This window comes from Juglans microcarpa x Juglans regia, chromosome 1S (assembly GCF_004785595.1).
Source record: "Juglans microcarpa x Juglans regia isolate MS1-56 chromosome 1S, Jm3101_v1.0, whole genome shotgun sequence".
Classification (NCBI taxonomy): Eukaryota; Viridiplantae; Streptophyta; class Magnoliopsida; order Fagales; family Juglandaceae; genus Juglans; species Juglans microcarpa x Juglans regia.
This window is the reverse complement of record NC_054595.1, coordinates 28,734,803-28,857,656: the sequence shown is the minus strand read 5'-3', so window position 1 is coordinate 28,857,656 and position 122,854 is coordinate 28,734,803. Positions and strand designations below refer to the sequence as shown.

The 122,854-nt window shown below is 35.9% G+C and overlaps 19 protein-coding genes, 1 long non-coding RNA gene and 1 other non-coding gene across 34 annotated transcripts; 7 read left to right on the top strand and 14 right to left on the bottom strand.

Moving 5' to 3' along the window:
- Nucleotides 1–5,536: 5,536 nt before the first annotated feature.
- LOC121246448 (expansin-A6) lies at nucleotides 5,537–7,675 on the top strand. Its single transcript, XM_041144614.1, has 3 exons — nucleotides 5,537–5,784; nucleotides 6,187–6,505; nucleotides 7,056–7,675. The coding sequence occupies exons 1-3, from the start codon at nucleotides 5,628–5,630 to the stop codon at nucleotides 7,363–7,365; spliced, it is 786 nt and encodes a 261-aa protein (XP_041000548.1). The 5' UTR covers nucleotides 5,537–5,627; the 3' UTR covers nucleotides 7,366–7,675.
- Nucleotides 7,676–10,331: 2,656 nt separating this feature from the next.
- Nucleotides 10,332–17,840, bottom strand: LOC121246383 (protein INVOLVED IN DE NOVO 2-like). Of its 5 annotated transcripts, none has more exons than XM_041144523.1 (12): nucleotides 17,589–17,840; nucleotides 17,370–17,486; nucleotides 16,904–17,288; nucleotides 15,920–16,294; nucleotides 15,529–15,630; nucleotides 14,321–15,306; nucleotides 14,033–14,214; nucleotides 13,716–13,805; nucleotides 13,329–13,616; nucleotides 12,788–12,997; nucleotides 12,187–12,425; nucleotides 10,332–11,845 (listed from the first exon to the last, which is right to left on the bottom strand). In XM_041144523.1, exons 6-11 carry the CDS (start codon nucleotides 15,270–15,272, stop codon nucleotides 12,189–12,191), a joined length of 1,959 nt encoding a protein of 652 aa, XP_041000457.1. In that variant the 5' UTR covers nucleotides 15,273–15,306; nucleotides 15,529–15,630; nucleotides 15,920–16,294; nucleotides 16,904–17,288; nucleotides 17,370–17,486; nucleotides 17,589–17,840; the 3' UTR covers nucleotides 10,332–11,845; nucleotides 12,187–12,188. The 5 variants fall into 5 exon arrangements, with proteins under 5 accessions (XP_041000457.1, XP_041000459.1, XP_041000456.1 ...); XM_041144525.1 differs by having other exon boundaries at nucleotides 15,577–15,630; XM_041144522.1 differs by lacking the exon at nucleotides 15,529–15,630 and having other exon boundaries at nucleotides 12,147–12,425.
- A 1,475-nt stretch (nucleotides 17,841–19,315) lies between these two features.
- Nucleotides 19,316–22,084, bottom strand: LOC121246467 (16 kDa phloem protein 1-like). The gene is made up of 5 exons (XM_041144643.1): nucleotides 21,871–22,084; nucleotides 21,288–21,353; nucleotides 20,229–20,367; nucleotides 19,747–19,882; nucleotides 19,316–19,667 (listed from the first exon to the last, which is right to left on the bottom strand). The coding sequence occupies exons 1-5, from the start codon at nucleotides 21,935–21,937 to the stop codon at nucleotides 19,608–19,610; spliced, it is 468 nt and encodes a 155-aa protein (XP_041000577.1). The 5' UTR covers nucleotides 21,938–22,084; the 3' UTR covers nucleotides 19,316–19,607.
- Nucleotides 22,085–22,993: 909 nt separating this feature from the next.
- LOC121246453 (serine/arginine-rich SC35-like splicing factor SCL30) lies at nucleotides 22,994–27,299 on the bottom strand. The gene is made up of 7 exons (XM_041144622.1): nucleotides 27,142–27,299; nucleotides 26,929–27,006; nucleotides 25,259–25,423; nucleotides 25,118–25,158; nucleotides 23,789–23,864; nucleotides 23,515–23,697; nucleotides 22,994–23,087 (listed from the first exon to the last, which is right to left on the bottom strand). Exons 1-7 carry the CDS (start codon nucleotides 27,297–27,299, stop codon nucleotides 22,994–22,996), a joined length of 795 nt encoding a protein of 264 aa, XP_041000556.1.
- Nucleotides 27,300–28,270: 971 nt separating this feature from the next.
- Nucleotides 28,271–30,306, bottom strand: LOC121246472. Its single transcript, XM_041144651.1, has 2 exons — nucleotides 29,922–30,306; nucleotides 28,271–28,546 (listed from the first exon to the last, which is right to left on the bottom strand). The coding sequence occupies exons 1-2, from the start codon at nucleotides 30,087–30,089 to the stop codon at nucleotides 28,349–28,351; spliced, it is 366 nt and encodes a 121-aa protein (XP_041000585.1). The 5' UTR covers nucleotides 30,090–30,306; the 3' UTR covers nucleotides 28,271–28,348.
- A 4,553-nt stretch (nucleotides 30,307–34,859) lies between these two features.
- On the bottom strand, nucleotides 34,860–36,921 carry LOC121246480 (transcription initiation factor TFIID subunit 11-like; the record flags this gene model as incomplete). The annotated part of the gene is made up of 4 exons (XM_041144660.1): nucleotides 34,860–35,237; nucleotides 35,665–35,764; nucleotides 36,254–36,341; nucleotides 36,767–36,921. Coding segments are annotated over 4 exons (468 nt in total), but the record flags the coding sequence as incomplete, so codon positions are not given.
- Nucleotides 36,922–38,313: 1,392 nt separating this feature from the next.
- Nucleotides 38,314–41,486, bottom strand: LOC121246417 (receptor-like cytoplasmic kinase 176). 4 transcript variants are annotated; one of them, XM_041144569.1, is made up of 6 exons: nucleotides 41,267–41,486; nucleotides 40,392–40,717; nucleotides 40,110–40,245; nucleotides 39,840–39,982; nucleotides 39,624–39,747; nucleotides 38,314–38,949 (listed from the first exon to the last, which is right to left on the bottom strand). In XM_041144569.1, exons 1-6 carry the CDS (start codon nucleotides 41,316–41,318, stop codon nucleotides 38,537–38,539), a joined length of 1,194 nt encoding a protein of 397 aa, XP_041000503.1. In that variant the 5' UTR covers nucleotides 41,319–41,486; the 3' UTR covers nucleotides 38,314–38,536. The 4 variants fall into 4 exon arrangements, with proteins under 4 accessions (XP_041000503.1, XP_041000504.1, XP_041000505.1 ...); XM_041144570.1 differs by lacking the exon at nucleotides 41,267–41,486 and adding an exon at nucleotides 40,910–41,190; XM_041144571.1 differs by lacking the exon at nucleotides 38,314–38,949 and adding an exon at nucleotides 39,293–39,524.
- A 910-nt stretch (nucleotides 41,487–42,396) lies between these two features.
- On the bottom strand, nucleotides 42,397–55,769 carry LOC121246444 (triosephosphate isomerase, cytosolic-like). Of its 3 annotated transcripts, none has more exons than XM_041144606.1 (9): nucleotides 55,523–55,769; nucleotides 55,052–55,127; nucleotides 54,194–54,317; nucleotides 53,711–53,795; nucleotides 53,431–53,563; nucleotides 53,046–53,140; nucleotides 52,321–52,399; nucleotides 51,160–51,242; nucleotides 42,397–42,504 (listed from the first exon to the last, which is right to left on the bottom strand). In XM_041144606.1, the coding sequence occupies exons 1-9, from the start codon at nucleotides 55,559–55,561 to the stop codon at nucleotides 42,481–42,483; spliced, it is 738 nt and encodes a 245-aa protein (XP_041000540.1). In that variant the 5' UTR covers nucleotides 55,562–55,769; the 3' UTR covers nucleotides 42,397–42,480. The 3 variants fall into 3 exon arrangements, with proteins under 3 accessions (XP_041000540.1, XP_041000539.1, XP_041000538.1); XM_041144605.1 differs by lacking the exon at nucleotides 42,397–42,504 and adding an exon at nucleotides 50,733–51,071; XM_041144604.1 differs by lacking the exon at nucleotides 42,397–42,504 and having other exon boundaries at nucleotides 50,733–51,242.
- A 12,115-nt stretch (nucleotides 55,770–67,884) lies between these two features.
- LOC121246437 lies at nucleotides 67,885–71,484 on the top strand. The gene is made up of 3 exons (XM_041144597.1): nucleotides 67,885–68,577; nucleotides 69,845–70,061; nucleotides 70,589–71,484. The coding sequence occupies exons 1-3, from the start codon at nucleotides 68,353–68,355 to the stop codon at nucleotides 71,077–71,079; spliced, it is 933 nt and encodes a 310-aa protein (XP_041000531.1). The 5' UTR covers nucleotides 67,885–68,352; the 3' UTR covers nucleotides 71,080–71,484.
- On the bottom strand, nucleotides 71,381–71,711 carry LOC121246485. The gene is made up of 2 exons (XR_005937119.1): nucleotides 71,568–71,711; nucleotides 71,381–71,508 (listed from the first exon to the last, which is right to left on the bottom strand). It is a non-coding gene; the product is annotated as an uncharacterized LOC121246485 (long non-coding RNA).
- Nucleotides 71,712–72,906: 1,195 nt separating this feature from the next.
- LOC121246409 (glucan endo-1,3-beta-glucosidase-like) lies at nucleotides 72,907–76,010 on the top strand. The gene is made up of 4 exons (XM_041144560.1): nucleotides 72,907–73,442; nucleotides 73,855–74,433; nucleotides 75,442–75,709; nucleotides 75,797–76,010. Exons 1-4 carry the CDS (start codon nucleotides 72,990–72,992, stop codon nucleotides 75,823–75,825), a joined length of 1,329 nt encoding a protein of 442 aa, XP_041000494.1. The 5' UTR covers nucleotides 72,907–72,989; the 3' UTR covers nucleotides 75,826–76,010.
- A 1,531-nt stretch (nucleotides 76,011–77,541) lies between these two features.
- Nucleotides 77,542–79,689, top strand: LOC121246454. Of its 4 annotated transcripts, none has more exons than XM_041144626.1 (3): nucleotides 77,542–78,355; nucleotides 78,637–78,681; nucleotides 79,279–79,689. In XM_041144626.1, exon 1 carries the CDS (start codon nucleotides 77,669–77,671, stop codon nucleotides 78,353–78,355), a length of 687 nt encoding a protein of 228 aa, XP_041000560.1. In that variant the 5' UTR covers nucleotides 77,542–77,668; the 3' UTR covers nucleotides 78,637–78,681; nucleotides 79,279–79,689. The 4 variants fall into 4 exon arrangements, with proteins under 4 accessions (XP_041000560.1, XP_041000559.1, XP_041000558.1 ...); XM_041144625.1 differs by having other exon boundaries at nucleotides 78,637–78,685; XM_041144624.1 differs by lacking the exon at nucleotides 79,279–79,689 and adding an exon at nucleotides 78,852–79,080 and having other exon boundaries at nucleotides 78,637–78,685.
- A 1,146-nt stretch (nucleotides 79,690–80,835) lies between these two features.
- On the bottom strand, nucleotides 80,836–80,908 carry TRNAK-CUU. Its single transcript has one exon. It is a non-coding gene; the product is annotated as a tRNA-Lys (tRNA).
- A 76-nt stretch (nucleotides 80,909–80,984) lies between these two features.
- On the top strand, nucleotides 80,985–85,038 carry LOC121246428 (dolichyl-phosphate beta-glucosyltransferase-like). The gene is made up of 10 exons (XM_041144588.1): nucleotides 80,985–81,145; nucleotides 81,274–81,322; nucleotides 82,245–82,351; nucleotides 82,615–82,660; nucleotides 83,074–83,208; nucleotides 83,331–83,420; nucleotides 83,542–83,673; nucleotides 83,779–83,862; nucleotides 84,021–84,085; nucleotides 84,524–85,038. Exons 1-10 carry the CDS (start codon nucleotides 81,033–81,035, stop codon nucleotides 84,708–84,710), a joined length of 1,008 nt encoding a protein of 335 aa, XP_041000522.1. The 5' UTR covers nucleotides 80,985–81,032; the 3' UTR covers nucleotides 84,711–85,038.
- Nucleotides 85,039–85,443: 405 nt separating this feature from the next.
- On the bottom strand, nucleotides 85,444–106,261 carry LOC121246420 (actin). 2 transcript variants are annotated; one of them, XM_041144575.1, is made up of 6 exons: nucleotides 106,225–106,261; nucleotides 88,375–88,423; nucleotides 87,181–87,250; nucleotides 86,601–86,994; nucleotides 85,874–86,487; nucleotides 85,444–85,766 (listed from the first exon to the last, which is right to left on the bottom strand). In XM_041144575.1, the coding sequence occupies exons 3-6, from the start codon at nucleotides 87,238–87,240 to the stop codon at nucleotides 85,701–85,703; spliced, it is 1,134 nt and encodes a 377-aa protein (XP_041000509.1). In that variant the 5' UTR covers nucleotides 87,241–87,250; nucleotides 88,375–88,423; nucleotides 106,225–106,261; the 3' UTR covers nucleotides 85,444–85,700. The 2 variants fall into 2 exon arrangements, with proteins under 2 accessions (XP_041000509.1, XP_041000510.1); XM_041144576.1 differs by lacking the exons at nucleotides 88,375–88,423; nucleotides 106,225–106,261 and adding an exon at nucleotides 87,932–87,952.
- On the bottom strand, nucleotides 89,009–91,515 carry LOC121246438 (very-long-chain enoyl-CoA reductase-like). Its single transcript, XM_041144598.1, has 4 exons — nucleotides 91,284–91,515; nucleotides 91,032–91,071; nucleotides 89,888–90,642; nucleotides 89,009–89,326 (listed from the first exon to the last, which is right to left on the bottom strand). Exons 1-4 carry the CDS (start codon nucleotides 91,350–91,352, stop codon nucleotides 89,258–89,260), a joined length of 933 nt encoding a protein of 310 aa, XP_041000532.1. The 5' UTR covers nucleotides 91,353–91,515; the 3' UTR covers nucleotides 89,009–89,257.
- Nucleotides 93,587–96,242, top strand: LOC121246387 (heat shock cognate 70 kDa protein-like). The gene is made up of 2 exons (XM_041144529.1): nucleotides 93,587–93,950; nucleotides 94,466–96,242. The coding sequence occupies exons 1-2, from the start codon at nucleotides 93,737–93,739 to the stop codon at nucleotides 96,106–96,108; spliced, it is 1,857 nt and encodes a 618-aa protein (XP_041000463.1). The 5' UTR covers nucleotides 93,587–93,736; the 3' UTR covers nucleotides 96,109–96,242.
- Nucleotides 102,069–105,092, top strand: LOC121246388 (heat shock cognate 70 kDa protein-like). The gene is made up of 2 exons (XM_041144530.1): nucleotides 102,069–102,490; nucleotides 103,199–105,092. The coding sequence occupies exons 1-2, from the start codon at nucleotides 102,277–102,279 to the stop codon at nucleotides 104,824–104,826; spliced, it is 1,842 nt and encodes a 613-aa protein (XP_041000464.1). The 5' UTR covers nucleotides 102,069–102,276; the 3' UTR covers nucleotides 104,827–105,092.
- On the bottom strand, nucleotides 105,181–107,131 carry LOC121246462 (CASP-like protein 4D1). Its single transcript, XM_041144636.1, has 3 exons — nucleotides 106,904–107,131; nucleotides 106,056–106,191; nucleotides 105,181–105,705 (listed from the first exon to the last, which is right to left on the bottom strand). The coding sequence occupies exons 1-3, from the start codon at nucleotides 107,077–107,079 to the stop codon at nucleotides 105,499–105,501; spliced, it is 519 nt and encodes a 172-aa protein (XP_041000570.1). The 5' UTR covers nucleotides 107,080–107,131; the 3' UTR covers nucleotides 105,181–105,498.
- Nucleotides 107,132–108,824: 1,693 nt separating this feature from the next.
- LOC121247483 (CASP-like protein 4D1) lies at nucleotides 108,825–110,696 on the bottom strand. The gene is made up of 3 exons (XM_041145821.1): nucleotides 110,548–110,696; nucleotides 109,479–109,602; nucleotides 108,825–109,025 (listed from the first exon to the last, which is right to left on the bottom strand). The coding sequence occupies exons 1-3, from the start codon at nucleotides 110,694–110,696 to the stop codon at nucleotides 108,825–108,827; spliced, it is 474 nt and encodes a 157-aa protein (XP_041001755.1).
- Nucleotides 110,697–116,915: 6,219 nt separating this feature from the next.
- LOC121246427 (dof zinc finger protein DOF3.6-like) lies at nucleotides 116,916–118,773 on the bottom strand. The gene is made up of 2 exons (XM_041144587.1): nucleotides 118,495–118,773; nucleotides 116,916–118,352 (listed from the first exon to the last, which is right to left on the bottom strand). The coding sequence occupies exons 1-2, from the start codon at nucleotides 118,546–118,548 to the stop codon at nucleotides 117,381–117,383; spliced, it is 1,026 nt and encodes a 341-aa protein (XP_041000521.1). The 5' UTR covers nucleotides 118,549–118,773; the 3' UTR covers nucleotides 116,916–117,380.
- Nucleotides 118,774–122,854: the final 4,081 nt, after the last annotated feature.

Below are 122,854 nucleotides of genomic sequence, written 5' to 3'. Positions count from 1 at the left end.
TTCATTTTGTTCCCGACACCACAAATGCGGTGTTTATTAAAACAAAATTTAAAAATATATATTTAAAATAAAATGACTTCCGAATAAAAAGATAAAGACTAAAATCTTAAATTATTTACACCCTTTTATGTTTATGTTTTAATATTTTTAATAAACTACATGACATTACATTATAGTGTCACGTCAAAAAACAAAATAAATGTAATAAATTTGGAAGTATAGTAACATTTTTCTTGTTTTTAATCCTAAGTGCTCAACTTTAAATTCCATCCAATATAATAAATTAAATCTCACTGTTTGTTAAAAAATAAATAAATTGCACCCCACTTTTGCTTGTCTATTGGCTCACCAAATAACATTCACGCTTTCTTGGCAGTTACTGTGGTGATAATATCACCGTCTAGATCCATAGAAGATAACGAAGCATGTGGCACATAAGTCGCGGTTGTCCCGTCAAAATTTTGTCTGCATTGTCTCGGTGTCGGACACGCAACGTTCAACTTTCAAGCAATGAATAAAAAGGAAATTTTGATGTAAGATAATTCACAAATTCGACAATTCAACGTAAAACGTTGAGAAATACTTTCTATAATTATAATTTTGGTTATATAATATGTATGATGACATATTAGCTATTATAAAATTTAAAATTCAAATTAAAAAATATATATATTTATAAAATTGAGACGGTCACTCAATACCTATAGTATTATAATTTTTATTAATGAGATAAACTTAATGAGAAAAACTCTAATATTAATTAACGAAAAATATTTTATTTAAAACTTCAAAATAATTAGTGGAGGTTTTAGATAAGAAGTGGAGAAGGCAATCATGTTACAAAAAGCAAGGAGGAGGTATTTACAGCTAATGAAATGGAATCTTCCAACAGAATACAGCATGTCTTTGTTGGATCCGCCAATTATTGTTGTTCACTGTACGTTATAAATGTATGAGAAAAATAAGATTAATTTTGGTTAAATCATTGGCTCGAAAATTTTGGTCACGAGGTTGCAAAAAAACATCATTCATTGGATCTAATTATCGGGTTCAGGATCTTACGTGAACAAATAAAGATTAATTAAAATATTAACATTGACTAATGCTTAATTGGGTTTCATGCCCAATCAATCCAGTATTTAATTTGCAGTGAAATATAAAACAGACACAACTAGTCACTTTAGACTTTTTCGGGAATGGATGTGGCGCATGTTTTGTTTAAGCCCGTTTTAGGTTGGGCCAGGTCTGGTATGCTCGATTTCTTTGTTCTTTTTTTTTAAAGATAGATAAATGGTGCCAATTCGGGCGCCACTTTTTCTGGGATTGACCCAAACCGGCCCAAAATGGCAAGTCGCGGGTGAAGAACTTGAAGCCCATCCAACAAGGATAGAGCTAGCGATAAGAAAGAACAATAATAATAAATAAAAAAAGCCCATCCAACCACAAGTTTGGAAAGAGCCTGAATAAAATCGTTTGGAAAGGCCTTGAAGAAATCGTTTTTCGATGGGGTCCACGTCGAGAAATGAAAATACCGATCAGTTGGAAATGATTTATTTGGCTTTATATTTATTCGTTATTATGGGTGTTAGTTAAATTGGTTGATGTGGTAGTTGGTCTTCATGAAGCTTAAAGTAGCTAGAGCTGGGAATTAAAAGAAATGAAAAGAAAAGTTGAGGTATCGTAGTGGGACTGCTGGCTTTGGTGCATTTGGAGGACAAAAGTTCGAGATATATAATTTTATGATCGATGATTCTAAATTTGCTTGCTTGTGAAACTTTTCCTTTTGGGGATCGCGTAAAGCTCAATATATATAGAGCCCATACAAAGATGTAGGGTTTCATATAAAGAGGAGACAGAGTATATTTAATAGTCCCTAGGTCTAGAAAAGATGGGGCAAGTTTTCAACGAAAGCATGCCTCGCGAATTTACACGATATATAGTTATGATACCTTGTGTGCTCTTCTTGACACATCCATTGTAACTTACAAAATTAATCATATATTCTTTGATAGTTGGTAGACAAAGCCCAAGATATCCTAAACTTAATAAGAAGCCGGGCTATAATTATAAGAAGAAGCCGGGCCCAAGAAGAATAGGTTAGATCTATATGGGCCCCGATGATCCAATAATGCAAGCGAACAACATTAGATACTTGTCCTGACAGCTATATTCATGAAAAATCTTTGCATCAACCCCTGTATATGAAGCACACCCCACACCTAACGTGTAGGGATTTATTTTTTATTCTTCTTCTTTTAACAGAACTTCAGAAGAGATAGGTTGGAGAGAGAGATCGAGGAGAGAGAGAGGCTGAGGAGAGCTTGAGGAAGGAGATAGAGAGAGGTCGGACAACGAGATTAAAGGGAGTGAGGAAGGAGAGAGAGAGAGAGAGAGATAGGTCAAATAGAGAGATTGAGGAGAGAGAGAGGTTAAGGGTGATGGATGGATGTGATGTAAAGTTGAAAAAGATAAAAAAGTGTGAGGCGTGTGGTAAAATAGTAGCTGATCTATGGCAGGACTCGTTCGTCGATATGAGGTGACAATGTCATATGTACCGAAATATTTTTTACAACAAAATAGATTAATCACGCAAGAAAGTTATTAAAGAATGTGAGGTTTAGAGGGGGAGTCAAATTCCTTGCTTTGATACAAGTAACATCAATAACTGTTATAATTCAAGTAACGTTATTTGAGAGTCTTTACACCACGTACTATTTTTATTACATAATTTGATTTGTAAAATTTAAAATTTATCTTTTAAATTAAATTATACCATATGAATGATGTGGTATAAAGACTTTTAAATAAAATTATTAGCCTATCAACCCGAAGACAGGGTATAGTTGGAATTATGATGTTGTGGGTGCATGCAACCCGTGACACATTAATCGACTAGAATGGTTGTTATGAATTACACAAGACTCTAATTTTCAGGAGAAGGTTTTAGTACGTACACCAAGGAAATTCAGATCTCCCGTGAAAGAACTTCGTACGGAGTAATAGAAATCCGTGCAATCTATTAGTAAGTTGTAATAATGAGAATTCATTTTGAAAAAACATCAACGCGACAAGGCGATGAACCTACCACTACGTGGCAAAACATCACATTAACTTAGAACGTGGAAAATGACCACGAGCTCCAAGACCCTTTTCTGTAGATGCACATGCCTACATATTAGAGATTATAATCCATCATGATTACAAGTTTCATTCACCCATACTTAAACAATCCACAGTTCCATAAATAAAAAATAAAAATCCACAGTTAAAAGTAAATTATGTTGACGGCCCAACTTCAAAGAAACATCAATCATGTGATTCGGCAGGCTGTCCAGTGTCCAGTAACTATGTATGTAGCTTTTTCTTTTTCTTCTTCTTTATATTTCTAAATTATATTATGGTCCCACTATATTTAAAGTTGTCATGGTTTTGATCCCTAAAATTCGAATTTAATCAACCTGACCCTTGGCGGTCGAAATTCATTAACCTTATTCTTTGCTAATTATTATGTCATGTCGTGTTTTCCACAAATAAAGGGGTTTGTTTTGAGGGGGTTATGAACAGTTGTGCCGGTGACGTGGTGAAAATCTTGGTGGCAATTTCACATGCACAAATCCAATGGGTCATGGGTGACAGGTTGGTGCGTATTGTTCAACTGCAGTTCAATTATTTGGATGACGTGTAAGATCTCGTGGATTTGGTTGGTGGAGGAGATTGGACACTCTGGCTGTGTCACCCCCATATGATCCTTAATGCAAAACCTGTAAAGCGTAAAAGCGCACCGTCCTAACCGTTTCAAGTCAATTGTAAATTGTAATCCATTAATTGTTGCCAATGCTTCCTTGCTAATCAAAACTCTAGCCTTCTTCATCAATTGAATAGACTTTTAGGCGAAGTATTCACACTGTAATAAACTCCCCAAGACATAAATAGTAGTAATATAGGCTAAAATAAATAATTGCCAGTTGTCACGTTAATTAATATAAAATATATATTTTTTAATAATCTGATATTTCATAATATACTATATATATTTACACGTGTAACTTATAAGATAAATGATACAAGTAAGTCTTACACTATATGCCTTCATCTAACTAATATATAATTTGTCGTTTTTTTTTTATTCTATTTTATATTTAAATATTAAGATAGAAAGATAAAAATGATAAATTACATATTAATTAAATAAAATTATATAAATTAAGACTTTAATGTATAACTTCTCAACTCATAAATAGCTGTTCTCTTCTAGGTATTACCAAAAGAACACGTAAATCATAAAGTCCAGTTGGGGGTGCTTTGCCCCTCGTGTAATGTGGCGAAAAATTTCAAACCAAACGTGTAGAAAAATAAACAAAAGAGCAAGATAATGCAGCACCTTCACATTGAACCTTGACTTGTTAAGTAGTACATTTGAGAAAGAAGTAATAAAAAATACGAATGAAGATTGAAGACCAATGGGCTGCGGCCACCCAAAGACCCCTCCACCCATGCATGGACTGCGCTACGTAGTTACTCGGACGTACGGCCAATCCACGGCGTGATACGGGGAGCGAGATGTGCGGAGAAGTGGGCCCTTCCCCCCCCACACATACTGTCTTACCCGTTGATTTTTACTTTCCTTTTATCGCACCAAAAAATAAAAATAAAAATAAAAATCAAGCTGGGCGGGTAAATTGTTGCGGCGGCATTACATCGACTTCCAACTTTAACAAAGCGAAAAGCCCCCAACTCAACGCATGCTTTCACGAAAATAGCACCCTGCTCGGCTGGATAAGTTTGCTCGACTCATCTGTCTTCAATTAAGCTATCTTAAGAATCTCCCAACTTGATTGATGCAATTGAAACTTTAACTTTAAGTTGTTTTTTTTTTATAGCCTAAAATTTGATTCTTTCATATACGTACACATTCATGTTAAAAAAATGTATTTATAAAAATGGGACTTGAAATTATTTTATTTTTTTTAAAAAAATAATGGCTAATTTGATACACACGTGTAAGTGCAAAATGATCATCATATACAGTATAAAGATCTGTTTTTATTGCATTTAATTTAGGTCAAAACTGAAGTATTTCTTCGATTTCCCAACACAACCCCAATGAGTAGTAAAACAGAAAGGAAAAGTAAACAAATTTCGGTCGCACAAGTTGATTGCAAATCAAGCAAAGTGGTTTCATATCAGCCTTGAGATCCAGGCCCCTTTTATCACACAACATCATTCCATTACGCATCCCTTGCTTTTGCCCAAAACAACACTTATTATTTACGGCAAAAAACAATTCAATTCCCAGTGGCAGTTCCGTCAATTCGAAATACAAGACTACTGGTGACACTACCCTAAAAGAGATAAGAGGGAGAAGAAAACAAAAAAACAAAAAAAAAGTTATTGATTAGGAGAGAGACCAAACACCATTAATCAAGGGTTATAATTTATTCCCTCAAATTCTGCCTTTTATTTTTTATTTTTTTATTTTTATTTTTATTTTGACAATGGTCTTTTTCTCCTTCAATAAATAGAGTGCATTCTTTTGCTTCTGCATAACACCCCAAGTCCCTCCCACACACACAGCCAATAAGCATCAAGCCATATCTTTCTCTGTGCCCCTTGGAGCATTCAAAGATATGGCAACTCCTATGAGTGCTCTGGCCTGCATTCTTTCTCTAATATTGGCACTTTTGACTCTGGTCGACGCCAGAATCCCGGGCGTTTACTCCGGCGGATCGTGGGAAACCGCCCATGCTACCTTTTACGGTGGCAATGACGCCTCTGGAACTATGGGTACGTACTCTGTTTCCTACTCCTAATTATAGCTCTTCATGGCAGAGTCTACGAAAATGGAAAATCTCTCCAGATCTCTGTTTTCTTTATTTATTTGTTTTAGAACTCTGTTTTAACTCGTTAGAAACCCTTGAGCTTTTCTAACCAAGGGTTTCTAGCTTCATTTTCCACCAAGTCACCAAAGAGTAGAAAGTTCACCAGTATTTCACTGGTTCTATCCCACTCAATGATCACTGTCAAAGATAAACATGCCGCTCGTTTCAAACACAGCAAAACTCACATTGGCCACAAACTTCAAGAATCCATTTGCCATTCTTTGGATCCTTAGGCTTTACACACAAAATCTCACACATTGCAAGTACTCTATTTTCTCATCATTCGCTTTTTTTTTTCCCTCTCCAGGAGGTGCTTGTGGGTACGGAAACCTTTACAGCCAAGGCTACGGCGTGAACACAGCTGCACTGAGCACTGCCCTATTCAACAACGGGTTGAGCTGCGGAGCTTGCTTCGAGATCAAGTGCGCTAACCAACCAGAGTGGTGCCACTCAGGCAGCCCCTCCATCTTCATCACCGCCACCAACTTTTGCCCTCCCAACTATGCGCTTCCCAATGATAATGGCGGGTGGTGCAACCCTCCTCGTCCCCACTTCGACCTCGCCATGCCCATGTTCCTTAAGATCGCCGAGTACCGTGCAGGCATTGTTCCCGTCTCTTACCGCCGGTGAGCCTCTCGTACTAACTATATACGTGCTCTTTTGCTTTCGTTTACTCCTGTGGTCAGCTCATCTCTGGACGGACTCTGTTTCTGACGAATGGTAAAGTTGCGGTATTCTTTAGAAAAAGATAAAAAAAAAAACCTGCATGGCATTGACCTTAAACTATACGATTCGGTTGACTGCATCTTCACGTACTTGTACAGTGATGAACATTGAAAGTATCAGAAAATTGATTCCCTAGAGATTGCCATCGTAGTACGTTAAATTTACTGCCAGTAAAATCTGAACCGTCCATCCATTCTTAACATCATAGAATCACCTCCACTTTGATCCACGTGATTGTCACGTCCCTATCTTACCGTGACACGAGGACTGAGACCACAGAAGTGGGCCTGTGATCTCTCGTCCATCAATCTGAAAAGGGTTCAGGTCGGACCCACCCATTTCAGCACCAATACACGAGTCCCAACAGGAAACAGAATGGACTTTTCTGGTACACAAGCGTAAGCGCCTTCCTCAGCCCAATGAAAATGAATTTGTTATGTTTGTGTGCAGGGTGCCATGCCGAAAGCTGGGTGGGATCAGGTTCACAATCAACGGCCACCGTTACTTCAACTTGGTTCTGATTACCAACGTCGCGGGTGCAGGGGATATAGTGAAGGTGAGCGTGAAGGGTTCAAAGACTGGGTGGATGACCATGAGCCGTAACTGGGGTCAAAATTGGCAGTCAAATGCAGTTTTGGTGGGTCAGTCACTCTCTTTCAGGGTCACAGCCAGCGATCGCCGCAGCTCCACCTCGTGGAACATTGTCCCTTCCAGTTGGCAGTTCTCACAGACTTTCATTGGAAAGAATTTCAGGGTCTAACAAATCCCCATTTTCACAGCTCAATATATGTAATTTGGTTTTTAACCTTTTTTTTTTTTTTTTTTTTTTAAATTTTATTGGAAAGTTTATGTGCGGGAAAGAGCAAGAAAATCCGGGAAAAGTGTGTTTGCGGGGGTGAAACTTTTTGACTTTTGTAATGGTGCGAGATAAAGTGAAAGGAAAAGCAAAAGGGGAGGGAATGTTAGGCGCTGAAGTGGCTGATAATTTATGTAAGCCCGCGGCTTAATTTTAAATCAAATACCTATATATATATATATATATTATATATATATGAAGTATTTTCAGTCTAGTCTTTATGAAATATTCCAGTTTGTGTGAATATCTGAATCCAAGATTAACAAATATCATTTCAATGCGAGGAAAAAAGTTGAACATGGACTTTTGTCAGAAAGTATATTATCACTAAGAGATAATTCAAGAGGCTGGTAATGAATTGACCATAATGGACTGAACTTCGTATACTTCGAAAGTTTAGCAGCATTGCCCCTAGAGTTTCAACTTTCAAGTTTTCAAACATGTTCTAAATTTGTGCGAGAAAACTAATTTTGTTGGGTAAGTAGCAAACTTCTGTATTCACATAAGGAGAGTGATCTGGGGAGTTAAAATTGTTGGCTTAATTCCCCCATCGACTTCTTTGGTTCACTGCTCAAGCTCTCTCTGCTTCTGAAGTTTGAAGGCTGAATCCAGGTTCCTCCTGTCAATGGACTGCGTCATTTGCATATCTGGGCAGGTCAAAGTTATGAACTAAAACACTGAAAGGAGGTCTTATCAAACAAATGCCACAGAAATCTAAATGCTATGCACGACTTTGCGAGCACTGACTGATGTCAAATACAAGGAATATAGGACTAAATGGAAGTGAGTCTAACATCAGAGTAGGAAATAAGGCCTGATTCGTTTTAGAAAACTTCTAAATGAATTTCATCTCATCTAATTATTACAATTATTTTAAATTTTTATATAAAATAAAATAAATAATTCAACTTTTTCAAATTTCAAAACAAAAATAATATTAAAAAAATATTCTAACAATATTTTATTCAACTTTTAACTTTTATCTCAATTTATCTCATATGTGAAAACAAAAGATTTCATGTGAAAGGCTCACAGTAAATTCCTATTTAGATTCCTACCCAAAAACTGTAACTGTAGAGAGCGGTTCACAAAGAAATGTCTAGATAATCTATCCCTATAATCCCAATCGTTGGCTGTTATTTTTATATAGTGAGTTGGAATGAAATGAGTTGAGATGATTTGAGTTAAGAGTACTGATATACACACAACACTCCATAAATTGTTTTATGGAGTTTTAGAGCAGATCTATTGTTGATGTAGTCTCTTCACACAAGATGAGCATGAAGATATTAGACTTAGTAAAGGTTATGCCATTGCCAATACTCTTAGACTCTTATACACTTAAGAGTATTAGTAGTGGACTTAACAAAATTTGGTTAGAAAATTTACTATTATAAATTTAGTTAGCCATTTTTTAACAACACCAAATAACACTTTTTAAATCTATCACTATTATATTAAAATATTGATTTTGACATTTTCATTTATTTTAATTATAATTGTAATTTGAATATTATTTGTTATTAAAAAAATATTAATTTTCTAATGTTGATATTAGATTTTTTTTAAAAAAATTGACATTAACTAATAATAATATTGCAGAAATAAAACTTAAAGCACTCCAGCAAAATGATTCTTTTGAGACGAAGAAGAATTTTCTAGAGTTGTGAGCTTGCGTGAAACAAATAGCAAGCAGGAGAGGGAATTTTTTATGCCAAAATAATATTTAGCCAATAATTTGGACTGAACAGATTTTGCTAATGAAAATGATCAAAGTTAAAATACTGTAATTTTATTAGGTCCACTACACTAAGTTTTTATGCAAACTAGTTAAATTTTGATCAAAATATAATTTTTCTAAGTCCATTACTAGTGCTCTTAAGCTCTTATCTCCAACAACCTTTGTATCGATTTCATTTGAAAGGCTCGCAGCAAGTTAGAGCACTTTTGTTCATTTCCTCTACATAGTTGTAGTTCTACTTCTACATTTGACCTCAAATTTGAGGCGCTGCGGTGCCAGTCAAAAATACTATATATACTTAAAAACCATTTACACATAAACTTATTTTTCTACTCAACTATTAATAAGTTTAAAATTATAAAATTTAATATTTAATATTTAAATTTGAAAATAAAAACTGACAAATGAGCCTTTATCATCCAACTTCTTACAATTTTCATACAACTCATTTTACAATCAACTAAGATAAACATACCACTTCATTTAAATTGAAATTCAATTTTGTGAAACTATTAAGTGGTAAAAAAGTTTTAAGTTAATCATTTTCCTTCCTCTTTTATATTCATCCTAGGTTAATTTGACTCAACTTTAATTTCTTTATTTATAGGATAATATTGCTATACCGATCTCTTAATTTATTTCTGTTTTTACAAAGCTTTGATTTTTTTTTTTTTTTAAAGCCTGGGTTTTTACAACTCTTTACCATCATTGGGTTTTCAAAATTTCTTCCTACTTTTTGTATCTAATGGTCTCTGATACTTTTACTTTCAATGGATTATCGTCTACTAGAAGAAAAAAAGAGAGATCTTGACGCTATAACATACTCCATAACAGGATCACGGTTATGGTCTTCTCGTCAAATCGTTGAGCACCTTTAGGAGTTAATTTCATCAGTCCCTCACGTTATCCATGCAATTTCCCTTCATTGTTTAATGAAGATGACCTTCTAGTTTAAAGCCTAATCTTCTCAATTGTTGCTTGGATTTCTTGACAATGTAAACAAGCATGCTACTTCCGCCTTGGCTTCAAATTAAAGCCCAACGTTTTCTCCCAAAACGTGTTAATTACCTAATAGACAATGTTCAGAGAATCATACCCAACAATTCCAAGGGAAAGAAATTAAGAAAAATTTGGACACCAAAATAGAAAAAACAACTTTATAAAGATGTAAAGAGAGATGTTGGGGATGTGAGATGGAGTTTAGTAGATGAAAACGAGATGAAATGACTCGTCATCTGTGGATACCATCCCTACGATTGTCTGGCCGCTGCCTCATCAAACTTGTAAGATTCTAAGAAAGCAGACAAGTATGAAGAAGGCTTTCTCTGTAGGCATCATTGTTTCGGTGAGAATATAAAAACAATCCGTTTTCTCACCACAAATACAACAGATGCACAAAACAAAACGAAAAAAATGAAGGAAAACCACGATAAAAAGGGGAAAATGACATGAAAGGGTTTTGGGGCTCATATCAAGTGTAAAAGAAGTGGAAGATCTGTCATTACGGGAAGAAACCCAAACGAGAAGAGAGAAAAAGAGTCAGATTTCAGACACCAAAGGCCTTCCCTTTTGGGGTTGGCGGCACCTTCCATTAGATTCTCCTCCGACAATGTTCAGAGAATCATACCCAACAATTCCAAAGGAAAAAATTAAGAAAAATTAAGACCCCAAAAGAGAAAAACAACTTTATAAGGAAGATGTAAAGATGAGAGATGTCGGGAATGTGAGATGGAGTTTAGTAGATCAAAACGAGATGAAATGACTCGTCATCTGTGGATACCATCCCTACGGTTGTCTGGCCGCTGCCTAATCACGCCTGTAAGTGATTCTAAAAAAACAGACAAGTATGAAGAAGGCTTTCTCTGTAGGCATCGTTGTTTCGGTGAGAATAACAAAATAATCTGTTTTCTCACCACAAATACAACAGATGCACAAAACAAAACAAAAAAAATAAAGGAAAACCACGAAAAAAAGGGAAAAAATGACTTAAACAGGGTTTTGGGGCTCATATCAAGTGTAAAAGAATTGGAAGATCTGTCATTGCGGGAAGAACCAATACGAGAAGAAAGAAAAAGAGTCAGATTTCAGACACCAAAGCCTTCCCTTTTGGGGTTGGCGGCACCTTCCATTAGTTTCTCCTCCAGATCGAACTGGGTTTTCCTTTTTCTTTGTTGGGATCCCACTCTAGCCCTCTCTCTTTATAATCATAGCCCAAACCCTCTGCTAACATAAGCTTAAAACCTAGGACAAGCGACGGCATGCTAGAGAAATGAGTCATGGAAAGACGAGATAGGTTTCCGGCACAGAGAGCTCTCGCTCCGGGAGGATAGGCTGATGTGTTACCGTTTTAAGGAGCAATGACTTGTATGGTAAATTCTAGGGTTTGGCGCTGTGGGCCTCCAGGCAGCCCTCGGCCCATATTGTTTCGTAGCTGCAGCCAAGCCGGGCCTCGCCCAATCTGGATTAACCACGGCTGTAGTTTGATTTCAAAAAGTTCTCATGGAGAACGGCAAAATCCCTACAAAATGGAATTCCATAATTTACAAAGAACAAACGCCATAAAGGCACAACGCCCTCAAGTAAATGGGCCAGCTCATTCCATCTCCATAGTGACATGTCCTTCGGAGCCGGAAATATCATTTCCTGCAAACCAGCAGCAGCAACGTTTTACATGTGAGAAAAATTCAGCATGGCTTTGCATACTACTGGAATCGTGGGTATGTTGTAGCTAATGTTGATGTTGATAACAAATGAACTGAATGCAAATGCAGTATTTGCAGAGAAAATGAAGTGAGAGGATGGCACCTGGCCAAGGTAGTAAAAAGCTTGTCAATAACAAAAGGAAACCAACCTAGTGTGGGTAGCAAAAACAAGTGAAAAAGATGGCAAGTTCAAAACCCGTCTAGATGGCAGCCCACCACATTATATTATTATTCATGAATACCTGCCCTTAATTTCTGTAATACGCTATCTGAAACACCGACCTTCAATTCATTCCCCTTTTGCGTTTAGATCCTTTCCATTGCTCCAGTATAGATTTGACTCCTTCTTCAAGTGTAGCCCTTCTTCCCTCCACGTAGTTCCACAATTCAGATGTTATATACTGTCCACTTGGGTTGTATTCATTTATCTCCATTAAAGCAGTAGTCACGGCCTTGTAAACTTCATCACCCAATTCATTCCTCAAACCTATTAATTTCTCATCTTCATCATTTATAACTTCCTGAAATGATTGGTGACAGTCATTCTAAGCAAACTGCATACAATTAGGGCAATAGAATCCTTGATGATTACATGAACTTCAAAAAACTTAAAAAGATAATTGTACCAAAGTGCATGCACAGACCAAATTGAAAAATGCAGAATAGCATAAAGCAAATTCCTGACAAGCTACATAAGAGGACATTGGCAAACCACCAAACAGACGTGTAAGCAGCACCTATGTTCAGACAATGTTTTTTTGGAACGCAAAATACACAACATCTAAGAAAAAACAAAATGCACTACTTTCCATGCAACAGATATAATCTACAACCAAGAGTAGTATATAGTAAAGCCAGATTTTATGAGTTTTAAGAATAACACCTGCTGTTTCCCTTCAACTGTAGCAAATTTAAAAGGATGCCAATCGGGGTCCTTCATATATTCTTTCCACAGTGAGCACAGTTCTGAAGCTCTCTCAGCAGCTTCTTCCTCATCATACTTTCTCTTCATTGCTTCGCGAAATGGTTTATCGTCAAGTTCTCCCATTCTCTTAACCCCGATATCACCACGTATCTCTATCTCTTTCCAGTCCTAAAAAATAAGAGCATTAGTATCTACTCACAAACTGAGGGAATTTGTACCGAGTTTAATACATTTTAATTCAGAACATAAGGAGTTTTCCCACAAGCTAGCATACGATCCACAGTTCACATCGATGCCATAGTGTAGAACACCGGCAATCCAAGTATTCTAATTAACTCATGAGTTAGTCACCTCTGGGGTTCATAATGTTAATAAATAAACAATAAACTCTCCGCATAACTATACCATCTTTCTACAGTAGAAATTCTACTTAATTCTTATAAATGCATGCATTTTAGAGCTTCTTGCAGCTCATCAATTAAGGGGGAAAAGAACTTACATTAATTAATTCTTTTCGAGCTCCTTGCAGCTCATCATTGCTCTTGCGCTCCTTCACTATTAGAGCTTGGTTCAAATCCTCTAAATCTTCAAGCTCTCCTTCTTTTTCACGCAACTGTTTAAGTATTGTCTCCACATTTTTCAAAACGTCTACATCTCCATCATCTACCATGTGCTTCATGACATTTAATGTCCCTCTCAGTTGCTCTATTTCCAATTCCAGCGCTTGCTTTGCATCCAGTTGCTTTTCCAGTTGAATTATTCTGTTATGGAGTTTTTCCTTTTGCCTCTGCAAATTCAATGGTAATATATTACCAATTTCTCTTCTCCAAAGTTGAAAAGAAGATGTTCAGGTTATTTTTTAAGCTCTCGAAAACAACTAACAAACCTTCTGATCTTCAGCCAGTTTCAATACATTTACATCAGCCTTTTGTTGCTCCAAAGAGGCCAATTGCAGAGAACTATTTCTTATGGCATTCTGATAGAACCACAAAGAGCAGCACTGTCAAGCATATCTCTTGCACACGTGCATATAAATATAAAAAAAAACAAACTATTGTTGTGATCAGTTGAATACAAATCTTAAGAAAATAGCAGGACTTACTTCGATGATATCAAGTTTAATTAGTTTTGTAATCAATCACTCTAAGACAGTATTGACTGTTGAGACGTTGGGATATGCATTGGCAGTTAAAATAAAGCTACCTTCTCAATTTCTTCAGCAAGCTTTCTTCTTTCGCTTTCGTTATGCGCATCACGCTTCTCCAATTCCATCCCACGCATCTCAAGCTCTTTTTTCTGAGATTCCAGTTGCAACTTAATCTTTTCGTGGTCATTGGAAATCCTCTGAAAGTGATTCCTTGCACTCAGTTGTCTTTTTCTTATATCTGTTACACAAACAAACATTGAATGGATTAATACTACTAGAATGCCCAGAAAGCAGAAAGGAATGGAAAGTAACAAATTCAATATGGTGAAATCTACATCACAAACCTTCATTATAAGCTTGAAGGAGCTTATCTTTCTCTTCCATTAAGTTCCGAAGGGAGACTGAAGTCTGACTACATCTTTCCTCCATCTCTTTCAAGTGCCTGCTCTTCAGCTCAAAAGTGTTTGTCAGATTAGATATAAGCTTGTCCTGCTTTCGGGCTTCTTCCTCCATAATTTCAGAAATGGTTCTAATATCCCCAATCTTTCGTAAGTGGTCCCCGATAATCCCACTTGAACTGTAGTCATCCGCACGGGCGACCCAAGCATAAAGACCAGATTTTTGGCCACTAATACCATACCAGTCCTTTTTCCCATGATGATCTGCCTCATAAGCTTTCTCAAATGACATGGCATTATGTAACCCAGGCCAATCTTTTTGGAATTCCACAACAGCACTGCCTGAATGACCCCGGAAATTCCATAGAGGGTGGACCCTTATGGGATTAAACCCACCACTTTTCAATTCATCCCTCAGCTTGGATCCACTTTCTCCCACATATCTTCCTTCATCTGTCCGTCTTGTTGGAATGTTAACCACAATTCCTGTCCAAGGCCACACGATTCTCTCATTGGGGTTGCAATCAATAGGAGGATCACTCTTGAGAACAGGTGTTGATGGACCTGCCAAATCCTTTTCCAAATATTTCACCAGAGCAAGGGGATTAGCCTTCTCTTTTGCGTTTTTCTTTTTTGAACTACTCTTGCAAACAGGTTTTGATGGACCTAAATCCTTTTCCAAATATTTCAACAAAGCAAGGTGATTAGCTCTCTCTTTTGCGCTTCTCTTTGTTGAACTACTTTTACCCACCCCAGAAGCATGCTCAAGAATTTCATTATATAGATAATTCTTCTTTCTCTTCGGGCAGTAGGGGCAAGCAAACGTCTCGTCAGAATTTTTGACATTGCGATTCCCATTCTTTAATTCTTCATAAGATTTATCTTCATACTCGTCCATTTCAGATTCACTAATGTCCGTATCTTTTCATGAGCTGTAACACATTGCAAATACCCTCAAAATTACAAAGTACCTGGAATTTTGAAGGGGAAAAAAGAAAAGAAAAAAGAAAAGAGAAGGATAAAAAGAAATCAACTTTCACACTTGCAGATAATTCACAGTAGTATTATCCATTTTTTCACAGATGACTTGATTAAATACGAGCATTAGGAAGTGAAAGAAGTGTAATTAGAACATAAAAAGAGTAGGTACTCACGCTTGAGCGTTTAACACAGAAACCGTTCCAGTTCATCCAAAATCTTACTGTATTTAATCCAAGATCGCTTTTTTAACCCCCTTCTTGCATTTGAGACCACAGCTGTACACACATAATTCAAAACAGCCCTCGCACATTAAGGGGATGAAAAAAAACGCAACCAGGAGTTTAAAGATGCAACCTTGAATAAAAAAAGAAGTGCAAGCGGACCAGCGAAAAGGAACATGGAAATGACTTTTACAGAGAAGTCTAGAGCCTTGTACTCTACAGATGAGAAACAGAGAGAATCAAAACCCACAAATGACCATGCATGTAGGACATATTATCCAAACAAGCGAATGCATGCATAGAAAGAAATAGAGCAGAAAATGTGAGCAGCGGAGAGGATCACCTGCAAAATTGAAGGTACCTGGAGGTCTCTGGAATCCTGGACAGAGAAGAGTGTGAGAATGTGGTGCTGTGGGATCCCTTAGAAGAATTAGGAAAGGTTGGGGACCTGGGTTTAGACCAAGGGTGCTGGGGCAAAAACTGTAGCGACATGCGCTTGGTGCTGTGAAAGATTCCCACGCACCCAGCAATAGGACAATAATAAGTGTGACTTCGTATGTGTGAGTTCGCGCGTCAGGTGGTTTAGTTGACGTCCCAAAATCATATCAACCAGAAAAGAAACAGTGTCTTTTATTCTCCCCAAGCCACAAACCTCTGAACCTTGGTCGCAGAGAGTTGATGCCATAGCCTGGGGGCGCCTCCATTGCCGAATCATGAACTGTCAATATTGAAAGTATTATTTTTTTAACACTGTACAGAACCAATACACAATACTTATTATTAAAAAAAAATTAAATTTTAAAGCATGAAATGGCGAGTCATGATTTAAATTCTTCAATTGTCCGGATTTCATTTAAGCATCTTAATTTACGTGGTTAATTTATATTTTACTCCAACTCAATATTGACAATATATATTATCAGTTTATGGTTTTCTCGCTTGAGCAATATGCTGATTAGGAGGCACCTTCATCAGTTTCTCTAAGAAATTATTTGGTTTCTTCATACTTTATTGATGGAATTGGTTTCGGTTCAATCTCCCGGCATGCCTCCCTCACATTTGATATTCTTCTGTTCATCTCATCCAAAATCGAATAGAGGAAAACATAGAGAGAAAGGAAATTACTATAAATGTGTATTTTCGGATCGATAAACATGTCACTTTAACGCAAAAAACTTCTTTTTTTGTGGGTTTTTTTTTTTTTTTTGGGTGGGGGACAATACATAAACATGTTTCACCACGTTGGTCGCGTGCAATGGACCCACTATAACTTAGGTTAAACTAATCTCAAACGAAGATCTTGCCGATGGCCTTTTGGATTCTCTACCCCTAGTATTAGCACGAGGTTTATGAACATTCTTCTTCGATAAAAACTTTAGTTTACCGCTGGATGTTGTAGAAGACATGCTTAGGATTTCCGATACAGAACCCAACGAAGGTCTTCTTTCCTTTATGATTCTTTCTTTCCTAAATTCATGATCACGGTTTTCTGATCTGGACCGCTGAACATTGAGCACCGACGACCGGATCTCTGGTCCGCATCGCAAGTAAGTTAAGTAACCGTCTTCTGGTATTCTTGTTAAATGCTCCATTTCCCTTTCTCTGCTCCGTTCCCTCTCTTCGTACAAGCTTAGTTTCAGATCCTCAACTTTTCTCTCCCGCCACAATATTTCTTCCTGTACCATTGCTAGTTCTTCCAGAAACACCTGAACCTGAATTACACGTTCATCTCTGAGGTCATTTAGTGCATAATCTCACTGAGCTATAATTGTTGTGTTATTATCTGCCTTTACCTGAGGTGGAACCGATGAGCAAAGACTTGGGCGGGAGGAAATTGGCCCCTGAAGTGCAAAGCGCAAAATTCTGTTCAATGCCTGTTCCTCCTTCAGTTCTGCCTCTAGCATACTGACCTGCAAAACATATGGTGTGAAAAGTTATATGCCATTTTCTTTTGGGTTTGGATTACTCGAATTCTAATACCCAAATAGGAAAGTAGTAGTACAAGCTCTTACCTCTTCCTCAAGGTCCAGCCTTTTCTGCTTCTCCTCGCCTCGTTGCATCAGTAGGTCCTCGAATTTCATTGCTCGGTCAGAGAAAGAAACTCTAATAATATATAACAATCTGAGACCAAGAGGCACGAAAGGGGATAGATTAGAATAGGGTATAGAGAGTTAGGAGTAGTGCTTTATTTTGTGTGTTCGTGGGTACCACTACAGCATAGGTGGGGCATAAAAGGACCCAGAGAAGAAAGGGAAGAGGAGAACCATGATTTCTGTGCAGTGGGAAGGATATATTAGAGTTAAGTGAAAGTGATTTGAAGGTTGGTATTATTCATTGTTGGGTATATTTTTGTGGAGAGCATGGCCATCGCATGAACTCATTAATGTACGTCTTTATTTATGTAGACAGAAAACAGCGGGGACTGGAGACGTGAAGCCCATGAACTGGAGGAGTTAAAATACTATCACATGAATACTAACTACGTATATAGTTGACAGGATACCGTCGCCTGACCCACCTTTAAAGCCACGTACGTGCTCTAGCAGCTGTGGCTTCATTGATTTTTAAAGTTGGCAGTTTCATAACTTCCCTTTCTTTCTAAAAGAAAATTTGATCGAATATTAATCGGACAATAAGGTTTCCAACTATTGTCTACAAAGAAGCAGTTAGGATCATACTTAACTTTCTAATGTCCTCTTAGTTCTAAGATTGAGCATAAATCAATATTTCTTAACAACATTGCAGTATCAGGTGTAAACAAGTAAAACCACAGAAGGACACTGACTTACATGTGGCTGTTTTCAGTTCATTATTAAAAGTGATTTCCAATTTTATATATTTCATGTATATAGAAAAGGCAATGTCTTAGTTGATAGCCTTGCTCCCGATAAAATGGTCAGTACCGTAAGTTTTTTCTCCCTTCATGAATTATCTAAACACATGATTGATATTTTTTCTTTAAATTGTGCAAAAACTCTCATGTTACATCATTAATTTTCTTTTTTTTATTCGTTCTAATTTGTAATTAGCTTTTATTAAGGATTAGAGTTTTTATAGGAGCCTGGTTTTGAGAATTCACTAACTCCCTTGCTCCCCTTTGTATAAAATTTTCCTTCGTCATAAGTGAGAGCTAATCAATAAAATTAGAGTACTATTCTTTTTTTAAAAAAAAAAAGAACTATAATATACACAAAGAGATTACACGAAATAAACTTACATGTGATTTTATAGGATCCGTTAGATTTACTTTACAATAAAAATAACTTTACAATTTGACGTACTATATCAAATCACATCAGTTTGTGAATTTACTATTGTGCAATTTCTTTGTGTCTAAAATATTTTCCAAAAATAATAAATAAAATCATTATTAAAGTTAAAACTCCTCGGATTGGAGGACTACAAAGATGTATCCCATGTATTGGTGGCAGTGACATGGATGAATGAGACTTTGCTACTCGAACCACGTCATCAAACGCATGCCAACCCCATGTAAGTAGTAAGTAAATTCAGGCCGACATGGAAACAAGTCGCTAATAAATACCTCAAAGGCGACCTTGTCTCCCCAAACCCATGTTCAAAATAATTTGAGAACTCAATAAACTAAAATTCTCAAGGTCCTCAACTTTTATACTCGGCCAACCATCCGATCCAAGGCTTGAGGTTTTTTTTTTTTTTTTTTCTCATAAAAAGATTCATCGACCCTTCAAGATGTTTGTGGGGGAAAAAAACTACGTTGTGATCTGAGAACTGTTTTCTAATTTGAGGTCTGGTCTGGAGTTTAAGATTTCGTACATACAAAAGTACTCAGTACTCGAACTTGAACCCTTCACGGCTTTACAACTTTCAGTCCAAAGAAAATCCCTAAGAAAATCCATCGTCACTGATCAAATGGAGCATGAAACTAATAAAAAAAATACATATTGACAGATAAAAAAAAGAGTTTCATTGTTAATTCTTCAGTAGTTTAACGAAATCCAGTGGATGAACTCTTAAAATTCCATGTGGAACAAACTGGAGAGGGGAGAGAACTAGTAGTGGTGGCTTTGCTTCCATCCTCCAAGCTCCTCTTCACTGTAGTTCTCTTCTACCTAAAAAAAAAAAGAAATCAAATAAATAATTGATAACCAAACGTCAATCAAAATTTTAAAATGTTGCTATTAAAAATACCTTTAAGGTGAAGGTGACACCAACTTCAATCTCTCCACAATAAGTTTGGTCAGTGCGAACCACGCTATACTTGCGAGGATGTAATTCGGCAGTTCCATTCTCCACTCCTACTGCTAATAAATCCTTCACGTAGATGCTGCACACAATAAGTAAAATCAAAGAGCAAAGTATGCTCATCAAATATCGTTTTGGTTGTATATACATGAAATGCAAGCTTGTGCATGTGCATGTGCATGTGCATGTGCATGAGCAAAGTATCCTTCACATTATTCCTCCAGCTAGCATTCTCACTTTTTCTTGAGGATATTATTGCTACCCTAATCATCTCAAGTCTTAATGATCTTTTGTAATGGCCCTTATTAATGCGCAAATGAGGAGTACTGAGGACTTGGCTCCGACTCCATGAAATTTTTTGAAGGAAGTCAGCAGTTTGAAAACTTAAAACTGTAATGATTAAACTTAAGCTGTCGTTGATATCTTACGTGGCTTGCCCAATGAAGTCGTCAGCAGAGAATGTATCCTTATCCATTATCTTGAGAATAAGTTTGTATTGGTCACCTTCTCCTGGATACTCTACCCTGAATGTAAATTTCTCATTCCACGCCGGAGATCCACCTTCACCTGCAACGCTGATGCATTTCTATAAAACAGGCTGGAACCAGAAAAGAAGCATACCCTATATGAAAAATCTAATTGTAAGCGATTCTGCGCAATAATACGCACACTCATTAAATATGATTTGGTCATAAAGTAGATTTTATTGAAAACAATGCTAATTTGAATTTAGAATATGAAGGCAACAATATTAATATGCAGATTGGTACGTAAACTTGTTTGTACATAGCAAAACTCTACCCTATATATTATACATGTAACTATGAAAGCAGCAGGTCTCTTTCTTTTGCAGGTTTTGAAAGTTTTGCTTTAGTTTCCGAGATTCTTGGTTTGTATGATATTTATATTGCCATTTATCTTTGGTGCATACACCAAAAAGTTTGAACTTTGAGCTTAAAAAACCAAGACTAGCAAAAAAAATGGGAATCTCCCTCTATCAATCCCTCTCAAGTCTCCAAGGTTGATGAAGTAATTTTACATAGTGGCTTTAATAAGCATACGGCAACAAATTAACAGTCAGTACTCAATTTTGTGACCGTACAATAATTAACCTCAGAAGCAAGGCATTTATTTACTAACTCCACTCTTTAACGCATTTACACTGAATTGGACTTCTATGATCCATCTATTGAATTGTGAGTGCACTGCACTTAAAAATTATTTTTTAAAATAGTGCCCTCTTTGTAGAGTATGGGTAGATCAAAAAATTGATCCCAAAATCTGATTTATTTTCCTTCTTCTCATCACTTTTGTACTGTATTATTATACTGGAGTACTTGTTAGGATACCCCCATCTACTTTTCATGTATCACCTTTTTCTTTTTCTAGTTAAATTTTCTTGCTCAGGATTAAAAATAAAATAAAATCGCTGCAATAAATAGAGTATGACGGTGACAAGTGAGACTGGGAATTTAGAAAAAACTGACCTCTGGCCACGCTGCTCTTGCGCTCTTGGCTTTTGAATTGTATCAGAACGTACGGATCCATGCGACCTGCAACATTTATTACACAATAAATGATAGGAAGTTTAATTCAATAACTTGTCAGGATTTGAATTTAATAGAGTGGAACGGCAACGTATCGCTACCAGAAAATTTCATCAAAAGATTAGCTGTAAACAGAAGTAATATATAGCAAACTTATGCAAATCTTGATCGAATCGTTTAAGCTTGATATAATCGTTTAAGCTTGATCGAATGAAGATGAAAATCTTTTACATTTCGTTCGAAAACGAAGGAAACAAGAAGAAGACTGAGAAGGGAGAAACGGATTAAAACATAGAGAGAGAGAGAGAGAGAGTGTGTGTGGCAGATGAAACGCACCAAGAATGAAGAGGAATAGGTAGAAGGAACACATGAATCTTTTTTTTTTTTTTTTTTAGACTGGAACACATGAATCTTTTCTGGTCTATGATAGAGAAGATTTTAACACCACAAGTAGATAGAAAAAATTGCAAAACGCCGGGGGAACAAAAAGATACCCACACGTACGCATATATGTAAATTATACCGAAGAAATCAGTGTCACCAAGGCCTTTCGCATTCACCAGCAGCACCTCCATCGTCCCAATTGCCATCTCTTTGTCTCTATCTCTGTGATTTCAATAAGATTCCTAGAAATGTCTCAGCATGACTCGAGCACGGTTTATATGGAGGATGGGAATGAACAAAGAGCGCTCCGGTTGGGCGACTTCTGGGTTTCCATCCAATTGACTAATACCAAAACTATGAAATAAAAAAAATTAATAATAATAATAACAATAAAATTGCACGGCAATTTTGAAAGCCGGCACGTTGCTATTTGTGGACCGGTTTAATTTAATAAAAATTCTTGGGCGAGCCGCCCATGGGCCATGATGAATCCGTAGTTACTCGTGGACGCGACTGTGAAACCAAAGGCGGCCCGGTTCACATTGGTCTTAACTTTGCCATAAATGGCTTAACTTATTGCCATGATGGATCTGCTTGCTTTGCCATAAATGGCTTAACTTATTGCAGCTCAATTGCCATCAACCCCTCTTAATAAATTATAAAGAGAAGTGTTACGTATAAAAAGAGATTATATACAAATAAATTTATATAAATTTATATAATTTTATGTGATTCGTTTGATATATTTTATAATAAAAATAATTTTACAATTTGAATATTGCGTCAAGTCACATCAATTTATAAGATTAATTTTTTATAATTTTTTTGTAATTAAAATATTTCTTAATTATAAAAAGGAGTTCTTACCCATTTTGGTTGGTTCAATGGAAATTCAGGAGCAATATGTTCCAAATTAGAACGTAAGTGCCCAAACGCTACAGCAAAATGATTATTTTAATATTTTAATTCTATAATAGATGCGACTCCTTTGACATGCACCAATTGAGGTCATCTTTGTATAATTTAGGTCGAGAGATCCAATTAAACTGCAAGACACTCGGAACAATAAAGGATCGGAAATCATCATAAACATATCTCTAAGATTGGAGCATCAAGGTCGAGTCTTTTTATACAGATGAAATCAAACCATCAAAGGATCTATGGGTTCTAACATGCAACACGAAATTTAATATTTTGACTTGTTCGTTCCCACGGTTGCACACAAAGCCTGAAGATGAAATCAAAATTCATTTGTCTTTTCTTCATCTAGACCTGGATCCAGAGGGCGATCTCGAGGCTCTACCTCTCGATGACTTCCAGTGACCTCTTGCTTCCTCAACCTCGTATGTTGATTTCCTACAGCATAACATACAATCGGAAATAAATGGTCATATATCATTATCAATACATTTTTTATTTATAAAGATCTCTCTGTCTCTGTCTCTATAGTCTATATGTATCTGTAAATAATCCGTATCGAGTAGAATTTTAAATTTCTGGCAGTTGGTATATATATATATATATAAACATGCACAGCACTTCCTCTGTAACTCTCTTTTCAGTGGATAAGTTCTGTAGCATAAGAATGTCAACTGTAGTAACCATGCGGCAACAGACACCATAGCGATCATAGCTTCCAAACTGATTACGAGGATTCACTCTCTCACTTGTGCTAGAGAAACAATCACTTCATGACCACAAAGCAATTCAAAGAACATGACTTCTATTTTATCGAGCACTGGATGGGTAAAAATTTGAAACAGTTGACAGAGATACAACTTACTCGCAATACCCGTTGCAGTTTTCATTTTGATCAGCAGCATTAGCATAACCTGGAGAGTAAGACCTGCCGTGATCAGCATTTTGCTCTCTTCGAGGACCTCCTGGTGATCGAGGGTGGTCTGCTTGCCTTCTACCCGGGGAAACTGAATAGTCCGCCCTTCGTCTTGGTACAGGTGAGTAGGACCTGATGATTTGAATATAATCCACAAACGTATTAACCTGCCCAAGTGACCACTGTAATAGAGATTTGGGCAGTTAGTAAACTTGCAAGTTACCTTGAGCGGTATTGATTTTTAGAACCTGACGGATGGCCAGGGGAGCGTGGGGATAGTGAACGAGACCGAGAATGTTCTTAGATATCAGATTCAAAAGAAGATTATTTTAAACAGGAGTAACGTAATCATTATAAAAACAAAAAAAATCCAAAGCTCTAATGATGACACTGAATTGAAAAACTCATATAACTTCCAGATTCTTCACTTCCACCTTTAATGGGAAACTGCTACCCTCAGCAAACAATAGCAGCTGAGCTAGTAGGCATCTTGAAGAAATTTTCTATGATAAGTAACAACAATCGAATCGTCAATAGAAAGATGACACATGAAATGATATCTCGGCCATTGATTTTGCTATACCTTGCCATTCTTCTCAATGTGGGAGACATGAACTGTCTCCCTTTCCGAACAGAGGCTTTGATTTAAAAAATCAAAAAGGAAGAAAAAGGGGTCCAAAATATGAGCGATTATCAGACAGAATTATGGAATCCCATAAGCCCACTCGTTAACCTAACCTTACATTCAGTTGGCTGGGTAGAAGAATGGAAGCACTGAAGTTTTTGGTAGACATCTACTTACTTACCAAAAGAAAATTTAGTAGACCTCTTGAAGAAGTGACATCCTAATTGCTAGAAAGGAATGTCTAAATTCAAAGATGAAAATATATGAAATATAGCGTCAAACTTATTGGTCTTCCATGAAAAAAAAAAAAAAAGTAGTAGGGAAAGAGGTGTTTGGTTGAAAGCATAGACATCAAGTCTTTTCCAGGAATTTTTTAAGGTATGAGATTTTAAGGGCCAAGTCTTCAACTTCCGAACACGAGCTTGAGCTTAACAGAGGACCTAAATTCACCAATCTTCCTGAAGTTCAGGATTGATCACAAATTGACCCACTCAAACAAATAGACAGCCCACACACAGTTCAACTGAAATCTAAACATGAAAAAGACTTGATGCCTATGCTTTCAATGAAATTCATTACGGTTACTTCACATGAAAAAGATAGGAGAAGGAAACAACAGTTTTTAATGTAAAACGAAATTAATCATTTCGGACCAAGCTGCTTAACTAACAATCCAAACAACCCCAAATTTTCAGGAATCTTATTGGCATAGCCATTAGAAATGCAACAAGAATCTCAAAGGTATTCCAAAGGGTAGAGTAAAAGGGTAGCTAATTCTTGACTGCAAGATGCGAAAAACAATGGGGCTATACCTTCAATGATATATGAGCAATTTGTTTTTGATAAGTTCTGTTATATAGCAATGGGAGTTTTACGGATTACAGAAATTCTGGAAAGCAAGAATGCAAATTGTAAGAAACAACATACCATAATAAGATGACCGTTGTCCCCCATAGCCTGAAGGTCCTCTGCAAAAAGTACAACATATTAGAGGAACTTCTAAATAAATAAAATATATGTGTTAAACAAAACTCCCAGACTTTGAGAAGGGAGTTGAGAGAAAACTACCTAACCCTAGCCCTATGACACATCGCTTCTGGCCTTTCCCTTGTTTCAGCAGCAACAAACACAGATATCTCTCTCCCAGCAAAAATTTTCCCATTCATGTGATATTGAGCCTCTGAGGCCTCATAAGGATCCACAAACTGCACAAATGCAAATCCTCCAGGTTGCCTAGAAAGAAGACAGAGCAGAGCTTCATTTGATGTTAAGATTAAACCTGAGCAAACACCAATTGCATGAGAGCACTGACTTGTCAAAATTAGCACAGTATGATACCACCACAATGTCGTTATTTGGTATACCTTTCAGGTACTATACAATCTGAGCAAACACTGATTGTAGGAGAGCACTGATTTATACATCTAAATATTACTTCCAAAGCAGTTCCAGATAAGTGCATGCTGAATTTACTTAAAGAAGCTAGAATCCAAGCTTAGTGCTGTCCTTCAAGTGCAAGTATGAAAGTCAACTTCAAAAGATGCAAGTGACTTGAAAATTCTCCACATTCTTGTAATTATAGGATGCACTTGAAATCAACGTTCCCACAAACTTAAAAATCCCTTCAGGTACTCTTCAATTGGTCAAGAATAAATCTTCCACCTCATCAAACGTCTATTGAATGTGTAATTATATAATTTCTCTTCATAAAGGAACATTCTTCATTACTCAAGAGTCTTGGAGACCAAGATGTTACGCAATGATAAACAGTAGGTCTTCAAAAGTGGGGCTTGGGCTTGTTATAAGTTCAAAGTTCAAACCAATATACCCCCTGACAAACCAGTTCAAAATTTAATTCACTATAAAAAGGAAAGATAAAACCGTCATAAATAGCATATAATGTAACTCAATATACAACTTTTGCATCCCCAACTTCTGTACCTTATCTAAAGTGCAAAGAAAATAAAAGAAAGTAAAGTGAGAGAGTACAACTAGACATAACTTGTCCATCCAATGAATGTGCTTGCAAAGAATAGCCACATGAAATAGAAACGCCCAATTTCCATAATGTCAAAAGAACTCGTGTTTATCAAATCCATGCTTTTTGTCAAGCAATATATTCAACACACCAACCTTGAGCCACAAGCTTTGGCTTGTCTCATTTAGGCAAGTCAACAGTTAAGATAGCTTTTTGACAGTTTCAATGACCCCTTAAACATTTAAAAAAAATTCAAACTAAGGTTTTGTTTATTTTCATATATGAGATGAGATGAGATGAGTTGAGATTAAAATTAAAAAGTCAAATAAAATAATTTTAGAATATATTTTTTAATATTATTTTTGTTTTGAAATTTGAAAAAATTGAATTGTTTATTTTATTTTGTGTGAGAATTTGAGAAAGTTGTAACGATGAAATGGGAGGTTTTCAAAGTTTTCAAAATTTTGGATTCTTGAAAACAAACCAGGCCTAATTGATCAGCTAGTGTAGGACAATGACGCAGTTTGTCATGAAAAAACTAATGTTAAACTAATTTAAAACAAATACGTCTTTAAAGCTAAAAACTTGGCTGAATACAGATTAATTATGCTCGAAGCTTGTTCCCAACTCCAAGTGAACAGACCACGACACCTAATACTTTGATAAAATTATTTCCCCCAACAATCGATTGCCATAATGAATCAAAGAATTAGCAGGAATGTTACACGACCTTTTCAAATTTCTAAAGGTAAAAGCTCACCCCGAGTAGTAGTCCTTGGGGATATACACATCCCTAACAAGTCCGAATCTCTCAAATGGAACCCGAATTTCTTCTGGTCTGCAAACAGAAATAAAGCACTTGTTTTGACAAATCAACAGCCGCAAAGGAGTGATCTTCTACCTCCAAAAAAACCCTCCTATGGCTACATTGAACCACAAACCCTGCGACAACCTTGGTAAGCGGAAACATTACCTACAATCCAGTGGAATATTGCGGACCAAAAGGCTTCCGTGGTTCTGTTCCTTTCGCCTACCATAGCCCGAGCCGCCACCGTATCCCCTTCTGGGAGGGCTTCTCCCTCGGCCGCCATATCCGAGAGGACTATAGTATGGTGGACTGTACCTCCTCATGATGCTGCCTAACATCACAATCATTACTTGATCCTAATATATAAAGCCTGCAATTTTTACTTGCTAAAAGAAGTTTCTAAACCAGAAAACTTTCAAAAAGAAAGGTCACAATATTGAATTATTTTTATGCTATAATAGTCAATGAGAACCCCACAATTTGATTCCAAATAGCATGCCAAGGCAAAAAAAAAAAAAAAAAAAAAAATCTGGATTGCAGCTTGGTTGCCAAGAAGATTGTTAATCCTTAAAGGTTTTAGAGTTTTCTGCGCACGTAGAAAACAAAACCTCTACCTCAACCGAACATAATAAAACCCTTCTACCGCTACCCAAAAACTGAACGGAAGACTGATATGATCACAACCGGATTAATTTGATATGAGCGAGTTTATTTATGTTTAATTGTAAAATTTGTGACTTGTTATTATTTAATGTTAAGAGTCCTGTGGTTTTGTATGGTCAAAACAGATATGTACAACATTTATTTATGTTGGGTATGGTTTGTTATGGTCAAAGCAGATATGTACCACATTTATTTATGCTGGAGTTGGGTTTTGTATGGTCGGTATCATTAGCTTCATTGGGTGGTAAAGATCCTAATATCTCAATATCTGCATGCTGAGAATGATTCACAATATGCAAATTTTTTGGGTCATATTCATTGGATGTAATAAGACAATTATACGGAACAAGAATGTGCAATAAGTTGCTGTACAGTTTTGAATGCCCAAAACCATTGCCTCCATTGATTATACAAAACTGCTATTTTACAACCAATTTAGTCTGTCATGGCACAATCATAAGAGGCAAAATGCCACAAAGAGAGTCCCCAACTATTACATTGCACTGAGTAAGCAGCCTACATAACTTCTAACACTTAAATTACGCATTCAGACTAAGTTATAACATAAAACCACTAGTCACTGGCGACTGTATTCACTATTCAGCATTTTACGAGAAAATTACACTCAGGACTTCTTTGCTGTGGCATTTAGCCTGTGATTCTACATCAATTGTTGTAGCAAATAGGATTTCATGAGCAAGCTTGAAATTTAAGGGAACTTTTGTTGTGAGGAATCATTAACTGTTTTTGCCTGCTTGATGTTGGGCTTTGCGAACCAAGTTGTATATAGAAATTGCTTGTTAGGTCCTACATGGTTGCATATTTGCCTCAGCTTCTGCCTTTCTCTCATCCATCTTAACACTATTTTCATGTGCCTTTTGCTCGTCAAACCTCTCAAACCAACATCCTGAATATGATTTAAGACACAAAAATGTCAACAGAAAATTGTAAATTTGTGTTAGATAAACATGTGCGATCATGAAACTTCGCCAGAGGTGGAATGCAGCAATTGAAAAAAGCACAGCAACAGCACTTCCCAAGTAAAAGATCAGTTCCATAGTTAGTAGCACCCAAAGTAACTCAATTCAAAAAACAAAAAACATTACACTATTGTGATCAAGGGGTATATAAATGCCACTAATTTCATTAAATCACATGTTCTCCTGATATGTACTGTACATGATGCTGCCACCACACTTCTGCACAAGAAAACTAACAGATAATATCTCACTAGTGCATAAGCATTAATCTCTCTCTTTCATGCTCAAAATAAAACTAACACATGTACCAAAGAAGCCCTAGTTTCCATGGCATGGCATAATGTTGTGGTGAAGACTTTCAGCAATTGATTTACAAACTATTTCAAAGAACAACTCAAGCAACAAAAATTTGATAATACACCAACCACACCAATCCAAAGGTAAAAATCTACTAAGAGTATAGATAAGTAAAGAAAAACCCAACTACAAACAAGGGACAACAATTAACATGATTTGGCACTATGGCCTACATCCATAGACAATTCGGCAAAAGGGAAAATTTCACTATCAATGAATGAAATTAAAATATGAGGCGTTAGGGACTTACCTCCTACAAGAATGGTAAACAATCCAACTCTTACAGTCTCACGTTCTAGTAATGTATTTCCAAACCCAAATAAATTATGGAAGTACCCAACTAGCGTGCAACAAGTCCTTGCAAGAAATGGAGTAGAGAAACACAGTTTTTGAAAAACCCCATTTCTTCTCTCTGTCTTCTCCCACTCATACATACAATACCATATCATCTAGGGTAGAACCCCACTAAAGAGAAACGCATTCTTAATGGGCGATGATCTATGAAGTCTATTAATGAATTCTCAAATTTGCACATCCACAAAGAAGAAAATAACCCCTCAAGATTAGAGAACAAAAAGGTTTGATTATATATCAGATTGCAAAACATAACCATTTAATTATCTAAGTCAGCCCGATGCACTATGTGACTCAAAATGGAAATAACCATTAGCTAGACTACGTTATTGGCATATGAGAATTTCAGAAATCATGATTCATATGGGAGCAGAAAGTAAGCAAATTGAAAATGGGGTAGAACTAATGTCAGCCCACACAGCTAGCATTTCTTTGCTGCTCTTTCACTGCCTTATAGTCAAAGAGGTTTGTATCATTAGCATATTCTTTCGTAAACAATATATACTTGGAAAAAAATAACAGAGATAGATTCTTCATGTGTAATCTTATGGGTAAAAATATATGAAGAGACAACGGTAGATAGAAGTAAACCTTAACATGATCCCAGGTATCTGCGATGGTGAGAGGACCATGCTCCTTGACGATGTCAAAGATGACCCTGGTTATGGTCTGCGTTTGCTCTGGCGGCGTTTTGAGCTCTATTGGTTTCATCTTGGGTTTGGGCTTCTTTGCCATATACCTAATCGCCGTCCCAAACATAATGGTCAGGTGAATCTTCCTTTCCCCAACCTCAATCCACTACAGTACACTCTAGTACGATCATACCCGCCCAACTATAATCAGAATTTTAGTCAGAAACTAAGAAAATTAACAAAAATCAAATGAGCCAAAATATAGGCTGAAGAGTTCTTGGGAGGCAAAAGAGAAAATGAAAGATGGCGCATAACGAGAGAGAGAGATTCACAATGCTATAGTTTTTTTTATTCAGTTAGATTTATCTGTGGGAAGAGGTTCTATTGAAAGCTTCAATTGTGAAGAGGTAGAGGGCCAAATACGAAACCAACTCAGGGAGAAAATACATAGCAATCAAAACTAAACTAGGGGAAAATGAACATATAATGAATGAATCACAACTAAAACAAGAGAAAAACTCAGCTCAAGGACACAAAAAATGCCCATGCGGGAATCAATCACAACAGACTCCTCGGTGGCCGTATCAACCGCAAAGATAGGGATCAGAGGCGTGTTTGCACATGAGGGGTTACGGCACAAGCAAGAGTATGAGGGGGAGAGAGCAACAACTTGGGGAGGGGCTAGGGTTAGGGTTGCGACAAGGGGAGGGATGACTTGAATCGTAACGCCTCAGTTTCGGTCTAAGGAGGGAAGCCTCGTGTAGACGAAGAGGGGAGGGACGTTCTGTCGAGGGAATGATCTGTACCCTGGACACCCCGTCGAGGAAGGGAGGAGGTTGCGGTTCGTGGAAGGTTCGAGCTCCTCAAACGCATGAAAAATTCTAGACATAAGCCCCACACTTCTGCACACCACTTAAAAATATGTGATTTTACTTTTTTATCCTCATACTTAAGAAATATGAAATATGAAGCACAAGGATAAAAAAATAAAATCACATATTTTTAAGTGATGTACAGGAGTGTGAGACTTATGTGTAGCCCGTCTCCAAACACATTAAACTGAAGAAACTGAGGAGAGAAATTATGGAGAGGGAAACTGTGGAGAGGGGCCGCGTGCGTTTAGTTTTTTTCGAAACGATGCGTTTAAGTTTTTTTTCCACATCAACACTGGTTACGCATTGTTTGCACAAAGGCGACTGTATTTAACATTTTTTTATACAAGTAGAAGAGGAAAAGAAGCCTGTCAGAAACCGAAATAGGAAAGAAAGAAGAAACAACTCACTGAAACAGAGCTCAGCATCGTCTGGGTCTTCGTCTTCCTGCTCATCTGGCGTTTAGGTTTTCTTTCAATTGTGTGTTCGTGTTAGTCATCGTCTTCCCGCTCGTCTGATCTGGGGAATTGCTACCCACATTGCTTCTGAGTCGCCTTGTTTGTCTAAGACCGTGGGGTCTCCATTATTTAAGCGGCATCACCTCATGGAGGTTCCTCAAGAACATGTCACAGTTGCGGATTCTTGATGTCTCTAGGAACTCTTTGCAAGGGTATGTGCCTGGTTGGTTTTGGTCCCTTCCAAGCTTGGCATATGTTAATTTGTTCAAGAACCAGTTTGGAGAGAGCATTGGATTTGAACCCACCACGAGAAATGGTTCATTCTCGTCGGTTCAGACAATGTAAAACCATCTTGGTTCTTCGGGCATTAAAATATTTAGACGTGTCTAACAACTCCTTGAATTGTACTTTTCTCTTTTGATTTTCCTCCGCTTGGTAGGCTCAACTTCTTGAACATTTCGCTTAACAATTTTATACTAGTAGTTGACCCAGACAAGTACCAAAGATTTGGAAAATCCGCATTCATCCAGTCTAGGACCTCAATTTTCAATACTTCCAAAACGCCAAGCGTTGATCATGTCCAACCTCATTCCAAAACCCCACCTCATAGTCCCAGACCCATCCAAAAACAGTTACACAACCCTATGAACAAAAACTCCAGCACTAAAAACCCGAAATAAAAAAACAAAGCTTGGTTCTGGGTCTATCATATGCATCTGCATTAATCTTTGTTTTCATGGCATCTGTATGGTTTTGTTGTATATAAAGTAGGAGTGGGCTCGTGTACAGAGCCATCCTCCTGTTAGACTATCAGCATCTTCAGCAGAAAATCCAGGAGCACGTGCACTAATCAACTCCATCGATTCTGTTACTAGTTCAAATTCAAAATAATCTTCAACAGACTTGTACTTGATTGTTTCCCTATTTTTCTCATGTTTGTTTCCTTATTATACTCTTGACAGTTCAATTGTACAATTATAAATATAATGAAACACTACACAGCTGAGGCATGTTAGCCAAGCCAAAACATATCTCTTATATTTATCTTACATGGTATCAGAGTCAGGTTCTAAGTTCGAATCCTGACTCTATACTCTATCTATTTAATTAAATATTTTACTTGTTAAGTCTACTCATTGAAGAAAATTCTGGCTCAGAGAGAAATCCAGAAAAATGGAGAGAGGTCTTTGTCTTCGAGGAAAAGAAACACAGAATCTCGGCAAAATGGAATTCGTCTTTAAGGGAGAGAAACACAGAGAGGGAGGAAAATGGAAGGAGGGAGAGTAGAGATCTGGGAATGCAGAGAGGGAGTGAAACGGTGCATTTTTATTTTTTCACGTCAGATGCATTTGCCCCGCGCTTGCTCCAGACTGCCTATAGCTTTTTTCGTTTCTATATATCATTTTTTTTAAAATCTGACATGACGCCAACGACTGTATACCAATTGTATAATGAATATATAAAAGAATTGATTTTGTAAAATAAACGAGATAAAAATTAAAAATTAAATAAAATATTATTAAAATATAATTTTGTAATATAATTTTTATTTAAAAATTTAAAAATTTTGAATTGTATATTATATTTTGTATAAGAATTTAAAAAAATTATAATAATTAAATTAGATAAGATCGTCCACGCCTAAAACTTTCGTTCCTCCCTCCTGACTCCTGAGACTTCGAGCCAACCAAACGGAGCCCGACTAAGGTTTCAAATAAAAAGCTTTTTGATCGGCTTTAGGGAAATCGCGGGAATAGAGGATCGAAGGGGAATCTCAAAGCACAGCTTCACCCGAATAGAAACTCTTTCAAGATTCCCACATTCTCGCTTATCAAGAAAAAATATTTCCAAATCATGTTTCTTCCAGCGGTTTGTCGGCAACCAAACTAAGCCTCCGGGTTTATCTTTATTTTTCTCGATCAATCAAAAGGGACAGGATAGATTTACCTCGATGAACAAGAGCTTCGAAGAACAGAAACAAGCCAACACCTTTTACTTGGATCTGAAGGCTGTGTCCAACGGCGTCCCCTTTCGTAAAGCCTAGCATCGAAATTCTCCTCGATATCCTGAGTTTAGACCCTGCGCATAGGAGAAATTTACATATTGGGCCGGCGGGTCAAATCGGTTCGAACATAATAAAACAAGGCCGATTGTGCCAGCCGACCCGGGCTTGATTGATTACAACCTAAAAACAGTTTTGACTTGAAGAAATGATATTAATAAATTTTAAATAGATAAATTTTTATAAAAAAGTAGATCTTATTTAAAAAAAAAAAGTGTAAAAAAATTATTTTTATATTAATAGGATCTAGGGGTGTAAGAAAAAACCATAAAATCGGTTGAATCGGAACAAATCGAATCCAACGATCCAGTTTTGTAACTGATATGATGTGGTACCGATTTTTAAAAATCGAAAACGGTCGAGTGCGGTACTAGTTTTGATATTTTGAAAATCAGTTTAAACTGAACCGGACCCATATATATATTTTTAGTTTTTTATATTATTGTATATATTATATGTTAAATTTTTAATTATATAACATGAAATTTTAATCTTATTATTCAAGTCTATTAATCTTGTAACATAAAATTAATATACTAGTATAATTAGACATTAATTATACTATTTTAATTTTATTATTCAAGTTTGTTAATCTCACTCATAAGTTAGCACTACTTATATTACTAATTTAATTGAACATTAATGAATTAGTAATTGTTGATAATAAATATTTAAATTAGTAATAAATACTAATTTAATTCTCACAATTAATTTTAGTATTAAAAAAATTATAATATTAAACTTACATAGTGTCATACATGTAAATGGTAAATCCAAAAACTAAACCAAACCAAATCGAAATTTCGGTGATAAATCGGTCTGTATCAGTTCTTAAATTTTTAAAATCAGTATATACCGGATCGATTTCAAAATATCTCCAAAGCCGCACCGAGCTAGACCAGTTACACTCATAAGATTTTTTTTTTTATAAAATATTTGTTTGAAACTTATCTATTTGAGGCTTATACTTAATATTACAGTATGTTACATTTTCTTTTCTTTCTTTATAAAGAGTTTCTTCTATAACTTTTTTTCGGACCAAGTAAAATAATTGAAAATCTTACCCGTGAACTGTATAATTAGTAACATTCTAAAAGTAATTATACTTTTTTATCTCTTTAAGAAGGACGTCAAGTTTTACAAATTTTGTCCAAATTCTAAATTTTTAAGAGTTACTCTACTCAGCAACGCTATACTACACATGTTGAGGGAAAAGAATATAAAAATATATAAAAAAAAAAGTAGATGTGTGATATAGAACTGCCAAGTAGAAATTTTCATTTTTAAAACATGAATGAAATTGAAATGCATCATTTATGTTTCTATCTTTCTCAAACTCTACACCACACACCTGCTTTTATATTTTATCTTTTTTTTTTTTTTTAGCAGGTGTATGATGTAGGAATGATAAATAGAAGAACCCAATTAAAAATAGATTGTTGGGGCATACTCATTCTAGACTATGGAGCCAGATTCGTACGTTGTGTATTTGGTGCAAGTTTGGCTTCACTTTACTCCAAATTTCATTCACAAAAGAACCAAGAAACTGCTGTATACAAGAAAAGGCCGAATCCTACAACTTTATGCAGATTAAGCTAATTTTTTAAATGTGATATGGTCCTGCCCTCCAGTTTGGCATAAAATGGATCGAGCATAAATGTGGTCTATGGATGCAATCTACACCTTGATCTACCAGCCTGATTGTCAAATACATGCTAGCAATTCTAGAAAGAAAGGATGCATGTCTGGCCCCATAACCTAGAAGAGCCTCGGCACCGATCTCCTTGGTACTTTGCCTTCAAGCTTCAGTCTTCTATATGCTTCTCTGATGTGGCAAGGCCGAATAGGACCGGATTCCTTCCTCTCGGTCATAACAGTTCTAGCTGCAAAGCTGAAATGCATCAATAGAAGATACACAGAATAACGAGCTAATTTCAAGAATCCGAAAATACAATTATCCAGGACTAAGATATGCACTAGGTTTAGATGCAATCCTGGGGATTGTGATAGAGAAAGCATCAAAATGCTACAATCACATCTATCTCTGGTAGTTCAGTCATTCTTTTTCCTATTCAGCTGGTCAAAAACATATCCTTTTTCTTTCCTTTCCATTTTTAACATTGCGTTAGTGGAAGATATCAAGACAGTGAGGCAAGATACTGAAAATAGCATCCTTGTAAAAAGAAATGAATAATTGAAAATCTCACAGGAAGCAATGGGGATCACCACTGCCAAAGGTGATCACGATCACCAGTTATTTTGGAAAATACATGTAAACATAAGTTTTGAAATTTCATAAAGTACGCATACCAGTCTCAACAATGTCACCAACAAACATTTTTGCAGTGGCTGAAACTGCAACTACCATTGGCTCAGAAACTGTCCGCATTCCAGTGATGGTCAGTAACATCTGCGCTCACCATATGAAAGAACAAACAAGAAATTAGGGCAAATTCCAATTTCATAAATTAATCGCCAACAGGTTTTGAGCTGTCCCTCAAGAAGGCCGCATGAAGATACGACTAATAAGAGGTCAACAAGTCTAAAAGGTCATTTTCCAACCTATTTTCTCTGGATTAACAGAGAAAACACCTCTACTTAATGTAAATGCAAGCCTAAAAGGTTATAGATTTTCTTTTTCTCCTTAAACAGGCATGAAATGTAGACATCGATAATGTTCAGTACTAAGGATCTGTTTCATTTTAGGTTGCTGGATCCTCAATATAAACACCACTCAGATCACAAAAGCGGGGTAAACAACTGAAGCAATTGAAAAAAAAAATAACTGGGGTGGTTGATAACATAAGTTATAACCTGACAAGGCCTTTAAAAAAAACCAAACTATACAAGGGAAAAAAGAGGAGAAAAGAAATGCATAAAAGATACAGAAAAGGCATACCTTTCTCATTTCAGATTTTTTGAAACGAGATCTCCGAAAGAACTCGAATCTTTCCATCTGTTCCCCTGTGAACTGTGACAGGATAGCCCTGAAAAGAAAACAGTTACAACATTGTAGAGCAACGTTGCAATTTTCCATATATATGCAAAACGAAGACGTGCATATCAGTTTTGTCATAAAAATAAACCATATATTGAATTTAATTTGCATTGAATTGGTTCTAGTTCTACATCTACGATCACAACATTTGAAAAATGACAAAGAAAAAGCTACAATTCAATAGAATGTTTAACTAGCAATTAATTAGTGACACGTTGCTTTTACCATTTCTTCAACCACGGTATATGATTCATTCCCACAAACATCTGCAGGGGATAAGAAATAGACTAGGGGAGCCATTCATTTAGGATTTGTTTAATTTGTTGGAAAAAAAAAAAAAATCATGACCCCACAAAGCTGGAAGTCCTAAATCCAACGCTGATTGAAAAACAAATCTAGCAATCTTATACTTACCGTGTCTTGGCTGTTTTATCAGGGTCATCTCGAAGTGCAATGTTTCTGATGTTAAGGTCCACATTATCCTCCTCTTCCTCCTCATCCTCATCTTCATTGTAGCCTGTGGATGCATTAGTCCCAATTGAAATTGTCGGGCTGGGGATGTTAATGGGTTACTAGGAGTCAGAAATTGGTTCTCGTTGTCAATATGACCAGGACCAGTAGTAGGGGAATCAGGCAGAAAATCTTCTACGTCCTCAAATGCCACTTCAAACGGGTCCATGGATTTTTTCAGTCCTCTCTGCGCTTCTGCACTGATAATAACTAAATCGATGAATGATGATAGCAAAGTCCAACTATCAAACAATTAACAAGGTTTTCTCTTTTCTCTAAATTCCATCAATAATTTCAACAAGCATGTCGTTGTCCCATACAAAAATCTAGCACCAACTACTTATCATAATCGAACTCTATGATACTTAAGTAAACTAAGAAGATAGACAAGTTAATAACTTATAGTTTTTTTTTTCCCCATTCTTTTCAAAGGAAGACCAATCTGAGAGTACAAAATCTCTAATACACATTTGAAAATACAGAGTATAAACAACCCAACAGGTTCCCTAGCCACAGAGTTACATGATGTTTGGCAAAAAAGGTGGAGATGGGAATTGGGTATGTATTGAAGGCTTCCTCTCATGCGGAATCGTGTATTATAATTCCATAGAGCCAAACAATTCCATGCTTCCAATTAAAGCCATATGATCAAACCTCCAGTCTGTTTGACGATATAGAGGTCTTAAATGCACAAACTAAACAAATTTAACAAGAACAGAGGATAGAAAACGCATGGTTTTTAAGAAAATAAAAGCATTACCGAGAGAGAGAGAGAGAGAGAGAGCGCGAGCTTGGATCTCGTACGTAACGCAGCTAAGGCGAACAACTGGTGCGGTGCGACGGTGTATCAGACTATATAGGGGGGCCGTTATGTGAAGCGCCTTGGAAGTTTGGAGCGGGATGGCCTTTTCAAGCGAAAATAGCTGGAACTGGTAGTTAGATGTGTATTGGGCCGAAGCTTTCTACATGGTTATTTTTTATGGTTCGTAAAAACAAGTTCGGCCCATGATAGTGTTTGATGATTTGTCAAACTCAAACCCAAACCACTATCGAATCAGAACAAAACCTGGGCTTTATAAAAGAAACTAGAAAGGAGTTATGCTGCTACTGTATACTACACACTTTCTGTCCATTGGTGCTCGAGTCGAGTCCGTTAGATGGGTATTCTTCTGGGAAAAAAAGAAAAAACCATTCAACTACGATAATCCAATTTATTTTGAATTGATTCCTTCCTTTTTATAGGTAATTGTTTGAATGATTGATTAAAGCGAATGAAGCAAAAGCCAAATCAACGTTCTAAGTATGTTCTTTCAACAAAAATAAATTAGTAAATAACATGTGAATAATCTCTACAGCCTCCCATTTGGTCCTAAAAGATCACACCACATCATTTGTTGTAGAAATACAGTAAATAAATAAAATGGGAAAAGTAGCACGTGATAAAGTTATCAAGATTCTCTATAATCATTCACAAAACATGCAAGAACTGTACAGTAATCAACGGTGGTAACACATACTCCATCACATAAAATGATGTTTATCCAATCAACATCCGTTTATTCTTGTTATCTTTGATTGAATAAAGAAAACAGTAAAGCATGTCTCCAATGCTTTTCCTTGTTTTATATACGAAAATGAGAAGCAAATGGCTAGGGATAGGAAGCCATTTTCTCATTAATGCAAGCTCCCATTGGCACTTATCCCGCTAGGTTTGGGACCGTTGCTTGCTGAATTTCGAGTAGAAATCTGGTGGTGTTCATTTTGTGAGCGCCCAATGTCCTCAGAGTCCTGAAGTTGCTCTAATATTCTTACCACCGCATTCATGTTTGGCCTGAACTTGGGATCTAACGATAAGCATTGATTTGCAAGGTTGGCTGCTTTCAGTGCTGCAGCCAATGGATACTGTCCTTCAATACGAGCATCCAGAACTTCAATAACTTTTCGTTTGCTGGAAAGGTAAGGCTTGGCCCAATTAACTAAATTGTGTTCTCTATTTGGCCTGTTCTTGTCAATTGCTCGTTTGCCGGATAACATTTCTAGGAGAACAACCCCATAACTGTATACGTCACTTTTGGCGGTTAAATGACCTATAAGAAGAGAATGAACGGAGTATCAGATTCCATCCCAATATAGAAGAAGTGTGAAGTAAACTGCAGCATTCATCAAGAGCTCTATAGCCCATGTTGCAGGTACCAGATAAACAGATAAGTTTGCAACCCCATGTAGAGATATTAATGGAGGAATTTGGTTGAAAAGCATTAAAAAATAGAGCTAGAATGAGAAACTTGGGATCTAATGGTACCCAAATTGGACTTGAGATTGCAAAACAGAATAACCTTTGGAGAATATATAGTTTTCAGTACAACTTCCTCTAATACCACAGCTACTACTCGATTAATATCGTCAAACTTCCTTGAAAAGACAGAAGCGTGATGAAAAAGTAACTTATTTTACTCTTATTCCAAGTTTTCGCATTAGAAGCATGTCTATAAAGAAACAAATTAATGCAGTTGCCGGTAAATGGCTAGTTACAAAAATTTGCAGATAGTTGGGTTGGGAGTCGGGACCTGTCTTTCCCTTTTAGTAAAGAGAGTCTTAGCCTATGTGAATTAATTGCCTGGCTCCGGTGAGGAAACAAGAAACAAACGAGAAGTAAGTATATCTGGCACAGATATTGGAGGACAACGTGTAAAACTTATGGCAATAGTTCAGGCTTTTAGACAATAGGTGAAGGTAAACAAAGTTGTAAACTTTAAGGTACCTGTGATCATATACTCGGGTGCTGCATACCCATAGGTCCCCATGACCCTTGTAGAGACATGGCTTCTGTCATTTTCAGGCCCATCCTTGGCCAACCCAAAATCTGATAGTTTGACATCATAGTTCTGCCATTTGCAATGAAAAGTGGGTGAGAGCATGTTCGACTGAACCCCTACAGAAGCCATAAAACTATAACAGTTGAAAATGCTGAACGTACACTATCTAGCAGGATGTTTGAAGTTTTAACATCTCGATATATCACTTTTACGCCGTCACTGTGAAGAAATGCTATACCCTTAGCAGCACCAAGTGCAATCTTCATACGGTGGTTCCAAGAAAGCGGTTGAACATAAGAAGCCCCTGTTCCAAGATGCTTAAGATTCTTGATCATAATGTTAACATAGATGTTTAAGGTTCTAAAAAATGAAGTGCATTAAAAGCTCGAAAAGTAAATAATGCAAAAAAAAAAAAAAAAAAAATTACTCACTCCTAAATAGATGATTCTCCAAGCTGCCCCTGGCCATAAATTCATACACTAGAAGCCGATGGTCATCTTCTAAGCAGTAACCTAGCAATTTCACCAGATTTGGATGATGCAGCTGACCCAGGTAGTTGATTTCTGCCTATAGTTCAAGAGGCTCCACAATATTAATCAATCGTAACTCCTGAAGATATAATGTGCAATGCCATCTATTTGCAAAAGCTACCTAAAGAAGTGTTTAATCATTGCATGCCAAAGAAGCCGAAGAAGCGTATAAATAAAACTCACCAGCCATTCCTTGTGGCCCTGAATTCCTTCTTGGTTAAGCCTCTTTACGGCAATAATCATGCCAGTCCCAGGCTTAGCAGCTGCAAATGAATGCTCATCGATCCATCCTTTAAAGACACAACCAAAACCACCTTCACCCAGCACACTATCAGGACGGAAATTCCTGGTGGCTGTTTTGAGTTCATTAAAGGAGAAGCTTTTCAAATTGGAGGACTGTATGATCTCACCATCTGTCCGAGGAGTTTGAGGCACCGAGACAGATGGGACCTTCCTGCTTGAACTGCTCAAATCATTCCCATCTTTATTACCACAAGTTGAGTTTACACCTGCATAGGTCAATGCCAAATAACTAGTAAATATAAACAATTCCAACACAGAAGTGAACGCTCTTCTCACAAACTGGCAACAAAAAAAAAAAAAAAAAAATGATCTCTTCAAATAGAAACGGTATAGAAAAGCTGCAGCCTCTGTCGGTTGCGGCTAAACATTTATTTGGTTTCCAAGAATTGTAAGCTCACCTGAATCAAGACAAATATACAGTTTGGACAGCTTGGACAGCAAGAGAATTACATAGAAATCTAGAACCAAGCCAAATATAGTTTGGACCACAAGCTGATGAAAATTATAATTTCCTTTATCAGCAAAATATCTTTGTTTCTAAAAACCCAGATGCAGGAGCCAACAGAGAATCAATCCAAAAAAACAGAGAGAAAACAGGCAAGTGGTGCTGAATTGCATATTTCAGCAACGAAAAGGTAGAATTATATCATTACAAAGTCCAAAGAAAATCCATAATTTCTTAGCAGCTCCAAGACCAAAAAAGAAAAGGTGAAAGAATTAGCTAGATAAGAGAAATACTGAAACTGCAATGATACCGTTGTGAAGAGGGCTCTCAGCTTTGATTCTAACGCTACAGCACGAACCCATGAATTCAGAAGCTTCACTCCTCTCTCACACTCTCTCTCTTCTCCTCTCCGCTAGACACACTGCAAGAGCTTCTGAGTTCAGAAATCGAAAACCAAGGGTGAACAGCTTGAAGCAGGGAAGGCGAGCCGACCGGGCTCCGCCAGATATTCAAGTGTGAAAAGAGAGAAAAAGAAACAATTATTTACGATAAACCGTCAAGATATTTTATTAGAGCACTGGCTTTTGCATTATGTAAAAAATATAAATTATTTAAAGAATTGTTAGTTCCATCCGATTATATAAAATGAATCGTAGAATACAATTAACTATGATAATCTGTTACATATAGTAGATACTATTTATCTTGTAAATTTTTTTTTATTATTGATATTTCATTTACTCCTTTATTTTTTTTTACTTTAATTTTTATCATATAAATAAATTCTTTTTATTGTTCATCGTTTAAAACACATATATTTTATTTTTTTCTAAAAAATATCTTAGAAATATTTTTAAACCAATTTTTTCATATTTTGATTTTCTTTTTAATTTTTATTTGACTTATATATTTTTGTTTTTCATGTATAGGATTGAATTACTTTACGTTGTATATAAAAACAAATTATAAATATAAAAAAATATATGAATATTATAAATTTATTGATAAAAATGAAATATTTAAAAAGAATAAAAAAATATTTAAATATATAAAAATAAATAAATAAATTGATAGATGTCATATTATAAAAATCAGTATGTAAAATAAAAAAAATAAATTTTAGTGATATATTTTAAAAGAAAGGATAAAAAAATCTATTAGAGAGCTCTAACTTTAACACAATCTGGTCATGTTATAAAATTCATTATAGTACGTATACCATATAAATCCAAGATATTATTATGTCTAATAGAAAATATACTATGATATTTATTAATAACAGTAAATAATATAGATAAGATAAATGATAGTGATAGTTGTAAATGTACCTATAATTATTTTAAATAAATATAAAATTTATATAAATAAAATTAATTTTTTTAATAATAAATTTTATTTTCTTTTAAATGCACGACGCTTGTTAGCCGAGTGTAATATGCAGGCCATAGCAGGAAAAGTCAAACCAAGCAAACCCGTGAGATAAATCGGCATACGAGTGTGAAAGCAAATGCTTTTGCGTGAGGTTTAGCTGTCGCTTGCATTTATGACCTGCCAATTCAACGGCTACCGCTTTAGAATATAAATAATATAATACATATGTATATTTATATGTACTTTAGATGCTTCGACAATGAATAATATGAGTGTTCAATTCTAAGAAGTCAAATGCTTGGGACAGGGTACGATTTAATATACGGAAAGTGAAATGCGTGATAATTGACCGATGCAAATTACATTTTATTTTTATAGAAAAAAAAGAAAAAAGAAAAAAGAAAAAAGGTGGTAAGTTTTGAAGATCCTGTACCACTTTGACGCGTATGCTCATGTTATTGGAAAGTTCTTTCTTTTAGACCTCCCAAGAAGGGATTGAGTTGGCCTAAGGTTTTGCTGCCCTTTAACCGTGGGGAGGGTGGTTTCACTTTTCTTTCAGAAAATGGTATTTGATTGTTTCGAGGTTTATTCATTTCCTTGTTGGCTCGCTGTCTTTTTATGCAAAACGCGATATGGAGGCTCATGACTATGACCGCACTTTACTTAGCATGGAAGGAAATTATATAAAAACATCAAAAAAAAAAAAAAAAGGAAGGAAATTATACGGCGATGGAAATTATAAAAGGAAAATGAAGAGCAAATCTCTCTTGAATTATGGTGTGAATGCTTTTATTATTTTCCCACCAATATTAGACGGCAACCTAGTCATAGTTAAGCAGTCAATATTATCATACGTGGCTGCTCTTTGATTCAATTAAGATGCTCTGAGTAGTCAATATTATCGTAAAAACTCTCATACACCACAGATAATACTTTTTTTTTAAAAAAAAAAATTAATTTTTTTAAATTTTTTTCTTCTTAAACTTATTGAATTATTCTATTCATTATCTATATACTACACATCTAGTAAGAAAAAAAAATAAAAAAAAAATATGTGGTGTGTAGAATAATGAAAAGAATTTTTCTTATCGTAAAGAGAATTTCTATGTATCAATCACTATTCACTCTCACATCTCATATCTATAGATTTTTCATAGGATATGAAGTATTTTTTATAAAATATAAGAGTGTTTTTCATAAGATGTAGAGTGATAAATAGTAACTGATGAGAATAATTTTTCTATCGTAAATGCAAACGGTCGATTTATATGTAAAATACATATATGAGTTTTTTTGAAATAAACCTCTGTATGTTTCCTTTTCATTATGTATTCAACTGATTACAAAGTTTATCATTTACAACTTTTTGAACTGTCTCAGGTGGGACACATTCCATCCACACCCTTTCCAATTCTATAGACAATCCTAACTTAGCAAGGCTATGTGCCACTTCATTACAATCTCTATGAGCAAAACTCAGTTTCCACCCTCTGCAACTTCTAAGTTCCTTCTGCAGATCCCCCACCACTTGACCCTCCCATGATTCATTCTCCTCTTCCTTATTCACCCCATCCACCACCCTCTTTGCATCCCCTTCAAACCATATATTGTAAAAACCCAACTCCTTGCACAGTTCTACAGCTCTTCCCAAAGCTTTACATTCTGCTATGAAAGGAGAAGTAACATACTTGAATTGAGCACATAAAGATACCAGCACATCCCCCCTACAGTCCCTTATTACCACCCCTGCTCCCATAATCTTTTTATTTTGATCCAGTGCCGCATCAAAGTTCACTTTGAAACTCGATTCCTCAGGTTTTTGCCATGGTCTTCTCTATTGAGTCTCTCCCATCTTCCTCACAATTGATTTGCTCTCTCTTTGTGCTTCTTGGAATTCATCTAAACATAATAGAGCCTTTCTCATGACACTATTGGGACTAGAGAAGCTACTGTCAAAAACTCATTTATTTCTTCTAGTCCAAATCGAATGCATTATAGCCATTCCTCTTTCTAAGTCTGATTGAGGCAGGCCTTCAACCATTATCAACCACAGCTCCTCGAAATCACCCCCCTATGAGTTCCATTTTTGCATTGAGCTACCCTTTTCTACCCACACATCTGAAGAGGCTGGACAGGTCTACAAAACATGAACTACTGATTCTTCTCCTTGCAAGCAGATTGGGCACCTTGGATCATCAATAACTCTTTTTCTATATAGGTTCAGTTTAGTGGGTAAAATGTTATGTAAAGCTTTCCAAATCATATGCTTCCATCCCCTGGCACTGTCAACTACCATACATTCCTCCATCTCTCCTTATCCCCTTGAATATTTGAAACTTGCCCTTTCATGTCTTTGCACTTTTGGTTCTCAGCATGGTAAGTACTCTTAACTGAGTACTTGCGATCCTTGGTTAGGCCCCAAATCTGTTTATCACCTCCTCCCCTTCGACTTAGTGGGATAACACTAATTATAGCTGCCTCTTCTACACTGAAAATGTCCCTAATCAACTTAGTTTTCCACTCCATCTTTTCCTCATCAATCAGTTCACAAACCTTAGCATTAGGGCTAAGCAAACTTACAGGAGATTGGATTGAAAAAGAAGTTTGCCTAGGCAATCATTTTTTACCCCAGATCTTTATATCCTTCACATCCCCTACCCTCCATCTCTCCCCATTCTTCTCTACCTCTTGCACTGACCACAAGCTTCTCCATATGTAGGAAGGCATCATACCCAATTTTGCATCAGTATACTTGGACTCCTTGAAATACTTCTTTTTAAAAATTATTGAAACAAGAGAGTTCTCCCTTTTCATGAGTCTTCACCCCTACTTTGCCAACATAGCTTTATTAAAGACATCCATATCCCTGAACCCAAGGCCTCCCACTATTTTTGATTCTCCCAATTTTTCCCAACTCTTCCAATGAATACCCGATTCTTTCTTCCCTTGTTTCCACCAGAATCTTGCCATAATAGCTTCAAGGTCATTACACAGCTTTTTTAGCAGTCTAAACACACTCATTGAGTATGTTGGGATAGCTTGAAGAACTGCTTTAATCATTATCTCTTTACCCGCTTTGGATAAGAAAATATTTTTCCAATTTTGGATCTTTTGTCAAACTCTTTCCTTAATACCTTCGAAGGTTTTATACTTGGCTCTCCCCACCATTGCTGGAAGTCCAATATATCTTTCATAATCATCACACCCCATTGCACCTATCTCCTTTACCACCTCATTCTTCACTGGTCTCTTAGTATTTGAACTGAACATGATGGTTGTTTTCTGTTTGTTAAGGGTCTGACCTGATGCCAATTCATATCTGCCCAGGATGCAACCAACTCTTTTCCATTCTTCTGTTAAAGCCCTACAAAAAATTACACAATCATCCGCAAACATGAGATGATTGACCTTCGTTCCCCCTCTAATTGCTAAAACTCCTTTTATATGCCCCTCTTAAGCTGCTCTATTCAACAAATGGCTTGAACCCTCGGCACAAATCAGAAACAGGTAAGGGGACAAAGGGTCCCCTTGCCTAAGACCCCGAGAAGGTTTTATCAACTGACCAGGTTTTCCATTAATGAGGACTTGATAGGTAACTGAGTTAACACAGTCCATAATCAACTTTGTCATCCTCTCTCCAGACCCCAGCTTCAAAAGCATTGCTTTTAGAAAATCCCACTCTACTCTGTCATAGGCCTTTGCCATATCTAATTTCATTGCCATGCACCTTACTCTCCCTTTTTTCCTTGTTTTCATAGAATGCAGCAGCTCATAAGCAATCATTATATTATCGAAAATTAATCTTCCAGGGATTAAGGCACTTTGATTTAGAGGAATACATCCTTGCAATACCTCTTTCATCCTATTTGCTATCACCTTGGAAATCAGCTTATAAGAGACATTGCAAAGGCTGATTGGTCTATATTCCCTTACTGAGCTTGGTGTTTTAACCTTAGGGACTAGAGCAATTAGTGTATGATTAATACCAGCACTCATTTCCCCTCCATTCAAAAACTCTAACACAGCTGCACAAGTCTCCTTCCCCACCACCTCCCAATAGTTATTATAGAATCCCACTCCAAACCCATCTGCACCTGGCGACTTTAAAGCTGACATATGTTTCAAAGCCCTCTCCACCTCTTTTGGAAAAAACTGTTTTTCCAACTTCCTCCTCTTTTCTTCATCAATTTTCTGCTCTAACCCCTGCACACAGTCTTCCACCTGCTCAATTGTAGGATTAGAGGAAGTATAAATCCCTCTGAAAAACCCATTAAGAACCCCCTCAATCTGCTCCTCACCTTGTACCTCTCTCCCTTCCTCATCTTTAATTTGCACAATAGCATTTTTTTCTCCTCATCTGAGAAGCACAAGTATGAAAATACCTAGTGTTCATGTCTCCCTGTTGCAGCCAATGTTTCTTTGCTCTTACCTTCCATTTCAGATTTTCTTGTTCCAACAATCCCTCCACTTCCTTACCCTTTGCTTTTATTAGAGACATCTGTAAAGAGCTTTCACCCTCCTGCAACCTTTTTAATTCTTCCATTTTTTCTTTCAGCTCTTGAGTTCTCCCCTTAAAAATCCTTTTACTCCACTGACTCAGAGCCCCCTACACATTGACAGTTTGTTGAGTAATAACTCTTGTGATCTCATCTATCTTCTTTCCCTCTCCCATACTTCTTTTATAACCTCTATGCAACCCTCCACCAAATCCCAACTTAATTCATACTTGAAACAATGACCCCTTCGATAACCTGCTTTATTAACATTGCTGTTGAAAGACAACAATATAGGGCAATGATCTTAGCACACAGCTGCCAAAATGTCTACCCTGGCTTGAACATTTTTAATTATCCAACAGTGGTTTACTACAGCCCGATCTAGCCTTTCTCTAATGAGGGACTCCCTTTCATGCCCATTGCACCATGTAAATTTACTACCCCTCCAACCCAAGTCAGTCAAACAGCTGTCCTCAAGAACCCTTCTGAACCCATCCATTTGATCCTCCCTTCTATCCTCCCCCCTTCTTTCTCATTATTACTCACTATTTCATTAAAGTCCCCTATCACCAACCACCCCTTATGCCTTCCAGGATTAAAAGATGAAAATAAATCCCCTGAGCCTTGTCTTTTGTTTGAATCCGGATGGCCATAAAATGCCGTGAGTAACCATTTATTTTCCCCCTCCCCATCATCAATCCAGCTGTTAATATGCCTGCGAGAGAAATTAATCAAACTTACCATCTCCTCTGACCTCCACAATAGAAGAAGACCTCCACTTTGACCCCTCGAGTCCACCCCCACACATCCTTCAAATCCCAACTTTCTAAGTGCCAATGCACCTTTATTCACTATCATTCTAGTTTCCATTAAAAAAATAATGCCTGGCCGCATGTCCCTTACTGTTACATAAAGGGATTGAACTGTTCGAGAGTTGCCAAGCCCCCGACAGTTCCAGCTTAAGATTTTCGTGGCAGCTGGCAGGGCTGCTTCACAGCCTCCGCCAATACATAGGTTGCTTCCTCATGACTCCCCCCTTTCTCTACTCTTATTTTTTTCACATCCTCTTTCAAACCCTCACCTTGCAGTTTTCTCTTCGTCATCTTTTGTATTCCAGCCATAACATTCACACTTTTCATCCACTTTTACCAGCTCATTAGTTTGATGGTAAAACCCCTCCTCGTCTTCCACCCCCACCTTATCACCCTTCCCCTCATTACCTTCATTTTGCTGCTCCAGTAACTCCCTTGATAGTATAGGACTCATCACATCCCTCTCCCCCTCTTCTTTTCTAGTTTTTACTAAAGAGTTCTCTTCATTTACCGTCGCCCCACTCTCCAACCCTCCCCTCTCTTTCGATAGTTGTATTTCCCCTTCCCTCTCCATTACTACTCCCTCCCCCTTCCCCTTTCTATTACTCTCACCATCACTTTCTCTATTATTTTGTTTTTCCCCGTGTCTATTCCCTCGAGAGGGATCATTCCTCCATAAACCTCCCTTAGAACTTTTTTCAACATGCAACCATACCCCATATTGAGGCCCCTTCTCCATTCCCACCCCATTCTTACCACAACCAAAATCACCGTGAACCATACATCCACAATCGGGGTAACTTTTCATATTTAAAATTAACCCAAACTTTCTTACCTTCCACAACAACCATTCGACCTCTAGTAATAGCTTGCTTGATTGGGATCTCGATCCTCACCATCAACGAGCTGCCCCAGCCAATGCCATCTTCCGAGACATCGACCTCCAGTACCCTTCCCACCGAACTCCCAATCTTTTTTCCACATTCTTTACTCATACTTCCCAATGGTAAGTTCAACATTTGTACCCAAAACACCTCAGTCTCAAACATAAGAGATTGTGCTTGCACCAAACCATCAAACAGTTTGAGTGTAAAGAGATGGTTATCAAATAACCATGGACGCCCCTCTAACACTCTGACCTTATCTGCATGATTTGAGAAAGAAATGATAAATGTATTGACCCCGATCTCCTGGAACTTTGCCGGTTTGCTCACCCTCCAAACTTTTGCCATCGTAGTCTCCACAAACTCTTTCTCAATCCGCCTATCCAACCAGATTTTCCCAACAAGACTCTTTTCCCCTTTTTCACTCATCATTTTCTCCATTCCTCCAAGCTCTATTAGAGAGCTCTGCTCCTCCGTCAGACAGAGATTCTCATACATTTCCTCCAGTCCCTTCATGCCTCCCCTCAGCGTAGCTGTCATGCACCAGCAAGATTCCCTTACAGACAGTCGTAACTGCCTCAAAACAAACTTTCCCTCCCAAAACTCCACCTCTGCTCGAGAGTCAGAGAGGATACTTGCAGTTACTCTTGACTTTTATATATAAGTTGACTAGCAGAGAGATTCCTCTAATTTGTATGCCCGTAATTATAATATTCATTGGCGGGCAGGTATATATAAGATACAGAACAACACCATCCCCTCTTCTCCCCCCCCCCCCCCAGAAAAAAAAAGAAGAAAAAAAACCACCATCCCCTATAATAAATTAATAATCAGAGAGAAACAACCAGCACATGTTTATCAATCTTCCACGTTGGCGTGTTGACAAATATACCTTCGTAGAAGCTCGCACAAGAAAATGTTCAGACTTATTATAAATAATCTAACCGAGAACATAGATTTCAAGCAAACCTCCAATTTGGCATTTTTATTTATTCAACTAGTAGGATATCGACTATATTGCATGGAAAGCCCGGTAAAAGCATACGGACAGCTATCAGGAAACATTATCCTCTTCTCCATCCTCATTCGCCTTTCAAATTAATGATATCACTCTCAACATTATGGACCAAGGCCGTCACTCAGGCAAAGCCGAAGGCCTTAACGGAAGTATTAAATAATTCCCCATTTCCACCTTGTATTTTTCAAAATAGCTCGAGGGTGAGGGGCAATGGATCACTAACACCCCAAAAAAACAAACAAACAAGCAAAAAAGAATAATTGCGCAAGGCATCGCCCAAGCTAATTCCAAAATTCTTTACCACGTTTAGATGTTAAAATGAATTGAATTAAATTGTGAATAGTAACATTTTATGGATCCCATTAAAATAAATTTAACTTTTTTAGATTTAAATGGTTGATCTTTTTAAATTGAAATATATAAAGTAAGTCAAAATGATTTAAGTTTAGTTCAACAATTAAACACAACCTAAGTTGCTAATGGTCGAACCTTGGTTAGGATTAAGAGGATTAACAGAGATGGCAGAGAGGCCCAATATTGAGAGCACGGTCGTGTTTATATAAGAAGAAAAAAAAGAGTTTTAATACTCATCATCCCAATACAACACACACTATACTTATTTTTATTTATTTTTATTCTTCTTAAAGTCATTAAATTATTCTACTCATAATTCATACGCTACATATTTGGTAAGAGAAAAAAGAAAAATTAAAAAATGATGTATAGTATATTGTGTGAAATAATGAGTAGAATTTTTTGAAAAAAATACTGACCGTACAATCAACAAACAGAGAGGCCCGACTGTAATGAGTTAAGATCATCCGAGCACATATACTCGAACTACAACACATTGATCTCTTAACCACACTGAACGCAGCTTTTATTCTACAATTCAAAGCTGTTCACAATCAACGACGCATCGTATCATAATCTGGTTATTCAAAGTACGGGCCAGTTCTTCAAGTCCATATCGATGGCGTCGCAATTTGCGACCAATATTTTTTATTTTTTATTTTTATAAAAACTGAAAAATACTTCAAACTGATAACGACTCTACTCTATCCACAACATCAGAGGAAATTGCTTAAACTGACCAACCCTTTTTTTTTTTTTTTTTTTTTTTTAACAAAGGAAGACGTTCATTATCTCCGGGGCCATTTCTGGAAGAAAGAAAATTTTGATCTTCACCTTATTATATATCTATCTATATGATGGTTCTAATGAAAGCCAATTCTCCTGCCCTGGCTTACTTCAGCGAGAAGGGAGGACAAAATGCAAGTTTAATTTCAATATCAACCAGGCAAAAATTCAAACACATGCATACAACCAAAACACGTACAGTCTGCAATGCTGACTTGGATATAAAACAGAACTCTCTCTCTCAAATTCATCAAGAAAAAAAAGGGTAATTTCATATTTTATTGCATGGGTATATAGCACGAAACCGTAAGGGGGTCTCGCCTACTCACACATGGTTCCAAGCTTAGGAACTTTTCTTAACCTCAGCAGACTTGATAATGTCAATGAACTCCCGCTGATGAGTGCAAAGAGGGGAATAAAAAATAAGGGCGTGAAAAGGGAAGATTGTAAAAGAACAAATATAAAAGCAACAATATCGTTACCTTTAGAGAAGCTCCCCCAACCAAGAAGCCATCAACATCAGGCTGAGCTGCCAATTCCTTGCAGTTTGCCCCATTAACAGAACCTTCAACAGGTATGCAATAACGGTTATGAAACGGATGAAAACAGGGAAGAACAAATGTTAGACATCTCTAAGATTATTCCATTTATACTTGTTGATGTATAAGATACTACTTTGATCAGAATACTATTTTGATGAGCAGATCTTCTATTTATTTATTTCCTTATTTCACTTGGCCTAATCTTTTCCTATAGATAGACCATCTTCCTGTACATAACAGATGATTATTCAGAAACAGAAGTCTAATTCAAATTCTATTTTACTTATTTTCTACATGGTATCAGCGACTTATTTTCTACAATACTGTGCAATCACCACCCTCTGAGGAAACAGGAAGCCAACCAAGTCAAAACACACATCATATTCCAGATGACAATAAGCAGAACAGTGGCAATAACGGGAAAAAAAATCCAAACTTTATGGTCCACAAAGATGCAAAAAGTCACACTGCCATTTCCTTCTGGGCCTCAGTTGAGTTTAATGGCACCAGAATTTGCTAGGAGACATCCGTGTAATTTACTACTCATTGCCACTCCATAATCCAAAAATGACCTTGTGCTGAAGATACTGATATACTAAATTGTTGGCAGCAATTGTTCTATAAGGAGATCTGACTATTGAGAGCATCTATGGCTTCTAAGAAAGCATAACAACGGATTGATATGGTCAAACGGAAACCAAAAAGATTATTACATCGATGAAAAAACATATCAAGGGAAGTTTTAAGGAAGCTAAATGTCAACTGAAAATATCTATTTTTCACTTTATAAAGGGGAAAGTAAAAAAAGAAACGGAGTGTGCTCATTCAGGTTTTAATCAAGTTAACAGGTAGGCAAATCCAGTAATATCGTAGCCCAAAATTCAAACAAGCTGAGAATTTCCCTTTTGTAATCAAGTTGATAAACAGGCAAATGAAGCAAAATCCAGTAATATCATAAGCCCAAAATCAGAACAAACTGAGCATGTCCTATTGGAGAAAAAGCTAAATTCAGTAAACTTGACTTATCTTCCAAATTGAGATAATAACAGGATCGCACAAATACAATATCAAGTACAATGAGGGATAGAATAATGAAAAGACCTCCGTAAATAATCTGGGTTGACACAGCAACTTCAGGACTGGTGTTTGCATGAAGCCATTTCCTCAATTCAAAATGTACCTGCCATAGAGTTAAAAATCCTTGTTTTCACTTAAATAAATGGTTAAGACCTGCCCTACTCTATAATCAAAAAATTACTTACTAATATGACCAAGAATTTTAATATATAGATGGGATACATAGAGTTGTCATCTTTTGACGGTTAGAACATCTAAACATTTGAGGGCATCATACTACTAAATAAATGAATAACAATTACAGGATTCTAGATCCTCATTCTATGTATTACAAAAATTATGAAAGCAATCTCCATATGCATATCTCTGAAGCAAACTCCCTCATCTGGCTCTCTCTCTCTCCCCGTTAAAACAATATTATTACATATAATTTATGCATATCCTGAATCGATGATATTCTTCCAAACAAAACATTATCTTGTTGGCATTTTGCAGTATGGTCTTCTTTATTTTATACTATTATTTTTGGGGATAATTCTGTACAGTCTACATTTAAAAATGGAAAAATAAGTTACATCTATAATGTACAGAACACAAGCAAATGTAGAAAACAAGGAGCACCTTTTTCTATATGGTCTCCAATCAAAAGCTTCAACTTCACTACAAGTATGCTATAGAAACACCTCTTAGTTAAACGTGGGGCTAAGTCCAACAAATGAGATTAATGAAAACAAAAGACAATGCCTTGCTTCCTGAGCCTGAGCTGGAGTTGCAACCTTCCCAGTACCAATAGCCCACACAGGCTCGTAGGCCAAAACAACATTTGCCCAGTTCGAACCACAGTCTACAAGAGAAATCACACCAGACACGATCATCGCAAAAGAATTGATGCAATCCTTTGAGCATGACTGACATGGATAGCATCGAAAGTGTGTGTTGACAGCCATGAACTAGCGGTGTTACGAGGTTGAAGTGATACGCTACTTGAATAACATGGAACCAGGCAAAACAAAAATCATTGGTTGATAGATTTGGAACTCCCACTTTTTTTATTCCTCTTATATTCTCCCCTGAAACAGCACGCTCCCTTATCTTTCCCAAAAGAGAAACATTAAGGAATAGCAAACTATTTACCTGCAATTGCTTTAGTTTGTGCAGCAACAACGTCCATAGTAGATCCAGATTCCCGCTGCTCGAGAGTCTCTCCAACACAGGCAGTCACCTTCAAACCTTGTGCAAGTGCATATGCAACCTTATCTCCAACAAACTGAAATAAAATAATGGAGATGGGTATTATTACTTTAAAGGTGCCTTAATTAATATAAAAATTATGAGAACTCATTAATTGTAGCCAATGATAAACAAATGCCATAACCAAAACTTCAGAAGTAAGTGTCTTTAAAAACCAACTTACCTCATTTGACTCATTCAAGAGGAGTCTTCTCTCAGAATGACCAAGAATTACCCAAGGAATTCCCAAATTGACAAGCATTTCTGCACTGCACATAGATATAAATAAACTTTCAAATATTTTCCAACAAAGAAATGCACTAGATATATTCAGTGATGAAAAACCTGAATCAAAGATGGACCATGAAAGATATTATGCAAACACAAGAACCAACATATGGTCGACATGGCTAAGTTGGAGATGATAATGATAATAACCATTCCTTTGCTAAGATTACACAAAACTGTTCACGTCAATTTAAGTAAATACCTAAGGCAAAAATCTAGATTCCTTTAAGAAACATACTTCATTAAATATTTTCCTGAAAAAAAAAGAATTTATTTGATTAAATATACAACCTCAATAATGCAGAATAAAGTCCAGATGCTTCAAAAATAAAATTCATTGACAAAAAATGAAAAAAAGAATTACTAGGTCACTACATACCTAACCTCCCCAGTATATGCACCTCCATTTTTGACCCAACAATTTTGTGCCGCAACTTGAAAATCAGGCCTCAACAAACTTTTTACCAATGGAAGAAAAACAAATGGAGGACTTACCACGACCTCTGCAAGAAGAACATGTTTTCAATGGACCAAAAGAAATGCGGTTACTTCACATAGTAAAGTGAGGATAGGAATGGGGAAATTATTTGTGGCCGTGTGCCAAGCAAATAACAATAACAAATAAGAACTACAACAATAGGATATAAAACAAAAATAATAGTACAAATAACAACAGTGATCAGAGACAATATTTGAAATTTTGAAATAAAACTTTTTGATGACAAGGATTCCCCAAAGACCGTGCAGGGCTGCAAGCACAACAACTTCGTTACTCTGTTAAATTATGGACTCGTGTAACGCACCCACAACACACAGATTTGAATTAAAATAACCAATCAATTTCTTAAATAAGAAAGGTTCACTATATTTTGGATTAAAACTAACATGCTGGTGTGAGCTTCTGAAATCTTACGAGATTAGCTGTCCCATGGAGCAAGAAAAAGTCTCACCCGCATATAGATGAGATCATAATAGGCCAAAGTGTGCAAAAAGTACTTTACATAGCCTCTAAAACAATGAAACCTATACAGATACTACAAAAACAAGTTTCTCTCGATACTGAAATTTTTATTACAGCCTATCAATATTGAAATCTTCATTTCAGATAATGTTCTCGCACATCCAACAAATTCTAAACGTTAATCGCAAATTATGTGGCATGCAACGTCTCACAGTGTGTTACCGAAAAAAGAACCAAAACAGCAACACAATACATCAAATCCAATCGTTCACATACCCACGACATCTGGTGGGGGCACTTGGGCTTCGTTAAGTGTGGCCACGATCTTCTTCACCTCCTGAGTGGTTCCATTCTGCATCCACATTCGCGTTCAGCTCAAACCAAAAAATCCAAAATTTTTAGTGTATGTGTGAGTATGTGCGTCCGTATTTTCTTCTAAAGAACAGATAGTATACAAAATAAAACCAAGATTTGTGCGACGGATAAAGAAATATAATAATAAAGATCTTAAGCAACGAAATTATTCACTATTGGCAAAGAAAAAAAACAAGAGATCGATACAGCCGATACAAAATATCGCCTGCTGGATGCCTGGAAAGTGGTTAACCGCAACTTGTTTTTGGGTGAACCATACGATGAAGTGAGCGTTCAACATTCACTCGCACTCTATTTTTATGGCATACTCAGTTTTCTCGAAAATACAAACAGAGAAGACGATCGAACAGAATAAATAGGGAGCAGACTCACGCATTTCCAGTTTCCGCCGACGAAGAATTTCCTTGCCATCTTTCCCGATAATATCAATTCGCAGAGGGTGGGCTTCCAGTCTGGTGAGTGACGATATTAGGAATAAGATATATGCAGACGTTGATCGCGGTGGGTGTGCGATTACAGTTAAAACCTCGGAGGTGGAGTAGATTTGCTCGTGGTATCGGACAGGCATCCATCGGCCACGGCAAAGGAGAAGATGGGTAGTTTTGTCAATCAAAGGTAAAATGAGCTCACGGTGTCCGTGTGGCTCTAGCCTCTGGCCACGACTCACGGGCTCGTTGGCAGTCGTTGCACTTCTCTGTCTCAAAAGTGGGCAGTGGTTAGAGAGAGAGGCTAGGGGCGGATGAGTGTCAAAAATAATCGTGGAAGACTTGTTTTCTACGCACGTGTGATTTTTTTTTTTAAATAAAAATAGACTTTATTTCATTTTATTTTATAAAAAAAATTACATCTGTGACTTAAATTATAAGTTAAACTAACATCAATTATAAATAACTCCATACATAAAATCATTGGGACGGGCATTGTCTAACATATGTGATTTACGTTCATTTAACTAGGCCAAAAATTCGACTCTTATTTACATTTTCACATTCTCTTTTATTCCTCTCATCATTCTCTCAATCTCATTGGTCCATGATCATAATTTGTAAGATTTTTATTATATTCTCCTTTTCATTAAAAAATGATCTACCTATTCTTTTCCAACCATCTCTAACCACATAGGCCACAAAGCAATTGATTTTAGGGCATTATTAACGGTTTTGACTTTTGATTATAACTATTTCGAAATTATTATTGGCTTGACCACACTTGGGCTCGAAGCTAGGATCCACTGTTCACTGTTTTACTTTTTATTGAACATTTCTACTTATTTATTTTGTTAATTTTGTTTACTTAGGTACTTGGATGAGATTATTTTTTCAGTTCATACCCTCACTTAACTTCGATTTTATTTTTAGAGAGTTGCTCCCAACCGGTCGGGTGAAAACTTTTAGAGTTAGTTAGTTGGTTAGTTTATTATTTTTCCTGCCTATCATTTTCCTTGTGTATAGAATGACAATATGTTCATTTAATACATAACCTAGAGAAATACTTTCCTCATTTGGACTCTTGTCTTAATATGGTATCAGTAGTTTTTTCTTCATCTGCGCATTAACATGGCTTCTCCTTCGTTTGTTTCTTCCTCGCCTTTTCCTGAGGATGCTTCAAACCCTTACTATCTTCATCATGGAGATAGTCTAGGGTCTCTGCTGGTCACTCAAGCTCTTCGAGTGACAACTACCATACATGGTGCAGGCCCATGCTCATGGCCTTGATTGCCAAAAATAAGGTTGGCTTCATCGATTGCTCATTCTCTTCACCTCCAACCACATCTCCTCTATTTTCTTCCTAGACCAGATGCAATAATATGATCTTGTTCTGGATTCTCGATTCTTTGTCTAAAGAAATTGCTACCAATGTGATATATGTAGATTCAACCAAAGAAATGTGGTCCGATCTTAAAGAAAGGTTCTCTCAAGATAATGGACCACGAATCTTTCAACTCCATAAATTTTAACACTGGCCAATAAAATTTTGCCACGTAGGATATGCAAGAAATCTTTATCTACATTCACATGCACTAGATTTATTCCCTATTTTCCATCTCTTCCCCTATTTTCTCTCTTTCTCCCCCACCTCGCTTCAACTTCCCCCTCTTTCTCTCTTAAACTCTCCTCTCTCTCTCTCTCTCTCTCTCTCAAATACACTATTCTCGCTCTCCTCTGCAAGCCGCCTAGCTCTCTGTGAAAACAGTAAAAATTTGCTGCTTTATTTTTTTTCTAAGATCTAGATTTTCATTGTCTTTGTTGTTGCGGGTATCTTTTGGGTTAGAATTTAATACGATTATTAATTCATAAGCATTACCAAATAGGAAAGTGTATTTTAGAGAGAGAAAGAGAACATATTTGAGAGAGAGAGTATTTTAGAGAGAGAGGAAAGTTACAGTAGGGTAGAGGAGATGAAAAATAAAGAAAGAATCTAGTGCATGTGAGTGTAGATGGTTATTTGTTGCATGTCCAACGTGGCAAAATGCTATTGGCCAGCGTTAAAATTGGGTTTGCACCCAACCAACTGGGAGGTTTTTCCTTATTTTTAATGCATAATTTTTTAGGAAAAATAAAGACACATCCATTAAATAAAATTAAAAAAACCGATATTTTAAACATAGTGGAACCGGGGTGAGGAGAGGACAAGGCCCAACCCAAAAGAAATGGGCCGCTGATCTTGAAGTGAAAATTCAATCCGGCCCATATATAAAGGGTAAGTCCAAGGTTAGTGATTGACTATTACAGTATAGTTGTACACTTAAATATTTTATAATTTTGTTAACAGTGATAAAATGATTTGATTAAAAATATTTTATTGAACTTAAAAAAAAATTTGAATAAAATATAATAAGGTAAAAAAATTGTTTAAATATTATTTTGTTTTAAAGTTTGTAAAAGTTATATTGATTTTTTATTTTGTTTGTAAAAGTTATATTAATTTTTGTATTTAGATAATGATTAGATAAAAAATTTTAAATTTTGAAATTGAAATATATTTTATATTTGAGTGATGTTTGAGAATAAAATTATAAAGAAATTTGAAAATTTTATCTTATGGCTATGTCCAGACTTCACTTTATTATTAGTTATAGATTCGTGCTTATTGGGTCGAAAAAGTGGTCATAACACCGAAATTTTTTTAAAATAATAGTAATAATTAAATAGGCACTCAATGGGATAAAGCAGCACTAACGCGAAGTAAGGACTAACAAAAGGGTTGTTTCAAAGTAATGGGCATAAAGATTAAAGACAATTGGATTCCAACTTTTTGTTTAAATTTCTCACACACCATGAGAACATTCATGAGAGCCTTCCATTATATATAGTGCATGCACAAATATGTAAAAGGAAAATACAAGAGAACATGGAAAATAAAGAGACATTACATAGGAGATTAGAGTAGAGGATTTTGTGTGTTTGTAGCCTTTGGGTCTGTGGTGGTAATATGTGTCTCAGTTTTCATCGGAGGATTTGTAGTCGTTGGGTTTGTGGTAGTGTTGGGTGGCTCAGTTTCTATATAGGGATTTGAAGCCATTGGTTCCTTGTGGGTATCTTCAATACTCCCCCGTAAACTATGTCAAGATAGAGGCCAAGTTTAGAACGCAGTGAATAAAGAGCAGGATGTCCAAGAGGTTTGGTGGAAATATCTGCAAGTTGAAGTGATGCAGGGACATGCCGCATTTGGTGAAGGCCAAGAGCAACGCATTCTCGTACATAACGATAGTCAATCCCAATGTGTGTTGCTACGAGCATGAAAAATAGAATTGACAGTCATACTAAGTGCACTTAAATTGTCACAAAAGAGGATAGGTGGTGACGAGAGTTGAACACCAAGATCGCGAAGTAGAAATGAGACCCAGGTAAGTTCTGCAGCGGTGTGAGCCATAGCACGATACTCGGCTTCAGAGCTAGATCGATAAACAATGTGTTGTTTCTTAGCGGACCAGAAGATACAATTGCTTCCCAAGAACACGCAGTAGCCGGTTGTAGAGCAACGAGTTTGAGGACAACCAGCTTAATCTACATCAGAAAATGTATAAAGAGCAAGTGTAGATTGTGATGTAAAATGCATGTCAAGATCGACTATGCCATGTAAATAGCGAAGAATGCGTTTCACCATTTTGTAATGAGCATCAACAATGCTACGATAATGACCAGGGTCGGAGTAGGGAATATCACTAGTGAGGCCCTTTGTTTTAGGCATCATGAGAGTACTCATGAGTTTGCAGTCTTGCATTTGGGCACGTTCTAAAATGTCTAAAGCATATTTGACTTGTGACAAGATGAACCCATCTGAAGTGTGAGTAACTTGAATACCTAAAAAATAGTGAAACGGACCAAGGTCTTTCATGGCAAATTGTTGGCCAAGAATAGTGATGAAAGTGTTGAGATGAGTAGGGTTCGAACCAGTTAAGAGAATATCATCAACATATAATAAGAGAATTATAATGTTGTGAGCAGAGTGATAACTAAAAAGTAAGCAATTAGTAGTGCTATAGGAAAACCCATATGCAACTAGAAAATTACAAAATTTATCAAATCAAGCACGATAAGCTTGTTTTAAACCATATAAAGGTTTGTCTAATTTGCAAGCATGCAAGGAAAAAGTAGGATGGATAAAACCTGAAGGTTGATTCATAAAAACATCTTCTGATAGATCACTATGTAGAAAAATATTTTTGATATCAAGCTAGCAGATGTCCCAACGATGAAAAAGAGTTAAGGTAAACACAATGTGAATGGTGTCAAGTTTAATGACAGGAGAAAAAAGTCTATATATAGTTGACCTCATCCATTTGATGGAACCCTTTGGCAACAAGTCAGGCTTTGAGTCGGTCAAGAGATCTGTCAGCATTGATTTTGGTTTTGAAGATTAATTTGCAGCCAATGACATCCATGTACAAGGTGCGAGGCATGAGGCACGAGGGTCCATGTTTTGTTGTCATAGAGGGCTTGGATTTCATGTTGCATAGCCTTGTACTAACCAAGATGTTTGAGAGCGGAGCGAACAATTTTGGGTTCCAAAGGAAGATCAACAAGAGTATGAAGATTAGCATATTTAGGGTTAGGTTTGTGAATCCCAACCTTGGAGCGTGTAAGCATGTGGTGGCGAGGAGGAGAACTGGGGGGAGGGGGTAGCCACTGGTGACAGAGGTGGTGTCGCAGAAATGTTTGTCTCACAAAGAACATCACTTCACATAGCATGACTAAAAGATAAAGTAGGCACGGTGGGTGAGGCGGGCACAACTATCATAAGAACGAGAATATCAACATTAGGAGGAGGGACCTACAAGGAAGAAGAACTAGCAGCACCTGTAGTGTTAGTATTTGATATATGATAGCGTCATTCATGGAACGTAGATAATATCTGAGCAGTAGAGGATGGGACATGAAGGTTACCGGGTTGTTTAAACAGGAAGGTGGATTCGTTAAAGACAACATGTTGGGAAATGAAGGCTGTCGAGAGGGAGGATGGTAGCATTTATAACCTTGACGGTGATCACTATAGCCCATGAAGACACAGGGTAGAGTTTTGGGATCAAACTTATTATGTTTTGTGTCCTCTGTGTAAGGATAGCATTTTGAACATGGAGTAAAGTGTAGTCGTAAAAATGACCATAGAGGACAGAAAAATGAGATTGAAGGTCAATGACGGTAGAAGGGAGGTGATTAATTAAAAATACAGTAGTAGTAAATGCTTCTACCCATAAGAGTTTTGGGACACCACTATGAAAAAACATGGTCATGCCTAATTCCCGAATCATACAGTGTAGGCGTTTGACCGAGCCGTTTTGTTCAGGAGTATGGGGACATGGGTATTGATGCAAGATTCCCTGTTGCTGGAGGTGTAAGTTGAATTGGTGGTTAGCGAATTCTCCATCGCAGTCAAATTGAAAATTTTTTATTTTTTTTGTTAAATTGATGGTCAACGTATTTTTCAAATAAAAGAAAAGCATTAAAAAAAATTAGATTTTTTGCGAAGAGGGATAAACCACATGTATTTGGAAAAACCATCAATTGAACATGCATAATATTGACATTTTCCCATCGATAAAACACCCCATAAGTCACAATAGATTTTTATCAAATACATGAATATTAGGATGGGAGGAGGGCAAAAAAGGTAATTTGCTTATTTTTCCTAGTTGGCAGCTCTCACAAATAAGGTGTCAGTATGCTTACCGATAATTTGAACAAGACCTTTGGAGTGAAGAATTTGAAGAGTAGAGGCTTGGGGATTACCCAACTGTTGATGCCACATTTCTTCGGGGACTGATCGAAATCGGGTGGAGAAATAAGCTTCAACAGGATGGGATAAGACATATAAGTTACCCTTTCGTCGCTCGTTCAAGATTGTGCGATTGGTCACTTTGTCTTTAATAGAGAAACCAATACTATAAAATTCACAAAGGTAAGGATAATCAGACGTTAATTAACTAACAGATAAAATATTTTTAGCAAAATTGGAAACTAATAAAACATCTTTTAATTTAATTTGAGAGGCACCAAACTCGATAATAGTATCACCAATATGGGTGATTTCATGTAAAGTACCATCACCAACAATAATAGCGTCAGTACCAAAATAACGTCGAAGATTTTCAAGCATACTTGAATTACCTGTCATGTGGGGTAGTAGTCTCTGGTCAGCAGTCCATTCAATATTGGAGATAGAATTATTAGGAGTGAGTGCAGCCAAGGCTTGAGGGAAATCATCAGGTTGAAGAGCATGATCAAAACGATTCCAATATTTAAGTGTCATGTGTCCCTTTTTGTCACAAATTTGACAAATTTCGATTTTGTGAGGATCACGTGTAGGTGTTCCACAAGAGCGGAGTTCGGCTCCTTGCGGAACAAATTTCAATTTCGTATTAGAGTTCGGCTTAAATACGAAATTTGTTAGGTGAGATGAAATTCTCTCTTCTGAGAGAGTTGGGCATATGTGGCTTTGAGAGCTTCCCACACTTGATTGGAGGTGTCAAGACCAACCACCAACCCGATGGCTTCTTCGAACAATGTCCCAATGATCCACCCACGAAGGAGACGATCGTCCTTGCACCATTGAAGGTATGACTGACTTAGTTTTTGCGTGGGGTTGAGGGAGTCATCATCAAGGTGTTTGGGTGGTGGGGGGGAGTCACTAATGAGGTGGTCGACTAGGTCTTGGCTTTCTGTCAAGGCCAAAAGTTGCTCCCTCCATAAGGGTTAATTTCCTTGATTGAGTATGAGAGTAACGAAATTATTTAACACTCGATGAAATGGAGGCCATGATAATCGAGAGGAAGATTCTCTTGCACTCTTACACGACTGTTTATACCATAAAGACAATTGGATTCTAACTATTTGTGTAAATGTCTCACACACCGCAATAATATTCACGAGCGCCTTCCATTATATATAGTGTATGTGCACAAATATGAAAAAGAAAAATACAAAAGAACATGGAGTATAAAGAGACATTACAGAGGAGATTAAAGCAAAGGATTTTGTGTTAAGTTTCCATGCATGCAGTTCGTAGCTGTTGGGTTTGTGGTGATGATATGTGTCTCATTTCCATAGGAGGATTTGTAGCCGTTAGGTCTGTGGTAGGGGTGGCAATCGTGTTAATGGGTCGTATTCGGTTCGTGTTGTGTCAAGTCGTATATATTATACGATATGGGTCAACCTGAACACAATCTGTTAAGCTTAACAGATCATATTTCCAAATCCTATCTCGGCCCATTAAAATAATGGGCTGAGACGACACGATATGACTCGTTTTAACCCATTATGAATTAATTACAAATATATTGACACGAAATGACCCGTTTCAACCTGTTTATGTAAATGAGTTAAATTTACCCAAATAATCCATTTGACCTTATTAACATAATTTCACATAAAATTTAAAATCACAATATCTCTTAAAAATCTACAACTAATTACATAAGTCTAAAATTATAATCTAAACAATAAAAACACCACAATTACAATCCATAAGAAGTGTGGGAGGCAATTGTGACTTATGAGAACTGACTCAAATGAGAATTAAGAGAGAGTTAAGAAATACGAAATAGAATTAAAGTATTTTTGTTTTTAGGTTAAAATGATATAATTGTAATTTTGAGTAAAAAATCTAACAGATCAACCCGTTTTGACCCAAAGCCGTTAATATCAAATCCAAACCCACTAATTTTGTATCGTGTTCGTGTTGAGTTAACAGGTCGTATCACATATTACCACTCCTAATCAGTTGTAGTGTTGGGTGGCTCAATTTTCATATGTGGATTTGGAGCCGTTGGGTCCTTGTGGCCTGTGGGTATCTTCAATAAAGATAACTTTTAGGCTTTTAGCATAAGAAAAATGAGTTCTACGCATGGTCTAGATAGCAAAGTCCAATTAATATCATTTTATCCTATCTTAACTCTATATCCAAACACTACAAATATAAGCATTTTTCAATTTTAAAAATCTAACTTTTTCATCTAATCATTACATAATCATTACAACTTTCTTAAACTTTCAAATAAAATACAAAAAATAATTCAATTTTTTCAAATTTCAAAACAAAAAATTATATTAAAAAAATATTTTAATAATATTTTAACTTTATAATATTTTTATTCTATCTCATTTTCTAAAACCTCATAAAAAATATTAATTCAAACTATTTTACCACTATTTATAGATTATTTTACTATTATTTACAAATCATTCCATATCCAAACTATGTTGCTTAAAAGATTGCCCGAAACCAAATATTTGTTGCGTCACATAGGCCTGCAACCCGATGACATTTAACCGGGTCTGAACTCGGTCCGGACCCGCTACTGCTCGAGCGCAAATCCGGTCCAACCCGACCCGTTAATGTGCGGGTCGGGTCGGTGGGTTTTTTTCGTTGTTGTTTGGATTCTTAGCCACTTTCTCAGTAAATAATAACAATAGTTGAGAGTTTATAAAAAATAAAAAAATAAATAACGTTGAGAGTATATTCAGATCTGAGAATCCATGAAGACATACAAAAAGTTGGATTCAAGCTATTAAAAATCGACTAGATCCTTTACAATTCCATTTGAGGACTTTTATCAAACACCGACTGTGCGTCTATTTTCTTGTGGCTTCCAGCATTTTGTTCACCTTCTTCTTCACCATTTACATTACAAACAGAGTGTAGTACACTAAAAGGGCAGGTTTCTAACAAAAAAATACTGAAGAAAATCTAAAAAATCCAAAATCTAATTCATGATGAACTCCTTTACTGACCCTACCAATAATTGTAGCAAAAACAAAATCATCATGGAAAGTATTAGCCAAAACCTGAGACCATGTTATGATCTTGCATGTAAATGGAAATGTAAATGTAAATCAAAGTGGATAGAAGAGAATCGATCAAATCTGGCCCATTCTCCTCTTCATTAGCCTTCAGCCCACGGGCCTTATAACAGACAACATGATGAAGTTCACTTTCTATGCAAGTTTCGGGTAGTTATGCAACATGAAGAAGCTATTTCAATATCATTTAAACAAAGTATACTCCACGATTGCCAAAAAACTATAAACCCACAAAAATACAGCCATTTCCAGAACCAGGAAATCAACTTTTTGAAAGTAGGAAAAAAAAAAGGCATATTCTTTCCTTCAAAGAATAAAAAGAATGAGAAGAAACAAAGAGAAGAAATGGATGACGATAAATTGAACCAAAACAGAGTGGTTTTAGAAGAAGAGACAGTTGGAATCATGGAAAGTGAAACAGAGAGCGGAAGGAAGAGGTAAGAAGCATTTCAGTGCTTTTAAGAAACTAACCCTGGCCAGGAAACTAGCAACAGAAGGGAGAACGCGACGAAGAACACGATGGAGGCTAGGGTTTCGCAGTGGGAGAAAAGACTGTCGGTTTCGACGGACTCGACTTTATAAACCCGTTTTTAAGTTTTGACCCAATGAACCCGACTTTTGTCGGGTGGGCTTAGTCGGGTCGTGCGGGTTGAGCAGCCCATCGGGCTTCTTGCACAGGCCTAGCTTCACATATATGGCTTCAGACAAGTAGGAATTAGCGTGAAATAGCACGGAATCGGCATGTGTAAAAGAATCGAATAGAAGTACAGTTCAATTTTTAGCCCTCATTAGTTTTTACAGATAAGAATATATTAATTGAGATTAAAATTAAAAATTGTATAAAATATTATTATAATATATATTTTTAATATTATTTTTATTTTTATTTTAAAATTTTAAAATATTAAATTGTTTATTTTATTTTATGTAAAAATTTAAAAAAATTATAATAATTAGATAAGAATAAATGAAAAATTTTATAAAAATAACCTATCTTGAGACCCTTGCGTAATGCAATAAATCGAGAAAAAGGTCGATACATTCTTGTCAGATTTATGACCCCAATTTTATCGTAAACAAATCAATTTATATCCAACAATTAATAACTTAAACACAAGGAAAATGCTAACTGACCTCCTACTTTTATCTCCTTATTTTGAAAACTTAATGTATTTTTTTTAATAATTAAGAAAGTGATTGATTGTACTGTTTTAAAAAAAGTTTAACAGGTTTAAAAAATATTTGACAATAAAGAAAAAAATAATAATTACATTAATAATAATTTTAAAGAATAAAATGATGGGCTGAATAGCAGCAGCCCATGATATCAAGGACATTAGAAGGGAACAAATGATATGCTTCGGCCCGTTTGGATTCAGATGAATTGAGGTGAATTAAGATTATTTTAGATGAGTTTAATAAAATATTATTATAATATTATTTTTAATATTATTATTATTTTAAGATTTAAAAGAATTATATTTTTTAATTATATTTTATATAAAAATTTAAAAAAATTATAATAATAAAATAAATTGTGATGAGTTTCGAATCGAAACGGAATCTAATCAATGCCTTTTAACTTCATCATTAATTGTATGGCACCAAACCCACCCCTAGAATCTTAAACATTGGTTCTTATCGCTACTGGTTTTTGCGTTTGCCATGCAAACCAAACAGCGTGTGGGGCCTAAAAAATATCATGAAATGTTGTAGGTCCTAATTTTGCCGACCAACCCATCCATAATTTTATTAAACAAATGGACCTGAGCTGGGCTGGATTGGCCAGTTGGGTCCATTTCTAGTGGCCATAATTGATTCCTAGAGTGTTGTCACTTGTCGCTTTCCCTAAAGCCAGGCAAGATAGCGATGGAGAGCGTGTTGCCCCTACTACAATCTGCGTGGCGAGTCTTCTCTTTTCTTATCATCCAATAATTTTTTTAATTTAATTATCGTTAATACAACAACAGTGGGACAAGATAGACACGATATTAAAGTTGAGAGAATAGCCAGAGATTTTAAAAAATAAAAATGCAGGGAGAGGAGGAAGGAAATGATCGAAGTCTGCGGTCAAGAAAAGTGGGAGAATATAATACAATAATTAATTAAAGTGTGTCTGTTGCCACTTGCCATTGCGACAGGGGCAATGACCGTTACATTCAGTCCATTTTGTCTGTTGCCAAAGCTTGGGCCACAAGGCAAAGCACATGATTTTATCCTGAAATTAACATTAAGGCCATGCCATTTGCGTTATTGACCCACTTGCTTCCCCTCCTAATATAATATCTTTTCGATTCTTTCTTTACAACCAATGAATAATATTTCTATGTTTCATAATAATAATAATAATAATAATATTATTATTTCTAGCCGCCCATGAGTTTGGTACATGATTAATTAAGTTACTTTTTGAGATCAGTTCTTTATAAATAATAATGAGTTAAGTAGTAAAAAAAGTTATGTGAGATCCATCTAAATTGAATTTAAAGTATATTTAGATATTAAGATGAATTTAATACTTTTTATAGAAAGTTGAAAAAAATCGTGGATCCGATGTATAAAGATGTGTTAAATTGAAAAAAGTTGTGCATTTCATGTGTAATGAAGTTTTGAATTGAGATGAGTTTAATAATTTAAGAGTTAGATATTTAAATGTTAGACTTAACTTAAAATTAGATTGAGCTCAACCGAGTCTTGCAACCAAACGCAAAGTAACATTTTTGTAAGGGATTCATGTTGAAAATGTCCATATTTTTGTACACTATTTTCCTACTCTTAATCCAAACATATTTACATCAAAATAATCACAATTTATCAAACCATCTCATCTCAATTTATTGTATTAAAAAAAATTCAAATGAAAATCTAAAAAAAATCTCATAAAACCTTTATGTTCGCATATTTTTAATAGATCTCACTGTTGTATCAAACCCCAATTTCTCTAGAAAAAAACTCATATTCTAAACGTATTTTTATTAGAACACAAGAATTTTACAAAAATCCATAAAATTGATTTCGAAAAAGTTTTTCAAAAATTTATATCTGGGACCAACGAATATCATTCTCTTTACGGTTCAAGTTCTTCGACGGTCTCCACTGTTCCCTCATCCATTCCCTCCAAATTTTCGATGGGCAAGAAGGACATTACGTGGTCCATGAGACAAGAAAGCGAGGGTAATACCGACATTTAGTACGTTTCACACTTTTATAATGGACAATGATAGACTTATTATTTTTTATAATCTATTTGCTATTTTTTATTTTTTATTTTTATTTTTTAATTTAATAATTAAGAAAGTGATCGTTGTATATATTTCTTTAATTTTTTTTAATTATTAAGAATATTACAAAAAAAAAAAAAAAAAAAAACAATCAAATAAAATAATAGTAAAATAGTGGCAGGAGCCAAGTCTCTCGTTCTCCTTTTATTATAATATGCCCGTTATTTTCTTTCGTCTTCCATCCTTCGGGTCGTCGGTGTTGTTCTGCAGCAGAGACATTTCTCTTCCATTTTCTCTCTTTCTCGCTCCAGCCATGCCTTCGGATCATAAATAATCCCGAAACAAACGAAAACAACTGAGACACCAAAAGCGTTTTAGAAAAACGAGGTCTCAATCATTCTTCTGTTCTCTTTTCATACCCCTTTTTTTTAAAAAAAAAAAAAAAAAAAATTCATACAGAGAATACGTAGTTGATTGGTTTTATGTTTCTGTTTATTTCCGAATTATAAAGCTTCTCGGGGCCAGGGTTTCGATAAATTACTCTATGTTTCTCATGTTCTACTGTCGGAGATGATGGCTGTCTCGTATAGCGAGGGGGAAGAGGAGTCGTGGTCGTCGTGATCGGGCGGTGCAGGTGGAGGAGGGGAGCTGCGTTGGAAGCGACGCTGTGTGCCTTTCTGAGATGGACTGCCGAGTATGCATGGCGGCCGGGGATTGGCTGATGAGGGGCGGTGCTGGAGGCGGCGTGAGTCCGATCGGAGGAGCGTTCAGTCACGAGAGCGAGCACGATTTGGCTCTCATGGTTAGTGATTTCTTGGAGAATGGGAGTGTTGGAGCAGAGTCTTGGTGTAGCAGTGACAGTGATTCCGCTCTACCCGATCTCGCTCACCTTGCCGAGAAGATTCCGGTAATTCTATGAATAAAATTCCATTTGCCCAACCTGTTAAAGTTACCCTAGTTTTTTCTTACGTGGGGCTTGCTTTGATTTGTTAAAGATATGGACGAGATTCAGAGTAATTAATCACATCAAAATTCTGCTCATGTTGAGTTCTTACAGAATTGCCTAAAAATATCATTAATCACGCAAGTCTCTGTTATTTTCTTTGAACTTTATGCCTTTATGGTCCTTCCTCCGACCGGTTCACTTTGTTCATTTATTTGATTGGAAGGCGGTTGGTGTTACGGCTGCTTAATTAAGATATTAGAATAAAAGGAAATTAAATACCAAAAATTATATTGTGATGAGACTTGGACGATATTTATTGTGTTTAGACTCTTAGCTTTCTTCTTTCAGCAATCGACCTTTGGGGACCCTAATGCCTTTTTTTTGGCTCTTGAGAGTTCAGGGGAAAGGGAAAAAAATATGTTCAAATCAATGTATTATCTGTAGCTGGTTGCCCGAGTATGATAATTTTTCCCGCAATGTTTTTCTCATATGTCAAGACTAAAAAGGGAAATGAAATGTTACTCGAAGAAAAGGGGAAATGAAATGTTAATAAGTATAATGGCACGATATTTCTTATGTCACAGACTCACATGGGGTTAGAATATAAGCTGGCTTAAGGGAAGTTTGTCACAATCCAAGTGTCAAGCATTTTGGTTACTGTGTTTTTTTTTTTTCCTTCTCAAAACTAACAATCAGTTACCATCTTAAGGATGATGCTGTGGAGGCAGGCAAACATTATTTCCTTCTATTAGGCAATTTTGCAGCATTCTGCCGTTGTTGTTTGTTCTTCTAATTGTACTACAAATTTAGGAATGATTCCTCCAATGAAGTGTCCAAGTATCCTGCACCAGAAGATGAAAGTATGTTACTGAGAAAATAATTGATTTGTGTGTAAACACTGTTGAGCTGCATATCGTTGGTCAAGATTTTTGTCATGTTAGTCCTGACTCTTGGTCCACCTTTTAATTTGAGAGATAATAATTTTTGTTTATTGTGATAATTCATACACAAGTCCTAGTCAATATCTGGTTTTTTATGCCTAACTTTTCCATTTGAGGACCACCCATAATACCTTTTTTTCACTTAAAAATTTTCTTGTTGTTTGAAGTTCAACTCCATTGTGTTTTAAATGATAATTCAAACTACTATTATGTAAAAAATAAAAGGAATAACAACTGTCGATCAATTTCAGCTGCCAATATTTTGCTGATTCCCTGTCATACCACAGTTTTGCAAGATCTCCGTGGCTCAGTATGAGAGTGACTTGCTGTCAGTGGTTAATTCTCTTATATTATCCATTCATGAGACCGAGCTTCACTTTGTCAAGTCGGGTGCATGTAATGGCAGCTGCATCAGGTTTTCTCTGGTTAAGCTTCTGAGACGTTCTGGTTATGATGCTGCTGTATGTGCAACTAAATGGCAGGGTAGTGGCAAGGTCCCCGGTGGTATGCTCTATATTCAACACTTAACCTACAAACCTTATCTCAGCACAAAATATTGTTTCTTAATCAAAAGAAAATAAATAATTTCATGAAAAGGGGAGAAATGAAAGGAATTTTAGCTTTAAGTCCATATTATCAGGATTTTACTTTCTAGAGAGTTTGTAATTAACCATATTTCTGCTGTTTCTGTTACCTACATTGCATAAACATCGGAGTTGGAATATTTTCATTACATCTATATGTGGACCGCAGCTTCTATGATGCCATTCATTCCATCTGTCTTCAACTTTCAAAAAGAAAAAGTCGACCAATTTTCTGGATCATTTTGTAATTTTACTATTGAGTATTGAATGAAGGTGGAGTCATACGCTTGTACAGATGGGCCTTTTGTTTAAATAGGATACTCTTGTAGGTTTCCTAGGTATAGACTGTGATATGTAATCATGCACAGAGTTTTGTGAATGATATATTACTATATTAGCTTGGATCGTCATTTTTTCCCTTTATATGTTAATTCATTTCTTATGCAGGGGATCATGAGTACATTGATGTGGTCAACTACAACGGCACTGGAAACTCTAAACGATTGATCATCGATATCGATTTCCGAAGTCACTTTGAAATAGCTAGAGCTGTTGAGTCATATGATAGAATATTGAATTCCCTTCCAGTCATTTATGTGGGCTCCTTGAGCCGGCTGGAACAGTTTCTCCAGATTATGGTTGAAGCAGCTAAATCCTCTCTCAAGCAGAATTCAATGCCACTTCCTCCATGGAGATCCCTGGCATATCTGCAGGCTAAGTGGCAGTCGCCGTGCCAGAGAAAGTTCAATCTGGATAAACAGAGTATTGGCAGGACTAATCTTGTAGACCATAAGCAATGCAGGGAACATTTGAAGAGGCTGCAGTATTTGCTTCAATCGGAAATGGAAGTGGAGCGACTATTGAAGCCCATTAACGGTGATAATAACTGGAGGCTGAAGCCCGAGAGGCGGAGGCACTCTTTCTTCAGGACTGCTTAATCTGATATACATAGTTGCCTGGTTGGGTTGTGCCTTTGAGATGAGAGTTTATTTCAAGAGAACAATTGTGTTGCGGCTTTCAATTTACACGTCTTTTCTCCACTCATTCTAAACAAGTGCGAGCCTGAACAGAAGGCAGTGCTGGGCATTGGTCAGGTTCACATAGTCATGGACGGTGATAGCAATAAACCATATCCTGGTGGAGACATTCATTTTTATCGATCATGGTGCGAAACCCAACGGCATAGAAGTTTTGGAACGGGTGCTTGTTTTCTCGGCTTTTATTTTTGTTTATTTTTTAAATTTTCCCGGGTGTATAGCTCGCCTCTTATTTTTGTAGGCCTAGGAAATTCTGTTATCGTATATTGTTTTTTTTTTTTTTTTTTCCTTCTATAGCTTTGTATTGATTTTCCAATGGCCAAATGGTTGCTTGAATGATTAAGTTTTTAGAATTTTAAGGTTAACCCCCTTCCTTCCTTTTTTTGGACCTTGTGTGTTTTGATTTCTCCACTCCGTTTGCATTTCCGTCTATAACATCAAATTTAAGAAATATCAAAATTTCAAGTTATATTTTCCTTATAAAAAAATTAAAATAAATAGTGAAACAATGAACCTCAGCCTGAGAGGTGGAGGGGGATTGGGGCGGGGGATGGCGTAGACTTTCCTTGTGTAGGCATGAGTTTTATCAAACACATCTCTTGGGCTTTTTATTCTTGTTTCTAAAACTAATACGAAGAGAAAAACTGTAGTTGTTAAGAAATTGCATAAAAATGAACTAATTTGATTTAATGTTATACGTTAGATTATAAAATTATGTTAATTTATTCGGTCGTATAAAATTATGTTAGTTTATAAATTTTTTTTTTTATATAATTTCTTTATGATGTATCACTTCTCGTATCTAAAAAGACTGATCTAGATTGTCTTCTTCCAAATCAAGTTTCTAATGCATTTGACAATTATGCATCTTATCTTTTTAAACGATTTTCAGAGTGGTCCCGACATTCCGGCTGCCGTGGTTTGCTTGGACGCGACAACAAAGCCCAAAGGAGCCTAAACCATTTCTGATCAGACTACATAAGAAAGCCTGTTTAGCATTAGCCCAAACCCATATTTAAGTAAGGATAATAAAAGGTTTATTATCTTTTTACTATAAATTTGAAATTTTATTTTTTTATTATAAATATTTTTTTAACATCTTTAATTATTAAAAAAAATATATAATTTTATTAATAACTATTTATTTAATCATTGAATAAAAATAATAATAAAATAATAAATGAATGGTAAGAATTAAGCCATCAGTATCTTTTAAGCAAAAAGCAAAAGCATACTCCGTTATCATGCGGAAACGCGGCGCCGTCCGCTCTTTCACAAACCGCGTGAGGCACGGAAGCACGGGTCAATCTGTCTTTTCCGTGTACGCTATCCCCGCACAACCTGAAAGTTGTTCTTGGTTCTTATGTCAAAAAGAAGGTAGTAGGGTTCACACCTCGAATATTTTTTTTTTACTTTCTTGTTCCCGCACTAATAATTTAGAAAACAAGAAAAATAGATTCGATCTTTGATCGGTAAACCTTATACCTCGTTTGGTTTGCCACTTCAGATGATATGAGAAGTTAATAAAATTTTATTATAATATAAATTTTATTTTAAAATTTAAAAAATTAAATTATTTATTATATTTTATATAAAAATTTTAAAAAATTAAAAAAATTATATTTTATAAAATAGAAAATTTTAATTTTGCTTAACCAAACCAGCTATTCCAGCTATTAACCAAGCGTGTTCTCCTCTGCCCTTCCACACCCTATATATATATATATATAATTACCAATACGCATTACAAGTCCCCCTCTTTTCTGTCCTGTACCTCCAAAGGCCGAGCCTTTAATAGCACCCGTAAAAGCATGGCCATCTCCCCTCTCATCCTCACCCTCTCAGCCACGCTACTCCTCCTCCTATCCTCCACGGTGTACTCCATCGGAGTAAACTATGGAACTCTCGCAGACAACCTTCCACCGCCAGCCCAAGTGGCCAATTTCCTCAAGACCCAGACCACCATCGACCGCATCAAAATCTTCGACACCAATCCTGACATCCTCCGGGCATTTGCCAACTCCGGCATCGCCGTCACCGTGACTGTTGGAAACGGTGATATCCCCGCACTCGCCAACCTTGCCAACGCCCGCCAGTGGGTCGCCACCCACATCGCCCCGTTCCACCCGCAGACACAGATTAATTATATAGCTATGGGCAATGAAATCATGGCCACCGCCGACAAGAACCTCATCAGCCACCTCGTTCCCGCGATGAGGACTCTCCACCAGGCTCTTGTTCTCGCCAAAATCAACGATATTAAGGTTAGATGGTATCCTGATTTTGGGCGGAGGGGAATGTAGGATAGTCTGCCTTTGATTTTATTTGATTTGGCTTTATTGCGTCTCCCTTCATTTTAATCTCGAATCCATAAACCCCGTTTTGATATGAAGGCATGTTTTGAGCAACCTTATAAGAACTGACTACATATGTTTCGATCTAGGATCTTAATATCATGCTAAGGAAAACTATTTGTGATTAAGAAGTATTAATAGCAACTTTTTCTGACCTTTCGGGAAGACAAAAGTTCCCACAAAAAAATTGTGAAGAGTTGAAATTACTAAGATTTTATTGAATCTTGTTTTTGACTTAAAAATGATCCAATTGATTTGCACTTGACTTGTGAGAAAATCTGAGAGCTAATATCAAAGCCTCGCTCGTGCATTTGATTATCAGGTCACCTCCCCTCACTCTCTGGGCATACTCTCAATCTCTGAGCCGCCGAGTGCCGGCCGGTTCAGACGAGGCTACGACCGGGTCATATTCGCACCAATGCTCAAGTTCTTGAGCGAAACAAAGGCACCCTTCATGGTCAATCCCTACCCCTACTTCGCCTACTCCCCAAAGATGGCAAACTACGCCCTCTTCAAGAGCAATCACGGCATCCATGACAAGAACACCGGCATTACCTACAACAACATGTTCGACGCCATGATGGATGCCCTCCACTCGGCCATGAAGGCCGTCGGGTTCGGCGACGTGGACTTGGTCGTGGGGGAGACTGGTTGGCCCACCAACTGCGACGGCTACGAGGCCTGTAGCGTGGAGAATGCGGCGACATTTAATGGGAACTTGGTTAGGCATGTTAACTCCCTTAGGGGCACGCCATTGATGCCCAACCGGAGATTTGAGACCTACCTGTTCTCCTTGTTCGATGAGAACCTTAAGCCCGGTCCGACCGCCGAGAGGAATTGGGGTTTGTTCAGACCAGATTTCACTCCAATTTATGACCTTGGGATTATGCGCAACGGCCAGGTACGATAACCCGATGACAATAGTCAGCTTTGTTATTCTTTAGATTTTTCACGTACAAGGTCAATGCTGCATTTCCATTTAAATTTGTCATTTACGTTCATATTTTTAGTGACATGATTAATTAGTTCAGATATGAAACTATTAGTGTCACGTATTATTAAAAATGATAAAATCTAAAATAAATAACAATTTTTTTTCTTAAAAAATACTCTTTGGATTATAGGACATAAAAGTAAAACACGTATGAGACCCAATAAAAATATATGAATGAAGGTTAACAACAAATATTATTATGAAACTTATCAATTTATGTGTAAAACTAAATCATTCTTCTACTCAAGACTTGAGAATTGGAAAAGGGAATCTCCAAATTAAACTCTTACCGATAAAGTAAATTTCATTATATGCTTGACCTTCGAATCTCATACGTACCTTTCTACTCAATCCGAATCACATGCCTTCGACGAAAGCGTCCAACCTCATGTAATCTCAGTCCGTTATCTTGGTATCCCTGCAAGATGGTAGGTTATATGAATAAAAGAATCAGTGATAGTTTCGGCCTGTAATTGAGGTATGCATATATATATATAATTTAAGAATCCAAAGAAAAAAAAAAAAGGAAGAAATTTCAGAAAAGAAACAAGGATTTCGCACCTCTTCATTAATTCCCCTTGCCTGAAATATTTTGTTTAATATTCTAATTAAAATGCCCAATTCTTTTTGAGCTTTGAGGCGCTAGTTAGTTCTTCTACCTGCTCTACTCGAGATCTAAGCTTGTGTTTTTTCAAAATCTCCATCGGATCTTGACGTACGCCTTCTTTTGGTTCATTTTTCTGTTCCTCAGCTTTTGGCAGATATTGGCAGATCTTGTTGTATTAGTTTTAAAATTACTTTAAAAGGGTCGGCATGTTAATTGGTCTGAAGAAAATGTCGTTTAGATCCGACACTATCATGCATATTTTCTTAATCATCATTAACTATTATTTCCTGTATAATAAATGAATGCAGTCTGGTGGAAGTAGACCAGCACCCGCAGGCAAGAACTGGTGTGTACCAAAACCAGATGCTAGCAATGCAGCATTACAGGCGAACATAGACTATGTATGCAGCACTGGTGTGGATTGCAAACCCATACAAGCTGGTGGAGCTTGCTTCCAACCCAATGATCTTAGGTCCCATTCATCGTTCGTCATGAATGCTTACTATCAGAAATCTGGTCGCCATGATTACAACTGTGATTTCTCTCACACTGGAACCCTCACCTCCATTGACCCAAGTAAGTAATTATCAAACAAAGATAATTGAAGCTTTTTTTTACTTAACATCAAGCTTTAACATTCCTTTTTTTTTTTTTTTTTTCCAGGTCATGGTACATGTAGATACGTTGCATGAGATTGAAATGGATCCGTTATGGCTGTGGGTGGTAAGGCTCTGCCTGGGAGTCGAGTCTCTAACCATGTATACAGCTTGGAGAAACTATTGACGTGCGATTTTTTAATATTATTTGTTGTATTATCCAATATCTAGCTGTAACATTACATATTGTGCATGGAATTAATGGATGATTGCACTGGTTATTAATTGCAATTTCTGTAGTCAAAGTAAAATAATTAAAGTATCGAATAAGAGTATTAATAGCGAAATCAATTTAGCTAAATTTTGACCAAAGTTTAGTTAAGTTGCACAAAAATTCATTACAATGGACTCAATTAATCTACAATATTTTTAGTCTAAGATTTGTTCATTGGCCAAATCTGGCCAGCCAAGTTACGAGCCAAATATTATTTTGACCATAAAAAAATTCCTCTTCTCGATCGCCTGCTATTCCTCCCACGCAAGAAAAAAAAAAACAAAGGAAAGCATTTATCAGTTGTGAAAATATATCTGTTGTGAAGATATTACCGTTGGAAAAATATGGTCATTGAAAAAATATATCATCAGTTAAAAGAATATGACCATTGTAAAAAAAAAAATAAGTTAGAAAATTATATCCGTTAGGAATAATATGAACATTAAAAAATTAATGTATATTTTTTTAAGAACGAATCAATATTTAAATTATAATTAGAATAAAAATAAATAAAAATGTCAAAATTAATATTTTAATAGAATAATGATATATTTAGAAAGTATGTTATTTGATGTTATTGAGAAGTGATTAGTTAAATTTATAAAAATAAAATTTTTAATCAAATTTTAGCCGAACTTTGACTAGACCACTACTAATACTCTAATATATACTACATGGTATTTTGACCATTTTAAAAAAAGTTTATATGGACGAAATCGTGAAAAATAAGATTCTACAAACATACATCCAGCAAAAGGATTGGAAAGTTGGAAACAATTATTCTTGTAATTGTTAAGTGGGGTTGCTAGAGAAAGCTTAGAAATCAAGTGAGTAATTCTAACTGCTAGCTACAAGTACAGCTAGCGCTAGCTAACACGATAATCATGCAAACCTAAAGTGCCTGGAGAACAACAGCAAACCTTCTTTGTCCATACTATATGATCTACATTAATTCCAATTATATATGTGGTCCCAATCCTCAGTCACTGTGCATTATATATACCATAACGAGAATATTATAATTATCATTTTTGAGCTTAAAATCTATATATGTCTATTTGATTTTCAACGGTTTCTGCCACTGGGTTTGAAATCAATCGGGTCATGTGGGCGTGTAGCTGAGCAAACGTGAGTTCGACATCTTGCAAAATCCTTGTCGTCCAATCAAATCTATGGATGGTTGGGATTCTGTTCTGAACCTTTTTTTACGAGGTGTTGAGGTGCAAAGACAAGAGAAAGTGATACATAAACTGATTAAAGGAACTCCCAACGCCATCATGTGCCAGTTCATAATATAAAGAAAATGAAAAAACCTAAATAAATGAACTTAAAAAACTCCAACCTAAGCTCACATGATTTTAAATAGAATGTCAGTATATGTGTCACCATTGATATAAAATTCGACAACATCAACAACTAAAGATAAACCCTTTTTTTTAAGGAATAAAAAAAAGAGAAACAAAATATTAATTATGTGAAGTGGTTGTACATTATCCCTTCTTTTACTGTACAAAAAGATTAATCTAGTACAAGAAAAATCAACCTGAAGCTTCAGACCACATTTCTTTCTTCCGAAGCCTTCAAAAGCTTTATATTGGCCGTTTTATCGTAACACAAACAAATCCCACCACCCACCAAAACCTCCCTGCAGATTGATCATTGACCATGGAACAAAAAGAGAAGAAGAAGAAGATCAAGAAGCAAAAACACCAGCACCCAAATGGCCAATCCACCAAACCGAGCTTAGACTTATCTTTCAAGCCGAGCTCCGACGTCAAGGGTATCCGGTTCGGCGGCCAGTTCATCGTAAAATCCTTCACGATCCGGCGGGCTCGGTCTCTCGAACTACTTCAACTCCTTTCTTTTCCACCAACGATTAATACCAAACCCAACAACAACAACACCAAAAAAATCCCATTTCCTTCAACCGCAGCCTTCTTGCCCACCAACTTCACCATCTTGGCACACCATGCCTGGCACACCCTCACGCTAGGCCTTGGAACGAAGAAATCCAAAGTTCTTGTATTCGTCTTCGAAACGGAGACCATGAAGACGGCTACAGACCGCGTTTGGCCATCGGAGATACCGCTCGGAGAAGTGAACAAAAGGCTTATCAGGGGGTTGACTGGGTGCGAGATGGCAAGGTTCAAATTTAGAAAGGGCTGCATAACCTTTTATGTGTATGCGGTTCGAAAAGTGGGCTGCTTCGGCTTCTCCTGCGCTGAGGATCTGAGGACAATATTACAGTCCGTGCTTGAGCTCAATGATTTCTTCGATCATACTGCCATGCTAGCCATGCCCAACCAAAGAAGCATCAGTTTTGCGCCTCCGGTGGCCATGGCAGCTAACTAGGCAAAATTTCTAATTTTTCTACTTCATCAATATCGTCGATCGTCATCACTAGCATTGATTTATTTAACTTCAGTTCGACTTTTTTTTTGGATTTTTTCTTGCTGGGTTATGACGAGGGATTGGTTTGTTTTTATTAGAGATCTTGTAATTGCTTCTGCGTACCTCTATTTTCCAGCTCTCTGATAAAAAAATTTCTGTAATTTAGCATCATGAATAAATTGTACTTCTGTTTCATGGAATTAGAGTCTCTTGTATGTTGATATATATCTGTTCATTTGCAGCACTGAGGTGGATGTTTCTGGACTATACATTCCGAGTTTGAAAGGGTAGGTAAGTGACAATAGAGTAAAGGGTACCTACTGGATATATTATTGTATTCTTTTCTTGAATGACAGTAGTGTGAAATAATTATTTCTCCAATCACACTTTTCCTTTGAAAAAATTAATAATTATTCACCAGCATGTTTCCTTTAATAAGTAGTTCTTGCTGCGACTGCGCGCCGAACACTTCTCATTTGGGAGTCGGGGCCATGGTGCAGTACTGGATATATTATTCCGGCCGGCCAAGTTGCCTTAGACGTCGCACGTAATCTTTTGCTTGTGCCAACAATATAACATCATAAAATCCCTTGGCAATGAATTGTTAATTAGTGTACTGTTTTATAAGCGTGAGATACTCTATTTGACGACGACGTTTGTAGTAAGAGTCTAATTGCACTTGTGTACATGATGGAGGAAAGCTTGCATTACTGGCATGTAGATTTTAGGTCCATTCAAACCTTATCCGGCATTGCTTTCTTGTAAATTGTACTAAGATACATAACCCGTGAACTCAGACGTCGAAGTTCATACACCTGCATCTCGGCGCAATTGGTTTAGAACACGAGCTTACACATTGTCTAAAGCCATGATGGGTAGTGCAGGGATGATGCCATGATGCGTGGTGCAGACTGCAGGGGATGGATGCGATGATAATGATGATGGGCATGGGCGAGCATGGTGACTTGGTGAGGGAAAAGGCTGTTTGGCATGATGGAAAGTGACGGGCCACCCTTCTCCAGTACCCCGGGAATTAGGGTCTACAAAAGCTGATATGGGGAAAAGGAAAACAATTCTTTTTCGTCTTCCCACCTCGATCAGTGGCTTTAATCTTGCCACTAGAAAGCCCCATGCCAACCACCTTTTTCCACAGAATAAGCTTTTTAAGTAAGGGTACGGTTCCATGTTCATGTCATGGTATAATTCCTTGAAGAGAAAACATGCTATATATACGAAATATCACGACGGTGCATCCTTACCAAAACTTAAGGAGAGCCAAGGGCATACTCCATGAAAATTGATATTTTATGTATTACTGTTGAAAATCAAAAGATGAATGATTTGACCAAATAAGTGTATTTTGAACTTAAGTCTTTATATAGGTGGTGCGTGAGATCATTACACATTAACGAATGAGTCTCGAACATCTGACTTTTCATGAATTTAATTTAATTCTAACATTATGAAAAATAAAAATAAAAATTAATTTAAAGCCTTAAGTATAACAAGGATTGGAAACGCTATTAGTTCTGCATTATCTATAGTATCCTTATATATTCTTTTGACAATAATAAAAAATCAAATCGATCCTAGGAATGCATGTTACTATTGGCATATAGAATTAACCAATACCGAATTCAATAATCATTGGACAAAAATGATGTTACAAGAGTGATGAACCTTGTCGTGTATGAACAAAAGATGATGAGATCAACACTAGCATTGGATTATGCATCTACATATTTGCATAATATATATGACCTTAAATTGAACTGCATTAAATTATGCATATCCAAAAATTTGTATAGCTATGAATAGTATTTCTTCAAATTTGAAGATGTCCTGTTCACTCTCAAAACACCCCCCTCTCTCTCTCTCTCTCCCCACCAACAGAAATAAACCCTCTCTCTAAACATTTCTTTCTCTTTACTCTCTCTCTCTCAACACCAATGAAAAGAAATTCGAAAGAAAAAAATAATTTTAGAAAAAAATAAATAATAATATTTTTTTATTATTTGGTTTAAAAATGCATAATTCAATATGAAATTTTTCTTAATATGCAAAATCAATGTATAAAAAATATGATTTTACATATGCATATAGAGAAACCAATACCAATACTGGAGTACAAAAGTGTTCGATGCTATGGAGACTTTCGACTTGTACATCACAAGTCACATTTAATTTCACAGCAAATGAGGAATGAAGTTTTTAAGTAATTTTAAAAAAGAAAATACTAGTTGTGGACTAAATGTGCACACTAGTGTAAATAAGTTTTTTATTTAAATTTTTTTAAAACATTCTTAATTATTAAAAAAATATAAATTCATTAATAATCACTTCAGTAACTATTAAACAAAATAATATGTTAACTATTAAAAAAAAATAAAATAAAAATTGAGCCGTAGTATTATTTTCCTTCAGAAGGTAAAGAGAGAGATCGCCCACCGTGGGGCTCGAACCCACGACCACAAGGTTAAGAGCCTTGCGCTCTACCGACTGAGCTAGACGGGCCTTACACGTGGAGCTAAACTTATATAAGTAAAACATATATATTTTGCAACTCTGACCACGGCCTTCACATTCATTTACGAGGACCAGCAGCTGACCAACACACAGACGAACTCCGCAAGCGAAAATGGGGTTTCTATGGACGATGGTGGAGCTCGTAATCGCCCTCATTTTGATCGCGGTCTTTGTCTTAGTTTCTACAATCTTTTTCGAAGCTTATCGAAGAAGAAACAACCACACGTACGTTCCCCCCATACCAATCGAATCCCTAGAAGTTTTTTTCCTCATTCAAAACGTCTTCGTTTACTGCTAAATTAATAATATGATCAATTCATTTCGTTATTGCAATTTATTTTATTCTTTGGCAGGCATGTCGAAGCTACCGCAGTCTTTGAGGACCCTAATTCGTTAAAACAGGTAAATCTACGCTGCAAATACATGCATATATATGATATTTCCGCTTTAGCTTCGATTTACATATATAGGAGTCTAGTAGGAGGAAGTGAATTTGAAATTCCTAAGAATAGTTTACCGTTGTTTTGTGGTTTCGAAGTTCGTTCGTGCGACTGTGGTCTTTGTTGAGCAGACCGCACAATGCTGGATTTGTGTAAATTTGAATGACATAATTGATGGAATTTTTTCTAACTGGTGTGGGAATGAGTCATGGAGTCAAGTACGCTGTAAGCACGCAATATAATTCAAATGCATGGCTAAGGTTTAAATGTGCATCTTGTCTTGCGAAACTTCTACCTAACCAAATTGAAATGTAAATCTCTAACTGAATTGCAACGTCGTTTGGCTTCTGCCAAACAGTCTGTGTCACTGTTTACGGCCTAGTTAACGCAAGCGGGTTTTGGCTCTATGCTCGTTCAGTATGGTCATTTTCTATTATTTCTATATTTTGAAGGTAAAAGGTCCTAGATAATGTGATGTTTACAGAGGATCAATGTTTCACTTTAGCCTTGGCTTTCTTGAATTAGAAGATATCTCCTCAGACAAGAATAGTGATGAAATCCTAGCTCAATCTGCTCGCGATAGGATTTTTTTCCAACCTTATGAAGGTCTTTCAGAACGACAAACTTCTGAATTCACGTTGGTATTATTGTTGATGCCCCAAACAATAATGATGTTAAAAAATATTGATTTAAAGATATCGATATTTTTGAAAATATATAGATTTAAAAATATCGGCAATATTATTCACTTCACAATGTTAAGAATTACTTTGTTAAGTTTATTTGCTTTACAATGTCATGCCGGTAGCATTTTTTTAGGATAGTTAACTGACATCCATGGTGGTTTTGGGTGATTCTGACATTCTGGGAGGACTTTGTTCAAGGTTCCTTGCCCCCATATTTCTGATCCAGCAGAGAAGTATATATCTTTGATAATCCCTGCATACAATGAAGAGCATAGACTTCCTGGAGCTCTTGAGGAAACGGTGAAGTAAGTTTGAGCAAAATTAATCGCACTATTCTTTTTCTTTGATGAAGCTGTATGTTTTTGGTGTTATGCATGCTTAAGCATGACAAACAGGAAAAAAAAAAAAAAGTCTCTTTGTTATTTTTTTTTTGCTCTTTTCAATCTGTCGCATAACTAATTATTGTTATGTAGTAATACGCAATTAAGGTGGGGAGTTGTAGAATTACATATCTAGTTACTTAAACTGTGCTTATGAACTTTTTAAGAGATTTGTCTTTATGTTGTAGTTATCTTCAACAACGTGCGGCAAAGGATAAGTCGTTTTCTTATGAGGTATCATTTTGTTCATTTACCATATCATCTCAATTAGTTACCATGGTTTGAGGACTTGCATAATTTTGTTTTCCATTTGGAGCACGTAAAATATTTTCTGGAACTGAGATCTTGTCCTTCATCATTTTCATTGGTCTATCCTGTAAAGCTTTCTATTGAAAAAGTGAAGTTACCCAAGAAAATGTAGACGGTGTTAGGTTTGCCTTATTGTTACGTAGGAGAATCCTCCTTCAGCTCTGTAGTCCTGGCTCGTAATTTATAGTCTGTTTTCTGTGAAGAGAGTGGTGGAAGATATTTTGTTGTAATTTCTGTGGCAATTCATTATTCTAATGCATGGTGTTATGCTATCCTTCAAGGAAATTTCATCAATGTTATCTATCCATTAAATGACAAAATAAATGGGTTTTCAACAGGTGGTGATTATTGATGATGGAAGTGCAGATGGGACAAAAAGAGTAGCTTTTGACTTTGTAAGGAAATACACTGTAGACAAAGTGAGAGTTATCCTTCTCGGTAGAAATCATGGGAAGGGAGAAGCTATTAGAAAAGTGAGCTTAACTCAAACCACTCACAAACATGTACTGATTTTAGTGAAGATACCATGTTTTTTCCTTATGCATGACGACAATTGATTGAAGCTCTTTTCGTTCGCGAAAGCATTGTAAAACAGGGAATGCTTCATTCACGTGGTGAACTGCTTCTAATGCTGGATGCTGATGGAGCAACCAAGGTTAATGACCTTGAAAAACTTGAAAATCAGGTCGGTATATCCATCATTTTCTAACTGTTGGTTTTTCATGAATAATTTAGCTATTTTCAAATTTTAGTCTATGGAGATATTAACAGATCTACTGTAAATTATCTGATGTTATGTGTACTAGATCCATGCTTTTGCCAGAAAGGAGGGTAATTATGGAGATTCAGCATCTAGAAATTCGAGTTTTCGTATATCTGATATCCCAATTGCTGCATTTGGCTCACGTGCTCATCTCGAGGAGAAGGCTCTGGCTGCAGTTCAGTCTTACTAATATTGCTCCCTTTATATGTTTTGTGCTCCATTTCTTGCTAAATTTGTTTCATATTTTGCATCTTTGAGCCATTTCCCTTGTATGTCTCAGCGGAAATGGTACCGCAACTTTTTGATGAAGGGTTTCCACCTTGTGGTTCTCTTGACTGCGGGTCCTGGAATTCGTGACACACAGGTATCTCCACTTCATTTTTATTTATTTATTTGATCTGCAGTTCATCACCAGAAATCCCATACTTTGCTTATGCTGTTCAATGAAGCTCTTATGTCTTTCAGTCTTAAGTAAATACACATAAAGCGTTATCCTGATGTTGGCTGATCACTATATCACAGTGTGGGTTTAAGATGTTTACTCGGTCTGCTGCAAGGAAGCTTTTCAAAAACATCCGTTTGAAGAGGTAATTCGATTTAGATGCATTGTTCTTCGACATTTGGCATTGAGATCATGCTTAAATTTGTAGATGTGCAATGGAGCAAGTAGGGTAATCTTTTATGATATGCATACAACTTTATGCACATTATTATACGTATTGACTATTTGTCCAATTTTATCAGTTTTTTCTTTTTTAATTCAGCTTTTGAAATCTGATTTTTAAAATTTTTTCCATTTCAATAGTTGACATGTCAAACACGAATGGTCATGTGCGTAAAATTGTTAGTATAGATAGCATTTTCCATTTTTTATATTCTAATTTTTAGATATTTTCCTTATAAAAAAATCTTTAGATATTTTTTCCCCTCTACCTGTCCCTCACCCCCTAAACAATGTGTTCTGAATATGTTTTCCCCTCATTCTCAGTGTGTGGGAACTCACTTCCAACATGGATTTTACGCAGGTGGTGTTTTGATGTTGAGTTAGTGTTTCTATGCAAGTGGTTTAATATCCCAATGATTGAGATATCTGTGAACTGGTCTGAAATTCCTGGATCCAAGGTGAATCCATTGAGCATACCCAATATGCTTTGGGAGCTTGCACTCATGTCTGTGGGATATCGAACCCGTATGTGGACAATTCGTACTTGAGCTTTCACGTCGGAGCTCATCTTGAAAAGGCAATGTGGTCTTGCCTGCTCTCGCGATCTACTGGAATACCAGAGAAAGAAAAGTGATGCACCTGATTAGGTAGTAGGGCATACACTATACACCTCTTCTTTCAAGAATATTTGCATTGAGAAAATTTTCACATTTTTTCGTGCTTATTTATGCAAAGCCACGATTTTACCAACGGCTTTACCATGTGAAACTAATGTGCTTGAATTGAGTAGTACATGTAGTAATAATTAGAGCCCATGTTAGATAGGACTCCGTGGAATCAAAATAGTCACCACTGCGGGTGATTGGCATTATGGCATACGCGTTACGGCACATGGACTCGAGAACTAGTGATCCTAACAAACGAACAAGCCTCTAATCTTCGGACTTGACGGCAAACTTTGCTTTAACGTAAGCTAGCCGATTTTTCCTGTTGTGTTTATTTAAACCATGTAACAATGTTGGAATATACAATTTTATTTATATTCGAATAGTTTGGGTATGTGTTTGGGATTTTATAAAATTATTGATATCAATTGAAATCATTTTTTAAAGATTGCTTTTATGAGGGATTGAAAGAGTAGTCGTATCTATTGTAAATATTAAAGGAATAAAATTGTTGGTTTTTCAAAATTGTTATGAAATCGAGATAAAGATGTTTTGGTGATCGAGATTGTTAGATCAATAATCAAATATTTGAAGAAAACTACGAAAATATATAATATTTCAGCAAGAGGACCCTGAATAGCATTAATAATATTGAATGGAAGAATAAAAAAATTGCTCAAAATATAATATTGGAAGAAATGGACCATTATTTTAAATCAAATAAACTCTACGCCTTCCTTGAAAGCGAGCACTCCAAGTCCAAGATGGGAAATTGCATTAAGAGATGGCAAGCTAGAACGAAAGGATTGCAACAACTTCCTTCTGAGACAAAGTCAGGAGCTTTATTTCTTCAAAGATTCTATTCTCGGACATTTAGAAGCATTTCCTATGCACAATTGATGGCCCGGACTCATCATACTCTGCCTTCGCTATCCACATCTGCATTCAAGAAACAAGCAAAATCCTCCCATCCATAATGACCCAAAAAACAAAAAAAAAAAAGAGGAAAAATAAAATTCGAATGTAATGCAAGCATGAAAGCATACCTGCTGGAAGGTGCTAAGTGATGCCAAAATGGATCCTCCAATCCAGACACTGTACTTCCTCTCCGGTGGAGCCACCACCTTGATTTTCATACTGCTTGGAGCTAGTGCGGATATTTCCTTGCTCATTCTATCAGCAATGCCTGGGAACATGGTTGTACCACCTGAGAGGACAATATTACCATACAGGTCCTTCCTGATATCGACATCGCACTTCATGATGGAGTTATATGTGGTCTCGTGAATGCCTGCTGCTTCCATTCCAATCAAGGATGGTTGGAAAAGAACCTCGGGGCATCGGAAACGCTCAGCCCCAATAGTGATGACCTGCCCATCTGGCAACTCATAGCTTTTCTCAACCGAAGAGCCGGTCTTGGACGTCTCTAGCTCCTGCTCGTAATCAAGAGCAATATAAGCAAGCTTTTCCTTCACGTCCCTCACAATTTCGCGCTCGGCCGTGGTGGTGAAAGAATATCCACGCTCAGTGAGAATTTTCATTAAATAATCTGTGAGGTCACGACCAGCCAGGTCAAGACGAAGGATGGCATGTGGGAGGGCATACCCCTCGTATATGGGGACTGTATGGCTAACACCATCACCAGAGTCCAGCACAATACCTGAGGCAAAAATCCATCAAAAAAGAAGGGAAGAGAGATGGTTCATAGTAAATACCAATGAGGACTCCACTTGGAACCCTAGCTAACTAAATGGTTTTAATTAGACTGCTTACCAGTTGTGCGACCACTTGCATACAGGGAAAGAACAGCTTGAATTGCTACATACATAGCAGGAGCGTTAAAGGTCTCAAACATGATTTGGGTCATCTTCTCACGATTAGCTTTAGGGTTGAGAGGAGCCTCAGTCAGGAGAACTGGGTGCTCTTCTGGGGCAACACGAAGCTCATTGTAGAAGGTGTGATGCCAAATCTTTTCCATGTCATCCCAGTTGCTCACAATACCGTGCTCAATTGGGTATTTGAGGGTCAAAATACCCCGCTTGGATTGAGCTTCATCACCAACATATGCATCTTTCTGGCCCATCCCAACCATCACACCAGTGTGACGAGGACGGCCTACAATGCTAGGGAACACAGCTCTTGGGGCATCATCTCCAGCAAATCCAGCCTAAAATGTAATATCATGGCCAGTTCTCTAAGATATTACATCTCAAAAGAAAGAAGGGGCAAGGGCACAAAAATTGAGGGGCAAGGGCACAAAAATTGAGGAGTACCTCAACTTAGCAGTCAACAACAGCTTTGCATATTAGAAACCAAAACAACATTCATAACACAGAGGGTACTTAATTAATACCTTAACCATTCCTGTCCCATTGTCGCACACGAGTGGCTGAATGTCCTCTGCATCCGCCATCTTCTACCACCTGCAGGATAAACTATGATCAGTAAGAGAAAAACAAATAGGACAATAAGAACCCTACGATGGAGTTTCCTTTTTTTTTTTTTTTTTTTTCCACCTTATATATTGTACATCTATCAGCTAGATATCATATGGATATAAAAACACTCACCATTGACAATTTGACACCATGCTGGCTCTACAAAACTAGTAATGTAATTTAAGTGAAAAAAAAAGAGAGATAAATAAGGGTGTGAAATGTGTTAATATGGATTGGACATCGTAGTATTAAACAAAGCGGGACATGACACATGGTCCCCACCTCACCAAGATAATCAATCCTTCTCCAAAGCAACAAGAAAATTAACCAAACTCGACACCAACAGCAACAACAAAGACTAAAAGTATAAAACTACTGCACTCCCAACAAATTTTTATAAAAATAAACTTATAAATTAATATATTTAATAATTTCACGTAATATATTAGATCTATTATATAATAAAAATAACTTTATAATATGATGTTACTTACATCAATTCGTAAATTTAATATTATGAAATTCTTTTATAACCAAAGGATTTTTCAAAAAATAAATAAAAAAATAAATTACATAATAAAGATCCATAAATGACACCATTTTTTCGTTTTTCCACTTGATTCATATACAATCATCATTCTCATAAGATGTCTTCTTCCTCCCTACCTCTTTTGAGAGCTTCATTTTCGTCGACTTCAAGAAATTCTCCCTCGAAATTTTCCTTAAAAAACACGAATGTGCCGTGCAACTGTTAAGATCTCATTACCGTGTCATGATTTTCAAGAAACAGATATCAAGAAAAACGTGGTCGTAAACTATTGCACAGCATTGTTTCATTCCTTTTTTTGTTTAGACAAAAAAGAAAATGACGATGGAAGGAGATTTTATTATAGGGAAAAAAAGCGCAAAAACCAAATCGACCAAATGAAATAAAATCAGTAATATACACATGATCTATGGCGCCGATCCCGATACTACTGATCGCTAATAAACAATGAGAGCAAATTGAGAGAGAGAGAGATCGATTGAGCGGAAATTCGAAAATCCAAGAAAGATCTTAAGAAATTATCGAACGCAATCGGTGAAAGGAAAAGATAGGGGAATCTGACCTTTCGGAACTTGACAGAGGACGAAGTCGAGTTAGAGGGAGAGGGAGAGACAGAGAGAGAGAGAGAGAGAGAGAGAGGCACTCATCCTGAAAGAGAGAGGGTGGGCTAAATGGGAAACATAAGAGGTACGGGATGCGAGGTGGATCGTTGGATTTCGGGGGCGGGCACAGTCCGGATTCTCTTGCTTCCGACTTTTATTTTTTTCGTTACAACTAACCATTTCCAGTTTTTTCGTTTTTTGGAAATGATCATACAGCGATAAATGTGTTAGTTTTAAAGAAATATACTTTTATTTTTCCTTTTTACAAAAACAGAGATTACATATCAGCTCGAAGTGCCGATTTAAAAAAAAAAAAAAAAAAAAAAAGAGAAATGACTGGCAAAATTCCTTTCCAAATATGCATAATGCGGCACCTACAAACTTTGGGTTGCAACTTGCATGGCATCCATCCGCTTTTCATCTTCCTCTCCTCACTTTTCTTGGATTTATCAGCCATTAATCGATGCCCAATTCTAAAAGGAAATAATGGTGGAATAGGGTGGACCAAGTTCGAGTACCTATCCCAATTCATTCTTTTAAGCTATGATTTCCAATGTTTATTTTACAAACCAGGTCTCGTAAAAAAAAACTGATGAGAATGTAAATAGCCAATCCGATAAAAAAAATTTTAACTACAAGTATTCCAAATGCCAAGGAAAACTAAGAGCAAACAGGGAGGGAACAAGAGAGAAAAAGATCCTCAGGACTTCAGGTTATTCGAATGGGACGTGGACCACGTTGTCTGAATGTAATGCCAAAGTTCATGTCTCAGTCCCACAAGAATGAAACTAATACAATCTTGGTACCAAAGAGAGAAACAAGAGGCAAGATGACCAGTCACTTTTACAGGAATGGGGGTACTATTACCCATCTGCGTGGATACTTGGGTCTTCCGTCCTTGCCATCAAATATCTGCAGGCCACAATGTGTCAATTTCAAAGGTAAGAAGCCATATTGGTAACAAAGAAAAGTTGCGACTGATTCTAATTGAAGTTTCTTATTTGGATTCATGCATTTTGTAGGTAGAAAATATAACAATATATATTCAGAATTGCAAGGACACTAAGAAACAGGTTATTGTCATCCCTGAATCCTGTGAATTGTAGAAGGAATTAGGCTTCTCTCTCTCTCTCTCTCTCTCTCTAAGGAGGCACTATGATTGCCAAAAATGCAGATGAAGATGCAAATCAAATAACAAATTTCAAAACAGCAATAATGAAATAGGATTCAATGAATTCAACGAAGTTTAAGAATAATAAAAGTGTAGTAAACATCCACTCAAAACCAATCCGGTGCCTTCTTAGATATGTTCTTTCTTTTCCTAATCAAGATTGTAATTTACAGTTTACCGATGAAACTCCAAGGTACCTTACCTAAATCAGAAAAGGGACCTGAACTTTTTGTGAGGAATGCAGGCGGTTATAAAAAGAAACGAAGTTAAAAGTTTTACTTATTCAACAAATATAAAGTTACCTTCTTCAAACGCCGGTGCTTTGCAAGGGCCCAATTGGTCATGATAATAGTAGCAACTGCAAGAAAACTATAACCTGCAACTGTCTGTGTTGCAATGTTGAAACCTAACCACTGATAAATCTCTGTTGTGTAATTTGCACATGTTACAATATTGAACAGAAAACCATGTGGAATTTGATACCCTCCATTCCCATCAGGCTTGCGAAGATTCCTCAGCAAGATATGGCAATAGAAGTTCGAGATTTGACAAAGCAATCCAAATCCAAACCCTATCTTCATTTGGAGGTCACTAACAGGGGTGTAAAGTGGGTGGTTCACACAGTAAGCAATATAAGAGCCAAATGACCAATAATATGCACAATTACGAAACACGTTAGACAGTGGTGACGTTGCATGGCTAAACCTATGCACAAAAAATGTTTCCAAAATTCGCTTCAAGTAGTGGAAACACCAGTAGTATAAAGCATATGTCTGAACCGGATGGATGATGCGCTCCCCTTCGTAGCCAAAGTACTGGTAGACAGGAAAGTAGTAAAAGATGGGATAAAGGACCAAAGGACCCAGGTACTCCCAGAAGAAAAGTATACGATAGGAGACTTGTGATCCCAAGTCCTTGAACACTACAGTCAAGTAGTCCAAGTTTCCATCGCAATAGTCCTTGAGACTTTTCTTGTAGTTTAGAACAACAGGCCTTTCCTTTGATCCAGGTTGGATGGGGAGGGTTAATCGCTGTCTCGAAGGGTAGAACTTTCTGGCTGTTGAGGTAAGACAAGAAAAATGAGTTGATGAAATTATCTGACTTGCAAGAGTAAGGCCGATAGCTAACAAGGTCAAGAAGATGAAATACAAAAGAACATGCCTCAATCATAGTGTTAACACTGTAAGTCCAGAAAAGATGACTGAAGCATCGAATCTAGAGCCAATTTTACAGAGAAATCTTAGCGAACCAATGAACTTAAAAGTACAGAGTTCTCGATAGAAAGATTACCTCCCAAATAAAGACAAATAAGATGGACATAAATTGCAATGTAAAAGTATTGAGGTTTTTCTTTTTGGCATGCATAAATGAATACCATGTACAATTAACAGTTTCTATGCAAAATTAGTTGTTCAAGCTAAGAAATGAACCACATCCCGCCCTTACTTCGCCGATGAATCGCCTCCTGTAGATCAGCAACCGTAGCCTGCAAATTAATACAAACACATATAATCACCAAAATTCATCCCCTGGGGCTCCATAAAACTTTATAAAAGTATTAAAAACCCAAGAATTTTCATTTTTAATCATTGAGGGGAAAACAACAAGTCCATAACAGAAGAGGTGTATATCGAGTGAAGAACATATTTTCGCGGGAATTAAGTAGAGTTTAACAATAAGAGAAATATAAGAACGTACGGAATCGCCGAGGTCAATTCCACCCTTGATAACTTCTTTACCACTCCGTGAAACGACAGTGACCTTCATCCTTGAAAACAAGAGAGAGAAGACCACTTCACCCGGTTCACCAAATGCCGAAAGCGACGAAACTTTTGGGATTAGCGAACGATTTTACTCAAAGATCCAGGAGCAGAGAAGCTACGCAAGAATCTGTTGCTTAATCTGATTTTCTAGATTATAAAATTATTCTTATATAATCCCTTTATTAACTGTAACATTACTGCTATCAGTAGATACATTAATGGCGAGTAGTTGGGGGTAGGAGAGCTAACTGCATCGGCTGATTAACCACACCAGCTTAATTCGTATTTCGTACTGGCTCAGCCGGCCTAATTTTTAATGACGAAATTGATACTCTTTAGATGCTATTTTTAGTTTAAAAAAGAACAAAAAAATTCATATAAGAAAAAAACATTAATGTAAGAAAAACAATTATTTCTACAATAACGGAATGCAAATTGAACAAAATACATTAATCTAAGAGGTTAAAATGGATAATCACTGCTACAATTTTTAGGGTGAAGATTCGAAGCTGATATTCTTATTTGAAGATAAGACATTTATACCATATGACGCAAATCTTAAATGCCTTGACGGTGGAGCGTTGATCAAATCTTAAGGTTTCGTTTGGAAATATAATTTATCATTATAATTTTTTTAAATTTTAATATAAAATATAATAAATAATTTAATTTTTTTAAATTTTTAAATAATAATAATAATAATAATAAATAATATTTTATCAAATCAATTCAATATTCAAATGTACGAAGCAGGTTTTGAACTTAAATACCGGATTTCGAGAAAAAGATAGACAAATCAACCCAATCCATGATTATCATTAAAACCTGAAGTATCAGCATTGCGAAAAAGGCCTATTGTTTGTCAAAGAGGCCCATTTTTCATGTACCCTTCAATTACAAAGCCCATTAGCCACAATGTTTTGTTGGATCAAGTTGTATGTTCGACCACAGAATGAATTTTTCGAACCGCACAATGCAGCCACAATGTTCACCCTTTTTCTAGTCAAATATAAATAGGTAATGTACAATCACCGAGAAAAGGTCATCAAAAATTTCTACCCAACGTGTAAAAACTTTGTTTTAAATTATTTAAAATTGTTTCTTAAAAAATAATAAATTAATTAAAAAATTCTTTCTTAATTATTAAATAAAAAAAATACAATTTATAAATTTTGTCGATAGTTTTCGGCGAGAATATCATTTCCTGATATAAATACGTTGGCTGCCTCTTCTTGTAAATTAGAACTGCCTTGTAGTATGAATGATGAGCACCAAATCGAATCAAACTTTACACACGTTTGGCATTTTAAAACTCTCTCCCCCTTATAATGATATGAGAACTGCTATATGGCCGAAAAAACATCTCGAAAAAACATCTTGAATAGGCTATTTTATTTTTTTTCTTTTTTTATGTATTTTTTTAGTCATCATAAACATTTTTTTTAAAAAATAAAAAATTTACAACATCATTAAAAAATACTTTCTTAATCATTAAGTAAAAAAAAAAATCATTCGGAACACAAATTCGGGATAAAAAACATATCTGTAATGATATAAGATTCTGATTTCCTATTCACTTTTAAAATTCAAAAATAATAAATAAAAAGAACTGATATAGATATAAAAAAATATATATAAAATAAATTTATAAATTGATATTTTTTATGAAATTTTTTAAATCTATTTTATAATAAAAATAATTTTATAATATGACGTATTATATTAAATTCTATAAATTTATAAATTTATTTTTATATAATTTATTTGACTAAAATATTTTCCTTAGGATAATAAAAAGCAATAGGTAAAGATAGAGGGAAAATTGCAATTTCCACCGAAAGGCCGTCTACTTCGTGAGCAAGGAAATAAGAGTAACACTCACCCAAAAAATGTCTCGATAGTATATCCGATAAATTTTATTTATTTATTTATTTATTCTTTATTTTTACGTATTTTTTTAATTATCATAAATATTTAAAAAAAATTCATAACATTATTAAAAAAATATTTAAAAAAAAAAATTAATTTCTTCGAGACACACTTTCAAACACTTTTTCGTTAGATTTAGCTAATACATAAAGACCATCTTCAACCTAGAGAAAAAACGCAGTCTGCAGAAAGAAGAGGAGTCTGCAGAAGGAAGGAGAAAAAAACCAGTGCAGCAGTCTGCACAAAGTTTCTGAAAAAAAAAAAAAAAAACTGACGTAGCAGTCCGTGTGGAATCCCTTTCCAAATTAAAAGGCATTAGGGGAATAAAAGCAAAGGTAAAGATGAGAGAAAAAGCAATTTCCTCCAAAGGCCGTCTACTTCGCGAGCAAGAAAACAAATAATACATAAAGACCGTCTTCAACCTTTCATAACTTCGAGATCGTTGATCCGATCGTCAGAATGTCGAGCGAAGGAGAGGGCCTGGCAATAGGGATCGATCTGGGGACGACGTATTCGTGCGTGGGAGTGTGGCAACATAATCGAGTAGAGATAATACCAAATGATCAGGGCAACAGGACGACGCCGTCTTATGTCGCCTTCACTGAAAAAGAGCGCTTGGTAGGTGATGCCGCCAAGAATCAGGTTGCCAGGAATGTATACAACTCCGTCTTTGGTAATATCTCAGTATCCTTTTTGTTTCTCATTCTTCATTCACGTCGTTCTTTCTTCTTTTCAGGAGTTCAAACTTCAACATGTGAAGTTTAAAATTAAAAAAAAAAAAAAAAAAAAAAAAAAAAAAGAATTATAAGTACTCTCTTTCCTTGAACTAGTCTGTCTATATTCTTGGTAGATTATGAAAAAAAAAAAAAAAGTTCTTGGTAGATTATTATAAAGAAAAAAATAATTTAATTGTAGATATAATATATTATATAAAGTTATCTTAATTTATAAGATTGCTTTTATTAAAAAAAAAAAATTGTGGCTTTAATACTGCTCATATTAAAATTAACAGATTTTGTCAACAAAAACTACACGTGCCAATTTTTGTTGCTAACTAAAAAAAAAAAAAAAAAAAAAAAAAAATACATGCCAAGTTGCTAACTAAAAAATTATGATATGTCATGAATGTAGTTGCATCTTCTGCTTTCTTGTCGTCAAAATTTTCATTTTCCAATTATTATCTTACAGACGCAAAGCGATTGATCGGTAGGAGATTCAGTGATCCCTTAGTTCAAAGTGATGCCAAACTTTGGCCATTCAAGGTCATTGAAAGTCCGGATGACAAGCCTATAATCGTGGTCACTTATAAGGGTGAAGAAAAACACTTTTTTGCGGAGGAAATCTCATCTATGGTTCTAAAAAAGATGCGTGAGATCGCCGAGGCATACTTGGGCACGACTGTAAAGAACGCAGTTGTTACTGTCCCCGCCTACTTCAATGACGCACAGCGTAAGGCAACAAATGATGCTGGCGACATCGCATGCCTTAACGTCTTGCGGATAATCAATGAACCCACGGCTGCAGCCATTGCTTACGGTCTTGACAGGGCGGGTGGCATTGATAGGAGAAATGTGTTGATCTTTGATTTGGGGGGTGGTACTGCAGATGTCTCACTGCTTACCATTGAGGATGGTACTTTCAATGTTAAGGCCGTTGCTGGAGATACACACCTTGGAGGTGAGGATTTTGACAGCAGAATGGTAGAACATTGTGTTCAATTGTTTAAAAGGCAAAACAAGGAGGACATCAGTGGGAACGCCCGAGCTCTAAGGAGGTTGAGAACAGCTTGTGAAAGAGCAAAGCGGACTCTTTCTTCTGCAATTGAGACTACCATTGAAGTTGATTCTCTATATAATGGTATTGATTTCTTCTCGACTATTACCCGTGCCAAATTTTCAGAACTTAATATGGATTTCTTCAAAAATTCTATTAAGCTTGTGGATAATTGTTTGACTGATGCTAAGATGGACAAGAGTGCAGTCCACGATGTCGTTCTTATAGGTGGTTCTTCCAGAATCCCCAAAGTGCAGGAAATGTTGCAGGAATTCTTTGATGGAAAGGAGCTTAACAAGAGCATTAACCCAGACGAAGCTGTGGCTCATGGAGCCGCCATCCAAGCTGCGAATTTGACTGGTATGGGTAATGAGAGAGTGAATCAATTTATGCTCTTGGATGTCACCCCTCTGTCTCTAGGAGTGTCTGTCAATGGAGGTGAGATGTCTGTTGTGATTCCAAGGAATACCACCATTCCCACCAAGATGGAGGCCAACTACAGCAACTTCTATGACAACCAAACTAGTGCTTTGTTCTCAATTTACGAGGGGGAAAGAGCGAGAGTTAAGGATAACAACTGGTTGGGAGAATTCCGCCTTGTTGACATTCCTGCCGTACCAAGGGGTGCTGCTAAGCTCAAAGTAAGCTTTGATATAGATGCAAACGGTATCTTGAATGTTTCTGCTGAGGAGGTGACCACTGGGGTGCGTCGCAAGATCATCATCACCAACGAGAAGGCAAGACTATCCAAGGTAGAAATTACTAGGATGATTGTAGACGCTGAGATATACAAGGTTGAAGATGATGAGTGGAGGGAGAGGGCCAACTCTAAGGCAGCTTTGGAGAACTATGCCTACAAAATGAGGAACAACATTAATGATCAGCAAATTGGTGCTAAGGTTTCCCGTACAAAGAAGAAGAAGATCAGAGCTGCTATTAACGAGGTGATTCAGTGGTTAGATGGCATGGCGCTCGCAGGGGCTGATGAGTTTGAGGAAAAGCTCATAGGCCTTAAGTTAATATGCAAACCCATCATTGCAAATATGTCTGATTCTTAACAACAATAAGCAGTTGAGTTGCCCCTTTTATCACTAAAATTGAACTGACGAATGCTCAGATCATGTTACCAGTGCGAGTAGCTTGACTTCCCAGGCCAGTTGTCCAAAATATTTGAAAGTCTAGAATTTCTAAAGATACTATGTTTATATTTCTATAGATACTGTATTTATATTTTGGCTTCCAAGATCAGGGCCGATATGTTTTGTGGACAACGGGTGCGCTAGCGAGCAGCTAGAGACCACTACAACCGCGAACGACCATGCAGGGGATGGAGTCCCCGTGGCAGTGGGTTATCGCCCCTTTACAGCTTCTGAATCAGAGATTCATATGCTAAAATATCACACGTGAACAAAAACAAAAGAAAAAAAGGTTCTTTCTGCTCACTGGGCTTTTGAAACTTTCCTTGCCCATGTGTGTAGTCTCTTCTGTTGTAAGTTGTGCCCGATAAAAATTTGCTTTTACAGGTCTAGAAAGTACAATTATTATGGCCCAAAACAGGAATCATTGTATAATTGCCGAGACAAAAGGGTTCAATTGGAAAGCCTCTGACATTGACCCATGGCCTTATTATAAGTACGGGGCCTATAACGTAATTGGGTAATGAAAATGTAACTCAAACTATGGGCCTAGATATTGGGAAGGTATTCAAATATCCAGCGAGCCTTTTTTTTTTTAGATAATTAGTAATGGAATAGTTTGTTAATAATAATCAAATATTTTAAATTAATATATTTTATTAGATTTTAAAAAGTGAAAAAAATTGAATAAAAATATTATAAAATTAAAATATTATTAGAATATAATTTTTTAATATAATTTTTGTTTTGGAGTTTGAAAAAATTGTATTATTTTGTATGGTTTATTTGAAAGTTTGGAAAAAATTGTAATGATTAGGTAACGATTAGACGAAAAGGTTAAAAATTTAAAATTAAAAAATATTTGTATTTAAATAATGTTTAAGAAGGAAATTACAAAAAATTTAGAGATAAAATAAGATGACAGGATCTGTGTTCCCAAATAAGAGCTTAATGCCGTGCTTGTATATTAAAGGTTTCAACAGGTTGCTTGTTTCCAAACGATAATATCAGGGTCACCATCAAGAAAGTCACCAATGAAGTTCGTAATGTTAGTCTTCGAAAATAAAAGCAGAACAAAAAAAGGAACTAAAGGAAAATCTCTAAAGCACAAAATTAACGAAAAAAGGTCGGTCATTTGATAGCCCTCCCACGTAGGAATCATGACGACATGATGGCCACTTTCTTGTATATGCGATATTTTCGTAGTAGTTTCGTGTAATGTAATGCCAGCTAAAACAGTGGTTACGAATTAAGCATCGAGACGCTGCCTACATACATGTGATATATGTATTGTCAAACAAGTTACCTGCACGAACGACGTTCCAAGCAGCGCGTGGGAGAAGAAGAAAAAGATAATGTCGATGATAGTGCTGTCATTATTAACAGGAAACCACCACTGAAGTTCGTTTGATTATTAGATAGGATCACCGACCCTAATGTCTTAATAATTAAGCAGAAGAAGATGTGAAAAACATAAAATAAAAAATAATAATCGAGGAGATCAAGACTGCATGGACTACTGGTTCTCAAAAACAAACAAGTCGGTTAAGAGTGCTTTATAAATATAGATGCCCAGCAGCTTGTACATAGATCTCATTGGACACTCTATCCCGCATCATCGATACATTAGCAATATCTCAGAACCAGATCAAGCCCGGCTAGGCCTTTCAAGACAATACATACATACATATATAATCGGCCGGTACATATCTTGCTTCCCATCGAAATCATCCCTGTTTTTTGTTTATTGATCTATGACTTTGTCACATAATTATATTAATGTTGTTTGATGTTCTTTTATTACTTATGCTTGTTTGGTTGTTTTCTCATCACGGCTTACTGCATCACATATATATATATATATAGAGAGAGAGAGAGAGAGAGTTGACAGGTTTGATTTGTTACTACTTTTGTAGATGTTGTTTCAATATCTGTAACCATGGTGTAATCGCCATCAAATTATACAGCTAGCTACCTCACCATGATAATTGGCATTAGCTCCAAAGACATTTCTTTCCCTTATAAGAAGAGAATAAGGTGGAGATCTCCTTGCGGCTAGGACCTTTGTTGCGCTACCTACCTACGTACGTACCGACGTCCCAAGAACAATTAAACGAATTAAAGCAAAGGTTTTTCTTTTGAATTTTATCTGACGTTTCCATTTCTTAATTCTTATACCCAAAATCTCAACGTGGAGCCAATAGCTAGACATTTTTTGTTTTTTTTTTACTACTTAGAATTATTGGAAATATTGGTATTTATTTCTTTTCGTTTTGAGTTTTATATGTTGTATTTGTCGAGAATGTTTATATTGGCACGACTTTTTTTTTTGGGGCGGGCGGTTTACTTTGCTTGCTTTTTATTGGAGGTTGATTTACTTTTCTTTGATTCTATATTACATTATATATCTCGATTCGTGTTATTTCTGTTTGTAAAATAGTGCTTATTATATAAATCATCTAAATTTACATTTTTCATCTAAATTAAAAATATATGAAACTGCTTTGATACTTCATCAACTCTAATGCGAGGAGATAATATTAATTACATTTTTCATGTTAAAAATATATATGCATGTCTTGTTGATATGTTTTTCTTTAGATTTAAGAGTTCTTGACGTTGGCCCTTTGGGAAAGAAATTCTGACCAAAAACTGTTGACATGCAGACCCATAATTATAAAAAATTACAAAGATAAAATATTAATGTGACGACTGACATATATGTATTTATGAACATATGCGTAAAATGAATAGCAACTTTAATGTACAAACGTTGAATGTGAAATCTTCTTAATTCCGGGGCCATCATCAAGTTGGTATATAATATATAAATATATGAAAAGATTCTCGTGATAATTGCATGCATAACAAGCCGGCCTAGATAGCATTTTTTTCCTGCTGCAAAAAACAGATAATTCATGTACTCCATTCATGATCTACAGATAAAGTTTTCGCTGAAATTTTCTCTCGATTGCTTCCTTGGCAATATTAAGCGATCAACATCGACACCTTATTAATTTATACGCAGTCTGTTACATCAGGAACTCGGCACCATATAGATCGAAAGTGGAAACAAGAATCTTTTGAAGCATATATATCTAGATATGAAGTATACCAAGATTAAGCATTGGAGCCACCCACACCATGATTTGATGCTAGTCGATTCCCCCCAAGAACCGTACAAGTGCGATGGGTGCAAAGAATTGAGTTTTAGACAATGCTACCAATGCGAAGACTGCAATTTTCATCTACACGAGGAGTGCGCGATGGCCGACTCATCTGCTTTCCACCCATTATTCAGTAAGTGCGACTTCAGATTTTATGAAAACGCGCCAGGAAATAGGGCTAGATACTGTGATGCTTGTGGGAAGGATGTGCTAGGGTTTGTTTACCAATGTTTGCATAAGGAAGCGTATGACCTACACCCATGTTGCATGAAGCTTCAACGTACCTTGATTGGTGATGGGGTGAAACTGCACCTCAGTGACATGGTCTCCTCAAAATGCCAGAAATGTGAAAGTAAGGAAATTTCTAAAGGATTCAGGGGCTGGTCCTATGAATCTACCTGTGGCAAATATTGCTATCATGTAGCATGTGTGAAGGACTTGGTAATTGAGAATTGGAGGAAGGGTTATTTTGATGGACATAATGATGTGAATGATCAGATATTGAGTTACATGGCGATTCAAATTAAAGTTCCGAACAAGGACATAGTACAACAAAGTGAAGGATGCTCGTACAGATCAAAGAAGGCTAGCAAATATTGGAAGAGAGTGAAATTGGCTCTCAAGCTCATTACAATTTTTTTAAATTTTTATATAAAATATAATAAATAATTTAATTTTTTCAAATTATAAAATAATAATAATATTAAAAAATAATATTCTAATAATATTTTATTTAACTTTCAACTTTTATCTTAATTCATCTCATTTTAACTCACTTCAAGATAGAATGGAAATTTAACATAGATAATAATTGGTTATGGATCGCTTCAAAAAAGGTGTCCAAACAGAGTGAATTTTTTTAGTCATTAGTCTTGATGGTCTTGAATCTACTACTTCTACCTACGTGTTCAATGTTACGAGCTCTAGAAATGGAACGTGTGACCGGCGGATCAAGAGGAAAAGACGTCAGATCAATCCGGCGTGCTCTACCTATTATGGATGAATTTTGATAAAAGACGTGGGTTGTTTAATGAGGATCCCACCCTGCAAACAGTTGTTTGAATATTTTTCTGATACCATTCAAAATAATTCTTCCCAAACTTATAATAAGCAGTAAACTTACAAGGAATGAATTTACATTGAATTATTCGGACGTACGAAAACGACGCCAACTTAACAAAATTAAACTGATTGATTACATAACAAAATAAGGCAAGTCAATGCCTTAATTCTCTTATTCGAAAAGCAGTAAATATCTTTTGGCGCTAAACTCCCGTATCATTCAACTATTATGTCTTCATTTGACAGCTTAATAATCCCTTTGTTGACTGATTTTTTGAAGACTGGGAAAGGAAGTAGCATCCGTGAAGCGAGAATTAGATGAAGCTTTTCAACATAGAGTAGCTAGTGAAGAAAGGTCAGTGCAATTGGACGAGACACTCGGGGAATCTATGCTAGAGACAGACAACAATAAGTTAATTAAAATTTAAATTATTAATTAACATATAGTTAATATAATTCTAAAATATAAAAAAATACTATTATTAAAAAAAATATTATATTATTATTATGACTTATAGTTACCTATTCCAACGTTGAGTTTTACTTGACTCAACATTAGTTTAAAGAGGAAGTAGAAAGATGCTTTTCAAAAATGAGAAGTAAACTAATGTTCGAAAAACATGGAACTTTTTCTTTAGTGGTACGTAAAAGAGTGTTTCACATCGTTTTGTTTCTTCATTTTAATAGTTGATGTATTTTTTTTTACTTAATAATTAAGAAAGTAATTATTGATATATTGATTGTTTTTAAATAATTAAAAATGTTTAAAAAATATAAAAAATGAAAAGTAAAATTTGAGCGTAAGGGCACAACATGCCCAGCGGTTACCGTTGGACAGCACTGATCAGCAGTACCCTTCTTCCTTTACATAACATTGGCAGTTTCTGTAAGAAATTAACACCTTTACAAAATAAGGAAATTATGTGTCTTCCTCAAATCGACAATAAAATCAGTACCATGAGTGGAAGGTAACACTCTCCAGTTTGGGTATGATATTTTTAGAATATTTTATTATTATTTTTTATCTACATTTTATTATTATTTAATATTTTATTATTATTTTTTTAATATTATTTACAGAATATCTGGTTACCCAAACTCAAACTACCTCAATGACAAAGCAAAATTAGTCGTTCAAGCTAAAAGGCTTGCATAAAAAGTCTAACAAGAAGTGAACCACATCGCCGCTAGTTCGCCGATGAATCTCCTCCTGCAGATCTGCAACTGTAGCCTGCAAATTAATACAAACACATATAATCACCAAAATTCATCCCCTGGGGCTCCTTAAAGATACATTCAAACTTTATAAAAATATTAAAAACCCAAGAATTTTCATTTTTAATCATTGAGGGGAAAACGACAAATCTACTGTCTTCTATATTTCGAGCCATAAGTCCATAACAGAAAAGGAATTTCTTTTTGTGCTACAGGTATTTTTTTCTTTTTATTTAACGATTAAGAAAATATTTATTGTGATTTTTTTTTAAATATTTAAAGGAGAGAATTTGTCGGATACACCCTCGGCGGGCTACAACTCAAGAGAAAAAGATAAGAATCTTTTTCAAATAATCGTGGGACACGTTTGGCATTTTAAAATTATTCGAAATTTTAGTAGTGTAATCAACATTCAAAAGTCTCCCCAAATAATGATACAGCATTAAAGACCGTCTTCAACCTTTCATTACTTTGAGAAAGGGGGGAATAAAAGCAAGAGGTAAGGGGGGGGGGGGGGGGGGGGGGTGTGGGGAATATAAAGCAATTTCTTCTAAAGGTCGTCTACTTCGCGAGCAAGAAAACAAATAATACATAAAGACCGTATTCAACATTTCATTACTTCGAGATCGTTGATCCGATCGTCAGAATGTCGAGTGAAGGAGAGGGCCTGGCAATAGGGATCGATCTGGGGACGACGTATTCGTGCGTGGGAGTGTGGCAACATAATCGAGTAGAGATAATAGTAAATGATCAGGGCAACAGGACGACGCCATCTTATGTCGACTTCACTGAAAAAGAGCGCTTGGTAGGTGATGCCGCTAAGAATCAGGTTGCCAGGAACCCCTCGAACTCCGTCTTTGGTAATCTCTCAGTATCTCTTCTTCAATCGTGTCGTTCTTTCTTCTTTTCAGGAGTTCAACATGTGAAGTTTAAAATAAAAAATTATGAGTACTCTTTTACTTGAACTAGTCTATATTCATGGTAGATTATTGAAAAGAAAAAAAGAAAAAAGGCTATTTGGAAAATTGATCATGGCAGCTTAACTCCATTCCAAGTTCTCCACGAATGTTAAAGGTCTCTTGTGAACTCAGTAATTGTAGTTATTAGTTTATTCATCTTCATATTAATTAAGTTTTGGATCTTAAAATACCGGTATTAATAAGTTCAAATAAATGTTTTAGTTACAAAATAATTTTATAAAATTAAACTGATTTGGTTTAATGTTGTAAAATATTGATTATAAATTAAATTTTTTTTATTGTAAAATAGGTATAATGAATTATATGAAATCATCTCAATTTGTGATTTTATTTTCATACAATATTTTTGTGGCTGTAACACTACTTGTATAAAAATCAATGAATTTTTTTGACAGAAACTGCATGTGTCAATTGAAAATTTTATCTCTTTTGTATTTATCAGATGGTTTACTAACTACACACTAAAAAAATAAAATCATTGTCAAACCTCATATTGTCTAATGCCACGATAACATTTACCAATTTAGGAAAAAAAATCATGTCAACTAAAAAATTATGATATCTAATAAATGTTGCATCTTCTTACAGACGCAAAGCGATTGATCGGTAGGAGATTCAGTGATCCCTTAGTTCAAAGTGATGCCAAACTTTGGCCATTCAAGGTCATTGAAAGTCCGGATGACAAGCCTATAATCGTGGTCACTTATAAGGGTGAAGAACAACACTTTTCTGCGGAGGAAATCTCATCTATGGTTCTAAAAAAGATGCGTGAGATCGCTGAGGCATACTTGGGCACGACTGTAAAGAACGCAGTTGTTACTGTCCCCGCCTACTTCAATGACGCACAGCGTAAGGCAACAAATGTTGCTGGTGGCATCGCGGGCCTTAATGTCTTGCGGATAATCAATGAACCCACGGCTGCAGCCATTGCTTACGGTCTTGACAGGGCGGGTGGCAGTGGTAAGAGAAATGTGTTGATCTTTGATTTGGGGGGTGGTACTGCAGATGTCTCACTGCTTACCATTGAGGAGCGTACTTTAATTGTTAAGGCCGTTGCTGGAGATACACACCTTGGAGGTGAGGATTTTGACAGCAGAATGGTAGAACATTGTGTTCAATTGTTTAAAAGGCAAAACAAGGAAGACATCAGTGGAAACGCCCGAGCTCTAAGGAGGTTGAGAACAGCTTGTGAGAGAGCAAAGAGGATTCTTTCTTCTGCAATTGAGACTACCATTGAAGTTGATTCTTTGTATAATGGTATCGATTTCTTCTCAACTATAACCCGTGCCAAATTTTCAGAACTCAATATGGATTTCTTCAAGAATTCTATTGAACTTGTGGACAAGTGTTTGGCTGATGCTAAGATGGACAAGAGTGTAGTTCATGATGTCGTTCTTGTAGGTGGTTCTTCCAGAATCCCCAAAGTGCAAGAAATGTTGCAGGAGTTCTTTGATGGGAAGGAGCTTAACAAGGGCATTAACCAAGATGAAGCAGTGGCGTATGGAGCTACTGTTCTAGCTGCACATTTGAGTGGGATTGGAAATACGAATGTTCAAGATATTTTGCTCTTGGATGTCACCCCTCTGTCTCTAGGAGTGTTGGTTGGTCGTGAAGGTAAGATGTCTGTTGTGATTCCAAGGAATACCACCATTCCCATCAAGATGGAACATAATTACACCACCGACAACAATCAAACTTCTGTTCGACTCCGTGTTTACGAGGGTGAAAGAGCTAGAGCTGCGGATAACAATTACTTGGGACAATTAATTCTTTCTGGCATTCCTGCATTACCTAGAGGAGTTGCTAAACTCAAAATATGCTTTGAAATTGATGCTAATGGTATCTTGAATGTTTCTGCTATGGAAAAGAGCACTGGCGCCAGTTGTAGGACCACTATCACCAATGACAAGGCGAGACTCTCCACCGAAGAGATTAATAGGATGGTGGAGAATGCAAAGAAATACAAGGTTGAAGATGATGAGTACAGGAAGAAGGTTAATGCAAGGGTAGCCTTGGAGAAATATGTCTACGACATGCGTAACACTATCAATTCTAAAGAGATTGGTGCCAAGCTTTCCCGCAGAAGTAAGAAGAGGGTTAAATCTAGTATCGACGAGGTCATTAAGTGGCTAGATGAAACCCACCTTGCAGAGGTAGAAGATTATGAGGAAAAGCGTGTAGGGCTTGAGTCGATCTACAAGGAAGAAAAGGCATGACTATATTACGAATATTATGGATGCCACTGATGAATCCGCTGCTGCACAGACCAACATCACAAGTCATGCAGTTCCACCAAAGTCAAGGACTCTAAGTTGGAACCATATATTGCCAAGGAATATATTGCTTGATTCTTTCTGTGTATATTTATTTTCTATGTAAATGACTATCCTTTCTGGTACAAGTACTTACTCTATTAATGCATGCCAAAAATGCGTTCAAGGTTTTGTTTACCATTACAAAGAGTACGACGTGGATTTGCACCCTTGTTGTCGCGATCTGAAGAATGAGCTAGACATTGATGGTGTAAAGTTTCATCTTCGTGGGACTGTCCTATCAGAGTGCATGTGGTGCCCCAGGACAAGTATCCCATATAGTCCGTCAAGGATTAAAGGGCGGTCGTACATTTCAGAGTGTTTAATTATAATTTTCACGCCTCTTGCACAGTGGAGATGGTGATTGGTGAATTTAAGGATCTTATTAAATATGATGAATATTTGCCTGTCAATAACTTAGAGGAACAACATGGGGTGCGAACTTGATCGTCAAAAGCAAATTACAAATATGCATATGCTTCGAAACTAAGGAGACGTACAGAGAGATAGAGAGAATTACAAATAATCGAAATCAAACAAGCAGCTGTGGGAGTATTATTTTCTTTTCCACAACAATCAAAATTTCTTGGGAAGTGCATAGGAAGAGAGAACCGAACATATAGCCGTGCACACAAAGGCAAGAAAAAGGAGGCTGGCTGATGCACTTGCCATTTGGTAAAATTTGTCACCAAAATCTAAACCAGCTATTTCAAACTCTCTTTTCAAATCCGTCGTTACTCCGAATCCTGCAGCTGCACCTGTGGCTAATACGTACGATACAACCTATGATAAAAAGGAAAAAAAAAAAAGAATTTAATTATGTGGATTTAATTCACACAAAGGACCAAACTTGGGCTCCAATCCCAACCGGCTCACAAATAAAAGAGAAATAATATTTACAGTCGTCGAATACGTAAACGTCGTATAATTATTTTTTAAAAAAGTGAGTAAATATAAAATTTACGTGAAAAAATTTAATTTTTAATAGTAGACCTCACTCTTTTTTAAAAGGATTGTAATACTTACGCACTCCATAATTGTATCTAACATTACTCATATATTATTACAACCATACACAAAAATTATAATAATAATAAAAGAAATCATTTATTAATATAATGATAATTACATACCTTATCACCATAGAAGTCGAGTAAAACGCCACAATCCCCGCCAAGACAACCGTTTGCCATTAGAAGGCGGAAAACTGAGAATGCAAGTTGCATGAGGGAATATGCAAATCCAATGACAATCGCAGCAAGCATGTACCTGCAATTTATAAAAAGGTTTCATGCGAAATAAGGAGAGAGAGAGAGAGAGAGAGAGAGAGAGAGAGAGAGAGAGAGAGAGAATTGTGGGCCTAGTTCAATTTTCACTCGTCTAAACCTTAGCCTACGTGTGCGTTGAATTCCGACGAAAGCAATTAAAACGGGGGTGGTGCTACTTCCACTGAGAGCTCCCTCAAGTTGTTTTCTAGTTTTTTTTTTTACTTTTTTTTACACGTCCTTTTTAACACTTTCAAATATTTTTAAAAAAATAAAAAAAAAAAATCACAATATTATTACAAATATTTGCTTAATTATTAAGTAAAAAAATAAAAATAAAAAATAAAAAGATCCTTAAAAAATAAAAAGATCCCAACAGTAACTTCTAGCAAAAACAACCAGTGGGAAGACTAACATTTTCCTTAAAATGGTGAACGCGCAATGCTCAAAATAGAAATCAGGCATGATTAAGACTTGTCTACATGTACGTGCAATGCTCAAAATAGAAATCAGGCATGATTAAGACTTGTCTACATGTATGTGCAATGGATTTCTTTCTTTAATACCATCAGTTCAGAAGATACTAAAATCATGTCAATAACAACAAAAATTTAACAGAATAATGACATTTGACAAGAGATCATACATGCATATACAAAAGAAGAAGTTAAAGAATAATAGCAATAATAAGAGCAACATTTTCAGGAATTACGTACCTGTAGGCATAAACATCATTGAAGTGTATTTTCAAAGTTCCAACATCCGATTCCATGGTTCCTGAATTGACTGCAAGGACTATGAGTGATATTAACAGGAGAACAAAACTGAATACTCTCAGTATAAGAAGGACAACCCTCGAAGTTGTGGAGGATCCTGGTGCTGCTTCTGCCATCCTCGATCGACCAATTAAAACCAGCTCAAAACTAATGCTCGATCACTGCTGTGGATTGGCACCAATCCATTGGTCTGAATTTATAACCAGTTAGTCGGAGGCTTAGACACCATCGACTCTGGCCTCATTGCCAAGCAAGTTGCCCCAAGTCAACGTGCCTCCTGAGTACCGCACCCACATGGAGGGTTTACTTTGACAATGAGCTAGCACAGCATCGGTGCTGAGATCATTGACCAAGGAATTGCGGGCACGTCTGTATTCCAACTAAGACACAAACAAAATTGTGGGCGTAGCTTGCAGTTATTGTAGACCAACAAATTAAGAAGAGATATCCTCGTTTTCTTTGACATACATTTTGTAATAATTAAGCTAAATATTTCTTTTACCAAGCCCTGCTCGATCGATTATGGTAAAGCTAGTGCCTAGCTCAAAAATCCCAGTCTCCGAAAAAGAGAGATCAGAGAAAAAAAAGAATTCAAAAACAATTTCCTCTCTCTCTCTCTCTCTCTCTCTCTAGTTTCATGAGAGAGAAATTCATCGTTTAATATGTGATCTTAAGCGGATTAAAAAGAAAGCTATATTTTAGGGGATCTTAAAGTTTCTCGTGTTTCCTTCTATGGCAAGTCTTGACTCCGAATCGGTTAATATTAGATGACGCCATGTTTAAGTTGCGTGATGACGCAGGCCTTGTATGATCTCTGATTTTCTATTTATTAAATAAGCAATTTTTTTTCTTTTCAATTCTTTTTTTGCACGTCGTCCAGTTGACAAGAAAGAAATGGAAAATTTTACTCATCATTTCTTTTTTATCATATTATCATTTTATGATGCGGTATTAAATGATAAATTTATAAATAAAATATAATAAATAGTTTTTAATTATTTAATGTCACATCACGAGATGATGATAGAATAATAAAAAAATAGATGATAAATAACATTAGTGGAAAGAAATATGCTAGTTGCATTTTGGCCTTCCGTATTTTGACTATTTCAATCATGCGAGTGTCTCTTCTACTCTCTCTCTCTCTCTCTCTCTCTCTCTCTCTCTCTCTCTCTCTCTCTCTCTCTCTCTCTCCTTTCCTAATTTAGATTAATTTATTGTGCTATGCATTCAATTATATATTCCCAAACTGTATCAATTTATAGCTCGATCGATATATAATAATTATATATATATATATATATATATACCGCGGTCAGATCAGCGATTCAGCCAATGTTTAAAAATCGGGTTGACAACTGATAATGATTATATATTATAAGGAAAATGATTTATAATATGTTGTGTGTATCAAAAATATCTCATATATATTATAATTGTCTCATTTTCATTTACACTTCATTAATAATTATGAGTCGCTTTTGTGAGAGTTACATGACCACAATTTTGATATTTCTAATTTTAAGACAATTATTTTTGTTATCAGATTATAATCATGACATGATGTCATCCTAATTTAAGAATATCTAATAATTTTTCATCACTTAAAGAAATGAATTGGGTTATCCAATTGGGGAGATATAAACACAATATAATTCATTAATGCTAATGCAGGCCCATGTTATTTGAAAAAATATTAAATCTTGTATGGTCCACGTAATGTTTATCCCAACTTAATTAGACAATAAAAAAAAATACAATCCAAAAACAAATTAATGAAATGAATATTGTTAAAATATAACAATGGGGTTTAAACTCGATCGTGTACAAGGGCACTTATTCAGGAGAGCCTAAAGGAGGACTAAACTGCCTTAGGAAGTGCAAAGGAGGACATAATTGACAAGATTGCCGTGCAGACGAATGCGAGGAAGAGGATGGTAGCTGATGCATATCCCATACCGAAAAAACCTCCGAGGCCAGAATCTGGAGACGCAATATTATCCAAATCTGAGGTAGCACCAAGTCCTGCAGCTGCCCCTGTGGCTAATAAGTATGATATAACCTGCAGCCGAATTAAAGCGATTAGCAGCTTGTAGCTAGCTAGCTAGGCATGCATGCATATTCAAACGTACGTCAGTACTTCAATTGACATATATCTTACAAATTGGTGTTGTATTATATAATTTAGGGCATACTAATATAAAAATGTGTTGCGTATACATTAAAAGTCTACATAAAAGCTTATAATAAACTACGGCAAGCTTAGCTAGCAAGATATATATGCATATCACGGCAAAAATATTAATAATCTGTTTGAAGAAAATCCCAGCAATCTCATATATATATATATATTGAAACCTTATATTATATTTTCCCTGAACTAATTAAACTAGGTGTTTGCTTGGGGGGAAAACTATATATAGTACTATTAATAAGTACAAATTAAATGAGCCACGATCGAAATGTCAACCATAGATATAGGAGATAAGTTGAATGCATGAGAAGATGTACGTACCTTGTCACCATAAAAGTCAACTAAAACCCATATATCGTTGTCAGTTATGATCCGTAAGACCACAAATGCTATTGTTTGCATTATGGTATATGCAATGCCAATGCCGATTGTTCCAACCATGTAACTGCATGCAGTTCATTAAAGTAATTTGACGAGTAGTAAGTAAATATTATAAAACCAAAAAGATCAATTAGTAGGGGCGAAAAAGAGTTCTATATCATGTGAATATTACAGCTTAGAATTAGGGCCTCGAAAGGATCAAAGTTAACGCATGGCTTAGTTCATACGTACAAGATCAAGCTTTTATGAAGACTTGTAAAGAAAAAATATAAGAATTTGGATTAAGAAAAAATATTCACGGATCTGCAGGGTGTCATGATCATCGATCAGATGGAGAATTAATTTGGGTGTCATTCACATGGATGAGAAAAAGAAAAGAGTGATAGCGTCACTTGGTTTGGATCTTTTCATCTCCATATAATATACTTTTTGGGCAAGAACCGAAAGGAATCAAGCTGGAAGCATGACTCAATAAAAAATCACCTTGAGATATGCTTGGAGTGGCCGATCGCGAGACGAGTATGTATCGAATAACTAGTGCCTTTGCTTTGATCATGACTCGATCGGGTGATTAATATTGGTGGTGGATGGTGGCAATCGGTGGCAAATGGCTATGAGAGAGGGTGTGAGTATCTTTGTGAAAGAGAGAACGTGGAGGAACGTACGAACCGGAGGATGAAATTAGAATAATTGTCAATGCAGTGTGCAATTTCTTCGCATAATTAACTAAAATTGAGTATTTTCTCAGTTAATTGATAAGCATAATCAGGTTACAATAATCAATAATTGACGTGTGGAAATATAATACAAAACTTACCAGAAAAAAAAAAAAAAAAAAAAAAAAAAAAAAAAAAAAAAAACAAAAGATAGAGGTTTATTATTCAAAGGAAAACATAATATAAAATTTAAAAAAAAAAAAAAAAAAAAATCCCACTATCCTGGGCTACAATGATGACCTGATCGAAACTATATATAATGTTGTAAATTAATTAGTTATGTGGGATCATACCTGTAGCTATGAACATCCTTATAGTTGTAGACATGCCCACGTTTAAGTTTCTTCTTATCGATAAAAAGAAGTGTGAGTGATAGTGCCAGAAAAGCCAAAGAAAGTCCCCTCAATAAAAGAGTGGCAAGCTTAGAGGAGGGTAGTCCCATCTTCAACCGAGTTAATGAGTTCAAACCCTAATTCTTTTCAAGCTAAATAAGGTTGTGCCGTCCGTATACTTCCGCCCCATTACATGTAATTAATTAGCACGACATGCAGACTCAGCAAGCTGCAGGCCACTACAATATGAAACCTTTGAAACGGACAATTTTCCGTAGGCAAAGCAGGCGCGCGTACTTCGACATTAACGAGACGAAGTAGATTTCTTTGTGCATTTATTTATTCTGCATGCGTACATCTGTTTTCAATTGCAGGAGGTGGGGTACAGACAAGCAAATGAGGCCAAATTAAAGCGTTGTATAAATCGTTGTATTTATATTTTTCAAAATTTAAATGGTTTTCAAATCAAAGCTCGTATAAATTAGAAGTACTAGCTAGATACTAGAATAAATGACGTTGTTGGAAAATAATTTACATTATTTATAGAGAAGGTTTTAAACATATTTATAAGGAATGAACAATTCTCTCTTGTAGAATCGATTTTATGATGTGAATTAAGTCCATGAATTTTTCATGATATCAAAGCCTATCATAGAATAAATGGGAGCCCACACTACTTATCCCGTGATAAGAACTAGAAAAAATACTAACCTGCATGGAGGGAGGGTGTTAGAAATAATCTCACATTATCTAAGAATAAGATCTTTAACATATTTATAAAGAATGAATAATCTTTTCTTGAATAACCAGTTTTATAAGATCATAAATGAAACTCATAAATTTCTTCGAACATTAGCAGAATGACAGCACAACAATCGGCAATTCCTGTCAGAATTGAACATACCTCATTAACTTATCCTAGTCTTTGCTCATTAGGTGCAAATGAACACCAATGCAAGCAAGCAATATTTATATATATATAGTTCGTTGTCGGAATATAAGGTTACACATTTAGCCACCCACGGCCGGTTTTGGAGGAACATAGATTTGACCAGGACAAGTATTTTTTACCGTGGCTTTGATTTTTGCTAGGCTTTGACTATAAAAGGTTAGAGTCAACTCAAAAAGAAGTGTGATTCTATAAAAATAAATTTATAAATTATAAATTTATTTTTTAATAAAAATAAATTTTTAATCCAACGTATCATATAAAATTACACCAATTTATAAATTTATTTTTTATAAAAAATTTCGTAATTAAAACATTACTCATGTAAAAATATTAAAATGATCCCTTCAACCGGACGGCTGATATTCATAACTTTGGGCCGATCAGGGTCGAGGTTAGTAGAACTACTTAAGATGAAGCCCATCTAACTGATAATTGGGCTTCGTTGGTTCAAACTGCCAATAAAAAAAAAATTTGATTATTGGGGTAACGATTCCAGCCCCAGAAAAGAAATGTGGGGGCTGAAATATTGATGGTTCTGTTCTGTGGTCGGTCCACTTAACGGAAAACCCGATGATCAATACAAGTCTATGGTTTTAGGGGTCGACTGATTTCATGGTTTTGGTGTACAAATAATTATAAGTTTGTTATACTTTAATGCATGTAGTCGGATTAATTCATGTTTATATAATTGGAATTTATATATGAAATTAGTGTGCTCTAGTACAGGCCAGCTGCTCTAACTAGCTAGGTGTTTAATTGGAGCTCAATATTAACCAATCCTTATTTTTTTTTTTTTCTTAAAAACCCAGTGTGTCATTATATATAAAGCTATATATAGCGACGTCGGCCACGATTATTGCTGCACTAGATAAAGTATGAGGTACGGCCATTTAATCTTGCATGTCTAAGTGGGTCACAAATTAATTAATTAATTAATAGGGTAATTGACAGTGCTATATAGCTAGCTAGATAGCTTAATTATTCAAATATTGCGGTGTAGTACTACTTACGTTTATAAGATAATACAACAAGAAAATCACATATTGCATGCTAATCAACTTCAAGATTAAAGTGAGACATGACGCAATTAAAAAAGCAAATTATAATTAAGTAGGACCCAAATGTTTATAAAAAGTAAGATTAGTGGGAATTATGGTGATCTGATCAGTATTCACTACTCTGTAAGCAAGCATGCATGCTGCATGCCATTGCATATAATTATAATAAATAAGAGAAAATATATTTGCAATCGTGAATTATGCAACCGTACGTCACGTAATCGTTTTAAAAAAAAGTGAATAAAACATGACTCACATGAAAAAAATTAATTTTTTAATAGTAGACTCCACTCTTTTTCAAAACGATTACGCGACGTTTACGCACTTCATAATTGAATGTAAAATTACTCAATAAAAAAACCTTTATATAAGTGCGTGTGTGTGTTCCTTAATCAATCGAATTAAACTCCTATAATTCACATGAAAAGAACCATATATATATATATATATATATATATATATTGTCCGCATATATAATTTGCATTCCACTTTTGGGTAGTGAACTTTAATTTCAAAAGTTTCGACAAAGACAAAGCAATTAATTCATGGTATCTAATTAGGAAATAAGGTAACATTTTTTTGTACACGTACATATAAAAATAACCAATAACAGTTTTACGCGTGTTTTCTTTACTTTTAATTTTACAAATGGTGGTCAGCTGGAATATTAATTATCGTACGTAGATGCATGCATGGGAAATAGTTTCCAGGTCAAAGTTTGATCAAAATGAGATTTCCTTGACAATATTATATATAAAATTAATGAAAATCGATCGTACGAGTAATGTCTTCATCGATGATCATATATTAAAGCTGGTCTCCCCAACCGCGTGGATTAGTCAAGTTTATGCAAAATATTAATGTATCTATATCGATCATGCATCGATCTGATCTCACTTTTATAAAAGCTTCATTCAGTTTCCTTGTTATTGGAATGGTCCTCTCTCACTTTTATAAAGCTTATGTTTCTTAATTCTCGAGATTGGTCAAATCTCTCTCTCTCTCTCCGCGTACAAAGAGATGGACGTGGCTATATATTGAAAGCTGATGTGATCCGACGCAGGAAAAAAAAAAGTATATGGTTTTGCCTTTTTTGAACGAAAACTAGTGGTAAGGGCCTAGCTAATAAATAGAATAATTTTAAATTTTAGTGTTTTTAATTACCTTAATATTTTTTTAAGTCACTTCATAAATTAATTGTTGAGATTAAAATTTATCTATAATGTAATATACATACTATATATTAATTGGTATAATTTGAAAATTCATAACCAAAATCAATAATTATTTTTTAAATAAATGAACCGCCCAATACAAAAGCATGCCCAAAGCCATGCAAGAGCAGAAATCTCGTGCAACAATATTATTAAAAAAATATTATCTAGCTATTATATCTAAATTACTTAATTTTAAGTAAATTAAGGGGGAAACGTCTTTTTTTCCCATTGTGTTACAAAAAACATAATCTTGATTGCGATCTCCACAAACAAACACACACATGTTGTGAAAAACAATGACAATAATGAAAGTAAACGAGAAAAACAATCAATCAATCACACTACACAAGATTTACGTAGTTCGACAACTTGCTTATGTCTACAGAGCTATAGAAGATTTTATTAACTTAAGGAATCACAAAGTACAGTGTTTGGGATATTTTTTGTACTCAATGTACGACCACAATATTAAAAATATATATATATAGGGTTACAAGGCAAATTCTATCCTCTCAAAATCTGCATTATTCGCTCGAGCGGCGTGTCGAGCAAACATTTTTACTGGTCATTTGCTCAAGTCATCTGTCAAGCAGCTAACAAACAAACTCTGTCTAAACTCCGCTCGAGCGAGTAACAAGCGAACTCTCTGTGTCGCATCCGCTCGAATGACCTATCGAGCGGCTCACTAGTGAACTCTCTGTAATCGTCTCCACTCGAGTGACCTGAATGTTCCGCTCGAGTGGGCTCCACAATAATCAACAATATATATAAATATATAATGCTATCATCACTAATACCAACCAGCTTTTGACATTATGTTATGCCTACTTAACTTACTAATTATATCATTATTGGTGCTTTTTGGTCAATTTTTTGTACGACTACTATCACCCCACGATAGAAGTAATATGTTATTGTCACTATAACATTAATATTAACTCATGAGTTATTGATAATAAATATCATTATCATCAAGCAACCAGTCCCAATCTAAAGAAGGAGATGATCATTAGAAATTATATTTAATTCATCGAGAATAATATTTGATGGATCTCCCAAATACTGATCAGTACTCACATGATTAACGGTTGAGCCCAAAACTCTAATATTTATATCGCTCAAATAGTCGTTATTTCTATTTTCAAATTAAGTTGTCGTTTTTTCTTTTTTGTTTTCCTTGTAGCTTACGTTTATCAGTGATGGATATTAGCAATCACATGAAAGAACCGCAGAAAAAAAAAAAAACAGTTTAATTAATTGGATCAAATTCCGCACGCATCCTATATATAGCGCCCTCCTTTTTTTCTTTTTTCTTTTTTGTGCATGCAATTTATATTTTCTGATCAGATTCGAGAAATGACGAAGAATCTACGACGCATATATATATATATATATATATATATATATATATGTATGATTGAGCTCCTGTGGAGGAACGTGAGGCCAGCCAGAGAACGAAAGAAGCGCATATATAGATTGGAATCACAGAGATGATCAGAAAGAGAGATTATAACAAGGACATCACAAAAGTGAAAGCTGCCATGGAAACAGAGAGAACATCTTCACGCCTACACATGCATGTGGGGGCATCAACGATCATGTACACGATGATTATAAACAACTTGGAATTCCGAGATAGCTGCATGCATGTTACTTTCTTCTTCTCCTTCTATTTCTTTTTATTCCCTCTCTTGTTTTTATTCCATTCCCATCGTCAATTTCGGGATCCCTATCCTATAATCAGAAATCTGCGACCAACCGACCAGCAGAACCACAAGAGATCTAGAGAGAGAGGATTTGCTTTTTCGACAATATTATGCTCACTTTATTCCGTGTTAGTATTTAGTAAACAATTGCCCTTTGTTACAGCAAAAGCATATCAAAAGTCCAAATTCCATGCCGAGAAAAAAGTCTAGTTCCCATACTCCTAAAATATAATAAACCCATTATAAATAGATCAGTTATAATGATGACAAAATAATATATAAGAATAATAACAAAAATGTGTCAAACTAATTGGACTTAATTTTGGTTTCTTTTGCTTCAAAGTTAAGTAAGTACAATACTGATATGGGATAGTATTCCAGACTTTTTTTTTAAAGTCATTTGGCAAATGACTGTAATCTGATTTATAAATGAAAGTTCGTTTTCTTATTAAATAAATAAATAAATAAAAGTAGGGAACCAAAACCAATCAAGCTTTGTTTGTTTTTCGTGTTATGCTTTTGAAATTTGTATCATGTTCCCCCCCTTTTAATTTGAAGGAGTTTTTCCCCCTTATATACATACCATGGAGCTAGAGTCCTACTTGAAAGTTGAGTCGTCTTTGCATGGCTTTGAGTGGGATTTTGGCGTTTCTCTAACTACAGCTTTTCCTTCTCAACCACCATCAGTTTACATACAACAGATTAGTACGATCTTATTTGGTCAAACTTCTTATAATTGCATAATCATCACAGTCTCCACACAAAACAACGAATGAGTACGTCACACAGTTAAAATTACAAAATTATTTTAAACTTAGCTGATCACTTCGTCCAAAAGCATGGATCCCAAACCGAGGTAGGTCGTCAACATGAAGAACCACTTTCCAGCTGCAGGAAAGAGCAAGCAACAAATATATATTGAACCACTACGAAAATTTGCATGCATCCTCTATTTCCAAAAATAGAATAATGATTCATGAAGCATTCAGTTGCAATGTAAGAGATCAAAGTGAGAGAGGATTTTTGGGCCCCGCGGGGGGGTGGGGGTGGGGGTGGGGGGTGGAGTTGCACGTAATGGGAGATAATTACGTACATAATTTCTTGAAACCCAAAACATGGAGATCGCAGACATGATGCATATTGGGACTGAAATGACAGGTACTTATTTATCAAACAAATGCGCTACCTGCTCAAGAAGTACATGATCAGAGATCCTTCAACCATGTGAACCATGAATTTTTCTAGTTCTAATGATCCTTTCTTCAACACCTGAATTGGGAACAAGCTGAGTTCTTGGGGGCATATCATAATGCTCCAATTAGCCCTGATAAGTTCCGTATAATGGTTTTTAGGCCCATTGTTCTCATTCATCTGGATAGAAGTGGTACTGATCATGTGTGGGGAAAAAAAGGAAGAGACACATTTTCACATATCATTTCAGGGAAATTACTCAATATACAGTGCATTTAGATCGATCAATTTATGGCATTTTAGCCTTCCTATCCGATACCAAACTCAACAAACACATACTCGGCCTACTTCGGTTACGCATAGATCAATACAACCAAAAAAGATCAAAAAAAGAAAAATACACAACCGCAAAGAAAATTTCAGACGAGAAGCCTACCATTTCCAAGTTGTTTGATCAGCTGATTACCAAGGAATTGTTCCGGCCTTCACATTTCAATTTCTTAGATTCTTTGTGTTGGAACTTGCAAAAGTTAGCTAGGGTTGTTGAATGAAACGCTAAGACGATCATTTCTCTTTAATGGGAACCTGTAGTAATTAATTCAACCGAAAGAGAAAAACAAGGGCAGAGATTGCATGCGTCGGGTTTAGAGATCATAAAAAGAGATCAAAATCACAACATATGGCTGGTGGAAGAAGAGGTGAAACCAGAAAGATCAGTCCATGCACTTCCACCTCCCCAGTAATGATGATCATTTCCTGCAGTACCCGAAAGATTTCTTGATAAACTCAACCTTTGATTGTCTTCCATTTTCACGGTAGCAAGCTGATCACTAACACAAGTAACTGCAGATTCCAATGGCTTAGACCGAAGCTGCCCGGCTACCCCGACGTAGCTTGGCCGATCAACATTCTCACCCTCAAATTGAAATAACCCATTCGGTGTCCCCAAATTGGCGAAGAAAGGAAACTGCTGCACTTGCTGCAGCCTCCACTGCTCATGAGCAAGGCCAGTTGATAAAGCAGACCCACCCCCACTGGAACCAGTACCGATTTGAAATTCAACGTCACCACCAATACCACCTATTGCTCCTACAGGCGGCTGAAATCCCCCGAAATTTAAGCAATGGTTCCCAGAAGCATAATCACTAAGATGATGAAAAGGAGGTAAAAAAGGCGACTGTGATGCTTGTGGAGGGGGCAAATGGTTTAACATATCAGTAGCGCAGCAATTGGAAGAAACAGTACTAGTGGAACTAGACCCTGCAGCTTGGCGCTCGGCTGTGGCGGGAGATTTCGATCTAGTACTTCTTTTGTTTCTTCTACAACCACCCCCAACAGGCACGCTCCTTAGTGCACCTCCCCTTGTCCAATAGCGCCGACAGGTCTTACAGAAGTGACGAGGTTGGGAGAGGCTATAGTTGTTGAAATAGCAAAACTTTGTATTTGTGGATTCGCATCTAGGACATTTGAGGGCAGCCTCAGGCTGCGGAATCTTGGCTAGCTTTGCCCGATCAGACATGGAACCAGGCCTAATCGGGCCACCGCCGCCACTGCCTCCAACTATTGGAGGCCGCGGTGGAGGGTGGAGTACTTGTGGATTCTCGCTTCCATCTTCATGAGCTGGTTGCTGATAATTCGAGTGCTGAAAATTGAAAGGGAAAAAGATCAAATACCCGGTATATTCAAGAAGAGATTAAAAAAAAAATGGATAGGAATATTAGTCTTTTATTTTGAGCCTTTTTATTGAAGCTATAGGAAAAGAAAATTTGGAAGAAAACCCTTACCTGTTGTTGCCAGTTGGGTGGATCCAGATAGACCGGAACGGATGAGAAAACCATGGCTGTTACCTCTTAGATCTTTCTCTTTTGTAAAGGTTGATGGGTTGATCTTTTGAAGGTTTTGGTGGAGAATCACATCACCCAGGGAGTTGCAGGGAAAGAGAGAGAGAGAGAAAAGGATCAGAAGAAGACGGAAAGATAAAGCTAGGTAGGAGCTGGGCTGGGTGTTTATTTATTTTGTTCTTTGCGCGCCATCTCATGATCCACACTCTGATCTCTTTTTGTTTTATTAAAATTTTTAGGGTTGGAAGAGGAAGAGAACAAGTAAAATTTCTTCAAATGTAAGCTAGCTTGTTAACTGTGGCGCCCAATATCGATTAATATTGGCCATGCATGCATCATGTAGAGAGAGAAACCCTAATGAAAAGTAGTTTGAGATAAATAATAAAGTGGAGTAATATAAAAGAGGAAGGTGTGAGTGATCAGTGTTGGTTGATTGGTCTTAAGTGGAAGTGTCACAGTCAGTTAATGTAACTTTGTTTCTCCGTGCTGCTTCCCCGCGTGGAATTCGATCTTATTGGTTTTGCATGCGAATTAATATCGATCTAAATAAGCTACCTAGCTTGCTTAATTTCGCTTTAACAAGTACTGATTTCATCGTAATTACGTACGTACATTATACGAAGGAAAATATTAAAGATTAATTATGTATAACCAATCTTTATATATATATATATATATATATATATATATTCTACATCGTGGCTGGGACTTATAATATTAAAATCATTTTGACTACTTACCATCAAGGCCGACAAAATAGAATGTTACAATTAATCTTTATTATATATATATATATACCATTAATACCAATATCTGCAAATTAAGAGCTGCATGCATGCTGCATATTGGATAAATGTGCCAAAAGTGCGAGAAAGTGATCATATAATTGGATAAATGTTATATATATATATATATATCGGTATCTAGCAGCTAGTAGTCTCAATTGCAAAATATATATATATATATATACATATATATTCTTAGAGGCTCCCGAGCTAGTGATCAATATTCACTACGTACGTATAAATTAGAAATTAATAAACGTGACGCAATTAAAAGCATATTAATTGTAATAATAGTTCGCCGCCCAGAGTATATGTTAGTACCGCAGATTACAATTACAAGCTGGAACGTATCGAAAATATGCGAAGAAATTATTCGATACTACACTTACGTACACGTACGGAACGATGAAATTAATTAAAGCTGCTAGCTGCAGGGTACGTGCCCCTCCGCGCGAACATTTACAAATGATTAATGATAGGCTTCTTAACTCTTGCCGTCCATCTATTTTTTATTTTGTATTTGATTTTTTTTAATTTTCAATTTTATTTAATGATTAAAGAAGTGAATATTAATAAAATTTTATATTTTTTTAATTTTTTCTGAATGATTAATGATGTTAAAAAAATACTTAAAAGAAAATGATAAAAAAATAAAAAAACTTGAAATATATTTGAATAGTAAATAGGTAGTAATTAGGTAGTAAACTTATCACTATCTATATATATGTATGCATTTATATATATATATATAGTCTCATTAGAGCACTCTTATTGGATTAGTTAAAAGTTAAATCCATTGATTATTTAGCTATTAGAGAGCAAAATATGCTCACAATGGATTAGCTAAATTCTAAATATTTGAAATTTAGCTACAGTGAATTTCAAAAGTTTTTTCAAATTTAAAGGTTACTGTACATACATCAAATACATATTTTATTAATTACTTCTCTCTCCCTTTCTTTCTATCACATATTTTATCACAATTGGTATATTAATTTGAGTTAGTGATATATTAATTTAATAAGAATATGGTTATTAATTAATATATAATAGGTAGAATAGTAAAATATGATAAAATAAAATAAATTAATAATTAAAAAAGTTAAATATTTTTGAAATTATTAGTTATTTATTACTATATAATGAATAAATGTGTAATCTAATGTGAATAACTAAAATAAAATTCATTTTATATTATTTTATTGTTATATAATCAAAAAAATAACTATTCCAATATGGAGATTTATGTAAATGAAATAGTTAAAAATTAAATTTCTCTTACATTCATAAAAAATGTCCTTTAATTTTGGTTAATCTAATGAGAGTGTTCTAAAAAATAAATAAATATTTGTGACGGATTATTTGTAACGATTATTTAAAATAAAAATAGACTATTTTGATAAGAAATAATTATTTTTGTTAAAAATAACTAAACTCAAATAAACAATTTTCTTATATTTTATATCAAATGATTTATTGATGATTCTCATTGATCAGCTTGTACGTACACCCTGGAACCCTGATTGATCTATATATCTCATCATCTAGCAGAGAATTATTATTTTGTTAGAATTTTCGAGTAAGAGATGATCATACATATCATGAGTACTCTAAAATTAACTTTTATTGCTTTTAGTATATATAGCTAGAGATCTCTCGAGTAAACGTTAATTAAATGTTTGATAAATACCATGTAGTACTGTAATTCATGATCTCACCCAAGTTCATACAAGAATTGGAAGGAATCTAAATAGCTAGCTTTACCCAGCTTTAACTGGATTTTGACACCTTATCATGATCAAGGTCCCCCCCCCCCCCCCCCCCCCCCCCCCCCCCCCCCCCCCCTCCAAAAAAAAAATAATAATCCTTGTAGGGGAGAAATTAAAACCTAGTTTGTTTTCAAGATTAGAATCCAAAATTTTAAAAACCTCTCATCTCAATATTCTTACAACTTTTATAAATCTCCACACAAAATAAAATAAGCAATTATACTTTTTCAAATCTTAAAAAAAAATATTAAAAAAAATATTCTAACAATATTTTATTCAATTTTTTAATTTTATAAATCTCAACTCATCTCATCTTATCTATGAAAACAAACGAGGCCTAAAGGTACCGTGCGCACTACGACTGTGCCAGTCCTTGATCCGGTCATGTTATGCAAGCCGAGCTATATAATTAATTACAAAGGAAAGGAATAATTAACTGATCATATTGCTTAATCATCTGCACATCATATATTCTAATTAATATTGTATGTCTTTTTAAAAATTTAATTTCATGTAATGAATATTAATGTTGCGCGCTTTGCCGAACTCATGTTAATAGAAACAATGCGGCCAGTTAATTATTTGAAATTTGAAAAGGATCGATGGCCATATTCGTGGCACGTCGCTTATTCTAAAAGGCTCTCCTTGAAGCAGCACGTACATCAATTAACATGATGTGTTCAAATTAAAAATATTATTGTGTGCCGCCTGCTAATATTTAGTACTGGACTCTCTGCTTGTCTATTAATTTCTGGCCTTTAATTTGTCATCGTATTATTATCTTATATATGAATCATGTATATGTATTGATGAGTAATGAATACATATACATGATTTGTATTCACATTTTTTTTCCTTTTTTCTTTTCATATATTTTTTAATACATTTAAATATTTTTAAAAAGTAAAAAAAATACATTAATATACTTAAAATCACTTCCTTAATCACTAAGTAAAAAAAAAAATTGACCAGCGGTCAACTTAAGTGGTCAAATGTGGGAGGCAAAGTAGCTTTTCTCCTTTGCGAAACTTGAACCGGATACCTCTGATTTTCGACTATATATATAGTTGAGTTAATAACGAGCTAATTATCTGCTTATATATATATATATATACACGAAAAGTAATTATTAGTTTTTTTCTTTTTCAGCATATATAACATATTAATACATAAATTAAGTTCAATTACAGACTCTAATTAGTCAGCATTAATGATTATCGACGATGATCAAGATAGGCTAACCAAATAACCAAATTTATACACACAAGTTGGCTAACATATTAATACACACACACACAAGCTAACCAAATAAATCTAGATGATCATCTGCTACTTTAATTACCGGCCGCTAATTAATACAATCTTCAGTACTACTTGATTTGAGAGATTTTCCGTAGAAAGAAAAGCCCTCGTAATATGATGAAATATGAACCCACAAGAACAAATGGAAAATAAAATGATTGAGAATCGGGAGGGGGCATGATTTTATTTTTATAACAAGTACTTGATATATTATGTCTTCTACTACTTAATTATTATATGGACATGAATATTGATATATTATATATATATATATATATATACACACGTGTGTGTGGAAAATGCTTGGCAAAAAATATACAAAAAAACTTGCATATATATATATATATATATTCTTCGTTCCCTAGCTATCAGGTAATAAAACACAATAATAATAAAGGGAGAATTTTTCGGATATAGAACTTATTACATGCATGGGTATTAGGTAGG

Bases quoted from the DNA above. Each gene is read 5' to 3' on its own strand.
- LOC121246448 (XM_041144614.1), top strand. From the start codon at position 5,628: ATGGCAACTCCTATGAGTGCTCTGGCCTGCATTCTTTCTCTAATATTG. The intron at 5,785-6,186 runs GTACGTACTCTG...TTCCCTCTCCAG, and splicing joins TGACGCCTCTGGAACTATGG to GAGGTGCTTGTGGGTACGGA. The intron at 6,506-7,055 runs GTGAGCCTCTCG...GTTTGTGTGCAG, and splicing joins GTTCCCGTCTCTTACCGCCG to GGTGCCATGCCGAAAGCTGG.
- LOC121246383 (XM_041144523.1), bottom strand. From the start codon at position 15,272: ATGGACGAGTATGAAGATAAATCTTATGAAGAATTAAAGAATGGGAAT. The intron at 13,617-13,715 runs GTTTGTTAGTTG...TTGAATTTGCAG, and splicing joins AACTGGCTGAAGATCAGAAG to AGGCAAAAGGAAAAACTCCA. The intron at 12,998-13,328 runs GTAAGTTCTTTT...CTTATTTTTTAG, and splicing joins CTCGAAAAGAATTAATTAAT to GACTGGAAAGAGATAGAGAT.
- LOC121246467 (XM_041144643.1), bottom strand. From the start codon at position 21,937: ATGGCAATTGGGACGATGGAGGTGCTGCTGGTGAATGCGAAAGGCCTT. The intron at 21,354-21,870 runs GTATAATTTACA...TAAATGTTGCAG, and splicing joins TGGTGACACTGATTTCTTCG to GTCGCATGGATCCGTACGTT. The intron at 20,368-21,287 runs GTCAGTTTTTTC...TCAGCGTTGCAG, and splicing joins CAAGAGCAGCGTGGCCAGAG to GTGAAGGTGGATCTCCGGCG.
- LOC121246453 (XM_041144622.1), bottom strand. From the start codon at position 27,299: ATGAGGAGGTACAGTCCACCATACTATAGTCCTCTCGGATATGGCGGC. The intron at 25,424-26,928 runs GTGAGCTTTTAC...TCTTCTTTCTAG, and splicing joins CCCAAGGACTACTACTCGGG to GCAACCTGGAGGATTTGCAT. The intron at 23,698-23,788 runs GTAACTTGCAAG...TCAAATCATCAG, and splicing joins AAAAATCAATACCGCTCAAG to GTCCTACTCACCTGTACCAA.
- LOC121246472 (XM_041144651.1), bottom strand. From the start codon at position 30,089: ATGTTTGGGACGGCGATTAGGTATATGGCAAAGAAGCCCAAACCCAAG. The intron at 28,547-29,921 runs GTTTACTTCTAT...AATCATATTCAG, and splicing joins ATACCTGGGATCATGTTAAG to GATGTTGGTTTGAGAGGTTT.
- LOC121246417 (XM_041144569.1), bottom strand. From the start codon at position 41,318: ATGGGTTCGTGCTGTAGCGTTAGAATCAAAGCTGAGAGCCCTCTTCAC. The intron at 40,718-41,266 runs GTATCATTGCAG...TGACCTATGCAG, and splicing joins TGAGAGCCCTCTTCACAACG to GTGTAAACTCAACTTGTGGT. The intron at 38,950-39,623 runs GTACCTTAAAGT...CTCTTCTTATAG, and splicing joins ACCCGAGTATATGATCACAG to GTCATTTAACCGCCAAAAGT.
- LOC121246444 (XM_041144604.1), bottom strand. From the start codon at position 55,561: ATGGCAAGGAAATTCTTCGTCGGCGGAAACTGGAAATGC. The intron at 55,128-55,522 runs GTGAGTCTGCTC...ATGTGGATGCAG, and splicing joins TCGGCGGAAACTGGAAATGC to AATGGAACCACTCAGGAGGT. The intron at 54,318-55,051 runs GTATGTGAACGA...TTCTTCTTGCAG, and splicing joins GCCCCCACCAGATGTCGTGG to AGGTCGTGGTAAGTCCTCCA.
- LOC121246437 (XM_041144597.1), top strand. From the start codon at position 68,353: ATGGACTGCCGAGTATGCATGGCGGCCGGGGATTGGCTGATGAGGGGC. The intron at 68,578-69,844 runs GTAATTCTATGA...GTCATACCACAG, and splicing joins ACCTTGCCGAGAAGATTCCG to TTTTGCAAGATCTCCGTGGC. The intron at 70,062-70,588 runs GTATGCTCTATA...TTTCTTATGCAG, and splicing joins TAGTGGCAAGGTCCCCGGTG to GGGATCATGAGTACATTGAT.
- LOC121246409 (XM_041144560.1), top strand. From the start codon at position 72,990: ATGGCCATCTCCCCTCTCATCCTCACCCTCTCAGCCACGCTACTCCTC. The intron at 74,434-75,441 runs GTACGATAACCC...AAATGAATGCAG, and splicing joins GGATTATGCGCAACGGCCAG to TCTGGTGGAAGTAGACCAGC. The intron at 75,710-75,796 runs GTAAGTAATTAT...TTTTTTTTCCAG, and splicing joins CCTCACCTCCATTGACCCAA to GTCATGGTACATGTAGATAC.
- LOC121246454 (XM_041144626.1), top strand. From the start codon at position 77,669: ATGGAACAAAAAGAGAAGAAGAAGAAGATCAAGAAGCAAAAACACCAG.
- LOC121246428 (XM_041144588.1), top strand. From the start codon at position 81,033: ATGGGGTTTCTATGGACGATGGTGGAGCTCGTAATCGCCCTCATTTTG. The intron at 81,146-81,273 runs GTACGTTCCCCC...ATTCTTTGGCAG, and splicing joins CGAAGAAGAAACAACCACAC to GCATGTCGAAGCTACCGCAG. The intron at 82,661-83,073 runs GTATCATTTTGT...GGTTTTCAACAG, and splicing joins ATAAGTCGTTTTCTTATGAG to GTGGTGATTATTGATGATGG.
- LOC121246420 (XM_041144575.1), bottom strand. From the start codon at position 87,240: ATGGCGGATGCAGAGGACATTCAGCCACTCGTGTGCGACAATGGGACA. The intron at 86,995-87,180 runs GTATTAATTAAG...ATTACATTTTAG, and splicing joins ATGGGACAGGAATGGTTAAG to GCTGGATTTGCTGGAGATGA. The intron at 85,767-85,873 runs GTATGCTTTCAT...TCTTGAATGCAG, and splicing joins CACTTAGCACCTTCCAGCAG to ATGTGGATAGCGAAGGCAGA.
- LOC121246438 (XM_041144598.1), bottom strand. From the start codon at position 91,352: ATGAAGGTCACTGTCGTTTCACGGAGTGGTAAAGAAGTTATCAAGGGT. The intron at 91,072-91,283 runs GTACGTTCTTAT...ATTAATTTGCAG, and splicing joins GAATTGACCTCGGCGATTCC to GCTACGGTTGCTGATCTACA. The intron at 90,643-91,031 runs GTAAGGGCGGGA...TTACCTCAACAG, and splicing joins GGAGGCGATTCATCGGCGAA to CCAGAAAGTTCTACCCTTCG.
- LOC121246387 (XM_041144529.1), top strand. From the start codon at position 93,737: ATGTCGAGCGAAGGAGAGGGCCTGGCAATAGGGATCGATCTGGGGACG. The intron at 93,951-94,465 runs GTAATATCTCAG...ATTATCTTACAG, and splicing joins TGTATACAACTCCGTCTTTG to ACGCAAAGCGATTGATCGGT.
- LOC121246388 (XM_041144530.1), top strand. From the start codon at position 102,277: ATGTCGAGTGAAGGAGAGGGCCTGGCAATAGGGATCGATCTGGGGACG. The intron at 102,491-103,198 runs GTAATCTCTCAG...ATCTTCTTACAG, and splicing joins CCCCTCGAACTCCGTCTTTG to ACGCAAAGCGATTGATCGGT.
- LOC121246462 (XM_041144636.1), bottom strand. From the start codon at position 107,079: ATGGCAGAAGCAGCACCAGGATCCTCCACAACTTCGAGGGTTGTCCTT. The intron at 106,192-106,903 runs GTACGTAATTCC...TATAAATTGCAG, and splicing joins AATGATGTTTATGCCTACAG to GTACATGCTTGCTGCGATTG. The intron at 105,706-106,055 runs GTATGTAATTAT...TTTTTATCATAG, and splicing joins TCGACTTCTATGGTGATAAG to GTTGTATCGTACGTATTAGC.
- LOC121247483 (XM_041145821.1), bottom strand. From the start codon at position 110,696: ATGGGACTACCCTCCTCTAAGCTTGCCACTCTTTTATTGAGGGGACTT. The intron at 109,603-110,547 runs GTATGATCCCAC...AACTGCATGCAG, and splicing joins AAGGATGTTCATAGCTACAG to TTACATGGTTGGAACAATCG. The intron at 109,026-109,478 runs GTACGTACATCT...ATTCGGCTGCAG, and splicing joins TTGACTTTTATGGTGACAAG to GTTATATCATACTTATTAGC.
- LOC121246427 (XM_041144587.1), bottom strand. From the start codon at position 118,548: ATGGTTTTCTCATCCGTTCCGGTCTATCTGGATCCACCCAACTGGCAA. The intron at 118,353-118,494 runs GTAAGGGTTTTC...TTCAATTTTCAG, and splicing joins CACCCAACTGGCAACAACAG to CACTCGAATTATCAGCAACC.